General features: G+C 37.1%; 6 protein-coding genes across 11 annotated transcripts in view; 2 read left to right on the top strand and 4 right to left on the bottom strand.

The window, feature by feature from the left end:
- Positions 1-10,993, bottom strand: part of rgs7b (regulator of G protein signaling 7b) — a 105,960-nt gene extending 94,967 nt beyond the window's left edge. Inside the window, exons 1-2 of one of the 2 annotated variants that reach the window (XM_058406574.1) lie at positions 10,836-10,993; positions 9,636-9,748 (exon numbers count right to left, since the gene is read on the bottom strand). In XM_058406574.1, coding sequence (XP_058262557.1) covers positions 9,636-9,748; positions 10,836-10,911 — 189 coding nt within the window. In that variant the 5' untranslated portion in view covers positions 10,912-10,993. Of the gene's footprint in view, positions 1-9,635; positions 9,749-10,413; positions 10,781-10,835 lie in introns of those variants that run through there. The other variant, XM_058406575.1, reaches the window with a different exon arrangement.
- Positions 10,994-20,336: 9,343 nt separating this feature from the next.
- On the bottom strand, positions 20,337-32,606 carry fh (fumarate hydratase). Its single transcript, XM_058406573.1, has 10 exons — positions 32,442-32,606; positions 30,593-30,727; positions 30,327-30,437; positions 29,157-29,333; positions 28,011-28,193; positions 27,194-27,359; positions 26,690-26,893; positions 25,129-25,256; positions 23,667-23,820; positions 20,337-20,590 (listed from the first exon to the last, which is right to left on the bottom strand). Exons 1-10 carry the CDS (start codon positions 32,562-32,564, stop codon positions 20,448-20,450), a joined length of 1,524 nt encoding a protein of 507 aa, XP_058262556.1. The 5' UTR covers positions 32,565-32,606; the 3' UTR covers positions 20,337-20,447.
- A 7,339-nt stretch (positions 32,607-39,945) lies between these two features.
- hhex (hematopoietically expressed homeobox) lies at positions 39,946-45,698 on the top strand. Its single transcript, XM_058405517.1, has 4 exons — positions 39,946-40,515; positions 43,134-43,312; positions 43,620-43,670; positions 44,116-45,698. Exons 1-4 carry the CDS (start codon positions 40,116-40,118, stop codon positions 44,311-44,313), a joined length of 828 nt encoding a protein of 275 aa, XP_058261500.1. The 5' UTR covers positions 39,946-40,115; the 3' UTR covers positions 44,314-45,698.
- Positions 45,699-69,265: 23,567 nt separating this feature from the next.
- Positions 69,266-84,018, bottom strand: LOC131363258 (ras-related protein Rab-37). Its single transcript, XM_058405603.1, has 9 exons — positions 83,839-84,018; positions 77,669-77,779; positions 76,779-76,820; positions 75,607-75,673; positions 74,834-74,886; positions 74,650-74,715; positions 74,491-74,547; positions 74,155-74,231; positions 69,266-73,217 (listed from the first exon to the last, which is right to left on the bottom strand). The coding sequence occupies exons 1-9, from the start codon at positions 83,944-83,946 to the stop codon at positions 73,112-73,114; spliced, it is 687 nt and encodes a 228-aa protein (XP_058261586.1). The 5' UTR covers positions 83,947-84,018; the 3' UTR covers positions 69,266-73,111.
- A 13,175-nt stretch (positions 84,019-97,193) lies between these two features.
- On the top strand, positions 97,194-126,021 carry lzts2b (leucine zipper, putative tumor suppressor 2b). 4 transcript variants are annotated; one of them, XM_058406365.1, is made up of 5 exons: positions 97,194-97,347; positions 119,486-119,947; positions 120,330-120,872; positions 121,204-121,473; positions 123,308-126,021. In XM_058406365.1, exons 2-5 carry the CDS (start codon positions 119,513-119,515, stop codon positions 124,022-124,024), a joined length of 1,965 nt encoding a protein of 654 aa, XP_058262348.1. In that variant the 5' UTR covers positions 97,194-97,347; positions 119,486-119,512; the 3' UTR covers positions 124,025-126,021. The 4 variants fall into 4 exon arrangements, with proteins under 4 accessions (XP_058262348.1, XP_058262344.1, XP_058262347.1 ...); XM_058406361.1 differs by having other exon boundaries at positions 120,330-120,887; XM_058406364.1 differs by lacking the exon at positions 97,194-97,347 and adding an exon at positions 113,198-113,363 and having other exon boundaries at positions 120,330-120,887.
- Positions 126,022-137,699: 11,678 nt separating this feature from the next.
- Positions 137,700-141,786, bottom strand: si:ch211-152f22.4 (E3 SUMO-protein ligase ZBED1). 2 transcript variants are annotated; one of them, XR_009206301.1, is made up of 5 exons: positions 141,577-141,786; positions 140,920-141,027; positions 140,575-140,664; positions 138,901-140,382; positions 137,700-138,804 (listed from the first exon to the last, which is right to left on the bottom strand). XR_009206301.1 is itself a non-coding variant. In XM_058405718.1 (4 exons), exons 1-4 carry the CDS (start codon positions 141,755-141,757, stop codon positions 138,989-138,991), a joined length of 1,773 nt encoding a protein of 590 aa, XP_058261701.1. In that variant the 5' UTR covers positions 141,758-141,786; the 3' UTR covers positions 137,700-138,988. The 2 variants fall into 2 exon arrangements, 1 of the variants encoding a protein (XP_058261701.1); XM_058405718.1 differs by having other exon boundaries at positions 137,700-140,382.
- Between the last annotated feature and the right edge of the window lie 2,393 nt (positions 141,787-144,179).

The following is a 144,179-nucleotide window of genomic DNA, read 5'->3' as shown; positions in this document are numbered from 1 at the left end:
CTATGGAACAAACTGGAGGCCACCTCCAAGGCCATGGAACAAGTGATCATCAAGTGTAGAATCACGTAGTATCAAGGGTCTCTATACTAGTTCCTTAGTTCCTCCAAAACATCAGTTGATGGAACAGACATTTAATAACATGGAGAAACCAATATACCAAGGCTTGGGATCACTGAAAATTCATAAACCTCACTGATTTTGGTACCCCACATTTTTTTCTGTCATAATTCTACTTTGTACACACTACCCTGTTTCCACAGTATCTGTAATAAAGAAAATATCAAAAGTCTTTCCATCAAAGAAGTTTTGCATCTCTCCAGTGCGATTTCTAAACAATGAGCTGCTTTGTCCACAAAGACACAGACACAAACATTTCAAAGGCGAGAGAGAATTCTTCAAATAGAGAAAACTCGTGAACATTTGCTGGTGAAAGAACAGAAATCGGTATTTGTTGGTTCGGATGTACATGGCCTTCTAATATTTCAGCAATTGCTTTTAACACAGCAATAGGTTAAGTGTTGCTCTGAAGCGAGACGGGCAAACCGGCGCTCTTTGATCTGAATGAAGGCGAGAATTCAGCTTTTGTGCTTGTAATTGCAGGGAAGTGAACTCCAACAGAGCTCCTTACAGCCACAACACACACACACATATACACACACAGCTTCTATGCAAAGCCACAGGCTGAATTTCTCAATCCAGCTGAACATTATGATGATCAACAAGATCTGTAAAGCCACACAGCAGCTACTAATGCTTTGATTTTCTCTTAAAGGAGCAGTTGGAGTAAACCCAGCAATGAGCAATGCAGCTACTTCAACTAATGAAAAATAAAAGCTTGTCGTTTCCCATCAGCATTATGTAAATATAACCCTGCTATTTGTGTATGCTACTGATTTTACATCTCATTATCCATGTTAATGTGCATTTGACAGAACCAATGCCAAGTCCTTTCAATGGCTGCTACTTGACTTGTTGACATTTTCAACCCCACTGTCTGACATACTGCCAGATATAAAAACTATATTTTATTATCCTTTAATCACTACAGCACCGGAATGGGAATTAACCTCATCAAGGGTGGGATGAAATACCTATTAGAGCATCGTAGAGACAAATGAAGTTAGCTTGACCTTCTAGCAACATGTTATTGAGGATGACTTCCTTGTGACATCATAATAAAGTTAACCAACACAGCTGTTGTGCAAGTAATAAAACACTTGGGGGGTGTTTTTCATACATATTAGTCAGCCCAACATGGAGTGGAGTTACTGTTACCACGAAAAATTTTTCTTGTGGGGTTTATTCCTCTTATACCACAGCAGTCGGTGACAATGTCTATAGCCTTTAATTGATTCAAGACTCATATGCTACATTTAATGTTAGTTAGTCCATGTTATCACTTATGCTTTAACAGTTAAACAGTCCAGTTTCACCCCTTAAAGTTACAAAAATGACGAGACTGCTTCCATAAATGTTAAATACACGTCTATTTACAGAAAACATCATCGTCTCAACAATTATACTAATAATATTAAATATTTGTTTGTTAAACAACAGCCCATTATTTAATATGTTTATTAGTAGGTTTAGATAATCTGGACCATCCACCTACAAGTCCCTGTAAATTAACTGTAGAAATTATTATTAATAATTAATTATCATTAATATATACACATGTGAGCTTAATTTGATTCAGATTTTTATTAAATCTTGAAAAATGGAGACAATATTAAAGTAATATATAACCGTGACATATTACATTTTACCTCAAAAGGCCACTGAAGAGCAAAAAGGAATCAATATTGACCAATTTACAATTTATAACCTTATGTTAGTTGCAACTAACCTGTTTTACAAAATTTAATTTTACTAGAAGGTAAGACACCTTTTTTTAAAAAGATTTTTTTTTACATCATTGGCAAATTCCTGTGGTACAATAGAAATAAAATACTTTAGGACATGCTGCTGTAGAAAATAATGACAGAAAATCAATTTCATTGATTAGTTTCCTATAACAGCATGCCCTTAACTGCTTCACTCCTTCCATCCGCATCCGGGTCTGGGTACTGATCGGGAATTCCAAACTAATCCTTGACATAAACTCTTCACTCTGTGTGAAGCTTGATTCTAGGTCATATCACACACCGCCTCTCTATCAGCATTTAGATCCCCAGAAAGGAAATTAGCCGATGAAATGAATCAATTACACCAGCATGCAATCAGTCTCCTTACTCAAGCTCAGCTTTGGTGTTAAGAGTTTGATTCATAAAAGCATTTTGCCAGTCAGTCATCGAGTCCCTAACTCACTGGAGGGTCTGGTACTGTATATGAATATGAAACACCAGAAACAATAACAACAACGCCGATGATGACGACACCTACTCCATTTCTTGTGGACGTAGAGGAAGAAACCGAGAAGCAGGACAGCTGTGGATTTCCAGTGTAGGCGCAGGCTGAGTAATGCAGGCGCTAAAATATTCAGCAGCTCCTTTAATTTTAGGCCCAAGCCCCAGATACACATAGCTCTCGTTCACATGAAGCATTCAGAACAGAATTTGGTAAAGGATTCATGAAAAAGAACTAAAACACTGTGGTATTATACGTGAGGAAGTGATATTCAATTTATTCATCCATGGAAAAGTGAAAGTAGGACACAGACGACTGGCAAAAGCAGCCACAGTGCCTAAAGTGTCAGCGCTGAGGCTTTAATCTCTGGATTACCCCATTCATTTTCTCCCAATCCTCCCTCAGGCCCTGTAACACCATCAAGGTCACAGGTCTAGCTGCTCTCTAGTCACTGTGATCTTTTATCTCATGTGTAGATACAGCCTTCTAAAAAATAAGAGCTGTATTTAAATATATACCCCATTATAGACCAATAGCTTGTGACTGAGTCCATTCAAGTGTGTTATATTAACCATTTTTACCAGTATACTGGTGTTCCATCCCAGTGGAGGAATGGAAATTGACTTATAGGACATTTTCAATCAGTATACCCAAATGAATGATTTTCTGGATGTGAGTCTGATATAAAATGAGTTAGGACTCTGCTGGCTTTCAGTGTGAGATGTGTGTTTTTCACTCTGTTGGATAACCTTACACAGAATTTTAGTGGTTGAGGATAGCGACTTCAAATTTTAGATGTGTATGAATAAGCACTTGGTCATCTCAGAGAGCAGAAATTTTTAGGAATATATTGCCCATAGTAGTCTAGGTAAAAACAGAAAAACAACAAATTTTGAAAGTGCAGAATGTCTACTTTCATAAGCTTCACATTAACCACCACTGTGAAGTGTGACATGACAAAAATATTCAGTGACTAACATGGACACCACAAAACCTTATTTCATATGATGTCACACTACATTAATGTTGGACCAAACAGTCAAAATAAAATAAATTTCATCTTCAAATTAATACCCTGAAATGCAGGCGGTGGATCTGTCATGTCATTCCAACTTATAGCTAGGTTAGCTAGCTACATTATAGAACAACTAGGATGTTTATCTCAGCGAGGCTAATATTAGCAAAGTTTAATTAGTTAGTTACTTAGTGTACAGTCGACTCGCCTTCCGTATAATGACAGACTTGGGTCTCTGAGACCCTTTAACCACTCAGACGTGAAGAACTGAGACTCTCCTCTGCTCTTAAATGCGTTGAGGATCTCTTTAGAAGAGGCCGAGAGAGGTAGTGTGTCAGAAAAACACATATTTGGGATGTTTTCTGACCGTTTAAATGGAACCATCAGAGGACAGTACATAAGGATCACAGACTGTTTTATTTGGTTTTGTCAAGGTACTGAAGTAAGGTAACAAAATTTTTGGCATTTTTTATTTCTAGTTATTTGTGTTTCTCCAGAAATCTGCTTCTAAATGTGGCGTCTGGACAGAATAATCAGGTGGCAAAAATATAAATATGAATAATACAAAAGTTATACTTTTTGGTGTTTGGTGTGGAGGGACACGAGTGGTCTGTCAGAGTCCTAACCTCAACCCAATAGACCAGGCCAGTCAAGTTCCTCCACACCAAACTCGTGCATCCATGTCTTTATGGACCTTGCTTTGTGCACTGGTGTACAGTCATGTTGGAACAGGAAGGGGTCATCCCCAAACTGTTCCCACAAAGTTAGGAGCATGAAATTATCCAAAATGTCTTGGTATGCTGTAGCATTAAGAGTTCGTTCACTGGAACTAAGGGGCCAAAAATTTGGAGGCGTGTCCCAAAACTTTTGGCAATATAGTGTATGTAGTTCCAGTAAGCAAAGAAGTCAAAGACATGTCCATTCCTGGGACTTTTTAGCTCTTTGTGAACAAAATTTTATCATATTCTCAATTACATCTACATTACAATTACATCACCAACTCACAAATTGCAACTGATCCCGGTTTGTGAATTTCACACAAAACACAACCTCCAACATCCACAGTACTTCAACACTAAGTAAACATTTTTCAGCAGCCATATTTGTTACAAGTGTCCAGCAAAATCTAAACCCTAGTTTTGCACAAGTCTTGCTGTCAACTAACAAACAGGCAAATTGCTGGGTGTTTTGTCATGCTGCTTGGTGATGGAATTTATGAATTGCATAACACCTGAACATTTCTGATTTGAAACATTTATTTTTACAGCTTGGGATACAGTTTATATTGGCTTCGTAAATCGCACAGAAAAACATTTGTCAACTGCAAGGATGTATCATTTGGGGACTGTATAAACCTATTCACATAGGATTCATTGTACTTGGGACACTAGACAGTGCAGTTATTAGTGAAATATCTGATTTTCATCTGATAATGAATCTAGTTTAGTACAAAATCATCATGTTTTTGTACTTACCATAAAAAACAATTAAATATCCAAAAGATTCCATTACACCATATGGGAAATGAGTTTTCACATGAACGCATGAACACACTAAAAAATATTTTTCATGTTATTATATTCTTTCCTGCTAGAACTAACTAAATCAAAACTAAAGCTTGCCCAAGTTTAAACTTTGAAATAATGATATTCCTGATCTGGTTGAAAAGCAGGATGCTTCAGGTGGCTATAAATTAACACGTGCAAAAATGTTAAAGACAAATAGCTTACTAAGTATAAGGAAGTGATTATACTAGAGGTCAAAGCAGTCAGTCTGCAATGAAGATATGAGTTACACCGATCAAGTATAACATTATGACCACATGCTTAATATTGTGTTGGTCCCCCTTTTGCTGTCCAAACAGCCCTGACCCATCAAGGCCTGGACTCCACTAGATCCCTGAAGGTGTGCTGTGGTACCTGGTACCAAGATGTTAGCAGCAGATCCTTTAAGTCCTGTAAGTTGCAAGGTGGGGCCATCATGGATATATACATGGGTATAAAGGATACTTACAAGACTTAAAGGACTTACAGGACTTAAAGGATACTTTTGATAGATACTGACCACTGCAGACTGGGAACACCCCACAGTTTTGGAGATGCTCTGATCCAGTGGTCTAGCCATCACAATTTGGTCCTTGTCAAACTCGCTCAAATCCTTATGCTTGCCCATTTTTCCTGCTTCAAACTCATCAACTTTGAGGACAAAATGATCACTTGCTGCCTAATATATCCCACCCACTAACAGGTGCCATGATGAGGAGGTAATCAGTGTTACTCACTTCACCTGTCACTAGTCATAATGTTATGCCTGATCAGTGTATACTGTACATATTACATGCACATGTGGTACACTGAGCAGCGCCAGGGTCCTTTGTTGGATCCTGATCTCAGGTTACTGTCTTTGAGGAGGTTCTCACTATCTGGGTTTCCTTCCAGGTTCTTTCTTTTCCACCAATTTCACAAAAATTACTGGTAAGGTAGATTGCCACCAGGTGCGAATTGGTGTGAATCCATTTCAGGATCAAAAGTTAGAGAAAACGAATGATTATTACATAAGGAACTTTTTGGTTATGCCAAACAATTGTACATTGTATAGTACAACCTTCATCCTGTAAATCCTATCACTCATAATCCCTACAGCTGCCTCCATATCCTGTCCAAATATTACTTAAGTGTTGCTGTGCTCAGTGCAGAAATGACCTCAGGACTACAGACAGTGAAAGCTGACTGACAATCGCTTGTCATTCTGGGGAATCTGAAACTGAAGAACCGAGAGATCTGGTAATAGAGGAAATCCAAATCACATTCAGTTTCCTTCAATAAATTCACAGAAATGTGACATGGCAGGTGATGTGTTCAGAAAAATGATAGGTGAAAACAAATTAATCTCTCTTTTCCTGACAGGTCTGCTCTGAGTAACAGCCATTATGTCCATATCTGCTGAAAAAATAATGCCATCTCATTGAGGGCACAAAACAGCATGTTTAATGACAAAGTCCATAATTACTGTCAGCTGTGAAAAATTGGAATAAGTGGTTAATTACAGTAATCTCCACCTAGTTCCCTTTTTATCTGGGGAGGGTAATTCCCCTAAACACACATACAGGGAGGCAAAAGTGCAAAGCAGGGGTGGCAGTTCCACTGATCTTATGCTAAAAGCTTCTCACACCCATTAGTTCCACAACAGTCAGGACATTATGTACATAACTGGCAAAATTACACAGGGTTGGATTCAGATTAGTAATCTTATACACATGCAGCTATGGAATGGTATATGGTTATTCATTTTAATCCAGGGCTAATTGAAGTGTCAAGTAAAGCCTGGACAAAAAGCATTTTCTGACACTAAATGAAAAAGAAAATGTAAGTCAGGTTGACAGTCAAATGTCTCGAACTACAACTCCCACAATCCTCAAACAAACACAAACCCAGGATTCTCAGTCAGCACATGCACTACAAGTGCCACCTGACCAATCACATGACACCAATCTCCATTCACAGTCCACCGATTTCTCTTTCACATAACAACCCTGTGAAACAACCTGGACTTTCACACACACACACATCTCACCAAACAATCTTCCTTCTGATATTAATGCTTGTTACTCATCAATCATGTTACTGTTTGAAGTCGGACCTGGTTTTGATCACAGTTTTGGATTGTCTGCTTGACTTGCCACGTGATTTTCAAAACACAGCACTTGCCAGCATCCAGCTTTCTGCTTCCTGCTTGATACAGACACACATCACAGGAATGACTGTCCAAATCCTTCAGCAATGTTTGTCCTTCTTCATTTTCCTTCCTCTTCTTGTAAATGTGTAACCCTTAAACTGGGAAGCGTGCAAAACTTGCAAACTCTTACTATCTTATTCATAATTTACACATGCACAGTGAGATGAAATATGTAGGATAATTAATACAGGAGCATTGTACATAAAGCACATCTGATATGACAAATCACACATCAGGAGCATAATCAGGATGAGCAAAGCAATATTGCAAATCACATGAAAGTGTAAACCATCATAAGCTGCATTATGTAAAAAAAATTTTCAGAAAAGTAAACACGACATCTGGAAAGACAGTCAGTGGTAAATGAGTACATTCCAAAAGATTATGAATCCAAAACAAATAATACAAACCAATGATGGAACATATGAACCTCATTAAGGTTAAATAGAATGGCTTTAACTGTATGCTTTTATTTAAGTTTCCTTTATTTCAAATAGCTAGACGTCCATCTGAGTCTCCACCAGTCCCAAATCCCAATCAAGTCTGCTCACCAAGGCACTATATCTAATTTCTATGAATCAATCCAAGCAGAAAGTTGATCAGGTGAGGCTTAAGGACCTCTCTCAAGAGCTCAACAGGGACTTTCTGGCAGATCAGAACCACTAAGCTATCACTGTGCTTGCATAAAATTACTTTGAAGCACCTAATTTAATCACTTGGGGTATGGCACAGGTTCCCAAACCTTGGTCCTGGAGTACACCATTTCCTGCTTATCTTAGTGTTTACCTGCACACAGTACACCTCATTCAGCCCTTCATGGTTAAAGTGGGTACGCCTCATTCAGCCCTTCATGGTTAAAGTGGGGGGTGTTATTGCATTAAAAACATGTAGAGATCTCCAAGACCATGGTTTCAACCTGTTGTGTATAGTTTAGCACTCAGAGAATTAACAACCTGTTAATAAACACTATTTTTACTGTCTGTATATATTACATTATTTATATTAAAGTATCTGTGTGAAATTTCACAAGTTTCCCCTCAGTGCCCACAGGTTCCATTTATGTTTTCTGGTTTTCCCACACCTCCCAAAAAAAACAGGCCAACACATCGACTGGTGACTCCAAATTACCCCTAAGTGTGAAAGAGTGTGAGAATGCGTGTGTCTGTGTGTGTGTGGATTGTGCCCTGTGACTGATTGGTATCCCACCCAGGGTGCTTTCCAGTGTTCTTGAAACTTGCTCTGGATTCACTGTGACCCTGACCAGTATACAGCACTTACTTAAAATAAAATGCTGAAAAATGATTGAGTAATTAGTTTATCATTTTATTCTGTAACTATTATGAATTATTCAATAACCACAGTGGGACTAATGGGAAAGGTTATTAGACAGTAGTTATGAGAGTGAGGAATGTACCTGGGTAGAAATAATTTTACATTTTTTACTAGCAATATTTACACCCTAAAGGATTACCATTGTAGTTCAAAAAGAATAAATAAATGTATAAATGATGCTATAAATCTGTCTGTAATGACACGAAATAAAAATACCGAAATCATCCACACTTTGGCAGAATCCATATATTACTCATTTATTGGCTACATAAACCACACATGCTAGGCCACACTACATTAAAGTTAATATATATTCTCACATAACTTTTGCAATTAGCACAAACTCAATGAGTTGACACTCTCCAGAAACATGATGACCCCCCCCCCCCCAGCACACACGCTTTTTATCTCACACTGACCAGCCAGTCAGGGGAATATACATTACTTTACTTTACTTTACTTCAGTGCACAATATGCCTTCAAGCAGCATCTAATTTGGTAGTTACAGCACGCACACATATCAATTTGCTAGCGTACACACAATCAAAACACATCTTAAATCATAATAGGCAACCTTCCATACATTGCACTGCTGTGGCATCTCGCTGTGCAGGAAATTATACCCACAGTTAGCACTAGCCAGCTGGTTTTGTAAGCTTATTTTGAGGGAAACACACTAAATAAGTAACAGAAATGAAGCTAATTAATGTAAGTCAATCTAAATAAAACAGCTATGAAGAAGCGCACATTTTTCAAGTGTACATTTTTGTTCTGTATAATCACCAAATAAGATGAGGTTTAGTCAACTAAAAGGCGCATTGGTCTTCTATGGATTGATGGCTACTCTTGGCCCTGGCATTTAGTTATTACTGGCAAATTATAGTGCACTTGGAAAGGGATGAAACAAGTGTGTGAGCCAGGTTTTGGCTCAGACTGCCAGGCACATCAGTCCTAATCGATCCAGTAATGTGCATCCTCCTTTCCTCTCACTGTACAGGCATGTTTACACTACACTACACTAGCTGAAGTGAGCCTTGCATGTTATGTATAACCTATATTAACTAAATGGAGATGACTACAAAAGTCAAACAGATTAAAGGAAAAGGTCAGAATCAACCTTTAGAAAAAGTAGCCTGCTCCTTACCAGGATAACACATGTTTGCAGTTAATAGAGCAATGTAGAAAGACAAAGACCTGAGGGACCTACTTTTCTGTAGACGAGCATGTTGGGAGACTCATCAGCTACTCCATTGCTGCTCTGTCCATAGCTGTTAGTCTGTGCCATGCCTCCCAGGAATGAACAGCCAGCCTTGGGTACTCCTGGATTAGCAGAAGAAAGGCGTGCACACACACACACACACACACACACACCACTGTTTAACATTATGCATATAGAAGTCCACTGGCGTGTGCATATATATTGAAGAATGCGACTATATAATAATCTAGCGTTATGATTTGTCTTGTCATGCAACATAGCATCCATTCACCCTTCGGTATTTCACGCTAAATAAACTCCTCCACAGCAGTGTTTAGTGACTGGGAGCTGCAAACAAACCTCCTCCATCTGTCCACACATTCAGTCAGACGTGTGCACAACCTAATTACACACAAGGCGAATTCATAATCACATTTACGCTAATGCAAACTGCAGAGAACATTCATGCATGCAAACACTTTCTGCAAAAGAAAAAAAAACATTCCGTATCCTATCCTACAGCCACGATAGGAATGCAATTGCGATAAGGTGCAACCTGCAACGTGTTCAACGGCCCGGGATGCGTTTGAATGCATGCAGGAAGAATAAAAGCTTGTTTTGTGCACGATCTACTGGATGCATCACTGCAGCGTATGTTTTTAAAAATGCTCGTGTTCGCTAAAGCACGCGATTTCAGCACCATAGACAGCTCCGCAGAATTGAGTAGGCTCGCGACGACGTGTTGTTTAAAATAAATAAAACAAATAAAATAAAACCTTGTTATTACCTTCTACAATCGCGCACGTCGTGCGATCCCTCCCTCCCCTTTCGTTTTGTATCTCGCGGTGTTCGGTTTTGTCAGGCGCCGAAAGGATCTTGCATTGGAAAGAGCGGATTTTTTCCTTGCCGCTCGTGCGAAACAACCAACTATTACTGCTTCCTCTGAGCTGAAGCGGCGGCGCGCGCGGAATCTCGCGGCTCCGTAACGTGAGCGCGCTCCGGTCGTTTCGCCTGAGCTCGGCGTCACGGCGCAAGAATAACGAGCTTCACCACTGCAAAAACCAGGACTGTAAAAAAGCGGTAGTACTAGAGCGCCTGTGATGATAATGATAATGATGATGATGATGATGGTGGTGGTGGCGGTGGTGACGGTGGTGATGATGATCAAATACAGAGTCGCGTGAATTATGTGCACCGGTGTCAACTCACGTTGCAAATGCACGCGCTTGAAGCTTGGTGAGAGATAGTCACCATCCAAGGTGTCATCAAGGGACAGGCTCCTCATCAGGGCTGTAAATTAAGACAGAAGTGTCGCTAGCTCTGTGATAGAGAAGTCCTCGAGCTGTCTCCTCTAATTGCGTTTCGCATGTCCCGAAGGAAGAAATGACGCCTCGGTGAGAATTTAGTGTTCCTGAGCGTTTCCTGTTCTGACCTGTAAATTTAAATTAAAAACTGGGGTACATTTCAGTCTCTTTATTGTGGCTCTGTTCCAGAAAACTATGTGCCCAACATGGCATCAATTTTTGCCTCTTTACAAATAAATATACAAAAACAGCTCAACTTCCAACAAGTTAAGTTATGTGCTAATAAACAAGTTGGTAGGAATGGAAAAGGACAACATAAGATACCATGATAGGGATATGCTCAAATACTCCAAATCCAAGCATCTTTCCAGATTATGTGAGTGTTTCTGAGACGTTATGTCTTTATGTTTATTGGTCTATAAATTAATTCTCCTGTAGCTGACATAGACAATCATTTTCCCAAGCTTCAGCTTAGATAAGCTGAACGTTTATTACTTGTCTTGACCAAATCGAGGTTTACTTGACATGACATGACACTTTACAGCTGCCATTAAAAGTACTACACCTCTACCACTCCAGTCATGCAAGAAGTCCCTCAAGGTTCACTTCTCGGGAAGTTCTTCTTCCTATACATTTCCCCTTTGGTCACATTTTTTCAGCGACACAAAATCAACTGCCACATATATGACAGATATGGTTTAAATCAGTGCTAGACCCAGTACAGTGCAACATCCAAGAAACTTCATTCATTCATTCATTCATTGTAAATGCTATATTCTGGTTAAAGGGAATTTGCCATAGCCAATAATCCTATTGGCATATTACTGGGCAGAGTTAGGAAAATGGTTAAACCTGTTAGTAACACAGAATGCAAAACTCAAATTTATTTCTGTAATTATGCATGCTCCAACAACACTATATTGCCAAATGTATGTGGACACCTGGCCATAACACTCAAATACACTTTCTAAATATCCCATTCCAGACTTAGCACCCATTTACTCTTATTATAAACTCCACTCATCTGGAGCTTTCCACTTGATTTCAAGTGTGGCTGTGGGGATTTGCTCATTCAGCCATAAGAGCATTAGTGAGGTCAGACACTGATATGGAATGAGGAGACATGGGACAAAGTCTGTACTCCAGTTCATCCCAAATGTGTTTAGTGGAGTTGAGATCCCGGCCTTGTGTAGGACATTATTCCACTTCTAGTTCATCCACTCCAACCTTGGCATACCATGTCTTCATGGAGCTCGCTTGTGCACAGCTACAGTGTCATGCTGGAACAGGTTTGGGCCTCTTAATTCCAGTGAAGGAAAATTGTAAAACTACAGTATACAAAGACATCCTACACAATTGTGTGCTTACAACTCTGCGGGTGTGATGGTCAGGTGTCCACAAATATTTGTCTATATAGTCTATTTTAAATGCACCAAAACTTCAAATTTGCCTTTCATGAATTTATGAGAGTTTTTTGTGTTCGTTTGTTTGTTGTTTACAGAAAATAGCAAATTAGCAAGCTGGAACTGGGTTAAAACAGTGAACTCCAGAACATGACTAGAGTTTTTATAGCTAATATCAAGAACACTGATTTAATCAAACACGTGCAGTGAGAAAAAAGTGAATAAATCAGAAAAAATGTTATACAGAAGTGATTCATCTATTGACTAGGACTGGGGTCTAGAACTATTACTGAATATATATATATATATATATATATATATATATATATATATATATATATATATATATATATATATATATATATAGAGCAGTATTGTATACAGTTAACAAAACAGTATTGTGCACGTCCACAGTGGTTGTTAAATGAGTTTTAAAGTTGTACTACATGCAATTTCCCCAAAAAAAGGGCAGTCTGTGATAACACAAAAGACTCAACTTTAAGAGTAGCACCCCACTGACAAGCTTTATACCCTGAAAGGTACAGCTTAGTACTTTTCTTTTTAAAACTAAAAAATGTTAAATTACAAATGTAAAGCAATGATTGGGTTTGGACCAGTTAGACATAGAGTACATGCACTAACAAAAAGTAAGCAGAGTAAGCATCCTCCCATTCAAAGACAAGATTCATTCATACAGATTACTGTACACAGTTAAATTGAGCCCCTAATAACTTAAGAGCAATCCTTGCATAAGTTAAACCAGCTAAATTATTTATTTACTTTAGATCTGGACTCGGAAGCTAATGTATAAGGCTGCATATACATCATTCCTGCTGTGCTAGCAGTTGGATTGCATTTACATTTATTCTCTTGGCAGTCTCTTTTATCCGAAGCAACAAATCAGGCAGTAGGAGCACTTTGGCTCCTAGACTTACTACCTCATTAGATGGGACCATAACTGTTAGACTGCTACTGTACACTGGATTTAAAGTTTGCAATTTTGTAATAGATGATCATTATGCTATTTACTGTTTTTATTGTTCACTTATCCATCTTCAGTAGCCACTTTATCCTGATTTGGGAGATTTGGAGCCTTTTTCCAGGCACAATGGAAATAAACCCTGGATGGGAGTCCATTAAATACATATTCACAGACTCATTCACATACTCATAGGGGTAATTTAGTCTAGCCAGTTAACCTACAGGCATGTTTTTGGAGGTGCGGAGAAACCAGAGAACATGAGGGAAACCTAAACAGACACCTACAATCTAACAATCAAACTGTAAGCTGTGCCACCATGCTGAAATAATTTTATGTTAAAAATAACTTGATACAGCCTCTCAGATACTGTCTTCCAATTATAAAGAAGCGTGTGAATATTTGGAGTTCACCTTCTACTTTTATTCCCTAGTATTCACTCATCGTAAGCAAGCACACAATCCTTGTTTGTTTCATGAACTGTGAATCCTAAGTAAAGGAATACTAGGTGTAAAGAGGAAATATACCTTAAATTGGATTCCAGATCATCGCTTAGTGACATTCACACATCTTGGGAAAATTCAGCATAGACAGTCCATCTACCAACAGGTAGGAGAGAACCAGAGGAGACCAACATAACCCCTGAAAAAAACATGGGGAACACTACATAGATAACAACCCAAGCTCAGGATCTAACCAAGGACCCCCAGAGCTGTGAGGCATCAATGCTAGTTCCCTTAGCCCAGACACTGACATAATTGATACTCTACAGCTAACGCTGATAATATGATACTGCTTCTACTGCCACTAATCACACAAGTTCATCAAGGTTCAGTTCGTGATCTCTTTATATATAATCCCCATTCCCATACCATGCTTAGTCTAATTACTCTGCAATATAGTCTTACATTTCAAGCACGTGACACACACACAATGATCAGTTTCAGTGTGCAGATGAAACACTGACATGATTTATGTCAGTAGCAGGTCCATCACACCTCTTCTGCCAACAACATTAACTGCAATATCAGTGATGTAAAATGTGGATGAATTCCAAATGTCACACTAAATTACACTTTTCCTTTTTTAAATGAATTCCTTTTGTGGGAAATATCTGAGTGCACATCAAATGAATGGTGCAAAATGTTAATGTTTAAAGAACCTTTTTTAAATAGGCAGTGGTGAGAATAATACTGGAGCATGTTTTGAACATTTTTAAAGTTTTACTGCATCATAAATATGCAAAAGAGATCGTTTACAAAAGGAAGAGTATGTATTGTTGGCGGTGTCAGTTTTTTTAAAATTTATTTATTTATTTTTACTAATTTGTAGAATCTTGATTTCTTACTGAACTTAAACGTGTAGATGCGCCAAATGATATTTTTTAAAACCACATTAAACCACTCTACAATAAGCCTGTTTTCAGTTATAAACAGTGCAATTTACCTGGGACTTTTTTTGTTCTTGAATAACTACCCAGATAAGCCAAGATTGCTTCCGCTATGTGTTAAATCCTGAACAGAACTACACACACTTTCGAGAGCTGAGAGAATTCAATGATTTGCACATTTCTGTATTTTCAGTTCTAACACACGTTCTCATTCAGCCACTAATTATCCAGATTTGGATGAACTGTGAACAGGGAACACTTGAAATTGATGGTACATGCACCTAACATAAAATAAACACTGTGTATTAATCTCCATTTGTGTATGGAACATGTTTTGAAATGGGTTTTATTTGAGAGGTTAATTCAATTTGAACACTAACCAATTTGTAATTAAAGAAAATGACATTAAGCATGTATGTGATGCCGGATTGTGTTCATTAGCTCACTAACTTAACCAACAGTGTTTATTGTACTCAGTATTTTTCCAATGACTGGCTAAATGCGCTCAAGCCAGTACATGTTGCCAGAACTTTACATTGGGGTTTTGTGCAAAACACTTTTATTTAGAGTGATTTTCTAATGAAACCTAATAATCTAATCCCGAGGAAGAAGTAAAGGACCTAGTAGAGGCTTTCTCCCAGTTTTGAGATTTAAACTCAACCACTTCCTATGACTAGGTTGACTAATTAAAGGAAAAACCAACATATAGTGTGCTAGAAATGGTTTGGGACAAGCTGCCAAAACAGCTTCAATACATTTTGATATTTGATTATACTACACTCTGGATCTGTACTGGAGTGATGAGTACTGTTCTTCCAAAACATGTTCCCTTTGGTGTTCTGGTGCTGGAGATGCAGAGCTATCATTTTAGAAGAAAAACTGAGGGCAAGAAGCATTTTTTTATCCCCACACTTACATTACAGCACAGTGGAATTCTTTTCTTCACATATCCTAGCAGAGGAAGTTGGGGTCAGAGCACAGGGGCAGCTATGATACTGCAGCCCTGGAGCTGTTTCATAAGGGTTAACCCACAATAGGGTTAAGGGCCTTGCTCAATAGCCAAACACTGGAGCTTTTTGGTGCTGGGACTTGAACCCCAATCCTCCAATCAACTACCCAGAGCCTTAACCACTTGGTAACTCAATCTTTTCATTAAACCTTCATGCCATCCTGGAAGAGATTACAGCCATCAGGATAGAAATCTTTCGTCACAGGATAACAGTGTTTAGTCACAAGAACTTTGTATTCACCAAGAACTTGTGGTGATGCTTCTCTCTAAATGAACCTAATCTATGTCAGCAAAAATCCATAAATGCCTGCCACAGCATTACTATCTCCACTTTCTTTAATTTGTCCCCTATCTGTACTTTCTATAAGGCCACCAAACTTTATTACCTCCTGAGCATGATGATTCAGCAATAGTACTAGCCTAACATGGCCAGTAGCCACTATACAATCAAAAGCAATGCAGGAGATCACAGTCAGTGACTTGCAGAAAGAGGTAACTGAAATATATCATTTCTAAGCAGCAAACAAATGTACCTTTTTTTAAGACTGGCCTCAGATGGGGAAATAAAGAGAGGGTTACCACTGATGGGAGGCATGGTAGTGTATTGGGTCATGTAACAGCCTTAGAATTTATGAATGTCCAATCTCGTCTGATCTCGGAAGCTAATCAGAGACAGGCCAGATTAGTTCTTGGATGGGAGTCCACCAGGGAATGCCAGGTGCTGTGGGGCAGCTATGAGGCAGTAGTGGCACAATGGTTAAGGTTCTGGGTTTCTGAATGGTCAAAAAATCAGAGGTTCAAGCTATTGGGCCCTTGAGCATGGCCCTTAATTCTCTCTGCTCCAGGAGCACCGTATAATGTTTAACCCTGTACTCCGACCCCAATTTTCTAACAAGCAGGGATGTGTGTGAAAAAGAATTTCAATATGCTATAAAGAATATGTGACAGTTAAAGACTGGATCCTGTGTTCATGTTAAGGTTTTGCTCCAAAGACCATGTTGTTTGGTGGATCCATCCATCCATCCATCCATCCATCCATCCATCCATCCATGATACAGTTAATACTTGGTTGCAGAGAACCTGGAGTCTGTCCCTGAAAACTCTAGGCACAAGTCAGGGGACACCCTAGACAGTCTACCACAGAGCACACACTCACACTCCCATTCACACACTAGGAACCATTTTGTCAATGCACGTATTTGGACTTGTGGAGGAAAACCAGAGGAGAAAGCCCTCGAGGCATGGGGAGAACATGCGAAGTCCTGTTAGGTGGATTTGTTGCTGAAAATTCCCACAAAGTGTGAACGTATGCCTGCTGTCATGGTATCCTGGCGTACTCCCACATCACACCCTGTGCTATCTATAGGCTCGGGATACTCTGCACCATGGGAGTATGTAAGTAGGTGCATGTTCATGTGTTTATAATCTTAATTATCACATTCTTGTTTTTTTTTGTTGTTGTTGACAATGATAAACCTTGAAAGCAGGAAAAATCATTTACACTGACTGATTTATTTCAGCATTTGATTCTAATAATAATAATAATTGAATACGGATCAGTTTCACTGTGGGGTTTCACGAAGCAAAACACAGACCATGCATTTACTTTTATGCATCACTCACGAGAGCAATGTTGTGATATTCCACTAAAGCTGCAGGTTGTTTGGTTTGATGTGGATTGCTGGTGAAAGTCAGTACATACAATTTTCTCCAGTGGATTGACCTCTTAAATCTATTTCAAACTGATTCTACTGTGTATTCATTTTCCATTCAAGTAAGCACGCAACCTTCATCTATCTAATTCACTAAGAGTAAGCCGTAAACTTACATTGGCGCAGTAGAGCTGAAACTCGGCACTGTTTAAAATTCGATGCCTGTTGAGCTCCCACATGTCGCACTTTTCCGTTTCCTCCCTCGTGGCCACCTGTGCCACCAGGTAACCGTAGATCCCCTTCCTGTCAGCAGCCTTTTGGGAAAGAGCAGCTCTGGCAGGACCATATGTTACTCTGGCTCCCTGGTGCCCTTCACATCCTATTTACTTCAGTAAAAATCAATACAAGGGGGCATAAAACTGAACCCTGGGGCAAACCCCACAAAGGCACAGATTATAACTGGCAAGGGCATAAAGGCCAGGGGAAAAGAAGGTGAAATACCACAGCCTCAGAAGACGGAAAGTTTTGTTTTCCTCTTAGGAGAAGCACTGCAGAGATTCATAATCTTTTTCCTTTTTACGATGTCGAGGAAAAAATATATATTTTATACCACAGCTCCTGTATTTTGATGCAGATGTCTGCAAATTGATCCAATTATTAAATAATAATAATAACATTAAATCTTATCCTTGTCCTCTTCATACTACTCCCCGAAAGCTAAAATCTAGTTTAAGCTCCTTCATTTCCTTGGGTAAGCACATTTCAAGACATTTATCTATTTACTCTAAAACTATTTAGACTCTTGGTCATTATCGTTTTTAGATATGTTTCATCTTAGATGTTCATCTGATGTCTTCAGTCAATAGAACAAAGGTTTTAAGGTTTCCAAATGCTGGTTTTCCAAACATTTCTCCTGAAAGAATTGCAATAAAAAGGTAATAAGAGAACTTTTCAGATAAAAAAAAAAAAAAAAAAACATATTGCGGACTGTGCTGCAATATTTTCTGAAGACACACAAATAACAGACAAGCCAACAACAACCTAATAAAATAAAATAAAATAAAATAAATTATTCAAAACAATAAAATTGTTAAATAAGTTATCCAGGAGGCAATTGCTTCAAGATACTTGGAATATAAAAAAATTCAGACACTTTCATTAATTCATTAATCAACAAACTCTATACCAGCTTATGATTGCCTAAAAAGATGCCAAAAAATTGGGTTACTTTTTTCTGCTATTTGTAGTTATGTTTTTTTTTTTTTTGTGTCCTTTAATTTATTATTTTTTCCATTTAATTTATAAAAACTCTTTGCCTAAGTGATTTCCAAATAATTCACCCAGTAAACCCCTTTTGTGAAAAAGAATCACAGCACAAGAGCCAGTCACATTATACTACCAAATGTAATCTTTCATGTTCAAGTACCTCAGGAGGACCAGCTCTCTATTGGAGGAAAGAAGAGGAGTACAGCTTGTGGCTATGGCGACTCACCACATTAATGTTCCTTAAATTGCTAATGTTTTTTTTTTCTGCAGAGAAAATAAAAAGCCGGAGTTAGATCTTTAAGATTTTTTTTTTTTGGCATAATTGTCACACAAAATGTTTTATCAGCAAACAAGCTAGTTTTATCTACCATTTGCTGTGATGGCTCTGACTGGGTTATGAAAAGCCAAGAACTGGCCTAATAATAAAAAAAAAAAAAAAAAAAAAAAAAAAAAAGGCAAAAGGAATTAGGTGTGTTTACAGATAAAACACTTTATAAATCAATATGAGACGGCCTAAAGCTGAACCATGGGGTACACCACAGCAGGCTAAAACTTAATCTATATAAGTTGACCGTTCATGAAAGTCAAATGATCTTCAAAAATGTAGCTGGATGAATAAACAGTGCACTGACTGAAGCAGCAGAGGCACACAGCTTAATTTAATTTACATCATAACATTGAGACAAACAGCATGGGTGATGTGTTGCTAATCATATTTAGCTCTTCCGAGCAGGTTTTACACTGTGCGAATACAGCGGTCAGACAAGATTATTTCTTTGCCATTTTTTTTACAAGATGATCCTAATAAAATCTTGGTTCAGTTCTTTGTTACAGACTGTATAAGAACGTTTACAGTTAGAAAATCTTTATTGTTTAAACTGTCATTAAGAATTAGTTTAAATAATGAAGATCGTCTAACTATAAACCAGCTATATATATATATATATATATATATATATATATATATATATATATATATATATATATTCAGGCATGAAGCAGGGTCTCAAGAAACTAGAACATTCTTCAACTTGAGCTTGAAGAAATAAGGCTATTTTTTGGTTTACATCATCAGGAAGCCATCCTCCTATTGGTGGCTTGAGGACCAACTCAGACTATTATATTTTAATTACCAAAAAAAAAAAAAAAAAAACTCGGACACTGCCAATACTTTGTCAAGTTGTCAGTCTAGTCGCAATGATACTAAACTGACCACATTATGGATTGTAAAGAATGTCAATATTAATAAAAGTGTTATAACACATAGATCAGAAAAAACTGTCCATACCAAAGAACCACAAATAAGTGCTTCACTACAAAGAGAAAATAATTTTTGGCAAATGGTCCGAGATGACATATTCCTCTAAAAAATGTGCGATTCCTGATTAAGAACATGAAACTTAGCAAAGTGTGTATGTTCAATCGTTGTGTGTTAAACCGCATTACATAAGAACATCAAATAGTTGTCCGTTCTTATACTGTAACCTATTATGTAACTATAATACAATTTATCCATTCAAATTTTTAGCTGATGTTTAGCAAATTTTACAGATTGTTCTTTGAAAGGTTTTTCACCCTGTGATTTGTCATGATGCTTTTGGAAATGATCCTCAAGCCCCTGTGTATCTGTCCATATGCTCACCGATGGGAGACTGAAAGCCTAATTAAATACTTATATATATAAAAAAAAAAATACTGGGAAACTCAAAATACATTCATGGATTTAAAGAAAAATAAAACACTTTCCAAAAAGACACATTTTATTGTACAAAGACCGGCCTCGCTGAATCATTTCCACATTTTGGGAATGGGAATAATTTACTTGGGGCCAAGCATGTCCTGGGGACGGACCCACTGTTCAAACTGCTCCTCCGTCAGATAACCCAGTTTGATGGCAACTGCTTTTAATGTTGAACCCTCTTTGTGGGCGGTTTTAGCGATGGTAGCAGCTTTGTCATAACCTGACAGAGAGAGAAAGACGGAAACAGAGCATAGGTTATTACATATTCTGGAAAGCACAACACAGCAACTTCCAAATAAAAGCTCATTACTCAATAGCTATTTCCACTTGGAAGCCAGATTATCACCAGCACCAGCATTTATGAAAGATCCTGACCTCTGCATGCTTTTAATCCAAGATGATTATCAAACATTACAAAATATCAGCTCTTGCTTTCTCGTGCGGTCTACACAGAGAACATGGTTCTACATTCAGACTTCTATACATTCCTGAGTGCAACACTTTCTACATGCTTCACTACTACATACAAACAGCACTACCCACATCGTTCCTCCCTCCTCACTCCAGTACAGATCATGTTATTTATAATTTTTATTATATCACACCATGAAAGGAAGCACTCTAAATTAGTAATGCATTCTAGCAAGTAAAAATAATTATATTCTTTAAAAAAAACACTGTATTTTTTACTACTTATTATTGTGACTATTACTTTTATTAATGATATGAAAGAAAATATTAAACTACATTTCTGCCTATTTAACACCACAAAATACTTGATATGAATAAAAAAAATTAATAAGGTACTGTAAGAGGCTATTAAATTGTGACATCATATCCTTCCCTGTGCTTTAATTACTGAACAATCTCTCTGGTGTATTCTAACTACCAGCAATTTAAATAATAATAATAATAATAATAATAATAATAATAATAATAATATTATTATTATTATTAACAACAACAATAATAATAATAATAAAAAACACCATATTCTGCTCATGTCTGTTAACACAATCCAGACTCAGGAACAAACAGGAACAAAGTCTCATGAAACTGAAATATTCTTCAGCTTGAGCTTATAAGTTATTATAAAAATATTTTTTGCATCATCAGATGCTGCCCAACAAGACGAACTCGGATTTTATGATTTTAATCAGACACTTTGTCATAAGTCATAGGTCTAGTCCCAGTGGTACTATCACAGTGTGTATTATAAGATCCAATAACAATACAGGTCCAAGAAACAATATAAAAAGGCTTTTTTTTTGTAGATTTGTGGCATATTGTCTAAGTGAGCTCACCCTTTTTTCCCCTAGTTTTTTGTTCTTGTTGACCTTATTGTCTACACTTACTCAGCCAGCATTAACAGCCCTCTAAACTAAGCCTTGTTAAAGTTTCCCACCCACGCAAGAACAAATACTCCTCATCCCATTAAAGCCTGTCCACTGTTCAATTCAGTTACTCCACCAGAAAATAATCAGGTTTGAATTTTTTCTCCAGTGGCTGGAAAAGTCATGTCCAGCAGTCTCAGATCTCTACACCAGAAGTGTCCAGTCTCATCTGCAACAATTCCCGCTGTGGTGGCAGGTTTTTAGTCCAACTAGGCACGGGATATACCGCTGAAGGCCAAGAAGAAGTGATTAAACTGGTGGAATCAGCTGTGTCTCCTGCAAAATAAAATACCTGCAGCTACGCCGGCCCTTGGCAGATAAGACTGGACACCAGTGTTCTACACCAGGCCAGTTATCCATGCCGGGTGTTTTAAAGAGTGTGTGTTAAGATTCTCAAAGGCTCTCGACAGCTGCTCGGGGACAGAACTAATGGCTGCTTGGGTGGGCCATGGCAAGAATAGGCAATGTGTCACTTCTGGATTTGCAAGTCTGATGAAGGTCCTGAGTAAGTGTGAAGGCCTGCTAGACTGAGTGAATATTAGCTGCTTCAATTTAACATACACACACCCACACCCACACACACACACACACAGTCTTAATCACTGTGGAAGTAGGAAGATATACTTATTTCTGAATGATATATTGGTTTCTGAATGTTGGTTTATTTTTTTGGGAAATTTTTTTTAATTTAATTTTTTGTAATCATTTGTTTATAGAAGTCAGTGTGGCGAGTTGCACACAAAATTGCAGGAGGGTGTAACTTCTTTTTTCCCTTATGACTGCATATTTTACCAAAACAAATCGGAAATGTGTTAAATTCCTTTTCTAGGCTTTCTGGTAATTATCTATATAATAGGTCAGGGGCCAATTTCAACAGAACTGCCTCTTAGACTATCGATATGTTTTTGTGAAACTGGAAGTGAATCTTTAAATCTGATTTTCTCTCTTTTCACATTTGGGAGGTTTTAAAATGCTAGACCTTTTACTTGTGAGGAGGATGTGTGCACAAGAGAAGTATATTTCAGTTCAGAACAGAATGTCTGTAGTTTTATTTATATAGTAGAACATGTCAATATTTCACCTTGTAAGCATGGTGAGCCTTTTCCCACACATTTCTGACTGATCTACTGCTTTTATATTGAAAGCATTTCGTCAATCCCAATGGGCCTTGGGCTCTTCTGAATAGTGGGAAATAAACACTAGGTGTGATTGACACTTGTGATATCATTAGGCAGATTCAGGACAGGAGGTGTGGATGCAGTGATGGGTTGTGTCACAAACCTCCCCCTCAGTTCAGTAATAGGCTCTTCCGGTCTTTTATACACACTTGTGTTGGTTAGGTGTGGGAAGCCCTCATATTAAAGTGAGAGTTGTTTTTCTTTGTGTCAGCAAATTGTGGCAAATGCTTCAGCTATGAGATGAGGAGTTCTGTCGGCATATCACACGTAAAAGATGCAGGTTAATAACCTAGAATGCTGACTGTGACATGGGGCTCTTGACCTCACTAAAGCTCTTGGGGCTGAATGAACACAAATTCTGCTACTGTTAGGCCCTTAAACACTCTCTGCTCTAGGGATGCTATATCATAGCTGCCCCTGGCCACTGACCCTAAGCTCTAAAGCTTGGATATGCGAAGAAAAAGTATTCCACTGTGCTGTAATGTATGTGTGGCAACTATAAAGGCTTCTTCTGCTATCATGTGGCTCTTAATTTTAGGCTTTGTTTTTGTTTTGTTTCCATTACCTGAAACTAACTTAGGCTCTAAGATGAGCAGCGACACACACAACAATAAATGTATAAAACTATATAGAAGAGTAAGGAAGCACTAACAAGAGAAGCTCGACATTGTTAACACTTGTGAAGGAGCGCCCTCTGGTGGTGGAGTGATGAGACTGTACTTGCCTATGTGAGGGTTGAGAGCCGTTACGAGCATCAGAGACTCGTTCATCAGTTTGTTGATTCGATCCGTGTTGGCCTGAATTCCAACCACACAGTTTTGTGTGAAGGAAACTGAGGCATCACCTAACAACCGGGCGGAGTTCAGCACATTCTTAATCTGTACAGAGAGACAGAGACGTACGTAAATGGTGATAAAGTTAAAATCCTAGACATGGTCGGTCTAAAAGTGTGTTTGTGTGTGGATTCGTCAGGTAGGAACCACAGCCTCAGAAAAACAGAGAAAAGGCACAATTGTATTTATATTGTGTTTTAGGTACGTAGCTATCAATTGGTTTGGTTTTCAAAATACAGTTTCAAATTTTTCAACATTATAAAAGGAGAACAAAAGCCCAGCACAGTCATTTAAAAGCAGCAGTAGAATATACATTATATCAAGGATTCTTGTGTGGTTAGAAAAGATGTATTCAATGTATATAAAGCTATCAACTCCTGAAATATAGGCTTCGATTCATTTGTTCAAGAAATAGCCACTAGAGTATAAATGAGGCACAAGTTTAAAAATAAATAAAACAAACAAACAAACTCATGACAAATCAGAATCCTGTGAGCTATTGTCCCCCAACATGTGTAATGTACTGTCATTAAGGTGAGGAAAAAAAAAAACTTTAAGGACATAATAAAATTGGAATAAAATACATAACGACAGAGATACCTACTGAAATCTAGTAATGTGAAATAGCTCTGATAACACATTGTCTTTTTTTTTAAAGGATGTTTTGTTGCTCTGCTCTGAAGTCAGACAGCAGGCGATCAAGGTTAGCGGACACAAAAAAGTATAAACAAGAAAACAATATAAAAATAAAAATATACAATATACAATATAAAAACTTTTTGTTGATCTTAAAGCTGCAGATATCTTTTCTGACTGACACTTAAATCATTCAATTCAAGAAACTGAATTTATCTGCGATTCCTGATACGAGCATCTGAACCGAAAGCCTGGAGTATTTGTTCCTTCCACCCTTATATGGCGATTATTTTGTATGTTAATGGTACCTTAGGTACTTTAGAAAGCAAAACTATTGGCAGGCTGAATAAATTAGATACCACAGCCACATGAACTGCAATTTTTCCTCTTTAGGTGTCTCATTCAACGGTACTCAAGTTGTTCTGAGTAACGTTTGCATGGTCTAAATGAAAAGAATTATTCAGAATCAGAGAAATATCTTTAGATAGATTCACATGGTTTTGCTGACTGGATTTTGCCCAATATTCGTTTCCATATATGGAAAAAATGTAAAAGCTTTCTCACCGCTTGTTGATTAATTAACAGAATGATCAAATGTTGTGGATATTCACTGCAGTTCTACATTGTTTATAGAAGTAACAGCAACGTGATAAAGCTAGTGAGCACTGCTGAATAATAAAAAAGCTGCACGGGTTTGTGGAGGCGGACGATACTAACGATCATCGGCTTGAACACGTTGAGCTCGAAGTGTCCGTTGCTGCCTCCGACTGTGACGGCCACGTGGTTCCCCATCACCTGAGCAGCTACCATGGTCATGGCCTCACACTGTGTGGGATTCACTTTACCTGTTTCAGAGACACACACAAACACATTAACAGCTGTTTTATCACCTAGAACATCTGCAGTTTTCAATTCATCCATCCACTGTACGATCTCTCACTATGGTGGTCTAAGCAAGCCGATATTACATAAATAATTCATACGCTAAATCAATGAATATTATTTTAATCCATTTTAAACAAAGATGTATTATTTCTTCAGTGTTTGAACCCACACTGTGTAGGATTACTTTTGTACAAAAGACAAAATTAGTTTACAGATACACTTTATGCCCTGAGATACTGCGAGTTACCATGACAACCATGTCATAGTAATTCACAGTCAGGGTCTTGAACTGGTTAAAATTTTCAATGCATATTCCATATGTCAGCTCAGATATGCAATAGCAAATGTAATTATTTCATGGCATGAACCAAGACTTCAGCAGGAAACATATGATTTGTGATTTGATTCCATCAGAAATGTACTATATATATATATATATATATATATATATATCTATATATATATATATATATATATATATATATATATATATATATATATATATATGTATAGAGAGAGAGAGAGAGAGAGAGAGAGAGAGAGAGAGAGAGAGAGAGATTATGAACTATAAAAATGTCAGAGTCTCATTTCTCATTTTCATGTGCTACTGAATGCTGTAAAGCGAATGAGGATCTTCGTGAGGCTCTTGCTCAGTCACTGCCCTTTACAGTGCTGCATTCTGTAGAGGTCAGAGGTCACAGAGAGTCTAAAAGGAGACTTGAAACTTTAGAACGGTTCCAAATTTGCAGAAGAAGAAGAGCGCAAACGACTGTACTGCACACGCTCAAAACAGGCCGGCTCACTCAGCAATACAAATGAATACTAAAAATGCTGATACCCTAATAGGAAAGCAAAAATACAAAGTAAAAACAAGTTTAAAAAACTAAATATCGATTTTAAAGATTTTTGCAGATGTTATATACTTCCTTAAAATATAAAAGTATATTTAAATAAAAAATGTTACTTAAAAATATTGTAAAATGAAAATAAAACAAAAAATAAAAATAAAAACAATTAAACGTACTAAAAAACTAAATAGCCTATAAATATTTCTTTTTTTAGTGATAAAATAAAGTGATGCTTTAGTAATAAAATAAAACTAACATATGGGATTGAAAATGTGAAACTGCAAAAATAACTATTGGGATTTTTATTAAAGCACATGAAGTTGTAATAATGTTTTATTCTTCTTATGAATAAAACATTGTTATTATTAAATATTCTTATTATTCTTAAAAATCTTTGAAAAAAGTATTTGAAAATATAAAAATATCTATGAAGGACATCCAAGATACAGAACACATAAAAAAAGCCGGGGGTAAGTAAGACTAATATCCAATCCCACTGCTTCCAGAGTCTTGTGATGTGATTGGTTGATGGGCTCGTCACTTACCAGGCATGATGCTGGAGCCGGGCTCGTTCTCTGGCAGGATGAGTTCTCCGAGGCCTGAGCGAGGGCCTGAGCCCAGGAAGCGGATGTCGTTGGCGATCTTCATCATGCTGACGGCCACCGTGTTCAAAGCTCCACTCAGCTCCACCAGGGCATCGTGGGCTGCCAGAGCCTCGAACTTATTTGGTGCAGTGACAAATGGTAGACCTGCAAATAATCACAATAACATGAGGTTTCTAAAGCATTTCATAAAGGACATACACACACTTTTAAGATAAAATGTCAGTTTATTTTTAGAAATATCATCATCATATGTTACCACAATATCCTTTTCAACTGACTGCATGCAAATTATCCAACAGTGTAAGAGGTGTGAAGCTATAAAAGTGAAAGTTCAGCATCAGAAACTATTCATTTTGTGCAAGATGCACATGGGATAAGGTTTACGAGATCTGAGGTAGTGTGTTAATCAAAATGTGTGTGTGTGTGTGTGTGTGTGTGTGTAACCTGTGAGTGCTGAGACTCGGTCAGCCACTTTCTCGGCAAACCCGATGCGAGTGTTTAGTCCTGTGCCCACTGCGGTGCCGCCTGCAGCCAGCTCATATACTCGGGGCATCGCCGCCTTCACACGTTCAATACTGTATTTTACCTGCTGCACGTAGCCTCCAAACTCCTACACACACACACACACACACACACACACACACACATAATGTTACCATTAATACTTCTCTTGTTATTTAAACATGTCTACAGTCACTACTCCTAATCTTGGTCGTCATAATCTTGGGTAAAGGCTTACTTATGCTTCGTTTACACATACAGCGAAAAAGCAACCTGAGGCAATTCATGCAACATGAGCTACAGTGACCGTGGTTGACTGTATGTGGGCGGGTCTAGCAACTCAACAAAGCTGAGAAAAGTTTAACGTTATGTAAATATTGAGCGAATCGGTGATGTGACTGCCAATGTTAGTGAAGACAGTCGAGTGTTTCTGATCCGTGGCAAAGACCACTCACTGCTTCTCCTTCATCTCATATGATAGGATGCAGATATACACTGCTGAATTGTACAAAAACACCAAATCCAACTCCAGAAAACTGATTTGTTGTCAAGCGGCCTGTTGAGAATATGTTTCTGACAGACACTACGAAGTATTTCTATAGGACCCCTCTACCCCACTCCTTTGCAACCTATCTACACATCAAATTCCTATATTCATGAGCTTTCAAATAATTTTCCATACAGTGTAACAGATCAGAATCTATTACTATAAAATGGGTGAATTTGAAAACAAAAATTCACATAGATTTTTTTTGTTCACCTGTCCGAGTGACAGAGGCACAGCATCCTGTGTGTGAGTGCGACCGATTTTGATGATGTCCTTAAACTCCTCAGCCTTGGCGGCGAGAGCATCGTGGAGCGCCTGCATGCCGGGCAGCAGCACCTCGTGCACTTCCTTAGCTGCAGCAATGTGCATGGCTGTGGGGAACGTGTCATTGGAGCTCTGAAACATGTACACACACACACACACACACACAAACATAAGTGAATGAAATAATGATTGTTAAAAGCCAGAGAAAATCAGCATCAAGAGATAGTTTAGAAAGTGCATTATACAATATTCAATCAACATAAACATGTTACATTTAAACCGTTTATTGGCAAATAAACTGTGTTCCAATTAAACAAATTCTAGTGAGTCACTCTAGAATTTCCATTTTATAATAATTATAATAATAATATTATTATTATTATTATTTTATAAGCATAAAATGCAGCTCAGAATGCTTCACAATAGAAAAAAGATAATATCCTGATAACAGCTAAACAATAGTAATACAACCAAAGATAAAAAATAAAATAAAATATGAAAAACAAAATATAAACAAATTTGTACAATCAAACAGATGTCAAATATCATTAAGAGATACAGAGGTTAAGGTTAGCTTTAAGCATAAAATTATTAAATGAAATGGACTGATGAATAAATGTGTTAAGCTGCTGTTTTAATATGTTTCTATATTTAGTCAAGGGTTAGGTGTATTTAAATAAAAACGCTGCTTAAAATAATTGTAACATAAAATAAAAACTTTTCAAAGTAAATACAAGCCTAGAAATATTAGTCTCTTTTTTTAAGTGTTGCTTTGATTAAAAAAAAAATTCTGAACAGATGGAATTAAAAATGTTAAAACTTATACTATGAAAAATTAACATGTAGATTTTTTAAAGCACTTAAAACTGAAAACACCACACTTATCAGATATTTATTTGTAAAACAATCTTAAAACCATTAATCGTTTTCCTTCCACTACACAATAATGTGCCACTTTGTGTTGGTCTATCACATAACCCCCCCCCCAAAAAAAATACATTTACGTTTGTGGTTGTAACGTGACAAAGGGGGTATGAATGCTTTTGCAAGGGACTGTATATTAGGATATAAGGATATTTGAGGATATTCACCCACCTGACTCTTGTTGACGTGGTCATTTGGATGCACGGGGTCTTTGCTGCCCAGTTTGCCCCCGAGGATCTCGATGGCCCGGTTGCTGATCACCTCGTTGACGTTCATGTTGGTCTGCGTTCCTGAGCCCGTCTGCCACACCACCAAGGGGAAGTGCTCATCCAGTTTCCCAGCAGACACCTGGGCATGAAGGCACAGTTTGAGTTGGAGATACCTCAACATCAAGGTTGGAGATACCTCAACATCAAGGTTGGAGATACCTCAACATCAAGGTTGGAGATACCTCAACATCAAGGTTGGAGATACCTCAACATCAAGGTTGGAGATACCTCAACATCAAGGTTGTCTGCTTCCACAGACTGAGAAAGTGCAGCAAAGAGTGAGCAAGTGATTTTCTAGGCTGAAAAAAAGTGATATTGTAAACCGGAAAAGTGATCTTGTTGATGGGGAAAAAAGTGATCTTGTAGACTGAAAAAAAAAAGTGATCTTGTAGACTGAACAAAGTGATCTTGTAGATGGAGAAAAGTGATCTTGTAGATTGAAAGAAATTCTTGTAGACCAAAAAAAAGTGATCTTGTAGACTGGAAAAAAAAAAGATCCTGTAGAAGGTAAAGAAAAAAAATTCTTGTAGACCAAAAAAAAATGTGATCTTGTAGACTGGTAAAAAAAAGTGATCTTCCAGACTGAAAAAAGTGATATTGTAGACTGAACAAAGTGATCTTGTAGATGGGGAAAAGTGATCTTGTAGATTGAAAAAAATTCTTGTAGACCAAAAAAAAGTGATCTTGTAGACCGGGAAAAAAGTAATCTTGCAGACCAAAGGGAAAAAAAGTGATCTTGTAGACCGAACACAGAACATCATAGCAAGAGAAACAGCATTTGGCGTGGCTTTGTGAGGAATAACTCACTTGAAGATGTACTGTTACAAAACAAAAACAAAAATAAAAAAATAAACCCACAATTGGGTGGTTTGATGCAGCTTAATGTTTTGTTCTCTGTGATGGGAAAACAGTAGTACAAGTATTTCACAACATGTCCTACTGTGTATGGTTATGCATCTGACAAATACAATTTGAGCTTGAATAGCAGTGAAATTTACCCAAAGAAACCCTACAATAATAAACTGATGTCACTTAACAGTTTTCTGTTAAGAGCTGTGAGATTTTCCAGTACCTCATCTGCAGCCTGCACAATAGCGTCAGCGATCTTTGTGTCCAAGCCGTAGTCCTTATTCACCTCAGCTGCTGCTCTCTTCAGAATGCCAAATGCTTTAATCACCTGGATCTGAAACACACACACACACACACACACAGGTGTTTACTTCAGTTGTTGTATTGATACACAGAAAAGAAAAATGTGCTGGAGTCTAAAACAACACACTATTGTTTAACTACAACACAAAATCTTTGCATGTTTTTCCCTCTCGCTTCAGGACTTACCGGCATCCTCTCGGTCACGCCACCGATTTTGAAGTTCATGGTGGATCTCACAGTTTGAGCTCCGTAGTATTTATCACTCGGGACTTTCAGCTCCCCAAAAGTGTCCTTTTCAATTCTGTAAGACTCCGAACTCGCCTAAGAAATAAAGTTAGAAAGATGATGAGCTTGCTGTGCAGATAATTAGATATATACAATATACTGACAAACATTTTGGGACACCCCTCCAAATCACTGTATTCAGGTGTTGTTTTTCAGGGGTTGGGCTCGGCCCCTTAGTTCCAGTGAAAGGAACTCTTAATGCTTCAGCTTCATACCAAGACATTTAGGACAATTTCATGGTCCCGACTTTATGGGAAAGGTTTGGGGATGACCCCTTCCTGTTCCAACATGACTGCACACCAGTGCACAAAGCAAGGTCCATAAAGACATGGATGAAAGAGTTGGTGTGGAGGAACTTGACCGGCCTGCACAGAGTCCTGACCTCAACCTGATAGAACACCTTTGGGATAAATTAGAGTGGAGACTACGAGCCAGGCCTTCTCGTCCAACATCAGTGTCTGACCTGACAAATGTGCTTTTAGTGGAATGGTCAAAAATTCCCATAAACACACTCCTAAACCTTGTGGAAAGCTGTTATAGCTGCAAACTGTGGGACAACTCCATATTAAATTCATGTGCATTTAAAGGCAGACATCCCAGGACTTTTGGCAATATAGTGTATATTTAAAAAATGCTCACTGCTCTGATGTCTGTGGATCATGATGTAATAAAAAATATAAATATATCTTAGACATCAAGTGCACTTACTGTCCTACTGAGGAACCCGTATTTTTTATTGTCTTAACTTCAGACTCTCTTGTGATTATAAATATCTCATTTGTGAGAGAATCCTGGCCAAAAATGGCTAAAATAATGGCTAAATATACACTAAGTTACACACTTTAGTAAAACAATTATGAATTAGAATTAAATCATAATGAGTAACAACGCACGCACGCAAGCACGGGCGCGCGCACGCAGACAGGCAGGCAGGCACGCGCGCACGCGCACACAGTATTTACAACTCCTAAAATTTGGATTAAATTCATTATATTCAGAAAAACTGAACATGAAGACTAGCTATAATACAATATCAGTTTTATGATATATTACGTCGTAAATATACTTTGAGATATCGCCAGAACTGTGATATATTATAAAAAGCATTTAGAAGTTCGATACGATGTAAAAACTTTTTTTAATGAGTCTTGAACACTACGATGCATTACTTTTTTTTGATTAAATGTAGGTGTTTTTTTTAAATGGCTAAAATAGCAAATGTTCAAAATATCCGATTTTAAGGAAAGATAAAATAACTGTTTTCGCATTTGCTTAATGAAGTTACAAAATCAGCTGCAATCAGACTTTGACCTTGTAACCAACTTTTAACATTTCTATCAAGCATGTCACATACCAACTTGTGCACTCACTCATATCTGACTCAATTAAATAATAAATAAAATTATCTCCAAAATATAAACTAAAATCAAACACACAACCAGGCTAATACGATTAATTCACTCTATGCTAGTTTGCTAAACAGATATTCTACCCGTTTTCGACAAATCCCACCCTCTTAACCAATGATTGGCTAAACCACTTTTCTACCTGCAAGACGATTGGTTGACATCGCCAACTCATTGCCAGTTTGGTGATGAATACCCAATCAAAACAAAGAAGGTGGGACTTGTAGGAAAACGGGTATGGTTTTTAAATATCATCTATGCTAGTCCAGCCAATGGAAAAAGGTCATCTGCAGCTATACAGGAACCTTGACGCTGTATTTAAACACGATAAAATATGCGCTTACCATCCTGAAGCAGCTGTATGATAATCCTGGTGCCCGGCTGTTGATTTTAGTGGCAGCACAACGCGGAAGAGCCGAGGCGCAGCTGTTAAATCGCTGCAGGTTTCTGAGCGCGGTGCGGTACATGGTGGTGGTTAGCTCAAGTTCAGACACAGGGGCGGAACCATCGTGAGCCAACCAGCATGGATATAACTGGGGCGGACACATATAATGGAGGCACCGGGTGCGTCCCAAACCGACTCACTTGTTTGTATTTGTAGTGCGCGCTGTTGTGGTCAGAAGTGCACGAGTAAATAAACTTGTTTAATTTGAGTCTAGTTATGTTTTAAATCACAAACTCAGTACTTCTCACATAAAATGACGCCTGTATGTTTGCTTTTTATCAAGTGCAAGTTCACCTATATTCATGTTATTAATCTCTGAAACCACAAGTAGTCGTATTCCAGGTCAAACACGAGTCAAAAAGCAGTGTAAACACCAGGAAGAATCAATTTCTGAAAAATCAGTACATTAATGAAGCATTACACTATGTAACACGATTTTTGTTCCTGGGTAGTGAATGACATTTTCCAATTAATAGCCATTAAGCCCCTTGAAGTTTGGCTTTGGGCTTTTAAGAGGACGGAAAACTTAGAATTAGCCCAGTTACAGAAATGAATAGAAAATTCTGGAATATTCTATCCAGAACATTCCAAAATAATCTAGAAAGTTCATGAAAAATCTAAACTGCTCTAAAAACATGGCACAAACTTCTAGAATATTCCAGAAAAAGAGACCTTGATTTTCTCCAAATTTCTTGTTTGTCTTTTTTTTCCCCCAAGAACTTCCTCAATTTTATGGATGATTCTAGAAAAATGGGTGGCTATCAGAAACATTCCAGAGAGTTCTACCTCATTTTTAAAGGGAGTTACATTTTCGAAGTTTCATTGCAATTCAAGAGGTTTTTTTGGAAAGTATAATTTAGCTCTTTTTCACATGTTTAGAGAAATATGAGAATTTGAGAATTCCATTGCCCCGAACCCAAACCTTCATGGCTAAGATGGTTTTTTTCTCTTTATTTGGGTTAAAAAGAATGGGGAAATAACACTTATTTTCCAGGAAAAGTAAAAATTTGTTACATAGTGTTATCTCAGTGTGTATATCATTTAGCATGGCCAAAAGTATGTGAAAACTGTCACGCTTATACAATTTTTTTTCCCTAAACCGTTGCTACCAAGATTTAAGCAATTGTATAGAATTTTTTACATTTCTGGCATTGGGCACACTTTTGTTATATTTTTATACAACTGAGCAATCAAGGGTTAAGGGCCTTGCTCAAGGGCCCAGCAAAAGCAGCTTGGTGGAACTGGAATTTAAACTCACAACTTTCTAATCAGTAAGTCAACGCCTTAACCACGTAGCTACTACATCCCCACAGTTTGAGCTTGCTAGTATTTATCACTCAGGACTTTCAGCTCTGTAAATGTGTCCTTTTCAATTCTGTAAGAGTCCAAACTTGCCTAAGAGACAACATTACTCAATTTTTGTGGCTCAAGTGGTTAAGACTCTGGGTCATTGACCGGAAGATCGGGGGTTCAAGCCCCAGCACCGCCAAGTTGCCACTGTTGGGCCCTTGAGCAAGGCCTTTAGCCCTCTCTGCTCCAGGGGCGCTGTATCATGGCTGACCCTGTGCTCTGACCCCCACCTCCAAGGATGGGATATTTGAAAAAAGAATTTCACTGTGCTGTAATGTATATGTGACAAATAAAGGCTATTTTGTTTGCTGTAGCATTACAATTTCCCTTTACTGGAACTAAGAAGCACAAATCAGTTCCAGCATGACAATACTCTCATGCACAATACAAGGAGTAAAAGAATTCATGTTCTGCACAGAGCCCTGACCTCAATCCCACTGAACTCTTTTGGGATAAATTGGAACACTGCCTGCACCCCAGACCTCCTCCTCTGACAACAGTACCAACCTCTTGCAGTTAAATGAACACAAATCACCACAACCACGGAAATCCGTCAAAAAAAAAAAGGATCTTATTACAGCAGAAAAGAGAAACAACATCTGGAATGGAATGTTTAATAAGCACATATGGGTGTTATGGTTAAATTTTTGACCAGGCAGATGCTGAAACAGAGAGATTTAATATCATCACAAGTGCATGAATGTGCTTATAGAAAACAAACAAGTGTGTACAGTAGTGCTGGTTCTCTTCTACACAAGTGAACATGAATTATGACACAATTTATGCTTATAGTCTGTGAATTATTTTGAGGATTGGTTTTTATAAGTCTAGAAAATTATGCCGAACAAAACTGGTAGTTAAACTTTCCTTACTCTTTAGTCACTTTATGTGGGAGGGGGAGAGCTGGTGTAATGAGCTTCAGGTGTGGGTAACTAGTCAAACGAATAGTGAGGTATAAGTAGTGGTTGCGGCGATGAGTGGGGAGTTTAGTTTGTTACTGAAGGTATGTTTAATGTGCAGTCTTTTCTCTGTCTTACACCTTTCATCCAGGTATGTTAATTTAAATGTCTTATCTTGTTTGTGTTGAATGTGTGTGATAAATTGGCACAATGTCCTGCTTATGTGATAGCTTTTCAGCCAGGGTGATTAACTGACAGTGTTTCCACACACTGGGGGAAAGAGGGGCAGAAAGTATTTACTATTGCAGTACCTCCTAGGGGCTGACTGCTATGTATGAGTGTTGAATAACTGGTAAATTATAAATGTTTTTTTATTAAAGTTGATTTATGAGAACACTTTGTTGCTGTGGGTAATACTTGTGGCTTTTGTTTTTAGTATTTTCAATGTATTCTGAGTTTGGACATGAGAATGAGCACCTAGATTTGGTAACTGTGGTTTACTGCAGTGGACTTTCAATAAAGTATGTTGTCTTGTTGCCCATTTGTATAATTACGTGACTGGTAAATAATGAGTGGTTTATTTTTCTTAAAGGAGGCAGACCAACCACTGTATCTATTTAGTCATGTCCTGTGTTTTATCTTTTATTGAATTGTATTAAATATTGTTTGTATTTTGATCATGTGATTTCTCTCCTCAAATTAGTGTTTTGTACAGGGCTGGGCCTGCAGTGATGCTTGGCCTCCTCTGCTGTAGGTGATCCCTGTGGGGTGGCACAAGCTGAGTGTTGTGTATCAGACCGTTGGCACTGTAGTGGTGAATATAAGATTGGTTTGGTTGCAGTGCATGCAGGGTTCTTTCTTTCCTCTCTTACAGGTGGTACATGCAAGCAGGTCCAACCCTTCTTGGAGTCTTGAGGAGGCTGCTTATTCTTATGGCTTTTTTTACTATTGATGCTGTTTTTAATTGGTGTTTTTTAATTCTGAGGGTCCATGCTAGGACAAAGTTGGGATATTTTGCTACATATTGAGTTTGAGCTCTTTGTACCAGAGTACTGTGACTTTGGGGAGGTTCCTCCTGCCTTTGTTAGAAGGTGGCATAGTCAACTTGTATCTCCGATACTACATTTATATACCTCATAGCTTTTTACTTCTTTGAATTACTGCTTTTGACATTAAAAATTTGGAAATATTTCTGAAAAATTAAATTGAGAAGTGCTGCTAGTCTGTTCTAACACAGTAACTCTCTGCTACTAGACAGTGTTACCAGACTGGACTGAAGATTTCCAGCTTAACTACAGCTTAAACCCTGCCCATTTTTAAAAAAAAAAAATTGCCAGCCCACATGCATACTGTGATAACTAATACAATAACAAACAGAAAACCCCAAACAAGTTGGTTAGTGCAAAGGGCACCATTTAGACACTATTAAAAAGGTAAGTGTGATTATATTCTGCTATAAAATTCTTATACACCTCGTGTGGGTGGGTGGGACTTAATGCAGAGAATCTTCACAGAACTGATGAACGTCTCTTGAAATATCATAGAACGGGTCGCTCTCCCATTCTTTTCAGTAGGACTTTCTATATTTACGTCACTTTGATGGACTTTGACGCATGATGACACCAAAAGCTTTGTTAACTGTGATATTGGCTTAACGAGTACAACAATTACAACAACCTGCCAATCAGGATCGATTTTTTTTTCCCAGGTTAGACGTGACCAAAAGGAGCCCAATCGGGCGGGAACTCGTCCAATCTGGCAACACTGACACTAGATAGTGTAAAGTCCGGAAGTTGTAGTTGATTTTAAGACACATAAACGATTGTTCTGGGGGGGAAACAATTAGAAGTAACACAAAAGCGACACGTCAAAGTTAAAGACTTGACGTTCACATGACATCAAAAAAAAGTGTTCATTAATGAAATGTCACGTGATTCGTATTACAGCATTTTATTAACGGAGCAAAACAAAAATTAAGAACACAAAACACCAAAACTTTCCCCACACCGGGGAAATTAACATTACAGCAACTCGATTATTTATTTATTACATGCACCTACAATAAATTCATGTTTGGTGAAAGGAATATTCCATGTGATATTTGCTTTGGTTCTACTGTTTCAGTTCAATTAAAATGTATTTCTACAGCACTTAACACTGATGATCAAATAGCAGCGTAAGAGATTTATATAAATTAGACACGAGATTATAATATATAAATTTATCCATAATGAAGAAGCCAGAGGTGATGGTGGGAGAAACTTTGAAATTTTCTTTATAAATCATTTCTCCTCTTATCTTATAGTCACGAAGTGCAGTTGTGTAAACAGGAACTTGTGAGCTTCTGAGCAAATTACAGTATGGAAATGAGCATTGAAAGAGTCGTTTCTGAATTTGTTGAAGTTATCCGATGTTCAATGAGTGAGACTTGAGAGTAAAACTGTTAATAGTCAAAACGATTGTTTGGTGATTTCACGGTGTTGTGACCGGATACACAAGGTTTTATGAGTACATGCAGTCATGTGAAGGCCATTTTTAATGAAACTGGACAAATTAATTGGGATAAAAACTAAGAATATTTGAAAAATGAACAAGAAGGAAAAGAAGTTATGTAAAATATTCTCCTCGATTTTTACTTTTAATTTTTTTTTTTACATATTAAAAACAAATAAACAAATGCTTTACTGCTTTATTATAATTTTTATTTTCAATTTATTTTATTTGAATGAATAAATTTGTGCTTGTTTATTTGTTTAACTGAAATTCAAAGCCACAGTATTATCACAATTTGAGGTAAAGAAGTCTTCATGGATTGTGTGATCTTCAGTGTTCACTGATTGCACAATAAAACCGCTGGGTGGCGAAACGCGTGCTGCGTGTGCGCGCGCGCGTGTGTTTGTCTGGTCGCTGCTCTCTCTTCACTCTCCGCCAATGCGGATGGAGCTAGTTTACTTTGTTTCCTAAATTACATCTTAACTCAGTGTATGATGTGATAACAGCCCGTTTCTCCAGCCTTTTCCGCATTTCAAAGCAGTCCTAGTTCTGTTCATTGTAATGCATCCGTTTCTGAAAGAGTTGAGGGAAGCTTTAATGTTCACTGAAAGCACATTAATCATGATTTGATAAGCCTGGACTTTCTGTCACACTGTTAGAGATTGTCAAACACGTGACTTATTCCTTTCTTACATGTTAAAGCGAATTGATTGAGTGACAGAACCTTGCCATGATTTAAAATAGTGGAGTGATAATCCAGGCTATGAATATTATGAGAAAGGAAAAAAAGCAATTTTTCTTAAATGAAAGAAGGAAGGAAAGAATAAAGCCCCGTTCATTCAGAATAACTCAGTTTGAATCTCTCTCTGTGTGTGTGTGTGTGTGTGTGTGTGTGTGTGTGTGTGTGCGCGTACTGTGTGATATGAACGGTAAAAATGAAGGAACGAATAAATAAATGGTCCAGTTCTTATAACTCGATTTGAATCTCTCTCTGTGTGTGTGTGTGTGTGTGTGTACACTGTGATGTTAACGGCCGTTAGCACAGTGTGATCGCTTTTTTGTAACACACTGTCCTCCAGGTTTCTCTTGACCTCATCAGACCTGCACTCTGTTTACACTCCTCTTTGTCAGGCCACGAGTGGATGATGGCAACTATTGTTACTGTCCTTTAATCTTAATGTAGTCAATTTAACCAATGGATAACGCTCTGTATCGGGATTAGGACACGCAGCTTTGACGATCGTGAGGAAATCCATTAAAGTCATGTGCGCCATTAAAGTCATCTTGTTTATCTGCCAACTTAACGTTATCCCAATGCATTGACCCCAGGCCTGCTATTACTACTATTACTGTAGTAGTGATAATGAGAATAATTTATTATTATTATTATTATTATTATTATTATTATTATTTCAGTATTTTTTCCAAAACATTTTTAAGCTACGTTTCAGTGATAAGGTTGACATATTAGTGATATTTTTTCTAATAATCTTAATAAGCGGAGAATTTTCGTTCATAGTAGGTTCGTAGCCGATCTTTAGTCGATAGATATCTTTTAGCATGACTCTCGGTACCTTTTTATTCAGTCAGCTGGAAGCTTTTGCCCTAAATTGCCCTTGGGATTTGGCCTAGGGATAAAATAGTTACTTAACTTTAAACTTTATAATTTTTTTTTCTTTGTCTCCAAGCAGCTTTACAGAAGTATATAAACAATGTCCATTGTTAAAAGCGGACTGTAAAAATTGTCTGCTAAAAATATAAAAACAAACACCCAACTGATATTAAGGTGTGATAAAAATGAATGTCACTACTAACTGCCCCTTCTAAAATTATAAAGAGTCGGGGGTTTATCGAATATTATACGCGCTCTCCGTCCACTTTATTAACGTCATGAAGATACAGGCCAAGCGCTTCAGCTAATGCATAGAACAACCAACAAAGTCTGCTCTGTCACATGGGTGCTGGTACCAAATATTGAGTATTTCCGAAACTGGTGATCACCTGAGATTTTCACAGCACTCTAGAATTTACAAAGAATTGTGTGGAACCACATGAACGACAGCAACAACAAGAAACATCCCGTGAGCTGAGCAAATTAGAAACTGCGTGAGTGTACAGGTGTTCCTAATAAAGTGAACGGTTCGTATATATATATCGGAGTATACAGAAAACCATACTAGAACCTTTTAAGAGCGCCATGAACCTTTAACTCTATACAAATAACCACATGAAAAACCATCACTTTTTCTCAGTTTGGAATAAACGTGATGATACTATTACTATAACTATTACTATTACAACAACAAAAACATAATCTTGTTTGTCATTGTAACTTTAATGCTGTTCTTAATAGTAAATAATAAGAATAAGAAAAATAGGTTACAACTATTATTGTTGTTGTTGTTGTTGTTGTTGTTGTTGTTGTTGTTGTTATTGTTCTTGGTCTTGTTGTTACAGGAACACCCAGTGAAGGAATATATTTGTAAGATTAAATTAAGACATGAATTTGTGCTCATTTCTTCTCTACAGTATTATCTTATCAAAATGCAGGTGTCCTGCGCCCTGCCTGCCCATTTCTGGACCAATCAGAGGATGAGAATGTACCTGCCGGAAGTCGATCCTAGAGCTCTTATCTCCTCCCTCAGACTGCTTCAGATCACTGACCCGCTGTAGACTGAACGGGAGTGCCTCAGTGGGCGGAGTGACGCGTTTCACCTACAGGACATATAAAGAAAAGACAGCAATCATAACAGTTACTAACTTTCTGCTCAGCGGATACACACAGAGAGAGATATACACAAACATACACACACACACACACACACCGAGTCATGCAGTACCAGCCCGCGGCCAGGCCCGTGCCCCTGTACGCGCCGACCCCGGTTCAGCCCGCGCACCCTACTCCGTTTTACATAGACGATATTCTGGGCAGAAGTGATGGCACCCCTAGCGCGTGCTCCCCGCTTGCCCCAGCGACAGCACCCGTCGCCACACCGGCTTTACCCTCACCGAACTCATCATTCAGCAGCTGGGTGCCGCCTTACCGGAGCACTGTGTACGAACCGACTCCAATCCACCCGCAGCAGAGCCCGCACCCGCACCCGCATCACCATCACCACCACGCCGCGCTCGCCGCAGCCGCCGCAGCCGCATATGGAAACCCGCTGTACCCGTTACATCGCGCCTTGCTCGGAGATTACACACACGCGCTCATCAGACACGACCCGCTCGGTAAGTAAACAATAACACACTTATTTTGATATTTATTTTATGATGGGGATTATGTTGTGCTACAACTTTTGCCGAATTAGCAGATTTACACGATCTCATTTTAAAGGCACAGATGTTAATTTCTCATAAGGACCATATGACTGGTGATTTTTTTTAAAATTATCTTTAGGGCTCACAAAACAAAACTGTGGCAAATAAATATCTATATTGTGTTGAATGTATTTTGGAGTCAGGGAAATAAATATTAATTTATCGTGACAGTGTGAAAAATAGATAAAGAAAGAAAGAAAAAGTTACTTATAGAAAGTTCACTGTTTCGATCAATCTCTCGAATATGTTTTTACGCATGTTTATTTTAATACTATATTGTTACTGTTATGCTTTTCATTAAATTCAACTCTATCAAAGTACAATTCATTCCTAAAATGTCCAGACTTTGGAAATCAGTATTGTTTCGTGTCCCCAGCTACTCTCAAGCATGGGTGTTTAAGGAGACGATGATAGTCGAGTCGTGATAACTGTGATACCTTTTGTTAAAGTCTATAGGCTAGATATTCTATTTAGGTAAACAAATATAACAATAATTCTAATAACTTCCTGCTCATTGTGCTTATGTTTACCAATAGCTCGTGTGGTTAATACACCTCGACCAAACTGACCAAAGAGGAAGCTATTGTCTCTTATTTCGAAATTTCAGGAAATGCATTACATTGACATAGTCTACTGCTCTGTAACAGCTGAAAGTCGTTTTATTGGTTTTAATTAAGAAATAATAATAATAATAATAATAATAATAATAATAATAATAATAATAATAAACAGAACCAATATTTTTGGAAAGAAATTTGCAGAAAAATCAAGACAGTAAATGGGATGTCATTTTCTTTTTCTTTTTTTAAAGATATTGTGCAAACCTTCGTGTCAGATTGAATGATACTTTGCTACATAGGCTAAGTAAGAGCAGCATGCTATTGCAATAAACAGCATACCCTGATGCACTACTTAGTGCTCTATAACCTGAGCCTAAAGTATATGCGGTTTGGGACGCAGCCTGGGGTGAAGCTATTGTGATTCGGTCTGAGGTTTTAAGTGCCTTTTCCGGTGTAGGGCGGAAGTCTTGAACTTCTTGATAGGAGCCAATGTGCTTTCAGGAGCTGTGCAGGGTTTTCCGGAGCGGAGTCGTGCGCACTGCTGATTGTTTTTATCGACATCCTCAATACAGACACATTCAGGAAACACTCGGCCTCTGATAGCCGGGATCCGTTTTTTTCTGATTATTGTTCATTTCCTTCTGTGGCCGTGACTTCATAGCAACTAAAATAACCAAAACAGCTGGAGTTTAACACTGTGAACCAAATAAAGCCATTATAATTTTATATCTTAATGCGCAGCATACTTTGTCATTTCTTCTAATTCTAGTATAGTGTACTTTTAGGATATTACTCTAAAGGTGAAAGTTAATCTCACTGTTAACAGAAAAATCTACGATTAAATATATTGTAACGTGATGATGACATTTAGCACGTTTTATATATTTACGCATTTATTGATTTTGCTATTATTCCTCATTTACTCTTATTTATACAACACAAATCGTATTGGCGTCAGTTTATTCATCTTCCAAAATTCATCAAACTAACCTTTTGATATTTACCCCACGTTTCTCTGTTATTAAAGCGATTTAAATGAGTTATTCGTGGAACATAAATCAGTTTCCGATATGCATATTTGGGTGACTGGATGAAGGACGGATGTTAAAGCCATTCAGCCGATAAACCAACAGGAAACACATTGGCGGAAATTTTGCCATAAGTCCTTCTGGCCTTCTCACAGCTAAGGTTTCAGCGGATGTCAACACTGTCAACGAGTCTGTAACAGAATTCTCCTGCTGCCTTCAACCGAAAAAAAAGAAAAACCTTTTTCCTCCTTTCAGTAACTTTCAGTATATTTCTTCATTAAGTAAAAATAAAAGAAATGTTTTAAAATGAAAGTAACAAAAGGGAGTCGTTATAATCTAATTATATATATATATATATATATATATATATATATAAATATATATATATATATATATATATATATATATATATATATATATATATATATATATTATATATATATATTAGTATACAAATATAAATAATTATCCTCAAGCTTTTCTTATGAAACGCTGGACGTTTTTCTTTTCTTTTTTTTGAGTGAAAAAAAATCTTAAAATTGCACTTGTATCCAGAAACATTAAATTATCAGACGAGTATTTGTGTGGCATTTTACTTTTTCGTAGCTCAAATAAAAATTAAGCACAAATATTTTTATTTATTACTCCCTGGCTTCTGCATCACTAGGCCTATACGTCACATTGGAATGTGCTTGATATATGTTTTGATAAATTTATTTTTATTTTCTCATTTAATTCCTTCTTCTTCTTATAGTGTACAATCAAATGTAGCTGAGATATAAAAGCCGTTCAGTGGATACACTAATAGTTTATTTTTACACTAAGATTTCCTTGATGATTATTATTATTTATTATTATTATTATTGCGTTTATTTTTATTTGTGTAATCATTTATGTGTTTGTTTATTTTTTAACTCTTGTTTGTGCTTTGTGTGTTCAGGTAAGCCCTTACTGTGGACTCCGTTCATTCAGCGTCCTCTGCACAAGCGGAAAGGAGGACAGGTGCGCTTCTCCAATGATCAGACTGTAGAGCTGGAGAAAAAGTTCGAGACACAGAAATATCTCTCACCACCGGAAAGAAAACGACTGGCCAAGATGCTCCAGCTGAGCGAGAGACAGGTAAAAAAAAAAAGAGAAATGAATCGAAAAATGCTTAATATGTTATTTAGCTCTTAAGGCGTTACTTCCACATTAAATATAGTACCGTGTGAAAATTTCACACTGACATTCAGGACGCTAAATAAATAACACATTTTACACATGCACTATTCTACAATGAAGAAATACAATATTATTAATCAAAACGCACGAGCACACATTTTATAAAAATGTCATGTTTTAATTATTTTTGGACTAAAATTCCCATACGAACACGAACATATTCTTGATTCTCAAATAATTTTTATTTGTTTTTTTTTCCCCGCAGGTAAAAACGTGGTTTCAAAACCGCAGAGCTAAATGGAGGCGACTGAAACAGGTGAGAGAAATGAACGAAACTTTTAAAAACAGTTAAAACTGTCCATAACTAGTTTTAAACTACTACTACATATTAAGATAGTAATAGCTAATTATAATAATAGCTTATAGTCTAGCACTTATCACGTTCAAATTCGCACGTTAATAGACAGAACAATAAAAATTTTGACACGAAAGTAAAGAGTAACAATGAGCACAACTGAGTGACGCATTATTATTATTATTATTATTATTATTGCTGTTGATGATGATGATGATGATAATAATAATAATAATTTATTATTATTATTGTAATAATAATAACTTTATTTTCTATAACAATATAACTGACTCAATTTCAAATAATATGAAAATGCAAATCGATCAGCAAATAATAAAACAAATAATAAAACATCGTACATTAATTTGATATTTAATTTTTTTTTTTAAATCATTGTTCTCTGCAGGAGAACCCTCAGGGCTCTAAGCGCGAGCTGGATAGCGAGCACGCGGACAGAAGTTGCGCTCTCGCGGAACCCCGCTCCTCCTCTTCCTGCTCATCACCGTCCTCACGTGCGTTGCTTGAGTCGGATGTTTCGGACGATTCAGACGGTGAGCTGGACATTGAGGAAGACGCGGACATTTCACTGAGTCCTCCACTATGAGGACGACAGTGTAAACACGAGACAAGCGGACATTTATTTATCGGATTCGGCAGCGTGTGGACTTCTACACTGTAAATAGTAAAAATGAAACTTTTTCGGGTCATAACATTTGTCGGATTAGACTCTCCAGTGTTGCTCACAACACACACACACACAGTATTTTAAGCATTATACTATTACCTACTTTATCATGTTTTCATTTCTACGTTAAAACCACGAGAGCAGCTTGTTGTTGAAGCCCCTGACAAAGTGGGTTAAAACAACAAATGGACAGTTTAATTCTGATAACTGATGTGTACTGAGTGTTCAGCATTACGTCCTAAGAGACGGACTGTAAATAGTTTATGTATAAAATGCTTAATAAATGGAATGTTATTACACATTGTATAGATTGTTCAAAATTCAAGTAATAAATATCTTTCCTTCCTTCCTTCCCATAATTCTGTTAATGATTTTTATTTATGTCAATTATTTTAATTAAAAAAATTATCATCTTAATTATATAAAGATATATATATATAAATGCACTGATCAGGCATAACATTATGAGCACTGCCAGGTGAAGTGAATAACACTGATGATCTCCTCATCATGGCACCTGTTAGTGGGTGGGATATATTAGGCAGCAAGTCAGCATTTTCTCCTCAAAGTTGATGTGTTAGAAGCAGGAAAAATGGACAAGTGTAAGGATTTGAGCGAGTTTGACAAGGGGAAAATGGTGATGGCTAGACCACTGGATCAGAGCATCTCCAAAACTGCAGCTCTTGTGGGGTGTTCCCGGTCTGCAGTGGTCAGTATCTATCAAAAGTGGTCCAAGGAAGGAACAGTGGTGAACCGGCGGCAGCGTCATGGGTGGCCAAGGCTCATTGATGCATGTGGGGAGTGAAGGCTGGACTGTGTGATCCGATCCAACAGATGAGCTACTGTTTATCGGATTGCTGAAGAAGTTAATGCTGGTTCTGATAGAAAAGTGTCAGAATACATGAAGGGTCAGGGCTGTTTTGGCAGCAAAACAACACAATATTAGGCAGGTGGTCATAATGTTATGCCTGATCAGTGAATATATACAGTTTCATTTTGCTATAAAGTGTTAATTTCCCCTGTGTATAGAGACTTTTGGACACTCTGTATCTAACTTTGTACAGGCTGTGTTCAGCTCTGCACTCTTAAGAGGTTTGTCCATTTGGAAAGCACTTAAAAATACTAGAAGGCATCTTTATATAATGACTTAAAGACTTAAAGGGTGGAATAGTTTTTAGAAGATTTGTTGTTTCTTATATTTGTGATATGTTTAGAATCTGATCTGTCAATAACACACATCAATCAATAACTGGGAATATGACTGTATAGTTATATACATATACAATAACCATAGGAAATCTGGAAAAGTTATCATTAAAGACATTCCAGTATGTATGACTGCTATTAAATTATTTTCAGTGGTCTGCTAAATGACTTTAATTCAGGGTTCCCTAATATTTAAAGAAGAATGTGCCAGATAAAAATCAGAAAAAGTGAATTTTGATAGTAGTTCAATAAACTAATAATTTATATTAGTTACTGTTATTAGGTATAACAGTATTGTATTATATAAATCAGAGTATAGGATATAGTATTACAGTTCATCCTAAAGTGGGGTTGAGTCAGAGTCAGGACTCTGTGCAGGACAGCCAAGTTCTTCCACTCCAAACTTGGCAAACCATAACTTCCTGGAGCTGGCTTTGTGCACAGTTGCATTGTCATGCTGGAACAGGTTTGACCCTCTTAGTTCCAGTGAATGGAAACTGTAGTGCTACAGAATATAAAGACATTGTGTGCTTCCAACTTTGTGGCAGCTTTGGGGAAGAAAAACATATGGGTGCAATAGACAGTTGTCCACAAATGTTTGATCATAGAGTGTATTTGAAAATGTGAAGTTGAAAGCTAATACTATGATGCAGGTCTAAAAGAAACACCACATTTCATTTAATATTTTGAGAGATGCGTTTAACTGAAGCACCTGTTGAGAAGTGGATGGTTAAAGTGGTTAGGTGTCTTGCTGAACGACTGCACAGTGGCTTCTTTGGCTGTCCTCGGATATTAATACACACCCTTGCGGTCACTAAGGTGGAAGGCCACATCAGATGGACTAACAAAAGTGAACACTATACACTTCTGGAAAGTTCCAAAGTTCAATCAGCATGTGGAAGTCAGATCCATTATGCTGGGCTGGGAAGCCTGCTATTTAACTAAGTGGACTTCAGGAAATGTTTCTATTTATGTTACTACAGCAGGAATCATCTTTCATTTTCAGTGTGGTGCAAAACTCCTATCTGATCTTTTAAGAAGTTTTAAGGTTTGTCCCATTTGTAACAACAGCCCTAAACTGTTATAATATAATTTTATACAACTATTGTGCAAGTTAATATGTGTGTAAGGCCATGTTGGAGAACCTTGTGGTTTCTTAAAATGTGTGTATGTTAATGTGTGGGTGCATATTGGCTATTATGACTCAGCAACATGACAAGGTTATGCCAAGATGGTCAGAGAAGAAATGATAATATGTAGTGGCAGGCCGTCATTTTCATGAATTTTAGGAATTAAGAAATTTAGGACTGAAAAATTTAATAACCGAATAATTGATACACTTTTCTACTGGAATAATTTTGGAATTTTGGAATTGGAAATATGATTTTTTTTTTCAATCAATTTTTGGTTTTAGACACACACAAATGTTACAGTTTTGATTAATTTAGCACACTTAAACAATTTAGGATTGAAATATTGCACACCTTCTTGCAATATAAATGCTATTTAATTTAGAAACATTAAAAACATTTCATTTTGAAACAACAATTGTTTAAAAATAAATAAATATTTATAAATGAAATGTTTTTAATGTTTCTAAATTAAATAGCATTTATATTGCAAGAAGTTGTGCAATATTTCAATCCTAAATTGTTTGTGTGCTAAATATATATATATATATATATATATATATATATATATATATATATATATTAATCATTTTTTATTAAAATTTTGACTACAAGGTTTCACCCTAGATGAGCTTAAGCTTGTGAATTTGTAAGAGTTTGCACAACTCCATTTTCATTATCCTAGAATCTGTAGGTAATCCTGTAAAGAATGAAATATTCTGTTTTGTAGCTGTGAATATGCTCAGGTAACATGATGATGTGGAAATAAAAATGCACATTTTCATAAATTATAATAGATAATTTGCATAGAAGAATGTTTCAAGTACAAATTATAATGCACAAACAATATAATATCTAATAAATAAGATTATTACTTACAGTGGGGTCCAAAAGACCACAGTGAAAATTTTTATTTTTTATTTATTTAAACAAATAAACTGATGGTTTTACAATTTTGAAATATTTAAACAAATAATGTAAATATTCAATATATTAATTGTTTAATACTCAACATGCTGCATTTTTTCTAGGTCCCAGTTTAAATGTTAGTGATATTGACAATGTATAAATGTTGAGATTTTCCTTTCCTTCTATTAAAAGTCATGGAGTCTTGTGGACAAACAAATTACTAATAAACCCTGAAATTTATATAAGTATTTAAACGATTCTACTTTTCACTCAGTTGTATATTTCAAGGTATAGTGTAGTCATGGATGGGAAAAATACTTTTCAGGTGCTCTAGATTCTTTTATTAATTATTGAAATTATTTATCTGGAACACACACAGGACACATTACACTGTGAAAGACACTTTATCTGGGTTTAAAATATGATTTAGCTTTACTTTAGATAGTTTGTAAATCTCAGTGGGGCAAAAATGACACCCCAGTTGTTCAACCAACCAAATACTATTCATTAATAAATGCTTATAAGCCATATGAAAATGACTATACAGTATGATAGAATTCCATTATAACACTATTCCATGCTCATCTCGCTGGATCAACCCCACCATTTAACAAGACTAAATTCAAGTCTCGCTCTGAGCTCTTTCCTGTCTCAACAGCTCATCGATGAGCTGGTCCAGCACAGACTCCCTCTTGTCTTTGACTGCCTTATTGGCAGATTCAACTTCAAATGGGTTATCATTTAGCGGAAAGTAAACAGATGTTAATGATTGCAGGAGCCTAGAGGGTACTATGTGATAAACGGTTGTGCACCGTGATCCCTAGATGCTCAACCTCCCGGTTCAACAGCCCCAGAACACTGTCAGAGCGTGGCCAAAAAAAACAGACGATGCATCGATTTCACTTGCGAATTGAGTAATGCTTCACAAATCCTATAACTGAAAAGCCAACACAGAAAACAAGGCAGTGAAAATGGTCAATGGAGTAAAAAAAAAAAAAAATAGAAAGACATTCTTTGACGAGATCTGGGTTCCAAAGGTCTGACAAGCTAATAGGATGTTTGTGTGTGTGTGTGTGTGTGTACATCTTTTATCTAATATCCTCTGCACACTGTGTGCAAAGTGCCTTATCCTATCCTTGTATGGCTCAGCAGGCAGATCAAGCCATTTGGGTGAAAGCTATTTATGATGCCCATGCTGTTTTTACTTCCATTGCCCCCTGTTTGGACAAGTAATCATTTTATAGCTCGGAGTGCATTGGAGATTCAAGCAGAAAACGCTGAGCTCATTTAGAGTAGCGGGTGAACGCTTTAAAAAAAGCTCTATCTCCACGTGAATGAGGCCTAATTGAAAAGCAAATAGCACAGTCGACTGGGCAATCGCTCGCTGAGTGATATTTTCCTAGGCTGCCTGAGGAATCCAGGCTCGAGGAGCCTTTTGCGCCGTTCAACATGTCACCGGACGGGGATGAATTGATGCTTTAGATATTAAATCCCCAAAAGGCCTGCCGGTAAAACGAAGGGGATAAGTGGTCTCTCAGACGACAACTGGCCAAATATTGACCCGATCATCAGCGAACAGCAAGTTCTAAATGCCTGCCAACTTGAGACGAGGCTGGTCTAATTGTTTAATTGACAGAAAGTTTGTTCTCCATCAGATCAATTAACAGTGTTTTTTCCTCCACTCCTGTGTTAGTCATCCTTTCTATCATGTATGTATGAGTGTGTGCTTGATTGCATGTCCCTTCCTCTCCTGCCTTTCTCTCTCCCTCTAAAACTCCAATCACTCTTTCCTCATGATGGCTGAGAGCAGCTTTGTCGCTCTAATGGATTGTTTGTTCCTTTTCTGCAGGCAGTGATTAAAGCTGGGGAATAAAGCTGCTCAATAGTTTAACATGCTCATGTGAATGGGCTGTGATAGCAAGCCAACTGATTGTATCTGGTGCTCGAGGCCAGCAGATAGGCCATGATTGTTCTATCTCTTAACCAGAGGATGTTAGTGATACACACAAACAATGCTTCCATTAAAGATTATGAAAGAGTGATTGAGTCTCTTTTTAAATCCATTAGGCATATAGCTCGGACTAAAGGCACAACAGTTAAGGCTAACTGGGTGCAAACTATGCACTGTTTTGTTAAGCGGATGTGTTCAGATATTACATGAACGAATCAGCTAATGAAAAAAAATGGCTTGAAGGGAGCCTGGCACCTAAACTTTGGATGCTGAATATTTAAATATACAGTACATTTTCTCATGGACAAAGTCTCATGGACAAAACGTTTGCTTACATAAAATGTTCAAAGTAAATTTTGCATTCATGCATAAATTTATTTCTGAATGTTTATGAATAAGTTGTTGAATACTCTGTTGGTATTTTGATGATGGTGATGGACATCACATCGCTCCAAAATCAGCCATAGATGCTCAGTTCAGTGTGCATCTCGTGAGCGTGAAGGCCGTATTATATATTTTTCATCATTTTTATCCTCAACAAACCATTCAGTGAATGCATGTGCCCTGTAGATGGGGCGGAGCTATTCTAAAATAGACCACACCTCTCAAAATAGAAATGGAATTGTAATGCTGGTTGTTTGACAACCCTTTGAAATATCCCTTTGAGATATACCCTTTGAACCATGAACTTTTTAAAATATTGTTATTAACGTGTATATAGACTGCTTTCTCTTTATGTGGAAAACAATATATATCAGAATTAATCTTAAAATGAACAATCTGTAGAGCTATAATTAATCAAATGTTTGACTTTATCAAAAAATACATATAGAATGTAGATATAATATAATTTATAACAGTACACAATATATATTTTTATATAGTTTAAATAGTATAGTATTATACTATATATATAGTATAATATATGATTTATGACCTCCACAGTTTGAAGGAGCATTTCCTGTTGCCATGCCAGTAACTGACAGCATAGTTCCAATTTCAATGCAACAAAGAATTGCAAGAATTTCAGTTTCATGCAGCAAACAAAAAAGACAAATGGCATGATACAAACAGCAAACTCAGCTGACTTGTATAGCCGCTTATGCAATAAAATTAATACACCAGAACTAACTGTTGTATGAACAGTTATAAAAAAAATAGCTACACAGTATTTAATATATGGTTCATAAGAATAATAAACTGAAAATCCTGAGCTGAGTTTATTAACCCCTGGCCACCAGTCTGATAATCAGCTGTTTAATGTTTCTTCAAATACGCTTTTCTAAATGGCTAATTTAGCAGCATGTGCTGGTGGTAACTGGTCAGGGACACAAGGACAGCTAAGTGCTGTAGATTTATAGCTAATGGGGCCAGTCCATGACAGTATCTATCAGTATACTGCAAACGTTCTTTAGGCCATTATTTGTGTTAATTTAACTTCTTTCTTTGTGTATTTTGCACAAAGAAAGGAATCATATTACAAAAGGAATCATATTAATGAGTTTAATCATCATAGCTGGCCTGTCTATTAAGCAATCTTCATTGCTTTCACACTATATTGCTTAAATATGAGGTCATATGAGGGCACTATTGAATGTGGACTGTCTAAGTTAGCTAATATTAATGACTTTACTTATTTTTAACAGTAGTTGTTGTTAGCCTTATAATATGTAGGGAGATGGATAAACTAATATATTTTATAGTTTATAAGCTGTACTCACAACTTGCTGAAAAATTTAATGCTGGGTATGATAAAAAGGTGTCAGAACAGACAGTGAATCACAGTTTGCTGTGTATGGGGCATCATAGCTGTAGATTGGTCAAAGTGCCCATGCTGACTCCTGTCCATCTCCAAAGGCACTTACAATGGGCACCTGAGCACCAGAACTGGACCATGGAGCAATGGAAGAAGGTGACCTAAATTACACATTAAGTGGACACCCTTGTGTTTGAGTGTGTTACTTACCTGAGGAAGAGATGGTACCAGGATGCACTATAGGATCAAGACAAGCTGGCAGAATGATGACAGTATGATGCTCTGGGCTGTGTGATGTTCTGCTAGGAAACCGGGTCATAGCATTCATGAGGATGTTACTTTGACATGTACCAACTTCCTAAACATTGTTGCAGACCATGTACACACCACTTCATGGCAACTGTATTCTCTAATGGCAGTGGTCTCTTTCATCAGGATAATGATCCCTGCCACAATGCAAGCATTATTCAGGATTTAAGGTTTGAGGAACATGACAAGAGTTCAGGGAGTTAACTTGGTCTCCAAATCCCTCAAATCTCAGTCTGATCAAAAATCTGTGCTGGACAAACAAGTCTGATCCATAGAGTTCCCACCTTGCATCTTAAAGGATTTGCTGTCAGATACCACAGCACACCTTTACAGGTCTTGTGGAGTCCATGCCTCTGTGGGTCAGGGCTGTTTTGGCAGCACAAGGTTAATAGGATGTCTGATATGTGTAAGCTTTAATAGTCTTGCTATGGCCTTTGGATTATTACGAGTGATCATTTACTGGCTTATGTGGCTCACATTTTCCTCCTCTGTAAATCACTGATAAGTTCACAAACTTCTTCAGCCCAAATTGTCTGCTGTATTGTCCCTAGTTTCAATGAGTCTCCATAGACTCTAGAAAACCACATCAATTAAATAAATTATTGAAAATACAGTTCCAAACAACACAATTATTATAATACAAGCGTTTATTTTCCCTAAACAGCTTTGCCATTTTCCAATAAACATATGCAGTCTATCGAAACCTTGTAAAAGTTTTTAGCCATTTCATTCATGCCAGTGCAGTTTGTCACAGTGGCGTCACTGAACACTGCTCAGAGCAACAGTATCAATGCAAACAGCATGAACTCATCAATTTCCCAAACTGAGATAATGATGTTCGTTTATCCAAGGTCAACAGTACCTGCAAACACACATACACACACACACAGTGCCGTGTCCGCATTCCTTAGTCACTCGATAACCACCATCTCCCCTGCCTTGCCTCCCGTGGCAAGCATTTTTCAATCCATATCACTAAGATTGTACCTTGATAGTGACTTGTAGGTGTATTCCCACCTCACGCCCAGTGCTCCTGCGATTGGCATTGCATTTCCAGAATATTCAGATATTAATGAGTTGTATTCTTTTTGCATAGCAGATGATCTGTGTAGTTGCACTGTATATTGGTGTATATGATATCTAAAATAAATACCATAAAAACACCAGCATCCCTCTACTAGTTAAGATGAGCTCATCACTATGAAGCTCTGCTCTGAGGTGCTGAAGACAGAAATGAGATTAGTCAAGTGATACTATATATTTACACCTTTAGGAAGGATGTGAGTAGACCAGTAAAGAGTAGCAGGAAGCAGAACAGGTTATGACACATCTATTTGTCCATACAAAGAGATATGCAAGAGTTTTAATTCTCGATTAGAGTGAGAAGGTGACAGAAAACGAGAAATCGAGAGTAAGAGAGCGAGACAGAAGTAGAACAAAGGCTACAAAGAGATGATCAGAGATGTAGAAATAGAGAGAAGGGAAAAAACATCAGTCTGATCTAAAAAAAGGAAGCTAGTCAGACAAATCTGTCATTAGTGGCCTTGTATAGACCATAAATGATTCCTTTAATACCTTATTCATTTATCGATCTCCTTACACAATGAACATATTGTAAGGTGGCACGGGATGGGCCGACGCAAACAGCGATGGAATTTAACTAGCGGGATCAAAGCGGTCATTAGCACGCCTTATCTTCACCACCCAGTGTGTATACAGTAGTCTAACATTAGCCATAAATCCTGATGCTTATTGCTGCAGTAATAGACTACACACAGCAAGCTTATCGGCTGGCATGAACAGCAGGTCTAGGACAGTGATCGGGAGCGTTATTGATTGGCAGTAGTTTTATGAGAGGTCTCGTGATTGTTGTGACTCACTCAGTAAACAGCGGAGCTCATAAAATTGACCATACAGTGAACAGAGATTTAGCTTGGTCACTGAAGCACACGGATTGTTTGCTTTTTTTCCTCTGTTTGTGTGTGTAAGACGGAAAGTTTGAGGAATCAATAACAGAATGTTATCGCTTGATTATGGTGAACTGACTGTTATTACTTGATAATGGTAGACAGGTGAAAACCTGGACTTCTAATTAATTAAGGCAGCTCTCTCTCTCGCTCTCTCTCTCTCTCTCTCTCATACTTTCCTTTTTACAAATACTTATTTGATCCCTCAAATGTTCTAAATTTGGTCCTTCTTTTCTGGTGTTTTAGTCGATGTGATTTAGTACTCTACTTACTAGCATTAAACTGGCTAACTTATTTCTTCTTAGCTACCTAGCTAACATTTCCTGAAACCCCAAAAAAGTGTTCTCGCTGTAGCGACCTTTAACTGTACATGGAAGTGGATAACATACTTCTGTGATGATTCAATTTACAACAAAAATTTCATTAATTAATTTATTACAGATTGTAAAGCTTTTATCAACACTGATTTTCTTCAAATATGTCTATAAAATACCAAGTAAGTTGATTTAGAGTTAGTGATGCCCACAAAACTCCATAAAAGGCCATAAAAATGGTTAAATGCTGAAACAGTGACTCAAACACAGCTCATATGAGCATTATTATTATTATTATTATTATTATTATTATTATGAGTGGTCCATGACTTATATTTGGATTTTTCTAAGGGCATAGTTTTGCCCTCCTATTGCCCGCAATGAGGATTCTTTTCAGTAAATGCTGTCATTTTTTGTTAAGGTCACTCTGCCAATGCAGGCTCATATCCTGTTTTTCGACATTGTACACCATCAACTCCAGGGTCTCTCTCTCTCTCTCTCCCTTGCTGTCTTTCTGTAAAGCAGTTTCCTTGCCTTCTTGAGCTAAGACAGGATGTGGCAGAGCAGAAGTGATGAAAGGATGAGAGAGAGAGAGAGAGAGAGAGAGAAAGGGAGAGTTTGGACTTCAAGGCCCTCAGTAGGCTGCTAGCGAACGGCCGATTTCCTCTCAACACAGACAATCCACATGACTCAGGAAGTTATTCTTGCATGTATGTTTCCACAAATAATGTTATTGGGAGAGCTCGGGGCTCTGAACAATGGCGGATAATTTGTTTGGTTTCCCCTTTGGCCTATGGCAGGCTGTGAAAACAAAGATGAAAATGCTAGGAAACTCCCTTAAATTAGTGCTGAGAAATGCTTGGCTGGGGATTTTGACTCGGTGGAGCCATAGAAGCGTAGGGTGGATGGTTTAAATGCTTCCCATCGCTTTCCGATACTTGTTTGATTCCAGTGGGTGTTTCTGTGAGAGGCATTATAAGAAGCACATGTAGGATCCTGCTATAAGGATAATCTACTTTTTTCTTTTTTATGTAGACCCAAATGGTGACCTGTTGTAGAAGACCTTTATGATGAATTGAACAAATAATGCAGGGTTTGCCTCCAATAAAAGGCTGAAAAAAAACCCCAAAAAAACCCTGCTTTATTGCAGCAGGGTTTGCTGCAATAAAAGATAAAAATAGATGCCAGAACTGTCAGTGTGAGAGATGGACTCGCAAATCTAATTAAAAAAAAATACATTTTGAAATAACTTGCTCAGTGTTGGTCACTTTCTTGTGGGCAAATATTTGAAAGTAAATTAAGTTGAGAACATTGATGATTAAAGAGGAATGGTCATGTTTGAATGACTACTGTATAGTGCTGAACGAAAGTGATGCACCATGCTAGAGCTTGGAAAAAAAACATCATGATGCTTAACATCCAAGCCAAAACTAGGTGACCACTCATGTTGGCTATTTGTAGAGTCTCTCCAAACCGAAGTGGTGAAAGGCTTTTACTTCAAAGGCCCTTTTAAAATGGCAGTTATCTTGCTGAACAGCCAATGGCCACTTTCATCCCACACTGTTTTTATACTGAAGGGAAAATGCTTCAATGCAACAACAAGTGTGTTTGAATGTTGCATTAAGTAATGTTAAATTTGATAAAGCAGCTTAAAATGTTATTGCAGAAAAGAACTGTTATCAAAGACACTTAAAAAATACACCTTGGTTTCACCAAACACCAGCTGACCAAACTCAGGCCAAGCTGGTCAAACTGATAAACCATCTTTCCAAGCTGATAAGTGCTGGTAGGTGAAAAATAATGATTTCAGAATAATGCAGAAAAGTTGGTTTTAGCACAACAATAACATACTTAAAAAATATTGATAGAATTATTGACTAATTTAGTGCAAAAATAAAGAACGCGAACATTACCAATGTGCATAGATGGTCTACCAGTTTGAGTCGATTAGCCTGTGATTTGGCAGGTGGTTGCTGGTGAGATAACCTGATTAGGGGCTATTTCCAGGAATCAATGGGCAGCATGACCTCATGGCTTACTACAGGCCTATGCCAAATTCTTTCTGCCATTTTGAACTATACTATAGTAGCATACTATACTATACTATACTATACTATACTATACTATACTATACTATACTATAAACAAACTGAACTATAAACAAGAGAAAGGTATGCCATTCATTAAATAATAAAATTATTTTGATAAATTTCAGTTGTTTAAAATGGGTTACACACTACACGACATGCTGCTATTGGAAGGCATTAAACTTCAGGGTGTTAACAGTTAAGACAGGATGCATTAAACAACATCATCACTGATTATTTTTCTCTAACAGCACTAATATGTTTTTAGTAACAAAAAGAAATCAGTACCTTTAAAACTACTCTAAAATGTCATATGTTTAATGGATATTTATTTGCTTCCTTCTCGCCTTTAAGAACCCTTTTCAGAAAACCTCTTCTTTACTAATCTAGGAATGTTATACTATTAAATTGTTGTTGATGCTGCTTTATGAAAACTGTGGATGTGGCCATGTTTATACAATGTGCAGTATATTTTCTTTGGAATAGCAGAGCAAGCATGAGTCAAAACCGGGAAGTACAACCAGACATAAGACAAGGAACTGGGGAGGCAAAGGCTCAACGAGACATTGCAACGAGACACAGGATGGTATAAATAGACTAATCAAGAGCTTTACCACAGAACACCTGGACACAGTTGGGAATATACCAGTGAAAGGACAGGAGCAGGGACAAGAAAAGAATAAAAACAAAAAGAAATGCACATGGACAGATTGCAAATGAAAAAACAAAAACAAACAAAAGATAAGAATTATGCTCACAGTGCTCTGAAAGGGACATCACTTCCATACATTTATTCTTAGTGCTGAAATAACCAAACACTTGAGCATTCATTACACTAAGCATTTTATGTTATAAGAAAGTTATTGAAACAAGAAGAAGGAAGAGATACCACAAATCAATACAAAGTTCTTCTGGCTGATCAACTTTAACCTACAGTGAATCATGTATATACTGATTACTGTGTTATCTTCCAGGATGGCTCCGTCTTCATCCACATGGAACAAGGACTTACTGAATGGTTTGAAGAGGGTGAAAATTATATTATAATACATATGCTGTGGCCATTGTATTCACCACATCTTAATCTAGTTGAACAATGAGGGGAGATTTTGGAGCAATGTGCTCCTCACCACCATCATCAAAACACTAAGTGATGGAATACAGCTCCAGTAGAGTCCCAGAGACATGTAGAATATGTCACTACACACTGAAGCTGTTCTGGCAGTTCATGGTGGCACAAAACCTTACTAAGGCACTTTGTGTAGGCTTTTCCTTTAATTTGTCACTTTTTCTTGCTCATTGTCTTCAATATGACCCTTGTACAGATAATACAACATCAGGAACTATGACAGTTATCAGAAATAAACTTATATTGTTATTAGAACTTACCATTGATCTAGTGATGAATCAGAGTCAGCTTGGTTGCCAATTATATGATGTATGAGGCAACTCGGACCTCATTTACCAAAAGGCTTCAGATATTTCTAATACATAATCTTCAAAAGTCTCACATACACAGTGAAATGGGAATTCATCAAATCAAGTATAAAGTTCACACAGGGTTTTTTTTAAATAAAGCTTATTTAAGATTTCGTAGTCTCTGATGACATGCACACCGTTGCTCATTTAAATATAGACATACCTACAATTAACCCTATATGGTATAAGTGCATTGCTTCAAAGACAGGGATTAATTTGAAACTATAATCTAACAACATTAAAAGGATGTAAAAGGATAAAAAGCGTAGATGTTCTTTGTTTAATAATTAATTAATTTAATCAATAGCAAATTGCTGTGGTATTAAATGAAAAAAAAAAAAAAAAACCCACTAAGGGACATGCTGTTTTTGGAAAATAATCAACTTCATGGTGGTAAAGTCCACCATGAAGTGAGGTCATGTCACTGATTATATAATAGCATGTCCAAATTTATATTTATTTTTAATTCACTTTGCTGCATCTAAATAATAATAATAATAATAATAATAATAATAATAATAATAATAATAATAATAATAATAATAATAATAATAATAGTAATAATAATAATAATAATAGCAATAATCATAATAATAATAACAATAATAAAAACAGTACCTTTAAAAAGCACTTCAAAATGTTGTATTCTTTATGATTATTATTATTTTAATTTTTTTTGTTTTTTGGACAAGACTTTTAATCACTTATACAATTTTTATTTAAAAGAAGCTTAAAGTTATTTTAAAAGAAGCTTTAAATCCTTTTAACATGAAGCTGATGTGAATGGCCCTTGCATGTCCTGTAAAAACATTTTTCTTTCATGCCTTCACACTACATTTTTAGAAAAGAGATATGAGGAGATGAACTTTATTCTGAGAGCACAGAGAGAGGAACAGCTCTTTAGTGTGAAAAAAAACCCCAGATTCTAATCTCATGACATGAGAACAAGTGTGATTGAGAGATACTGAGAGAATCGATATGCGTTTTTGTTCCTTCGTATGCTCATACACTGTATATATGTCTAAATAAGTCTCCTTATGTGTGTATGTGTTAGATTAAAGTGCTGTTTTGAGTACGGGGAACTGTTAGGATTGTCATGTCATGTGACAGTGACTGTTATTTCGCTCAGTGAGAATGATCATTATCATTACAGAGATCTAGATTGCACTCCATCTTTGGATGTTGCACAAGACTGTCTGTTTCAGCTTCCCCTCTATACACACCCTAAGACAGGGTAAAATCACATGCAAGAAGACATACATGGGTCCACACACACACACCCACACAGACACACACACCCACACACACACACACAGACACACACACACACACATACATTCAGAGAAGGCAATGAGAATAATATGGGTTATTGGGTAATTTCCCATTATTTTAACCATTATTATGCTGTGTATTATCAAATAAATAAGTAACAAAAACGACGATGGACGATGATTAATGATCGTTAGAATGATTACTGCACTACACCAAGGCATGGGAGTCTTGAATCAGCACAGCATTATATTAATAATGATTATAATAATTTGTGTTACAGCGCTGTTCACTTCTTGAACCCGATCAGCTTGTGTTGATTCATTTTCTGCGACAGCAGTGTTTATTTAACATTTATGGAAGGAGTCTCCAGTGTCAGCCCTTTGTACCAGTCAGACTTAAAGCTTTATCTTTATCTTGAAGTTTTCATTCTGCAATTTCTCAGTAACATGATGAGCTCAATTTTTATTTCCCATTAACATGAAGAGAGAGAGAGAAAGAAAAAAACAGAAGTTGATAAGGGAATGACTGTTTTTAGCTGTAAGCCATTACAGGGTCTAACATGTTTCATGCACAACATTATGGTAACTCTAAACAGATAAAAGTGATGCGTCATTCTTTTATGAATACAAAAAAAAATGTCAAAATGGTGTGCATTAAGAGGAATGAACTGTTTTATCTTGCTGTTACTGGAAAATGAGCAACTTTGCAGTGGTAACAGTAATTAGGCTTGATATCTAGCTGACCAACACACACAGTGTCATTGATGATTTTCCTATTTAAGCATGCCTTGTTGTGTTTTATAATACATCATATGGTTTATATGCACTCATTTTGTTAATTTAAAGGCTTTACTGTATGGATTGCTACTACTATTACTTCTACTACTGCTACCACTACTATTTCTACTACTATTACTACTACTATTATTGCTACTACTACTATTACTATTACTACTAATATTACTGCTACTGCAGCTTCTACTATTTCTACTACCACTATTTCTACTACTACTACTACTGCTGCTGTTGCTGCTACTATTATTACTACTACTGCTACCTCTACTATTATAAATTTTACTACTACTACTACTACTACTATTATTACTTCTACTACTACTGCTACTTTTACTACTAGTACTACTACTGCTACTGCTACTACAGTTATTACTTCTACTACCATTACTTCTACTGCTAATACTATTACTATGCTACTATATTAGGAATGAGTTGTGTTGGTTTGGGTGTTTTGGTTTCTTGTTTCTATTGCGGGTTTTGTTGATTGGGGCGTGACTTGAGCACACCTGATGCTCATCATAGCACTTATTTAACCATGGTGTGAAAGGTCGTCGAGGCCGCTGCTCCACTGTTGCTTGGGCAGTTTGCCAGTTCTCCAATCTTATGTTTTGTTCCACATCCATTCCCTTGCATTTGGATTTAATTTACTGATGTCCTGATTATGTTTTGGTCAATTTTTGTTATAATAAATATTATGTTTAAAGTTATTCTTTGAGCCAGGTGTAACATACTACTACTACTACTACTACTACTACTACTAATAATAATAATCTATTTTGAACATTTTGGTGACAATACTGACAAACACATTACCAACCACCAACTGAAATTAATTTCATTATGCCATAAGACAGAAAATGCTCCATAGATATCAGTGTTGACTGATTTTACCATTTGACCTGACAGACCTGGGAACCTTAAATCAACCAGCTACCATCACTAATCACCTCTATCAAAGCAGATTGCAGCAGTACCTACAACAACCATAAATTAGATGCATGGACAGAAATATCAACAAACCCAATATCTCACAAACAAAAACATCCCTGACATTTTCTAATTGGCTAACAACAGTTTTATTTTGTGATTACTTTGTGAAATGAAACCAAGCCTGATGGAAGATAAATATGAATGTAATGCTACACTAGTTTGTTAGCTAGCATTAACCAGCTCCTGATCATTTAATGTTATTAAGCTAGCTGTGTTTAAGTTGTTTTGTTTTGGTGCTTTTTGTGATTGCTGATGTTATTAGTTATTAACATCATTACACTTGCTACAGAGCTGCTATGTGGCTAGTTCAGATTTCTCTTTTATAAGCTTACACTTGGCCAACCTTCTAGACAGAAATAGACTGTGTTGTCATTATGGTCTGTTGAGCTATTGAGAATTAACTACAGCTAATACTTTATTTATAAGCTCTGCGTGAAGGAAATGACAAACAGCAATATATTAAACCGTATTGCAAAGTGAACTTTTCTCTCTCTCTCTCTCTCTCTCTCTCTCTCTCTCTCTCTCTTTCAAGCTGTCTCTGTCTCCTTCCGTCTCTTTCACCCAACTTTCCTTTTTCCTCTTTGTCTCTTTCTCTCCAGTCTGCCAACACAAACAGAAGACACTGAAAGGGACTTGCATGAAAGCGTCCGTCTGTCTTCATCTGTCTGCTGCTATTTCTGTTCTACCTCTTTCACAATATATATACGAGAAGTACGTTCACACATTCGCTGACACACTCACACGGGCTTACGGCTGGCGACAGTGTAACCCTGCTAGGTCGAGGGTCAAATGTGGGGGAAGTGTGTGCGTGTGGACACAATAGGAGATGACAGAACAACAGCACTCAAGACATTATCTAAGAAGTTACTAACTAGTGAGGGAATGTTGGACTGACCCGTAGGGGCTATCATGTATGCACACACACACACACACACAGAAAAAAAAAAGAAACTTTAATTACAGGAACGAATGGACAGAGGGATGGCACAAATAGAAAAACACATGGAAACAATGACAGTCTCTCTCTCTCTCTCTCTCTCTCTTTCTCACACTCACACACACACACACACACACACGATTATACAAATAAATGGCCAGAGAGATGGCAAATGTAGAAGTACAAATGAAACTACTGACAGCTTCTCTCTCTCTCTCTCTCTCTCTCTCTCTCTCACACACACACACACACACACACACACAAACAGATTTTCTCAAAATGTCTTGGATTTTCTTACGCTGATCGATTGAGATTCTGCTAAAAGTCACCTCCTGTTTCCTTAAGATGAAGATAATCTTCCTGAACACTGGCACCATCAGCACTGATGAGCTCTGTTTCACTTTTGCTTATGACTCTGAAATGATTTTCTTGTAACAGCTTTATTTTTCTCAGGGTCACAGTGTAAGTTAAATATTTAAATATGTAAGCGATTTTTTCCTGGAACGCATAAAACAATAATTAAATTGAAATGAAATACGGACTGACAGGAAAAATACAATAGGATGGACAGTGATAATAGAAAACATTGAACTGAAATCGAATTATTTTAAATTTATTTTGAAATTTTTATTTAAACATTATTGGCACCTTGATTGAAATGGTTAAGAATAATTGATATGTATATTCAAACTTAAAAGAACTTTAAGAAGCATGCTTTTATTTTCTACAAAACACTCTTAGCAAAAGTATTGGCACCTCAATTATGCACATTTCAAGTTCTAATCGAAATATAACCATGATAAACAGAACACACTTGACAACCACTATTATATCATAATTACTTTTTTTTTTTTTTACATAATTTTTTTATAAGCCCTGACTTTCGAAGTTGGGAGAGGGGTCAATAACAAAAAAAAAAAGGAAGGCACCCAAAATGAACCCAAAATAAAAGCGACATTCTTTATTTTCTTTTAGAAAGTCAGTATAAATTCTGACTTTTAGTAAGTCAGAATAAATACATATTTAAAAATATGTATTAATTTGCTCATTCCATCCATTTTCCCCTCATACTGTCCGAACAACATCTTAATTACTACCTACAAGTAGAGCATCATTTACAAAACAAAACATCTTCATTTGCACTAAGAACCACACAGACTGTATACTGGTCAGTTATATTTTATGTACCTGTCTTGTAGTGCACTGCATTGTCTGTTTGCACTGTCTCTTGTTTGCACAAGGTTGCACATATGCACTTGTGGTTAATTTTATTTTATTTCAGCCCTTATCTCTGGTCTTTATGTAACAGCAGGGTGCTAGAGGAAGGTTGTTTTATTTTACTCTGTTTTGGATCAGCTATATGTAGCTGAAATGAAAATAAAAGCTTTTTCACTTGACTTGATTTCAGCATCGTGGCTACATACAGAACTTTTCACTATCCTTTATATTATTATTTCAACAGATTCATCCAGAGATCGAGTCGGTCATCGATCACAAAAAAAAAAGCTCTGATTTTATGTCCTTGTATCTATTTCTATGTTAATAATTTGGATGAACACTCGGCATCATTACTTTACAGAAAGACCCACTAATGGCTTCTTATCTGATATTTAAGCAATAAAATATCAAATTATGAGCAAGCTTCACCAGAGCCCTTGACCAACAGATAAAAAAAACCCTTATAACGAAACCATAAACATAATTTACAGTTGGCTTATGGTTTTTTTCCTTGTGAGCAGTTCCTGTTTTTTTCTCAACCCATGTCAAAAAATAATTTCGTTTTGGTCTCAGCTGAATACAAAACACGATTTCTATTATAGTTCCAATGACATTGCAGTTTGAAAGTTGCACTCAGGAAGCGCTTCATTTGTGCAACCCTTCCAAATAGCTTGAGTGGATTTTGAAAGTTTGAAACCACAAGAACCAACTGAACTGTGCAATCCTGAAACTGTAATTGTTGTGTTCCTCTCTTCTAGTTTTTTTGAAGTATATTCATTATTATCAACTGTTTTGGCCAGTTAGTCCACTTATATTAAGGTTTACGAAATATCTACTAAATATCTATCATCTACTCTAGGAATTAGGACTGAATTCTGAATGGCATACTTTTGGAGGACGGTCAAGACATTATTTCATGATCTAGTGCACTAAAGAATAAAGAAGTATTTTGTGATTTAAGCAGAATTTTGTCTTGAATGGGTTGCAATCAGTTCATTTCTAGAATTAAATCATGCTGAAGAAACAATTTTCTGTCATGTTATTTTACAAAATTTCATTTTTAAATACACTTATTTAGCAAGTACGAAGCCCCAGACTCTGAATATGGTTGACTCTAATGTAGAAGCCACTGATATGAATGTACAAATCAATAACTAAACACATCTTTTTTTCTTTTTTCTTTTTTAACCAGACTGAACTGTAGAGTGTTTCCTCTCTGTGAGTATCGAGTGATATTGCTTGAGCCAAACGATATGAAAAATTAGCTCCCTGAGGGATGAACAACTTTTCACGATTGCCTACAAATGGGAACTGAAACTTCATTTCTGTTTTTCCCACAACATGACACTAAACTGTGTTCAAGCTAAAATATTATTTAAAATATCTGACGTTCATGGTCCATGACGTCTTAGAGACCTTTGGTGTTTTGGTGACCTGCTCATGAATGTAATAAGTAATTTCTGTAAAAGATTATTTACGTGGCTTCATTTTAGCATGAAACCCATGTGCTTATGAATCCTGGGTGCTGATGTCTCTCAGCAACAAGCCACACGCTATTGGTGACATCATCTCTGGCAGCTGATGGGTCAGATCTTTTTAGCAGTATGTGTTTGCCTGATCTGAGATCCAGCTGTTTGTGGTAGTTCCTTAACGATATGTTTTGAGCTAATAAACTGGATCATAACATAGAACTAGAAAGGGTTAACAGTCGAGCGAAACCGGTATTTGTTACTGTACTTTCTTACAGCACTAGCACACACACACACACACACACACACCTTACAATCGGCTTCAGATGAGGCCAGGATGAACCACTGCGACATCTGTGGCTTAAACTGCATCAGCAATGTGGAGAAATGCTGGAAAAGCCTATAGAGATAAAAAATATTCATAATCTTATGCAATGTTAGCTTTCCTAAATTAACACACAATGAAATTCTAATAATTATATCATCAGCACCATTTGAATTCTTGAACCTGATTGATCAGAATTAATGTACGTATTAATATATTAGTAATGCTTGCTGTTTGTCAAATCACAGGTTTAAATTAATCTTTATTAGTAACCCCTAAAAAATAAACAGAATTATAATAAGAAAAAATGTATAAAACAAAGAACATTATAATTGTTGACATGGTGAAGTTTTCTGCGAGGAGACAGTCATTTAAAATTTATGGAAGGAGTCTCCAATACCAGTGACAGGACATCAAGATGGAAGAACATTTGAGTTTCAAGACAAGTTGCACTTTTCATCTTAGTGAGATTAACAAAAACAGAGTCAGGTGAGGGAATGACTCCGTATAACTGTTGTAATGTAATAGATAGTCGCACATATTCAACATGAGGTGTATTGATACCATGTTTAAGTTTGACATGTTTGTTCATAAATTAGAAATGTAAATGGTTGGCTATTTGTAGGATGAGAGCAGCAAAACACTTTAGGACATGTTGTTATAGAAAAGAATCAGCTTCATGGTGGATATAGTAGAATATATCGTATGTAGTAGAATATATCCTTATAATCCTTATATTATTAAGAGCAGCAGGAGCCTTTGTGTTTTATTCCCTAATAAAATGAAAGTCAAATTTATTTAGACGTTGACAAAGTTCAGATAAAAGATTGATTTTATGTAAAGTCTCAACTTATTATTCAGTTATTCAGCTTGAAGCAGATTATTTACTAACGGCAGTGCAACTAATTAGAAAGATATATATTGAGAAATATAAATACAATATCAAAGATATTCAGTGCGAAATATAACACCTTTGAACACATCTGTCGTAACGCTATATCTAACATGGTGCTAATGGAAACCGTATTTATCATTTCCTGTCAGTGTTTTTAAACCTTCGTTCTGTGATCAGGTTGCATTACAGTGGCAGAGAGAGAAACAGACATTAACACAGACCCAGAGGAATTGCTATCACACGTTGCATATGTTCTGCGGTGTGACAACAGTACACTATCAGGGCCAGACAGATTTGCGTGTTGGTCTCATTGAGAGCAGAGGTTTCTGCAAAGCGAGAAGGATTCAGAGAGAGACAAGCGTTTCACTTCTGCTTTCCAAATGAGCACAGAGCCTTCGGCCATGGCCAACGCATTCTCGTTTCACAAGAGTGAAGGCCTTACATTGAGCGGTGAGCTCACGCCCCAGCTTAGAGAGAAAGCGGGGAAAAACAGAGCCAGAGAAGTAGCAGCAAGTCTCTGTGTTTGTTTCAGTCAAAATGCTGACATTATGTTAATGCTAGCCACAGATTAATTAAGCAATATTCTTAAATAGCATCCACCCATCCACTAAAAAACAACGACACTTTCGAATTGGCTATTTTGGGTTGCTGCTTCTGCCATCAGACAAGACAGTGTAGGTGGGAAAGAGAACAGTGAGCAAAGATAACATATTCAAGACCTAGATCGGTGATAATGTCGCGGATCACTTCACAAAATTTTCAAGTCAATTCAGATTAATTTGGATAGCACTTTTACCAATAGACATTGTCCGGTCTTTACAGACGTTGGATTAGAAAACAAATGAGCAAGCTAAAAGCAATAGCAGCAAGGGAAAATTACCTGAGATGACATGAAGAAGAAACATTTAGAGGAACCAGACTTGAACGGGAATTGCTCAGCCAGAAAGCTGACACAGGATAGTGGAATTATAAATAATTACTTCATTTTATGTTATGTCAAGTTATGTCAATAGTGCTGTATAAGACAATTAATATATGAATATAAGTATTAAGGGTTTGCATCACTGCTTTAAAGGTTAGCCACTATATTTCCTCTGTGAGAATTTCCTAGCTATCTTCAGCTTAGCTTACTATATTTAGCTGTTTAAGAGACCGACCGTTGAGTAAAGCAAGACACATGGTTCAATGGTATCACAGCTAGACTGAATTAACAGAAGGGTAAGTAAAAAGTTTATTTACAAGTTTATTAAGATATTAGGAAAATATATGAAAATATCAGGTGATATTTATTTTAGAAGACAAATAACATACATTCTAATTGTTAAAGATCCTAAATAGAAAGATCTGTTGGTTAAGATCTTGCACTACTTATCAGAAGAACATGAGTCCAAATCCCAGCACATCCACTGCTGAGTCCTTTAGAAAGACCCTTAACCTTAAATGCTGTAAATGTAAATCAACAAAAGTCAGCTCAAGCCTACAGGGCCAGTTACTTTCTCTGAGCAGACAAATAGCCCCAGAATGCTTAAGTGTTCTTAACTTTATGTCCTAAGAGTGTATTTCTCATTATACATGCAATGACATATGTATAGAATGCACAAGCCATTGTTTCATGTCTAATGCAATCACTTTATTAAGTGACTATAGAGTTGTACAGTCATGGATAACAGGAATTCCTTTAAAAGTAGTTTTTAAAAATCATCTATGTCTAATAGAGGATCTCATTGTCTATCTTTTTTTCTCTTTGTTTAAGTACTCCTTCATCATCGCTCTATGCTCTGTGCTCTCGAGGACTCTTGGCTGTTCATGGGTGCATTCGAGAGACGAGTGGGGTTTTACCGCACTTGACTTGTCTCTCTCTGTCTCTCTGTCCATCAGCCGAGTCCACTTTTCTGATATGCATACAGAACTCTCAAAACCCCAAGACTCAAGAGAGTTAAGCTCAGCACTCCAGCTCCACTATGGCCCACAGACCACACAGATGCATGTCAAGAGAGCCCTATCTAAACAAATTAGGGGTTTTGACATGAGATTTTGGTCAACATACAAAGTTTCAAAGGTAGACTGGTATTGATCCTAGAGAGTAAACTTACCAGACATTCAAACAGGTGATCCAAAGAGTAATCTAATCTAGGCTTCGACAAAGAACACAATTAACTCAAAAATAAACGCTGCGCAAACATGAATGGAGCCCTCGCTAAACCTCTGATAGGAGTGGGGCCTAGAAGGCGGCAGGCTGGCAGCCTGAGGGCTACGTTGGCCTAGAAATCTACTGCTAATGGATACAGCAGGTCTATGCTGGAAAAGGAAGTCGACAGTATTTGCTTGTCAACAGGCGACCAAGCCAGGCCTTGAGACTCATTAGTCAAGCGTTGGTTGTTTGTTGGCCTTTGAAGCTGACACGCGTCCTTGAAGAGAAAGCACATCCAGCAATCAGGCTGCACATGCACGAGAGAATGACGGGAAATAGAGGATGTCGCTCTACAATAGGGATGAAAATTTACGTGACACAATAAGCGTATTGACCAGAGGCGAGGGAGATCCCAAATCCCTAATGACTCCCTATTGTTTACCCTATTGTCCAGTATATAGTGTACTACCTAGGGAGTACATAGAGTGTAGTGTGAGTCACGAGCAAGCCTGAATCTTAAATACCTGCAGACTGTACAGTGTAGAGCACAATATATAGGGCCTGTAGTGTACTTATTCTACTGACATCCTATGCAATACATAAAAAGTAGAAACAACCATGACTAGGACTTGTCTAAATCCCAAATTCCTCCTATTTGTGCAATATATATATATTGTGATATATAATATATACACTTTCTAGGATCTATATAACATTATTCTGTCTGCTATTTTCATGTCAATTCTACAACACACCAAAAATGTCCCTGAACAAGAAATAAAATGCCACACCCCTAAACATGTGACACAGACACAGCTTCAAATTTCGAAGTAATTATTCCATGTCCCATGGAGTGCACTTATAATTTCTCACAGTAGGGGATCTGTTGCCATTATTGCATATCCTAAGAAGTGCATTCGCATAGGAAGTAACAGCTTCCTTTGTGTATATATAGTGCACTACCTAGGTTATAGAAACCACTGTTCATAGTGTACTTACATCATCTCCGTTTGCTTTCTGTTCAAAATATGTTGCAAGACCTAGGATCTCCAAAGCAATAACTTCTGTTCTATGTAATGCACTTCCACAGGAAGTAAAATCTGAATTCTTAAATATTTTGCGATTATACAGTACTGTGCAAACATCTGGCATGGCCGTCTGGCACATGCAAAGAAGTTCTGTAAAGTAGAGACGACTTCAGGAATAATAAAATGGTATTGTTCTATTTTTAAAAGGAAAGTACTGCAATGTGCAGTAAACAGAAATAAACAAATCAAACTCAATAATTGGTCTGATGACCCTTTGCTTTTATTTTGGAATTCGCAATTTGTGCAATTTTATTACTAGGAAATTAGCTGGTAGGTTTTACTGAGCAACTTGGAGACTTTGCCACAGTTCGTCTGGAGACTTTGACTATCTTACTTGCCTTTTTTAAACATGCAAGGCCCAGGAAACTTCATTAATTTTTTTTGTCTGAATAGTGGTCTTTCTTTACTGATATACAAACATTTTACTTTAACCTTATTTTTTTTTTATTAATGTTTGGAAATCTAAAATGTACTGACTGAATCATGCAGAATTCCTAAAATAAATACCTATAAGAAAGTTTGTATTCACAAAAGATGGTGTCTAAGACTTTTCCAGAGTACTGTACATATAGTGCACAAGCTAAGGTGTAGAAGTCATTAAACTTTGTGTAGTGCACTTGCAAAGGAAGTAAGGAACTATTTGGAATGCAGCCAGAGTTTTAAGGTGGCCGGATTGCTGAGGCACAGGAAACAGTTGAGCGTGATCAGGAAGCTCACTCCGAGGAGATAATGGCGCACTATGACCGAGTTCAAGTACCCCGATGGGCCTCATCACGATTCCAGCAACGCTTCATTATCTGGCCAGTCTTTTTTTTCGTCCACTGCAACAGTGTTAGGACAACACTGCTTCCGGCAGATAAATTAGCTCAGAGAGGAAAGTCAGCAGAAAGACCCGCGTGCACAATGGCGTCCCGGCGGCCGCTGTTCCCGCGCTTCAGACACACATATCCGCTACAGATGGGAGCAATCATTAGTCGCTTCTTGTTTTTCACCTCAGCAATGAGGAAACCCTATTGTTTAGACTCACGGCCAGTGAGACCAATGAAGATTTGCTGGCACTTTGCATTGACAACATCAAATAAGTCTAAGGCCCAGGGGGAGGAGGGATCACACCTGGAATAGAAGAGTGTTTTCCAAGATAAATCTCAAGAACACTGTGTCGTATACGGCTAAATCACCTCCCTTAGGGATTAATCACTGCCGATTTTGGTTTCAGTGAATCATGAAATCATCATTAAACAAATATCCGGTGAATTTTCCATATAAAATTCATGTGAGGTTATTCAGCACATATTACAGTCTTCCATTTTCCTTCACATCCTGTTTGTAGTCACTTTACTGGAAGACTCTATCATCATGACCCCTTTCACACTCGATCAGAGTCAGCTTGTCTGATTAGAATCACTACACATGCCAGCGCCACACAGTGGTGATGACTTTTATTGTATCAAACCTTACATGATGTGTTCAGGATATTCTGCTCAATCCAAACATGGACAAATAGACAAAATATGTTTGGTAGTTAACCTTTGACTACATTTGGGCCAAATATTTCCAGGAATATACAGTATTTGATTGATATGTGTGAGAATCGGTTTCATTTGGCTCTGTTCTGTTAGCCATATGCATGGGCTGAGCATGTGAATAAAGTGATAATGACTAATGGATGAGTACTGCTGGTAGACAAAAGCGTTCGCTTGAGGTGTTAAGTCAAATGTTCGTGGGATTTTTCCCAATACACCCACCTGATTCAGCTAAATTTGCTAATTATTAAGCTGTGTGGGTTTAGAGTCTGAATATACTCTAAAAACACTGTAATTGAATGTCACTAGTCAGTAGTTTGGGTTTACAGGAAGTAAAACAAAAAATCAAGCAAGAATAAAAGGATAATACATGAATAAAGGCAAGTAAACAATTAAAGATTCTCCAAACCATATTTTAAAGTCTGACATAAAACATGTACTTACAGCTTTTTATCAAATCTCAATGTCACAGTTTTAAAACGAAGCTTTTAAGTAAAACACTTAAAAAAAAACTGCCTTTGTGCACTTTTGCTTCATGCAGATCAAATAAGCATTTAAGCAAAAAAAAAAAAAAATAATTACCTTAAAAGACCCTGAGACACAAATTCATTCACTTCAGAAACATACTCACAACATCTTACTGTAACCTGTTCTGCAGCATACAACGAGAAATAGTGCAGTCTGAGTTCGGATTAAGGAAAAAATTATAATGAAACAAAACTGGCACACTGTGACTGGGTATCCTTCTGCCCCCATAAATTTCTCCCTGAATAAATTAAAAAAATCGCATATACAATTTAGGGTTTCAAACATGACATTAGACAGACATTATAGTCATGTTATAATGCTTCAGTAATAATACTTGAAGTAATGAAGACAGAGATACACTCCACGTATTAGTATTCTCTTAAGAAGAAGAAGAAAAAACAACTACCTAGCCCATACAGTAAAGATCAAGAGTTTGAGTTCACTACCAACTTGCATGAATAAAATGCATAAAAACAATTAAACAGCTTTTAAATGAAATATAAAATCATTTCAGGTGAATATCGAGAAACTATTTCTTTCATGAGTGATCAAAAATCACTATACCTGATCTGATTATATGAAATATACAATTAAAGCAGCTGACATTTCAGTGTAATGACTTAAAGTCACTTTGCTGTGATCATGCAATATAATGACTTTTTCTATTTTCATTTGAGAGGCAAAGAGGCCACGCCTTCCACACTGAGACTGACAGGCAAATAGGCTACGCCCCTTCAATTGACCGACAAGCACTGTGACCACGCCCTTTCATTAACACTAAAGGGCAACGTAACCACGGCCCCTTCATTGACACTGAAGGGCAACGTGACCACGCTTCTTCATTAATATCAATAAAGAGGCCACGCCTACTTCAATAATACTGAAAGACCACTGGGGTGGTTTCAAATTCCATATAAATTATTACCCCAGATCTGACCTTTTTATGTAACTAAACGTGTACAGATTTTCTAACACATGTTTGGCAACTTTGGGGACCTTCAAATACAAAATAATTGATTATTCATATGAATTATATTGAGAATAAATTGTATGTGCTATACATCACTGGCCTTAATGAATTCAGTCAGTGAGAACATTATTTTTAAAATGATATTTATCAAACACAAATAATTTACTGTAACCCCTGATTTTAGTTTCTGCTTCATGGTGAAAAAAACAGCTGTTGGTAGTGGACTCCAAACAATGAATTTCTCAAACCTCTTGTACTGTTGCTCCCTCTGGTGGTTTAAAACAAGATGTGCAGAGGCACAGTGAACTGGGCTTGCATACACAAGGAGGGTGTCCTCATAACAAGAACTAAAACTCCATTTAGACTATGGATATAATATGAAGGATAATTATGGATATAAAATATGGGCCATAAAATTAAGCCTAGCTTCCCAAAAACTTTGTAGCATCAAAGTCAGTTGAAAAAAAAAAATATCAGTGTTAGAATTTAAGGTTCATGTCTATTTAGAGTTTTCAGTATTATACCCTAAATATAACACATTGCCTTAACAGAGGCACCTTAATAGAGGCACTAAATGTACCAGGAACATTTCCCTTCACTACATCATGAGCCAATATTTTTTGGATTTATGTTTATGGAATATTCTGATTTAAAGTTTATGTCTAAGGTCTAGGTTTTGTGGAATACATTTCCTGTTTAAGATTCCTGAATGTTGTAAGTCTGAAATATCTGCAGTAAAGTTTCTGGAGTTTGAAAGTCTGGAGTCTGAAGGTCTTGTAATACATTTTATAGACAAAAATTGATGGCTTAAAGTTTCTCCATCCATCCACATGTCTTATGTAGTGCTTATTCATCCTATACATTTCATAGGATTATGTTCCTGGTATGAACTTTCTGTTTTAAATCTCCTTGCTTTAAGGTCTTTTTTAAATACATACTTCTACACAATATATTTCCTGAAAAAAAAAAAATCATGGGCCAAATTTCCTGAGCTGTACTTTCTGGGCTAAAGTCCCTCAATATAGCACTACCATGTTATTATTATTATGTGGTTTAGGAAACTGCTAGAAGAGTTTTTATTGGGGTGAAATAAACCTGGGGATAATATTTTCTACCTTTCCTTCATCTATACCTCTGTAACACAGTTTTAAATGAAGACCTATTTCAGCTCACCTCATACTAGTGTATCATCACCTCCACTGAATTAAACTATGAACCTTGTGCTACAATGTTTTGGGGAGGCTCTGCACAGCAAAGTACTGCATAGTATTGTTCCAGAGAGGCAGAAATGACCAAACTGTTCTCGCTCTCTCAGACTGGAGTGTTTAGATCAATTTCCTTCGAAGTATGATTTACGTCATGGGCTTCACTTAAGGTTTAAGGACTGCATTTGGCCTGAAATATTCTCTTCATTCTTTCTCATTTGCACCTTGTTCCTTCTCTCATCTGTTGCTGTGTCTCGTAAGGTCCTATGTAAAGCCACAGCAGCCTGATTTCTGTGGTTTCTGCTCCATGATATCATTGATTTGGAACTTCGGCTCTTTGGGCAGCTCGAGACATCGGCCAATCAGCTCCCTGTAAGACACAGAGGCAAATATTAAAAACAAATGCAAGAGGATTCATATCAGTAATACATACATGCTTTAATTCTTTTTCCCAGAAGCCAAAAATGGAATTTGTGCCTGTTTTGTGCTGCCCAGGGTCAGCATTGAATGTCATGTCACACTTCACAATGGTGTTTAATGGCTCGTATGAAAGTAGTTTCAAATTCAGGGTCTGAAGCCAACTTGGGGCAAAATGTTTAGAGAAAAGTCCTAAAAAAACCAAAAGTGGTTAGTTTTATTTCACACAAATGTTTCTATCTTGAAAATAAATCAAACCCATTTCTGCTCTCTAAGATGTTCGTTCATAAGCATCTTATATTTGAAGGCATTATCTTGAACCACTAAAATGTAAGGTTATCCAACCTCAGGAAAAACACACGTCTCACACTGAATCCTGGCTCATTTTATATCAGACTCACAGCCAAAAAAAGAATTCTTTTGTTCATACTGATCGACTGATATGACTGATAAGTCTAGAGTGCCAGGGTACTAGGGAAAAAAAGGATAAAGTAATTGGCTTAACCTTTTTTAGGGGGACATTTGGGACAGGTTTAGAGGTATACCCTCTAAGGTATATCTACTCTTTCTACTACATTAGTGAGAACGTTTGAGAACATCTTAAAACACGGATGGATTTGTGTGTAAACTGTGCCATAGAAAAGACCAGAATAATAGCAGATTTGGACACCGTTGTAGTGTTGAACACACACTTGTCCGTGTATGAAAGCAAAGGAAGCCCAACTGACCCTCACTCATCACAGTTCATTTTCCAGCTGCCTGGATAAACTAAATTTTATCAGGGATACAATTTGCCAAAATCTCCAAATTTCACCAGAATATTACTTCTTGCTTCTGGTTGATTTGCAGACCATTTCATGCAGAAGCTAATACAAAAATGATGCACTTACTTTGCTGCAGTCATGAAAGCCAAATCTACATTGACACCAGTTTTAGCGCTCGTCTCCATGAATATGACACCATACTCCTGTGAAGCAAAGCAAGGAGTCAAGGCAGACATCCAATTATCTATTCAGTAATGTAAACTGGTTGCAAAAACAAACCTGCAGCATCACTCAGAAATACTAGATATTTAGTTGGATTTGTTTGAAATGTTAGAAATGTAAGAGTAATAAAAAAAATCATTTTTGAGCTCATGCTTCATTTAAAGATTTTCAGTGAAATTCTTCATGCTATTTCTCTCTGACTGTTGAATACATGAATACAAATATTGTAGTATGACGCACCCTGGCCAGTCTCTCTCCATCCTCTCGTTTGATGACTCTCCCACTGCTCATATCAGCCTAAGAAAAAGCAAACAAAACAAAAGGAAGTGTGTATTTGTGTATATGTGTGTGTGTGTGTGAAATGTTTTGTGTGTTTGTGCCAGCTGAATTTTGTCGTACCTTGTTGCCTAGCAGCATAATGACTGCATCACTCTGTGCATACTCATGGATCTCTGTAAGCCACGCCTATAAAGGGAAATTCAGCCAACCAGCTCAAAGGGTTTCCTTGATCTTGGTTTGATTTTCAGCATTATGTCTTGAGAGATAATGTAAATGTTAATTATAAGAAAAACATTTAGCTTACCCTGATGTTGTCAAATGATGACTTGTTGGTGATATCATACAGCAGGAGGAGAGCTGGGTAAGGAAAAAGAAAAGAAAAGAAAAACAACACTGTATATTAAGTAGAAGGAGAAGAGATGGCAAAAAGAAATGTTTTTAATCTGATCTACAGTATGGTCAATATTTGTTTTTTTTTATTATATTTATTATTATTGCTATTTATATGATCATCTAGCTTTTGTTAGCTTTTTATATGTATTTGTCTTATCTACATTTGTGTACATATACAGCTACAAAAAGTAAAAAATGAAATTCCTGTTCTTAAGATTTACACCCAGAGAACTGTCTCAAGCTGAACTGAATAGAAATTGACTGTCGAGTTTCACTGATCTGCACCAGATCTGAAATAAAGCAACTGAACCGATTTCAGCTAAATTAAATCACACTGAAGCTGAACTGATTGGAATTGCACTGATATGAATGAAACTGAATTAAAGCGGGCTGGTGTTGAATTAAACGGTGTTAAATATTGTCTGAATGATATGAATTGAATTTACATGAAATGAAATTGAATACAACTGAATTGAATCAACCATTATGAAATATTTAGGGTGTATTCCAGGCTCGAGCCTTGCGTTCCCAGAATGGGATCTGGATCCAGTTACTGAAGATGAATGAACTAATACATGAATTAATTCAGTAAACCTGAGACTGTGTGTGTGTGTGTGTGTGTGTGTGTGTGAGTGAGAGAGAGAGAGAGAGAGAGATGCGGTGTATGAAGGCAGATTCTCTCACCGTGGGCATCTCTGTAGTAAGCATGAGTGACGCTGCGAAATCTCTCCTGTCCCGCTGTGTCCCAAATCTGCACCGGAAAAAAAGAGAAAAGGCTACAGCACATCTCGTCTATACATCCACGTACATCTCTATCCTTCTAAAAATACTCTTCACTCCCACATGTAGACTGAAACAGTTACATACCACTGGCTTACAAAATGGCAATTACAAAAACAAACAAACAAATAAATAATTAAATAAAAAGACATTTCACAGTAAGTGACACTGCATGTGTTAACAGTAATGATTAAATAATTTAAATAACTCTCATTCATGTAGGAAACACATAAATACTTTTTGCTTCAGAAGAAATTATTTATGGAATCAGTCGACTTGTAGATATTTATGTAGGAGGGTTTTTTTTGTGGTTGCCAGATTGCATATAATGTTGCTTGTACTGTAATCCATTATGTTTATAGCAGCTCTTTTCTATATGGTTATAATTGAATATATGATCAGAACATCAGATAATGAAAATCATTTCCTCATGCTAAGATTCTTGTGAAAATAATCTATATTGCATACATATGCAGTAGGGGGGTTGGACATATGTATGGGGTTGGACAATCCTGAAACTGCTGAAATACAAATACATCTTAAAATGTTATCCTTAGGAACAGTTCACGTAAGAAGAAACTGTTTAAATTAAATAGAATTGTGTAAATAAATAAACCTAATATTATATCAAAGAACAAATGAATATAGTATTGCATAAATGGAAACGGAAATTAGATAGTTTGTTAGTTTATTCCACTGTCGCCTTTCACAGAACACAAGAAATATAGTACAAAAAGTTCAAGATTAATATTAGACCTATACTTAAATTTCTTTCTATTTATCCCTAAAGAGCAAGACTGAGGGGACTGTGGCAAGGAAAAACTCCCTTAGATGGTAAGAGGAAGAAACCTTGAGAGGAACCAGACACAAAAGGGAACCTCATCCTCATTTGCGTGACACTGTAGAGTGTGAATCATTATAAACACTGAAGAGTGTGATTATGAATAATGTCCTTTCTGCAGTCATATACAGTCAGTAGGAATTGAGTAACCAGGAACTCCTGAGCAACTCATAAATTAGCTCAACATCTGAGTTCATTATAGATTCAACACCAGTTCCTCCATGCCTTCACTTACCTGTAATTTAACTTTCACCTCTCCAACGGTGACAACTTTATTCTGATGAAGGGAAGAGAAAGTGTAAGGCAGTATAACAAACAGCTTCATTTCACATGGATAGGAATGGTTTATATTGCATGCTATGATGTGGCATGACACTGGCTATCTAAGTGCTTTCATTGCAGTTGTGGCTTTCACATGAGCTCTGATTAAATGGGCTTTCATAAGAATTAAGGGATAAACCTTCTGTGAAGCTCCGTGAATATTCACTTCTTATTTCTTCACTCGTCAAATATGACTCAGGGCTCGACCTCTGACTCAGAGAGTGTGACAGGTCAGTGCACAGTATGAATAGAGTGCGTGTTTATGCGCTCATGGAAAACTAAACAATTAATTTATATAGCAAAAATTTAACAAAAATTGTTTTAGAATATTATACAAATGACAACAAGTAATAGAACTACTACTAATACTACTACTCCTGCTAAGAAGAAAAATATACACAAATAGAAATCAAGAAGAAAAAAAAATAAAGATGCTTAAAACAAAAAATAAAATAAAATAAAATAAAATAAAATAAAATAAAATAAAATAAAATAAAATAAAATAAAATAAAATAAAATAAAATAAAATAAAATAAAAAATCTCCACAAAGTCAAAGACAATCTTTCTTGGATTTTTTTTCCGGAATAGCCATGATTGAAACTGTGTGTTTGTGTGTGTGTGTGTGTGTGTGTGTGTGTTTCTGTGTGGCTGAGTGAAAGAGAGAGAGAGAGAGAGAGAGAGAGAGAGAAAGAGAGAGAGAGAAATAAACAGAGAAAAAGAAAGAAATAAAGAGAGAGAGAGAGAGAGAAAGAAAGAGAGAGAGAGAGAGAGAGAGAGAGAATTAGTGTAATTGTGTGAGTCACCGTAAAGCCAATGCCCACGGTGGCAGAGAAAGACCCTGGGATGAACTTTCCCTGATCAAACTGCACCAGCAGGGATGTTTTCCCCACCCCACTGTCTCCCACCAGGATCGTCTGCAGAGGAAATGTGGAAAAAGAAATACAGACAGAGAGAAGAAGAAAGATTGGAGTTAGAAACAGAAGCAGAAAATGTTAGAGAGGTGCCATAAAATTGACAAATTGGTGTGGATATTGTGTACTGGTTCAAAAGATGGACAAGAACAATGAAGGCAAAAAAGATGGATGGAGAATAGAATGGGATGTTAGGACAATATAAATCTATACGTTAAAATGAAGTTAAAAGGCTACTGAACAGTAAATCAAGAGCTGCATCCCAAATGATGTATTACGCACTTACACTATGCACTCTAGCTTCTAGTGTATGAATTTTAGCAGGGTTGTATCGTCACAAATGGCAACTAATGGTTTTTAATGAACCGGAAATGGCAAATGATGTTAACCGCACATAAAGGAAAATAAATCACACAACGTAATTGAAAAGACTTTTCCACGGGAGTGTCGTCGGCCATCTTGAAAATTCTGTCTCATCCAGCAGCAGTGCCTGGTAGCCCCGCCCCTCTTCCACTAACTAAGAAAAGCTGTGAGTGTTGAGTTCAGGAAGTGACCAATTTATTCTTGCATTTGAATAAGTACATGATTTAGGAAGCAGAAATGTTTCTGACCTGATGACGCAGCTTATTACAGCGCCAAACTTTCCAGCAGTTTCAAGAGATGGCGATTTAGACATGTCACATGATCATGGGTTATGTTTACCACATGCACAAAGATCACAGTGAAAGCATGACTTCGAACATTACCAGGTCAAATGATGATTTTTTACTGACACTCTTCTGGATAATTGAAAACCATCATAGAGTCAAAGTAAAGCAGTGAACACAAAAGCAGTAGAAATACACAGGCTCTTGCGAGAGCAATAATTTAAAAAAAAAGAGAGAGAAATGGCACAATTCGATTCAGAGAGGCTTTTAATAAAGAAAAAAAAAAGACTCCAACTTGGCAATATGCTCCTAAAGCTGGCAGAACTGGGACACAAAAATGTTTTCTTTACAGATGCCTGGTGTAAACTCCAGTTTAGGCCTCTGCTGACTTCTTCTCCATTATAGGGCCAACAGATTACTACAGCTGTATCAGCCGAGATGCTTCTTTTCATATCTGGTAAAACTTTTCCTTAATAAATGGTAAATTCTTCACTCTTATTGATGCTCCAATATCTGTGACCAGAAGTACAAGATAAAGCCTAACTGGCCTTATTCTCAGGGGAGAATCATTGTCGTCTCTTAGCTCATGTATAAATGTATAAGAGAGCATTTAGTGTTCTACTCTGATGTGTCCAGCTGCTCTGTGATGTAGCATGAGTTTCAGATGATGGCTTCATTGATTATCTCCAGGCTCCTGGATTTGACAGCTCAGGATTGATCCTGAGCTTAGGTTGCTACCTCATTTCATATGTTCTCTACGTGTTCATATGTTCTCTACATCTTCCCTCCTCCCAGACACATGCAGGTAAGCAGTAGGTATGCTAGGTGTTAATAAACAAATGGTGCTCTTTGATGGACTGGCATCCCATATTGGGTGAATTCTTGCACCCAGTGTTCCCAGGAATAGGCTCAGGATCCACAATGACCCTGATGAAATAAAAGAAGTTACTGAAGATGAATGAATGGTTTTATTCATGAATAAATGAATGAATGAATGATTGCTTTATGTGTTTATGAGGAAGCATGTCCTCCCTTGTTGACAGGAAAGGAAATTAATTAGCGGGTAATAGATAACCCAGCCCAAATTTTAAAAACGCAAGGACACAATAAGTGCTTAAGTTCTGTGCATGTAACAAACATGTGTTGGTTTCCGTCATCCTCCAGCATCCTCCAACATGTCCCTATCTATGGCATTTTCTCTGAGCCGAGTCAACAGCGCAAACTTGAAGACTAAGTAAAAAACACCAGGTGGCACCACAAACATGACGCAAGCGTAAAACAAGTCAGCGAACACTTCTGTTTGCACCGAGCCGCCGAACTAACTGCATGGAGGAAACCCCGCTGAGCAGAGAGTGGAACTCTCCATGACAAACTGTGAAGAGGCAGAAATGCCACTGAAACAGCTTCTCTCCCTGTAAAAAAACAAAATGTTTGTATGGGGAAAAAGTGTTTTTTGTGTCTAAATGGTTATTCATTGAGTTATCAGAGCAGTGTGACTCTTCTTCTGTTCTCTCTAGGTAAATAAATAATTAAGAAATTATTACAAATTATAAATTTTTTAAAACGGAATTATTCTCCAGGAGCCAAATTAGGGGAGTCTAAATATTCAAGGCTGGTTCTTCTTACTAGAGATGGACTTCACTCATTGATTATTGGTGAATGGATGGATGGACTGACTAGAGGATGAATGGATAGATATGAGTAAGATTTAATCTGATAACTAAATGATGTCTGGATGGATGGCTTGTTGGATAAGTGAATTCAAATAATCTAAAGAATTGGTGGTGGATGAATGGATGGTTCTTGCAGGTAACTCAATTCATTTTTATTTGTATAGCATTTTTAACAAGACATTGTCACAAAGCAGCTTTGAATTCAGATCTCTAATTAACATGCCAGGGATGAATAAAAGTGAATACAGGCTGGGACTGCAACTGACAAGAACTGAAGATCTGATCTCAAATCCAACACACACTTTGCATTTTATATTAATATTTAGACTCAGTCATAAAGTCAGAAATGATGCAAAAACATTTCTACATGCATTTCCATAATACTAAGCCCAAAATGCTGGCGAGCGTCATCATTTTCCTTGGGATTAAAATATTAATTAGGTGTTCATGCTGAAATTCAGCAGTCAGCCACTGTGACGGTTTTATAAAACCCCAGTTGGAAATCACTGAAGCTTCCAGGCTGCAACAGCAAGGATTTAAAATTAGAACAAGGTTTGCACTGAAATGTACCAAAAAAAATGTAGATATTTATGCTCATAGATAATAATCTCAGTGCTAGTTTTGACTATTTCTGCTCATGCCTTTAAGGCATCTGAATGAATCAACACCCCCAAATCATTCTGACCTTCACACTGTTTTCTTTCACAGTCAGGAATCTTTTTATAATTCATCCTCAAGGCCTTGAAGTTCACACTCCTCCACTCGCATTAATGTTCACACATGCTCAACCTGACAGTGCCACGTCATGCAGCACCATGCCGGAGACCGAAGATGCGGTTGCCGTGACAACAGCAAGTCTCAGGCGAGCACGATCCTCCTCTCCCCCTTCTCCCCATGACAGGAAGTAATTAGGCGGAATCAGCACAGATGCTCTGAAATTTGTCAGTGTACAGCAAGTGTATTATATGAGCTTTATTCTGGAACTGTATCAACTGTTTGCTCGGCTGTCAGAAAACGCTGGAGAAATCGTGATAGATTTGACAAAACAATTTTCTCTGGGAATAGCAAAAAGCCAACTTCATGTTCTTTCCAAAAAAAAAAAAAAAAAAGAAACTGAAATATACTAATCTAAAATGTAAAAAAAAAATAGTTGAATGAATGAATCCTGTTTTCATCTGACATTTATCATCTTTTCCCATCTATAGAAGGATGGATGAAATAATGCACTAAAAGATAAGATCTTTTCAGTTCAAAGATGGATAAATGAAAAAATGGGTGTATGGACAGATAGATACCATTTACAAACAGAATTATACCACAGATCTATGTTTGGACATATGGATAGATAGACATGAACTTAGACTTATGGATAGATCAATAAATGGATATTATTTGTTTTAACAGTTGTATGATGTGTGGCTAGATAATGGTTAAATGGATTGTGAATATGGTTTATTTTAAGAAGTAAGAGATGGATTGGTGGAAAGTTGGATGGATGAAGAATTATATAATGGCTAGATTGTTGAAATGACAGATGAAAGATGGATAGATAGATGTATGGGTGGGTAAAAGATTGAGTGAATAGATGAGTGATGGCTGGGTAATTTGGATAATACAGCATGCTTGAATAGATGGGTGAATATCTAGAATTGTAGAATATCTAGAACCTTAAAGGACTATTAATGGATTAGTGCATAAATAGTGAGATAGGTTTTGTTTAAAGAATTACATGATAGATGAATCATGAAGGATGTATGAATGGGGGACTGGATGAGTGGATGAATAAATTGATGGATGTATGGATGTATGGATGAATGGATGGATGACCTTTGGAAGAATTATGCAGCGTGATGGTTGGACAAAAGTTTGGATGGAGGAGTATATTGTTTTGTGAATGTGTGAGTAGATGGATGGATGATGGACAATCAGATATGTAAGGAAGAGGAATATGTAAAGATAGGTGAATGTAAAGATAGACAAATGGACAGATGGATGGATGGATAGAAAGACAGAAGAAAGGAAGGAAGGAAGGAAGGAAGGAAGGAAGGAAGGAAGGAAGGAAGGATGCATGGATGGATTTCTTTGGATGGATGGTGGATGGGTGGGTGGGTGGATGGATGGGTGGATGGATGGAGTTGTTATTAAATGAGTAGAAGGATGATGGATGGATAGGATGAATGAATAGGTGGAATTTGTTCATGAATTATTCAGTATGATGTTTGGATGGAGAGTTCAGTATGAATTTGTGAGTGAGTGAGTGGACTGATTGATCTGACATGATGTCACTTTGAATGCACTCTAGACTAGATAGTCAGTGATGTAACACTGTGCAGTCCACTGGGCTTTCTGACCTCTCCACCCCTTCTATCCTCCTCAAAGTGACTCTGATACTCCAGTGCTCGAACCCGAATGTGACCATATCTCTCTTCAGCCTCCAGCTCACCACATACAGCAAACTTTAAACCTTCATTCAGACCAAACGACACATCACAGTGTTACAAACCGCAGACGTATCCTATACCATGTTCTGTCTGTGAACTGACACCAAGCAATGCAAATTTAATGATTTCATCCATATAAAATCTGCCTCAAGTGAATCGTTTTACACCCAGACTGTATAACTGAGATAATACAGAGGACATCATGTACACTAGATGAAATGTGAATCATTTTATTTATAGATGGAAAGGTAACTCTATATTGAGCATGCCTGAGGGTAAATTCTCAGAGTGATTTTAGCGCAACACAATACTCTGACTGTTCCTTCTAAATTGGCTATTAAAATAAACCAAACTAATGCATTCATGCATGATTGATTTTAATGAATTAAGCAGAGACTGAACACAGAAGCAGTGCATGTCTGTGGGCTCTGGTGCATCGCACGTTAGGACAAATTTAAGTTCTACTTTGTCTTTCACTGGTTTCTAATCTAAATATATTTCCATGCTCCAGCACATCCTTATGAATGGAAGTTACATGTGTTAGAGCAAAACACCAAACCACTGAACTGCATCTTTGCTTGTTGCTGATCTTGTATACTTATCTTTTGTTCCCTTAATATGTAACACTCACCTGGAACCATGGATATAGTTAAACTTTAAAGATGATTTAAAGCAGGAAAATGGAGTAGCAGTTTTTAGAAGTACACTACACACACCTTTCTAAATTAAGGATGCAAAAGGTGAATGTAAAGGGGCGACTTATGACAATGGACAGATACACTGTTGTGCCATTTTTTCCTGAGAATGTACAGTGTGGTGAGACTTAAGCCAAGGGTTAAGGAAAATGCCCTAATACTTAATCACTGAGTGTGTAACACACCCTATAGCCTATAAGGGAGACACACACTGAGCTGCAGTATCTAGAAATGTTTCTTTGCTTACAATAGAAAGAAATATGTGAGGACAGAATTAGATATCAAGAAAATATATAGGCTTATGTGAAGGCTGTATTAACATTCAGTGATTTTGGATGTGAAGATATTTGTGTACTTTTTTGTTCCCTTTTTGCTCAATTGTTTGATGACAATATGGATGAAAGCAGTTTCAAAAAAGAAAACAGGTTTATAAAGCCTACTTTGACGTCCCTTTGTGCCTTTGGTAAAAGAAACTTAATTACACAGGAGAATAATTAAGAACATAATTGCCTCATGCTCTCTAGCTTGGGGAACATACTGTACCCGTGCTGAACCGTGTGCCGAACCGTGTAAGCAGAAACCTTTGATTATCTGATGATTACTTACCTTGTGCGTTAAATCCTGGTCGTAGAAGCCATACACGGTGCAGCCTTGCTCATCTCCAGCCTCCGGTTCGTCTCGCGCCTCCGGCTCTTCTCTTGTCTCCGGTTCCATCGCGGTCTGATCTGTGGGATGCTCACAGCGCGAGAGCCGGAGAGGCGCGGTCCAGCGCGCGCTCCTTCCCAGCGTGCGCACGTCACCACTTTCGCAGCAATCCCCACTGTGGGGCCGTGACGTAAAGCTTCAACGTCATCACATTTTCACGTTAACCGCCCCCACCCCCCTCCAATGAATCAAAACATGATCAAACAAATTGATTGATGCAGGTATCAGATGTTTGTTTTATATTTTAAGAATAAATACACACCTCGCTTCTGATATGTTTAATAATTCAATAATCGGTTCCTCTGGGATTTTGCAGAGTTCTGCTGCAGATCTTTTCGACACTTATTCGACGTTTTGTGCTTTTTTGCGAAACTGCAAGCGCACTATTATCCTTTTAAGCGATTTCCAGTTAAACATACATGTATTTACTTTCTATGATACCTCTACTCATGTACGCGAATCGCAGAGACCTTAGGCTGATTTCGCGTTGTGATGACGTCACACGACGCATTTCAGAACAAATATGCGGGAAATTGCAAAATAAAAAGCAGGCTTCCAGGAATATCACTTTTTTTTCGCTCATTTGTGGGAAAATCGCAAAACCTTGGAGGGACTATTTAACCCGAAATACATCGAGTGGCCACTAGATGGCGACAAGAACATTTCATAAATTTATTCAATTCTGTTTAACCCACAGAGACGATTCATGTTTAATTACAACATTTCCCTTATTACAAATCATTTTTTACTTTTTTTTATATCTCAAAGTTAGTTAAAACTCTTATTTAACTTTATTTAACTATTATTCAGCTCCAGTTAACTATTTCAAAAATAAACAAACCTTTCCTATCTTACAGAAAAGTCACATGTATTTCAAGCGTGTATAATCACGTGATTCCTATGTCAAATTTCCACACGTGATTCTTAGACACTTCACATATTAGGTTTCAGACATCATCCTTTGACAGCGTTCACATAATATCACGTGTTTACTAACATTGCACCTTCACATGATCACATATTACATAATTTCATAATAATAATAATAATAATAATAATAATAATAATAATAAACAATTGCATGTGTAATGTACATGTATGACTTTTCCATGGCAATTCAATAACAAAAGATATTTTATATTATGAATTTGCATACAGATGTTTGATAGGCTCTTAGATTTTATGATGCAATAACATATCACATCACTAAGTCTCATTCTCGTCAGGGTTGTGGCAGATATGGAGCTAATCGCTGCTCGCAGTCTTGGTCTATTCATGACATTTGAATTAAGTGAAAATAGTGTGCCAGTGGAAATATATGTCGTATCTTTTTTTAGGTAATTTTTTCCAAATTTGACATGTGTAACCGGTGTTGTCTGAGTTGCATCTTTTTTCCTTTTCTCTGACGGTTACCAGAATAACCATGCGGACATCATCTGACTCTTCCTTTATTTTCTGATAACACAGAAATAATTCAGATTAAGTGTATCTGCCCTTTTTTGTTCCTCTCCCATGCAGAGACAGTGCAGAAAGGGCCAGAGCAGAGGAGCAAAGGAGACATTGAAGCAATGAAATTAATTTAACATTTTTAACAAACAGCATACCTGATAACACAGAAATAATTCAGATTAAGTGTATCCGCCCTTTCTGTTCCTGTAAAATGAATGCAAAGTGCAATGCAATTAACATGTGCTTCAAGTTCACGGAGGACAGAAGTGAACAAACTTGATAAAAATACAAAAATCAAATATTCATGAAAAATAATGTCACATAGGTTTAAGATGACAGAATTAAATACAAAAGTAATTTAAAAAGGAAAAAGATGCAACTGGATTGATCAGAGCTCATTAGAAACCCACCTCTCCCATGCAGAGACAGTGCAGAAAGGGAAGAGGAGGAGCAAAGACAGGAAATTAAAACCAACATTACAATCAGAAATTTAAAGGGAAAGGTACACACAGGCATATCAGGTACACATTTGAACATTTTTTTGTGTAATTCTACATAAATGTAATATATGTAATTTCCATACCTGTTACACATGCCTCTGCATCACCTCAGCAGCTTATGTAATGCTCACACTCAGGAATGTGGACTCAAGTAGAGAGTTAAATCAGTTAAAAAAGTTAGAGAGTTAAAAAAAGCAAATTCACAAAATACACAAAATGCATCTATAAAAGACTAAAGAAAAAAGGCTACCAGGAAACCACACTCTTTTCACTATATACTGCATAGTTGTAGATGTTTTTCTGCTTTATGTTGTCGCTGTATGGGGGGCACACATAATACACACTGGACACAGCAGCTTGTTTGGAATAGAAGGTAGGGGCTAGGATACTATTTCAATCAGACAGTAAGACTTTCCGAAAAGCAAGCTGAAAGTCAAGGAAATTAGGAACAGGTGCATGTGGAACGTGGAAAGCCAGGAGGGTCAATGTGGGCTGTAACCACAGATTCAGCTATAAATGATGTTAATTCAATGAACTGTAGTGTCTTAAATTGAAGAAATAATTATGTAAACATCTTGATTTTGATTTATTAAGTTAATTAAACAGAATATTTGCAAATAATCACAAGTAACAAGAATGCAAAATTCTCACTGATATACAATGCCTCCATGCAGCTGTGTTTTTACCGACCACCAAAATCTGTTGCCTTTTTCTTTCTGAAAAACAGATGAAATAAAGTAATGATTAATTTTGTAATGCTTCATGAGTCCATATGATTGTTATTTTTTTGTCCTTTTCTCTCTGTTGCAGTGAGCGAGGGTTTATAGCGCTAGAGATGACGTTCTCATCCCATCTGGTGTGACTGGAAGTGCCACCTGACCAGATCCTCCATCACTCCGTGTTGATGTAGTAGCTTTACTGTAAATATTTTTTTTAACTTTCTTTCTTACTATGCTGTGGTTAAGAATAACATGGTGTATTCTGTATTTGACAAATTATGTTGAAATGTCCAGTAAAGGACATGTAATGATTAGTGGGTTAATTACCAGCTTTTCACTTATCTTGGGGCTAAGGAGGTAGGATAGAAAATGACTTGATAGGTGTTCTGTTTCTTAGGCTGTAGATTAGTTAGTGGCCCAAAAAATTGTAAATTGTTATTTTAAAACTTTCATTTTCTTGTTCTTAACGTTATCATCTACCATGAGCAGTTAAATCTCGAAGTGATGATATGACTATATCAAGAAAACTACACAGCAAGAGGCGGTGTTCATCCTGATGGCTTAAAAAAGTGAGTCTTTAAGGTTTGTTAGACAAGTACGGGTTTTTGGTTTCCAAAAAAACAAAACAAAACAAGGTTCTACATAAAACCCTTCCTCACAAAGCACTGTAAGAAAGCAATATTGCACAGTTCCCCAAAAAGAATACTTAAGGGGTTTTTTCTACATTTTTTGTGGTTGGGAATGAGACAAAATAATCCACATAAAAAACTTTACTTTACTTTCTACTTCTACTGTACTTTTTACCCTCAGACATGTAATAGGAACTCATTTGGGAACATCATTTCCTTGTCAGTTTTCTCCAGCCTAGATCACACATTTCTCTCATTTTCAAATGTACATGATTGCACAGATTGCATTAAATAGCATGTCTAACCGTTACACAGATTCTGCTGTGTCAGTATCAGCAGCTGTACTCTGTTTACAGCAGCATGCGGTTTGGGATACAGCCTTAATCTTTCTGTAAAGCTGCTTTGTGACAATGTTTACTGTTAGAGGAATTTTACGGAATTTTAAGAACAAGAATTTAGCACTGAATAATTAATAAGATATAGATATTTTTTAGTGTCTTCAGTTTTTATGAGTCTTTAAATTGTTTGAATGAGCTTTAATTAAGGAACAAGTATGAGGAAACGAGTGCTAAAGTGTTCACTGATAATAATAATTCACTGTTAATAATGCTTAGTTAGCACAAAACACATTGCTGAAAATGAACACGTAATAAGTAATACATGATTTCACATCAGTTCACACTGATCCACTGCCCAGCTAGTTAACCTTGCTATCTTATTATTAGCATGGGCTAGCTATTAGCTAGATACTGTATGTTACTGTTACCTCAGGTCTAGTCCTTGATTTGAAAGGTTAGAAAAAGTAATCTTGCTTAATTGTTCCAACTCCAGGACCTTCTATAATTTTTAATAGCTAATGCTAGCTAGATGGATTATCTGTTTAAACTAGCAAGGAGCTAGCAAAGCAAACGGCTCTTGTTGAGTCTCCTGTACACATTTACACTAAGTTAAATCCTGGCTTGCTGATATTGCTGATGTATTATCAAAAGTTAGGAAATTGAATTCATGCAAGACTAAAAAAAAAAATGAAGGAAAAAATTAGCTTTTGGTGCCTTGTCCTGCAATAAAGTTGAAGGCACAAATCCTTAGAAAAAAATAGACATTTATATGGTTAGTAATTGATCTTCCAGTACTGGAAATATTTCCCAGTATACCCCTCACTCTGCTGTATCATACTGTAATTTCTTTTTAACAGCACAGTTGCTGCCTGACCAGTTTAATGTTCTCCCACTTCTCAAATCTATCACACCAGATCTGAGTCATCACCATCAAGCATGACAAAGACCAATAAAATTACTCCTTTTACTGCTCTACACCCTGGTGAAATGCATAGCATAGCTTTACGTTACATTTTTATCCCTTTAAAGCTCATTAGCATAACAGATGATAGTGTTGAGTACTGTAAAGCGCATGCTCTGCTGCCGTTGACTCATGCACTCATCCACTCAGTCTGACATTACTCTCATACTTTCCTGGCTCATTTGCCGTGGAGAAATCTGGAGGTAATTTGGAGCCTCAGAATTCATTGCAATCAGACAAAGAGACTCTACCGAGGCCCGGGTCTTTCAGATTAAATAAATAGAGCATAAAGAACAAAGCCAAGTGACAAAGATGGATAGGTGTTTTGGCAGAAAGTTGGAAACTAGTATGATCATTTCTTAAGATTGCAATGGCATTCCATAAGGTTTTTTTTTTTTTTTTTTTTAAAAATCACTTGCTGAGTTGATTCTTGCAGATTTTGTGCACTCTGCTGAGGGAAGAACCTGAATAACCAGTGAGCTCTCAAGGCAAATTCAGAATAAACTTCCTCTTGAGCCTCCAAACCACATTGTTGATGTTTTTCGGGAAAACCTTCACAGAGCTCCATTGTCTTCGTGTTTTGAAGTTTGTGTTGCTTTTCTCTGACCACAGACATTCACATTCATTTTTATTTTTTATTTTTTGCCAGGGAATCCACACAAAAAGAAACACATGCTGCATAAATACAAATAATAAAGGTGAGGATGAACCCAGCACTGGTGAGGTGAATATCACACTGTCCACTGCATTGGATTAGAGCCTAATGTATCCAGATTTATATTGCCGACAACAGACTAATCAGGGATGGGAAATTAGGCTGACAGCAAATGAAAGTATTGAAAATATTTTAAAATCTCACCAAAATCATAGAGGAAGTAGCAAAGCAATGCAACAGATGCAAGTGAAAACCATGTTATATTTTATGTCATGGTAATGGTATTATGTGAATTGTGTGATGTCATGTTTTCATGTGAAATGGAACTTTTATTACTCACGCCATACGGCCAGAAGTGGTGTAGGTGTAGATGTGGGTTATTTAACAAAATTATGACTGCTTTCACCACAACATTTTTGCAACAAGGAGCAAACATACTGTTTAATACTGTTGGAATCATGCTCTCAGTGCAGCTTTAGGAGCAAAACACACTGAGATACCAGAGTAGTCGCATATGTTACAGTCTTCATTTGTAGCTTGGAAGGTAACTTGTGAAAAGCTTGCATTTATTTTGTATAATTGTATACACACAGCTTTAACATTGACTTATATATAATAACAGAGCTTTTCCCTCTAGCCAGAAAAAGATCCCATATATATCTAGCTATATATGGGTTCTTCTTGCTAGAGGGACAAGCGCTGTTATTTAAGATGTTTGCTTTACTTTTTAAGACACATCTAATCAAGGCTAGTTTAGACATAAACTTTTTAAAGAGTTCTTTATCAAGACCATGAGTCTGTAGATTATATTTGGCTCCAAAGACATAAGCTAATGAGCTACATATAATGAACTTGTGGTGGATTGTCTTTAGAGCATTTTGACACTGGGTTAAGTTTACCAGCGGCATCTGGTATCTTATACCTAAACTGAGTATACAGTATGATACTGTGTATGTGAATTTTTCAGGATATACACTAACACTAATCACTTTCCTTAACTTACGAGAACTTTCTTTCGAATACAACTATGGAAACCATAAAAAAGTGGGCTTCTGTTAATGTGTTGCTAAAGGAGAACGTAGTGTGCTCTGGACCTTGGCCAGATGGTGTCCTTTTTCATATTCAAATTTCAGGTTCATGCCGTACCAGTTTAGGTGTTTTTTTGTTTAACTTGCACTGATGCATATAAATGTAATGTCACATGTTCTGACCTCTTTTTCTTCACTGTACATTTACATTTACATATATGGTGACACTTTGGGCCAAAGTGACTAGAGAGAATTGAGACAGGATACATCTGAGCAGAGTAAAGAGTTTAGGGTCTCAGTGCTGGAATTTAAACTCACAGCTTTCCAATCTGTAGCACAAAGCCTTAAACACTGAGAAACATGACGGGATATGTTTCATATCTCACATAGTCTCTGTATATGGAATTTGTTCTATAAAATTAAACCAACTCCAAAGTTAAATAATGCATGAGATCATTTAAGACATACAGTACTGTATAAAAGTCTTATGTAAAGAAATATGATCAAGCAAATGTGTGTTGCTACAAAAAATTACTTTCGGGAGCAGTGAACAGCACTAAACTAAGTGAAGTCAACATTTGGCATGAACAGCTCTTGCCTTAAAGAAAGCATCGATAGTCTCAGGTACACTTTTATAATAAAATCGGCTGGAAAGTTTTTCTAAACATCTTGGAGAGCCTGCTACAGTTCTCTACTGTAACTCTACTGTTAAAGGCACTTTCATTAAGACTTAATGATAGCCTTTATGCATTTTTTGTCTGAAAAGTATGTAACTTTCATTACTCACATACAAACATTTTCTTTCTGTAATATTTTCCTCTGTAATAGTTTTGGTTGGAAAATTTATGTTCATCATCTGTGACTGTATTTGTGTCAATGATCCTCAGGCCTAGTTTCAGAAACCCTATACTGTCTATGTAAAAAAAAAAGAGACTGCAAGTCTTTTTACAGGCAAAGACTTTTAGTGAAAGAAAGAAACAGCCACTGCACCTCTAAAAAGCCTATTTATAGACACAAGGCAGGATCTGATAACAGACAGAAGAGTGTGACTGAGTGTTGGCTGGATGCTTAGTGACTGCAGGAATCCTGAAATGCAGAACAGCAAGACGAGAAGCAAAATGACTGAACTAGACACAGAACAGACGGGAAAACTTTAAACAGACCTTCCAACATAATCAATTATACATATCTTTAATATCTGTCCTATTTCAGTCCATTCTGTCTATTATAAATGCAGAACATCACTCCTGTACTTCTATTATTATACTGTGTGATGGCGTCACTTCAGCCACTGCAGGGAAAAATGAACTGAATGAAAGGATTGTGAAAATGAACACAATGGACAACAGTACTAAGACACCCACGTCCCAGCATTCCTCCCTCTGTCTCTCTGTGGGCCTCCTGTTTACTAATCCACACAACAAAATGCAGACAGGGGCCGTAAGATCACATTAGCCTTAAAATAGCTGAAAATAGAGCTGTAAGAATAGAAATTTATACAGTATTTCATTATGTAATATCACAGCACCTACCTTCCAGTTTCCTGGAAATGCCACGTAACACTGCAGATGAAGTCCTAGGTTTTTGGAAAGTGTGAAAAACAGTTGATTAAATTACAAAGAAATGCAGGCTATACTGATTTAGACTTGAAGTAACTGAAATAAAGCAGACTGCTTTACAAATCTTGTAGAATATTTAGAATGGACAGCAGCTAGAAAAAATGATGCCGTGTGTGTTTTTTATAATATAGAAAAAAGGTTTGCAAAATTTCCTCCTTAAAAAGGATATCAATGTCATGATAATGTGGTTTAGGGTTCACTTCGCTTAGGTAAAACACTGAATTCACGAATAAACATGATATAAATATCTAGCAGCTTCACCATCTGTCTGAATAGATACTAGGACAAACAGAATCACTTTTTCATAGCAAAATCAATTTGGCTATTTGTTCTTCTCTTAAATTCCAGTTGTCATGACAAGTTTCGAATATAGAACTTTTCTAAAATGAAAATACTTGTGAGTCTAAATAAAGATTATCTTCAAGCTGAGTTGACTCACATTTTTAAAGCAGGAGATAAAATTTCATTTTCAAGTTTAACTATCTTGAAATGTCTTACAGTTAAGATTTTGGGGAATTGTAGAGCAAAGCTGCACAGAATTATAATATGGTTTTGAAGACTGTTGCAAAACCTCAGGGTATGGGGCAAAAATGCTCAGTAAACATCTCCTTACAGAAAGACACATCATATCAATATTAACATAAACAACGAATTAATACATTTCCAATAGCAGCATATCCTGAAGTGTGTGATTTATCGTGTGCCAACACTAAAATGATTTTATTTATTAAAGGACAAAAATTCATACTTTTTATCTATTTATAGTTACAGTTAATAATAACTGAGGGCATGAAGCCTTTATTATTGCCACACATACATTACAGCACAGTGGTGTAGGGTTACATCAAAACAAACAATAACAGCTATTAACAATCACTTCCTCTGGTCTCTCTCTCTCTCTCTCTCTCTCTCTCAAAGTTAATAGAACAAAAATGCAGACGGTCATGTTATCACAAAGTCCTCCACCCTGAAGACCCAGAACCTCCCATGTCAGGAAGTTACAGCTTTACATGTGACTGTTGCAAAACACTGACACTGGAGACTCCTTTCTAGATATATTACATACACAGCAAATCTACTATATACTGGATAAAAATATACTGTTTATAAACCTGCATTAATACAAACCTGTGATTTGCCTTGCAGCTAAACCAAGTGTCAGAGCTATTGCTTCAGGCTAATCAGAATTTAGACGTTAACCATGCACTATATACACTACATACACTATATACACTACCGCTCAAAGGTTTGGGATCACTCAAAATTATATTGTTTTCCAAGGAAACACACACAAAATTAGTCTGAATAGAAAATATAGTAAAATAATAGGACATGCCGACATGTCAGAGTTAGAAATAATGATTTTGATGGAAATGATGAATGTTTTCTGCAAACTTTGTTCTTATCTTATTCAAGATAATCTGATGAGATTTCACCCCATGCTTGCTGGAGCATCTCCCTCCGTAGATGAAATCAAGCTGAAATATTCAAGTGATCCCAAGCTTTTGAGCGGTAGTGTGTTATTAAGTCTGTTACTAAAAGTGTAAAACAACAACAAAAAAAATGTAATTGAATTAAATTGAATATATGTATACTATATAGAATATATAATGTTATATTGTAATATTTTATACTCATATATAAACAGCATGACAATCAGTTTGACCCAGTTGAACTAAAGCTCAATTTCTCCTCTCTATATCTGATTTGCTGCCATATTGCCTTCTCCCTTGGGAATATAAAAAACTCAATGTACTTTATGAGTTTCCAGATTTAACTGCAGCCTTACATAGGTCTTGGGAACACAATCCCACACTGTTGTGAATGATGAAACACAACTTTTTTTTATGTGCCTCTGAGACGGTCACCCTGGCCTACTTTTTTCCTCTGAGTGCTGAACCAAAAACCACAGGCACCTAAGAGCCAGGGCATGATAATCCTCCAGGTATGACGGGCATCTCTGTGTCAACTCATCAAGTTTACTATATGATCCTGTAAGACCAGTTGGGTGAAAGCTTGAAACGTAGCCGTCAAGTCCATTGCATACGCGATAAAAAACACATTCCTGAAGTGTTGCAGGAAGTAGATGGTAATCCGTCGCTTAAAACGAGGGTAAAAAGTTCACCCACATTCGATTTGGCCATTTGAATATAATTCTTTCATTCTTGAAATAGCTTTCTCTTTAATCTGTGACGTTCATACAGGTTGTTCCCATGCATGTAGTGTTACTCATTCTTACTCACGATCGACGCCAACAACAACATCTGTACTCATGGACCCATTGTTGTTTCTCCACTGTCATGGCCTTTCTTCCTTATTTATTGTGATTAGTTACTATTATTGTCATTATACTTTTTTATCCCTTTATTTGTCAGCTAATCTACTGAGACTGGTCAGTTTTTTCCCAGTTAACAGTTCATCCTAAAATAATTTAACAGCACTTTCCTCTCATGTAGCAAATCATCCACACAGTTTGGTGTGTGACATTGAGGCACGCAAATGTTTTTGGGTTTTATAAATGAACTAGACTCATTTCCTGAGACAGCAAATCACACTGGACATGTTCCAAGTTTCATATATGACTGACTCTCTTACCCTCAGAGCACTAAGAGCTTACCACTATGACACTGTTGGGAAACTGGCTCCTGACCTGTTCACCTGTGATTCAGACTATTTATTTTATCTCGAGAAAATGGTCATGGGGTGGTGAACTGTTTAAACCAAAGGCAAAACCTCATTTCACAGAAGAGAAAGGGCTAAATGTAGCATCTTATTCACCTAGACCTTTCCAAACTCCCTCGCGATGAGCCGTGTTAGGAAATTGGAACAAGGCCAGTGATTCACTTTTCATCATATTTCATCATTAATGTTAAAGTAACACACACAAACTACTGGTAAAATGTACAGGGTCAAATTTCAACTATACAATTTCAACCATTTCAACTATAATGATTTTTCTAGGTGGTATAACCAGATACTGGCAACTATATTATTATCATTCATTGCATTGTAATTATGTTGTAACATTAAAGCAAAGAGCTCATTTAAAATAATAATATTAAATAAACGTGCCATGAGTCGCACTTTCTGTTACTTCCCAAGAACTGGCTTATCTCTGCAAAGGCATCATTCATATTTTACAACTTCTCTGAGCTATATTTGGCAGTCATGTTGGCAAAGGCTCCCTTGTTCCACTGTGTATGTGTTCAGTAAGGGGGAGAAAAAGAAACACTGGAATTTAAGACGTGTGCGAATCAACTCCCTTGAAGACCATTAAGGCAGGGTGGTTATCAATTGTTAAGGACACTGAGATGTTTGTCTAATTTTGAGTCTATTTTATGAAGCAGAGGTGTGTTTGTTGTGTTTGGATTACATAATAAATAAATAAATAAATAAATAAATAAATAAATAAATAAATAAATAAATAAATAAATAAATAAAAGTAAATAAATAAATAAAAGTAAATAAATATAAATAAATAAATAAATAAATAAATAAATAAAATAAGGGAAAATAAAAATTTCAAAGTATGCAAAAATGTTATTCTAATACTGAGATTAATAATGCATTATATAATAAAAATAGATTTTAAAACCCACTTAAATTTCAAAATAATAAAACAGTAAAAAATAAGAAACAAATAAAATTTAATACAATTATTAATGATTAAAATATTATTTATTTATTTATTTACTCACGTAAATATGTATAGATATATACAATGTTTATTACTATTATTATTATTATTATTATTATTATTATTAGTAGTAGTAGTAGTAGTAAGTTATAAATGTATAGTTTTATATATTCATTATTATTTTTTAGATATTTTTTTATATTAGACATTCGAAGCTTACTTGATTCTTGATCATTTGTGGTTTCTTTGTTATTATTATTATTATTATTATTAGTAGTAGTAGTAGTAGTAGTAGTAGTAGTAGTAGTAAGTTATAAATGTATAGTTTTATATATTCATTATTATTTTTTAGATATTTTTTTATATTAGACATTTGAAGCTTACTTGATTCTTGATCATTTGTGGTTTCTCTGTTATTATTATTTGTTTACTTGTTATCGAGATGTTTGTGGCCCTGCATAATCCCCTGTCTGTACAGTGAAACTCCCGCACTGTGTCGCTGTTCTCAGATCAGTTCTGCGGTATCGTTTGTGGTTTAGTGAAAAGCCACACCTGGTCCGGGAGCAGTCAGAAACACAGTGGGGATGGAGGGGAAAGGTCATGTGAGCATGGCGTTAATAAGGAGTACAAGCCCCGCCTATTATATGGGTTGCCAGATTGATGTTAAGCACTTGCGCTGTATTACAATCGCCTTATTGTTGACAGTTCACGTGCGTGGTTAAGGTAGTCTGCGTTTAAGTTAATTATTCTGAGGAATGCAGGAATGTAAGGAATGTAAAGAATTTTAGTTTATAATCCACTGTAAAGATGCTTAAGAAAAAGGATACCTAGATATATCTTGACGAGTCTCTTAAAGGAATAATTTGTCACATTCACACGGTTACCTCCTTACCCTTCAATGAAACCAATCTTCTTTTACTTCTTTACTTTTTCACTGTGCTTATCAGCTTATGGGAAATCTGTCTCAAAATAATGATTAAAGTCTATATTTGCAAATCAAGCCCAAAATTATTAGCTTCTGTAATTTCCCTCTGGACAGAGACCACTGGATGAGAGAGAGGATACCTCACTGATGGCTTAGGAAGTACTGGGAATTTCACAGGAGCACCTGGAATCTATGACCAGGGATGGGGAAGTCTAGTGTGACCTTCTCAGCCTGTTGCCATTCTGACACCCACCAGGAAAAGCAAGTAAAAAATGCTAAAAATGAGAAAAACAGGTTGTTGTAGAGTGTGCTAAATATAAATATATGTAGAAAAAACATAGCACAGTATATCACAGTGTTATATCACTATATCACAGTATGCTGAATGTATTTTATTTACTCTTTCAGAGTAGCCTCTATCCTGGTCAGGGTTTTCTGTGGATCGTGACCCTGGAACACTGTACAGGAAGGAATTCAGTCTCAGAAATAATATATATAATAATTATATGGAGGAAAGCCACAGACATAAGGGGAGAAAACAGACAGGAACGCAAACTGAGAATCAAACCTGAAACCTTAGAGCTGTAAGGCCTATTTGCTTTCCCTTATTTTATTTATTATTTTATTGACTTAAATTTTATGCATAGTTCATATATGTGGAATTTTAGTGACATATAGAAGGAATTCTACTGCATGTACACATTGGGACAATTCTGTTTGGTTTGCAGTGAAGTGGACAGCAGAAAGGTTGTATCCAGACGTCCAATCTGGCAACCCAAACAGGAGGCAGCTTTCCTCGTTCGTACTGTAAACTTCCCTCCGTCAAATGACACCGAGCCTCTGAGCTCAGAGCAGATCAGAGCCGAACCCGTGTGCGGATCTCTGCAGGATTCCAGTAGATCTAGGCGATTCTTCAGGAGTGAAGTCGGGGAAGTTTCCGGATGCTGATGGTGAGTTCTTTGGGATTAGTTAAGCTTTTGTTTGACTACACAGCGCATAATGCGGGTCGGATTAGACATACATATAGATATGAGACTCATAATAAACTAACACGGGCAACAATTTGTTATTCAAATCGCTGAATAGTCGTTGAATGTTATTCAAATCGGTGTCTAATTTATTTATGGAGATCTTCCCAAGCTTTGTTATGAAGATGTTGATGTTGTTAGGAGTTTTTGGGAAAGTGTGCCAGTCATAATGCTGCTGTGATATCTTTATGTACTTTGTCACAGATTAAAACAAGGTCATAAACTAATCAAGCTCTCTAATGCATTAAAATAATGCACCTACATTTTCATACACACACTTCTTTGGCTTTTTATCTTCAGTGCTTAGTGTTTATTATGTTTCACATGAAGCCATATATGACTTGTAGGGTATGTCACAAATATTCAACCCAAATCACTGGCCTTGGATTTTTCTCTTAATATCCTGGACCCTATTATCATTGTCATGTGAGAGTATTGTGTTGGTGAATTAGAGCAGTAAGATGAAACGGGGGAGTAAGCTTGAGGAATCTGGCCCTGTGTGTGTGTGTGTGTGTGTGTGCAGTGTGTGTTTGGCCTCAAACATCCACAAACTGACTGATTATTCCTGATAGTCAGCAGTCAGGGAAAACAAACACACCTGCAACTGCCCTGGTGCCTTAAAGGCCCCTGAACAAAAGATTCCCTTTTGTAACACGTCGAAATTTATTTGTATCAACAGAATATTTCTTTTATCAACATCACCAGATCACGACATCCCACGTTATTTCCGGGAGCTAATGAAGGGACTACAGACTATTACTGATTTGGCATGTTTTTAACTTTTAATGCTGATTTGTAAACATACGCTGATGACGCTTGCACAAACTCTTTGGATCCTTGCCTTTTCATACTTATTACAAAGTCATTAATGTGTTTGATCACTTTCTAACTTCCCTCTATTGTGAAAATATACAAACCGAAGCCTGTGGTTAGAGATGGAAGCTATTTTTAACGCTTCAGGTTGTGACTACTAAATAAAGTAAAATGCTTTTAGAAAAAGTTTTTTATTTTTAGAAAAAAGAATTACGCACCTCTAGGATAGAGTTTGGAAACTTGGGTTTTAAAAAAATCATTTCTAAAGATTAAACATGTCACAAATGATCATGTGAAACATTTTTGACACTATTATAACCACAATTGTGGTAGCACTTGAATGTAGCATGAAATTCCCAGTATACCCAAACATCTGCCAGTTCATAGTATATTATTTAAGATGTATGTTATATAGGATGATAAGTGTATAATATATTTGTGTGTATTCACTGAGCTGCCATTTCCCAAGGTATACCAGTCTTTGTAACAAATGAACTGGCAACCCTGTGCATCAGTGCACCAGTGTTTACAGTGGAATCACCTGCGGAATCTGGAAAGTTGACATTGTAGGCAGCAGTCGTAAAGTTTCAGGGGTGATAAAACCATAATGCTGTTTAGCCTAAGCTAACAAATATGGTATTTTAGCACTGTTAAGCTCTATCATAAACTTTACTTTATGTGTTATAAGGACGTATCATAATGCAATAATTCACATTTTTTAATCAAAATTAGTGCCTGACGATCTTTATTTTACTTTATAATATTACAATTGTACATCATTAGAGCGATAACTGTACTTACAGTGTGTTTTGAAACTTTTGTGAAGCTCTAATACAGACACCAGACTCTGAGTGCAACTCTTGCACATATTTGGAGAGTCTGGAAAGGTAATAAATTTAAAGGCAGTCATTTACCAGGCCTGTTTCAAAAATATGGAAAATCAGCAGATTTTTTGGAAAAGTTCTGCATGTTCTTACAGTTGTTTCTCTAATACTGAAAATCTGTAGTATTTCTTACATTTATTCCCATGTCATGATGTTGTTAATGGCCTGAATGAACTGGAAGGGAAACTGAACATATAAAGTCTACAAAAGGGAGAAAAATCTGGAACAAGGAAATGGCAAAAATATCTCAGTAGTCCAGTACAAAGTTTGATTGAGAGTGACCAAGATAACTTACTTACAACATACATGAAATCTAAAGCTGGGGTTCCACTGTATAGAGACAAAAGCTCAAGATCTGAGCTAATCATGCTTTCATTCACAACCTGAACATCACATCACAAAGCTCTACACACTGAGGGATACCTCACTACACAGCTGTACACTATACACTACCTCACTATACAGCTGTACACTATACACTACCTCACTACACAGCTGTACACTATACACTACCTCACTACACAGCTGTACACTGTACACTATAGTGTATAGTGTACAGCTGTACACTATACACTACCTCACTATACAGCTGTACACTATACACTACCTCACTACACAGCTGTACACTATACACTACCTCACTATACAGCTGTACACTATACACTACCTCACTATACAGCTGTACACTATACACTACCTCACTATACAGCTGTACACTATACACTACCTCACTATACAGCTGTACACTATACACTACCTCACTATACAGCTGTACACTATACACTACCTCACTATACAGCTGTACACTATACACTACCTCACTACACAGCTGTACACTATACACTACCTCACTATACAGCTGTACACTATACACTACCTCACTATACAGCTGTACACTATACACTACCTCACTATACAGCTGTACACTATACACTACCTCACTATACAGCTGTACACTATACACTACCTCACTAAACAGCTGTACACTATACAATACCTCACTATACAGCTGTACACTATACACTACCTCACTATACAGCTGTACACTATACAATACCTCACTATACAGCTATACACTATACACTACCTCACTACACAGCTGTACACACTATACCTTACCTCACTGCACAGCTGTACACACTACACAATACCTCGCTACACAGCTGTACACACTATACAATACCTCACTACACAGCTGTACACACTATACAATACCTCACTACACAGCTGTACACACTATACCTTACCTCACTGCACAGCTGTACACACTACACAATACCTCGCTACACAGCTGTACACACTATACAATACCTCACTACACAGCTGTACACACTATACAATACCTCACTACACAGCTGTACACACTATACCTTACCTCACTGCACAGCTGTACACACTATACAATACCTCACTACACAGCTGTATACACTATACCTCACTACACCGTTGTATACACTATACAATACCTCACTACACAGCTGTACACACTATACAATACCTCGCTACACAGCTGTACACACTATACAATACCTCGCTACACAGCTGTACACGCTATACAATACCTCGCTACACAGCTGTACACACTATACAATACCTCACTACACAGCTGTACACACTATACCTTACCTCACTGCACAGCTGTACACACTATACCTCACTACACAGCTGTATACACTATACCTCACTACACCGTTGTATACACTATACAATACCTCACTACACAGCTGTATACACTATACCTCACTACACTGTTGTATACACTATACAATACCTCACTACACAGCTGTACACACTATACAATACCTGGCTACACAGCTGTACACACTATACAATACCTCACTATACAGCTGTACACACTATACCTTACCTCACTGCACAGCTGTACACACTATACAATACCTCACTACACAACTGTATACACTATACCTCACTACACCGTTGTATACACTATACAATACCTCACTACACAGCTGTACACACTATACAATACCTCGCTACACAGCTGTACACACTATACAATACCTCACTATACAGCTGTACACACTATACCTTACCTCACTGCACAGCTGTACACACTATACAATACCTCACTACACAGCTGTATACACTATACCTCACTACACAGCTGTACACACTATACAATACCTCACTACACCGTTGTATACACTATACAATACCTCACTACACAGCTGTATACACTATACCTCACTACACTGTTGTATACACTATACAATACCTCACTACACAGCTGTACACACTATACAATACCTGGCTACACAGCTGTACACACTATACAATACCTCACTATACAGCTGTACACACTATACCTTACCTCACTGCACAGCTGTACACACTATACAATACCTCACTACACAGCTGTATACACTATACCTCACTACACCGTTGTATACACTATACAATACCTCACTACACAGCTGTACACACTATACAATACCTCGCTACACAGCTGTACACACTATACAATACCTCGCTACACAGCTGTACACACTATACAATACCTCACTACACAGCTTTACACACTATACAATACCTCGCTACACAGCTGTACACACTATACAATACCTCACTATACAGCTGTACACACTATACCTTACCTCACTGCACAGCTGTACACACTATACAATACCTCACTACACAGCTGTATACACTATACCTCACTACACCATTGTATACACTATACAATACCTCACTGCACAGCTGTACACACTATACCTTACTACACAGCTGTACACACTATACAATGCCTCACAATACTATCAGCACATGTTGATTGTAGCACTGCCCCAAACATTTGTGAGCAGTGTGTGTGTGTGCGCGCACAAATGCAAGACTCAATTCTCTAAAATCCCACTGGGTTTGGCTTTAGAGGAATAAGGCCATAGATCTCTATCTCTCTTACACGCACGCACACACACACACACACACACACACACACACACACACACACACACAGACAGTCCGATGACACACTCTTAGTGGTCTCTCTGTTCCATTCCTTGTTTGCTGTATTCATTGTGTTGCTCATCTTTCACATTGACACATCTGTGTTGCGTGGTGAAACTGATTTACACACACACACACACACACACACACACATGCACGCACACCACCCTCTGGCTAAGGAGTGGATCAGTTATTAACGTATGACCTAGGGATCAGCAGGTACACCGTTTCACATATTTAACATTATGTAGCACTGAAGAAATTTCCTCTATTTTTAGCATGTGTTAAAGTAACAGAAAATAATACAACCGAAATAAATTGAACCTGTTCCCTCTTATACTCTGAATTTAATTCAGTCATTCAAGAGAAGTTTAATGTCTGTCATATGCTTCTTTGCTTTTGCACTTAGGCTAAGGAAATCTTATAGTTTTGCCCAACTGCATGTCTAAAACACATAGTAGAAAAGAAAGAAATGAGTGGGTATATATTGTTAAAAAGCTCATCGTATAATAAAAGCACAGGGTAAAACCTGACAATGACTGAATATATGGGTGGATGTAGCTAAATTTTCTCTGAGTGTCTGGCCAAAGTGTAATTTTTAACCCTGCCTATTCCAGTGTTAGTGAATGGGAAAGGATCCAAAAATACACTTTAATTACATCTCCACATCTCCATATTTAAGGATAAAGTTCCCACCCAAAGGGTGGGGTTGATAAGGTGACGGTTTTGGCCATGCCAGTCAATCCTCATAAATGTTCACACACTTTCCAACACATACCTGAGATGCGTGATATTTTTGAACCAAACCTATATCTTGTTCTACAGTAAACTGTTCTAACAGACCCTCAGCTATGTGCTCTTATCAGTTCTTCACGATTTTTCGAATGATTGGTATGATGCTCATTTTGATGTCTAATCTAGCTTGTTAGACTGCTATTATAACTAGCAAAATAATGGGAGTGAACAAAGTGTTCTCTAAACCAAGGCAAGGCTAAATTTTCCTAGCAGAATTTCATAGTGTTTTATTGTTATTGTATGTACTTAGCAAATGCTTGAAGTAGCTTGGTGAGTTTATCCAGGCTCTCCTTTTCTTTTTAAACCACTAGAGCGAGCAAAGAAAAATTAAAACACTTCTCCATTCAGAAGGAAGAGAGCTGCAGATGAAAGAGAGCTAGCTGGAAGTTATGAAGAGAAGCGATTTTCTCCTGAAGAAATAGTTTGCATTGACTGGAAATGTTGACAGCTGTTTATGTTTTCAGTCTGTACCGTACATTACTAATTTATGCTTATATTACGTTAATTAAAAAGATGATAGCTAGCAAGTAGAAGACTCTAAAACATGTTCCTGATGATGTTAAAATGATACAACTACAACTCCCGACTTTGAGTTGAACTTCAGGTCATGTCTCACAGCGTGCAAGCTTTTGACTGTCCAACCAGCCAAATCTATTGTGCATCCTCTGGCTCCAAGGTCTCTACTGTACACCGTTTTATGACTGGTTCCAATTTAAACAAGACAGACTTCCAAAACGCTTCTAAACCACACAATGGGATAAAATGGTGCCATATTGTCCACTCATATATACAGTTATTGGCTGAATGAAATGTGCTGTCTGTTGCTATGTTCTTTCAGTATTTAAAATATGTTTTTAGCTGTTTGCCCAAGTTTCCAGTTTGTTAGAAAGTTTCAATTTGTCTCAGTAATATAAGCATAAAGAACTTTGAGGTTTACATTACATACTCCACATATCAATACATTCATACAACAGATACAGACTTGTGTCAATTTTGTATAAAATTGACTGCTGGTTGCTTAAAATTTCAAATATTCATGTAAATTCAAGTCAAATATCTGTTCAGCCAGTATATCTCTTATCACTCATGTCGTTAGCATGGAGCTGTCTTGTCCACTGATATGTGCTAGGGGTTTTAGATTGTTGTTTTTATGGGTTTTTTTTCTCCTTGGTCTGCTAGGAATTTTTTGTTAGAAATGTTGGTCTCTCTGCCAAACTATGTGTTGAGAAAGAAAGCATATCTGTCATTAAGATGGTGCTATTTTTTCTGCAAAGTCATTCTGGACTTTTTATAGATTTCAGTTGTGAGAAACAACATAAGCTCCATAAGCAAGCCTATATATATATATATACATATATATATATATATATATATATATATATATATATATATATACATATATATATATATTTTTTTTGTTTTTGGTATACTGTATTTAGCACACTAAAGTTGATGTGTAGGTAAATCTGGGTGGTAGATATATGGGCACAGTCCAGCCATAATTGAGAATCCACTAATTAGCCCACATAAACTGCTGTAATCTGTGGTTAAATGTTGCGTCAGGTTTTGAGTAAGTGGGTTTTTCCCTGGAAAGGGTGTGTTTTGTGTTAAATAGCAGTCCTGTTGTGGGGAAGCTGTTTTCATCGCCATTCTTTCACGCTCCCTTGACCTGTGTTTGTGCTGGAGTCAGACAGACCAAATTCACACAAGAGCCTGTCGGCGTTATTCAACACGTTAATCAAACCCATTAGCCTGTTATTACTCTGCAGCAATGGGAGATTAAATTACTCATATTTGCTGCTTACTAAGGACTTGAACAAGTCTGGGTTGGAACTAAAGTTTTAAATCATTAGGATCATCATATGTTGCTTTTATTTTTTTATATGTTATTATGTCATATACACTGTATCGGCCAAAAGTTAATAATCTCCAGTCTTCTGGGAAGGTTTTCCACTAGATGTTGGATTGAGGCTGTGGGGATTTTGTGTTCATTCAGCTACAAGAGCATGTGTGAGGTCAGGCAGTGATGTCAGGTCAGGAAGTCTGAGGTGCAGTCGGTGTTCCAATTCATCCCAAAGGTGTTCAGCGTTGTTGAGGTCAGGGTCAGTGTGCGAGTCACTTCCACTCCACGAGTCACTTCCACTCCAAACTTTTAAATCCATGTTTTCATGGAGCTGGCTTTGTGCACATTGTCATGCTGGAACAGATTTGAGCCTTTAGGTTCCAGTGAAGGGAAATTGGAAAAACATCCCAGACAATTCAGCGATGGTCAGGTGTCCACATACTTTTGGCCATATACACTTATTTATTCATAATGTATTCTTCCATTTCATATTTATTTGTCTAGAAGAATACATGTGTGTTCATGATTTTAAGGTTGATTGCTATTTCTTCTCTAAAGTAGAACTTGCCAACTATGACCCTATATAAGGATGGTTGGATAGTAAGGGTGGGTGATAAATAAGTTATTAAAATAGATGGATGGATGGATGGATGGATGGATGGATGGATAGATAGATAGATAGATAGATAGATAGATAGATAGATAGATAGATAGATAGATAGAATTGTTATGTTATAGCCGCATAACAAAAAATTAACAGCAAATATTACAGAGTACTGATAATAAATAAAAGAAGAACAGAGGCAATAAAAACGGTGTGCAAAAATGAGTGATTAATATATACAAAATATGTATGCCATAAACAACAATATAAAATAAATAAATAAATAAATAAATAAATAAATAGAAAATGAACAATAAAAGAAAATATAATTCAACTGCTGTTCAGTCTGCCTACTGCTACTTTCAGTAGCGGTGGAGTGTGTTAAAAGTACTGCTTTCAGAAAAGTATATTTATAGCAGATGATCACATTGTCCAGCCTTAAAATATAGGTAGTGCCTTTAAAGGACTGAAATAAAGTCATTTATGCTGATTGCGTGTAACTGCCATTTAACTCCCACATCGTCTCCTACTTCAGTGTTTTCCATAAACAAATTCAGCCTTTTACTCACTGACTTGTGACCATTACTCACTGTGTGTGTGTGTGTTTACCTTCATGCACCAACTAAAATACCCAGTGTTTCATTGGCTAATTTCCTGTGCCCCGCCTTGTTGTTGACATTCATGCTGAAGATCCCAGGGGTGTGTTTCAGCTTCAAGGTTTCCCACTGTAGACTGTGTGTCTATGTGTCCATGTGTCCGTGTGTGTATATGTGTGTGTGTGTGTGTGTGTGTGTATGTTGGGACTGTCTGCCAAACAGGACACAGGGGCGTAAATGACCATACAAGATACAGTAGATTGCTATAGAACAGTCTGTTGTGAGAGTACAAACAAGGACAGAACTGGTCTGAATCAGTGGTGTGTCTGCTATAATGAGTGGATCCTGTTAGACCCCTAATGTCTAAATTACTGTAGACCCAAACACTCTGATTATATCATATTATTAAAAGTGCTGTGCAAATAAAAGTGAATTGAATTAGACAAAAAAAAGTTTCAGTATGAAGAGGTACAGCACAATGAATATTGAATTCTCTTATATTCCTACTGTAACTCCGAGACATTTGCCGTGGCAAATACTTTCAGGCACCATGGAAAACATGCCGAATGGAGACGTGGATGGAGGTTTTAGCCCTGTCTGGTTTTGTAACCGTATGCAAAATAAGCTGCAGTAAAGTAAAAATGGTTTTAAAGTCTTGGTCCAAGACTTGGCCTACAGTTTTCTTATGCTCAGTAGAAGCTCAGCTGAAGTTATGTATTTAGGTCAGTCTACATTTAGAGCAGCATTTTCTACAAGTATTAGTAAAAGAAAATGATATTCTATTTTTAAAAAAAACCTGCTTACCTTGATCAGATAAAGTGCAAGTCATGCTAATGTGACATTTGGGGCCTGTGTCCAACAGTCTAGAGTTAATCACTGACCAAATATTCAGATAATCAAAGATTTTTACAGGCTGAATGTTTCACAGAAATGCTGCTGTGAATTTCAAAGGAGCTGGTGTTCTTAGCAATGGGTATAACAAAGTAATTAGGATTTTCAAGCCTGTATGATGTACAGAAAATTTTAGGAAAGTTGCCTCTTTTTGTTTGAAATTATTTAATCTCTAGAATGTAACGCACCCATACAGTCATACACTATTGGTAATTCAAACTGTGAACTTTGAATATCTTAGCTAAGAAAATGTTAGCCAAAGCTAAAGAAGGTGGACTGAAAAATTGACAGTACAGCTCCAGAAGCATCACATGGACTTTCTTAAAGAAGGTAATGTAATTGTTTCTATTACAGTTGTGCAATATGTTAATAAACTCTTAGCTGATTATTCATGCATTCGTCATTCTTCGGGAAGGTCATCATGGTGTAATACTAGGTGTGAGGCAGGAACACACCCTGGATGGGGCAAATTTAACAAATTAGCATAGCAAATCCATGTACCATCATGGTTTAAGGAGGTGGGAGTAAACTGGAGGAAACCAGAGGAAACTCAGCAACAACATCACTTCTTTGTTGTTGAAAATTCTGAGGTACTCTCTGAAAAACATTTTGAAAATATCAAGTCATATCAAGAAACGAATCGTTCATCCCGGCTTTAAGTTCAGCCCCCTTCCCCCCTGTAGCTGATCAACCAAAATATGTTTGCTTCTTCAGTTTAGCACTGTAGCTTTCACTCTACACTGTGTGTTAATTATTTTTCATATAAACCGTACATCATGAATGAGTGGATTCAACATTGTACGCTTGGTGTGTATGATCTGATTAGCTTTGTGTGAATGGCACTGCTGTATGTTTAAAGAGAGGTGATTAAGGGGAAAATCGCTAGCTGTGTATCCTCCACATTACTGCGATTAATCTCGTAACACACATTGAAAGCCAGCGTTTATTCTATGAGCTGCTGAGAAACCACTTTTCAGTACAAAATTACTATTAGCACAATGTGGAGCTAGTTAATACGTAGTGAACCTCGTGTAGAAATGGTATTGTTCTGCTTTGCAGATCACTGAAATGACAGTGAAATCATTTTAGATCATCTCACATTTTATAGCCGGATATCATAATAACACTGCAAATACATAACAATGTCGTAAATCTCCATATGTACCGTATGTTACATGTAATGTGAACCGAAATGTACTGTATGTGCATGTGAGGAGCAGCATTTAATGTTGAGGGTACCATAGCAACAACAAATTTGTAAATCCCACCAGATTAGAATAGAGTAGAAATTAATGAATGCGACTATTCTCAATAGTGATTTTGTCAGAAAATGTATTCTGAATGAATAGACAGTAAGAAGAAGAGTTCCAATTATTCTGCTTTGAAATATTAGCTGGATGCCCTTTACAACACACACACACACTCAGAAAGTTATTAATCTTCTGCAAAGAAGATCTAGCTATGTTTGAAATTTAACTCTACTCCATAAATTCTATCAGTAATCACACAAACTTCCGGAGTTGTCGAGGTTGGGAATGCCGTGCAGGATGATACAGTGCAGGAAGAGAAGAGAGGTGTTCATCTTCATGGAGCCGCTGAACATACTGTTCAGGATCCATACATATCTGAGGAAAAAAACATCAACCTCTGGTCAAACGTTTCCAAAAAAAAAAACTTTCTGGTAAAATCATATATATGTGCTAGATATCTAGACATTTTTATTGATTGATTGTTGCAGGTGAGGAGTTGGGAAAATAAATGAATCCGAAGGTTTACATTGATTAATCTTTTAATTATTAGATAATTTGACGTATTATCCACCTTGGATAAAACAGTCACTTGGATTGATCCTTTCATTCCAGTTGAAAGAGAGAAATAAATAAAGAAAGAAAGAAAGAAAGAAAGAAAGAAAGAAAGAAAGAAAGAAAAGATTAGTTTTGGTTTTATTTAACACATTCCTCTTGTATTTTTGCTCTTTCTGATAAATTATGGAGTATAACTGAACAGTTCTTGGTAGTGGATACAGCCTTTTGCTCTCTGCAAAAGTACAGGAACAAAAAGTACAGTTCATCTATCATTCCTGTGGAATCTAGTTTCACAAGGCTTGATTTGGAAATAAACACTTCACATGATCCCCTCGTCCCCAGCACTGGCCTGGAACTGGATGTTCAGCCGTGTATCTGCAGCAGGGGGTCATGCTGCTCTCCCATTTTCCCACCAGGCAGACAGTCACATGTAAAAACCAGTATCAGAAGGATTGAAGACCTTTGGGCCTCTAGTGTGGGTCAGTGCTCCCTCTGCTCTCCTCTTTGAGTCTCCCACACTATAAATAAGCTCCACTCTCTATGCATGGCTTGGATATTTTACGCAGTCATAGGATATATTTGTTAGGTTTACATGTTTGAATGTGGTTCTCAGACACATTTTATAATAAACCAGACAGTGATAATGAGATTTATGTGAATTTGAGATATTTGATAGGAAAATGCGCTAGGTCTTGGGGTCAGGTTGCAGTGTCTGCTGGACGTCCATAGATGGCAGCATTCTGCTGTGCCCTTAAAAAATTGATGTTCAGATGGTCTAATGAACTGAAGCGATAGCTGGCTAGTAAGCCATTTCTCTTCCTATTTAAACATCTGAATGTTTTAATACAACTGGAATGGACAGAATGAAACTTCTGATGTCTATCTATCTATCTATCTATCTATCTATCTATCTATCTATCTATCTATCTATCTATCTATCTATCTATCTATCCATCTATCTTGATGGACAGTCGGTCATGAGATGCTTCCCCACAGAAGTGCATGTATTAGTGGATACAATTTACCAGAATTAGCTATGATTTTTAATGATTTTTTTGGAGTTTTATGGTTGCTTAGTGTGGGGATGTGGTAGCTTAGTGGTTAAGGTGCTGGACTACAGATTGGAAGGTTATGCGCTTGAATCCCAGGTCCACCAAGCTGCTACTGCTAGGCTCTTAAATTGTACATCACTCTGGATTAGGGTGTCTTCCAAATATGTATGTGTAAAAACCCATGCTACAATGACAACGCATTTTTTTTGCCCACTCAGCTATTGCAGTCAGACCAAATGTGAGTAAAAATCCAGTTCACTGATGGTCAAAGGATGCACAGCAGGCAGGATATAAATGATTGCCCTCATGCCTTTTATGTAAAAACCACCAAGACTGAATGTATGTGTTTACTAGAAAACATACAGTGCTATGAAAGAGTGATCTTGACCCTGCAGTCAACTGATAAATGATGCCAACAGAGAAAACCATTATCTGTAGGGTCACGCTGTTTACACAACAAATGGAAATTACATCATCGCTGAACCTCTTTGTTTGGGAAGTGCCTATTGTGTGTGGCCTCGCTGTCTGAGGCTTTGTCATAGTCATGCTCGGACCTGGTTTTAATAATAGCCCACGGTATCATGGGAAAACATCTTCCCTTCCCTGTCTCTGCTGTTCTGGGTTTTTCTGGGCTGTTCCAAAGAGTTCGACTCTTTAGCCCCGTTTCGCCTGCGGGACCAAATTAACACTGGCTAGAGTGACCCATTTACAGCAGGACCTGAAAGGAACCTGTGGAACATCGCTGTAGACCTACTTACTCTACCCTACTTACCCCAGCATGCACACACACACGTACACACACATTCTTATACTGACCCGCATGCACATATCCCATAATACACACATATCCAGTATATAGGCAGGTATGAATGATGGTGTTTAGGGTGGACAGTGTTTCATTCTCTCATAATTTGTTTATAAAAAGCAGTGTCCTTGACTCATTTAAGTTGCTGAAACTTCAGTAGCCTTTGTAAGATCACATTGTAATTTTGTTGACTGAGAAGATGCCATTAGTTATAACTGTGCAAAAATATGCATGTTGTATATTTGTTTAAATATAATGCTTATTGTATAACAGTGGTGTGATGCACATCAATGCTACATTATAGTATGCTTCTTGTTCTGAATCAATTCAATTCAATTTTATTTGTATAGCGCTTTTAACAGTGGACATTGTCTCAAAGGAGCTTTACAGAATTATAAGAAATATAGTACAACAAGTTCAAAATTAATATGAGACTTATATTTAAATTTCTTTGTATTTACCCCTAATGAGCAAGCCTGAGGTGACTGTGGCAAGAAAAAACTCCCTTAGATGGTAAGAAGAAGAAACCTTGAGAGGAACCAGACTCAAAAGGAATCCTCATCCTCATTTGGGTGATACTGGAGAGTGTGAATTACCACAAACATCAGAGAGAGAGTGATTATGAATAATGTCCTTTCTAAAGTCATATACAGTCATTTGGAGTCGTGTAACCAGGAGCTCCTGAGCAACTCATAAATTAGCTCAACATCTACATTCATTATAGATTCAAAACCAACTCCTCCAGGCCAAGGACTTCAAATGATTAATGATGGAGATACAGCATATGTAGAATGCTATTTTGTGTATTGATTAGGAGGTTGTTATCCTCAAGGTCCTCATGGGGTTGGTATCTTCTATTCAAATGTCTGAAATCTTCATGAATCCCATTAATTGTACAAAAGAATGTTTTTTATTAATTAGTATGCACTGATGATGGACATTCTTTGTAGACTCAGGAACTTAGAGGAATTGTGAAACACTGAGAAAACAAAAAAAGTCCAATTCAATACACAGTAACTCTTATGCTTATACATGTCATGACCTCACGTTTATAACACAGAATGAGAAAAAAGCTCATATAATGAGCTCAAATAATATTTTTCTTGTGATACTATAGGACAAAACATCACCGTCACAATCGCTGACTTTTCTCAAGGGTGCAAACGAAGTTCAGCATAAAATATTTCAGATATTCATTTATTTTATTTCCTTTAGTCTGCACTTAACTAACTAATAATCCAGCTGGATCTTATTTTGTTTATTTAGCAGTTTTTACCCCATCAATTTGGTTTCTGGGTAACTAAAAACATTTGTAAATCATTACAGTATGATGAGATAATGTTATCGATCCGGATATAGAATATATCTGGTAATATCAGTTGCATATTTTAAATGAACAATATAATATTTGCCTTTATGTTACATAGTTTAGCACAAAATACATTAAGCTATCATTTCAGCCAGCCATAGTGTAATATAAATAATAATCGTATGACATCACTACAGTAGTTTACTTGATGCTATCAGCTAGACTACAGTTTAATGTTAGCAACCTTGCAAGCAAACCTAGCTCCTAGCATCATATAAATTAGATAGGTTACGACATGTTAGCTAGCTTACTGCTAATTTTTATTATGTATGTCTTGGTATGTTATACAATTTTGGTACAAATGACATAAACTATGGATTTGCTAATGAACACAGCTGCAGTTTGGATTTCTGCATTATAATACTTAGACCAATGTTAGCAAGCTTTATCATAACCTGGTTCTTGGCTTTAATTACAGCTTGGAAAAATAGTTCACATCATCATCATCATCATCATCATCGAATTTGTAATTACCATTAGAGAACTTGAAATTACTAAAAGTTTCTGACTGAATACATGCCGTCACCACCAACAGAAAAAAAACAAGCAGGGATTTTAGAGATAAAGTATTTAATATCTCAATATTTCACAAAAAAAAGAAACTTTGCATAGACTGCATAATAAATAGCAAAGCTTGTTACTGTTTAACACGTGTTTGTTTCTCAACCCGAAGTCTGAATAAAATTCTCAGACGTCTAGCTGTCATCTTGGATTATTTTGTAATTCCAACAGAATGTCAACACGCAACAATTGCACAATATAACAGTTTAACCCACCTTAGCTATGATGCTAGTGAGTCTACTGAACTTAACTTCAGACAGCTACTGCTGCAGAGGTGGAATTAGAGTTAGATAAACTGATGAGAAAAATAAATAAAAAGAAATATAAATGTTATACGATCAGGTTTGTGATTCTTTGAGCAACTTAAGCTCTGCCTCCCTGAAGTTTGTGACTCGACACAATGAACATTGTCTATAAACTGTTTAAGTCAAAGGCTTCAAACGGTGTGTGTGTGTGTGTTTACATGAATCAGTATGACGTTCCTGTCATGCCCAGGATACTAAAACAGATTGCATTGAGAATAATGAGGTGGTTACATGGGAGAGGAGTGTGTCTGTGAATAAAGGTGCACGACACATTCCAGACCTGTGTGTCATTTCCTTGTTGTGGTCAGTTTCGACTCAGCACGGTTCATATTTCACACACACAGACACACACACGGCTGCTCAAATCTCAGAAACATCTGTCTGCTTAAGAGAGACTGGAAAACCTGTACTGAAGAAACAGAGTGAAAAGTAAAGAAAAAAATAAAGACTGAGAAATAGTGGGGGGGGGGGGGGGGAAGGATGAGGCCTCCATTCACAGCTGGGCTGCGCTATATAGAACACGTGCGGCGGAGAAATAGCATTTCCTGAGGGAGGAGAGAGGATGGAGAGAGCGGTGAGAGAGAAAGAGAGCAACGAGAAGGAGGAAGGGAGAGACGAAAGTGTGTGAAGCTGGCCCAGGCACTCAGAGATGTAAGTGTGTTCTGTGTGGCGGATTAGAAGAAGGAGCTAAAGAGACTTTTTTTTTACCTTCAGTTAGCAACGGAAGCAGCTATGCAGGACTCAACCTGGGGTATGTCACATTAGGAACTCTAGTTTTGTGTGTGTGTGTGTGTGTGTGTGTGTTTAATAGCTGTATATGTGCTTTGGTATGGAATTTAGACTCACCTGAACTCTATAGCTTGTTAACAACATGAATAAAGTGGCATAGAAATAAAAACATCTGCTATTTTCCTATATTACACAGTCATGTGTATCAGTCAATGAATTTTACGTGTAAATACAGTTTCTGTCAGAATTATTTTAAACTGCTTTCATTTAAGTTAGATTGTGCTGACTATGTGTGACAAAAACGGTGTGATGAGGCAGCATATAGAGGTTTTATATAAAGACACATATTTTTTTTTTATCCTCACTTTAAACTTCCAGGAGTCCAGACTTCTCTCACTGTCATACTTTCCTGTCCTATTAGTTTCAGTAGAGTTTCTGTAATTCATTTATTCAGTTACTGAAAAGTATGCTTGAAGGTGAATAACTGAATGTTTAGGAATGTTTAGCATTATAAATATGATAACTGCAACAACTAGCATAGCTTATTTTCTTTTTTGTGTATCAAGTACTACTCTATCATAGACTATCAAGAATGGAAGAGCTAGTAAATGTATTGCTCAGTCTAAGTTTTATTTCTATTCATAAATCTGACCCATGACAAATACAAGCTAGTTTGCTAACAGTTCATTAATCAGCTAGCTATGCTAGCATTATCTGCAGTAAAATACAGTAGCAGTGAGTGAAATCTGTAGAAAAAAATCAGTAGCTGAACATTTCCCAGACTTTGTTGAATAGACATCTGAAGTGTATCAAAGGTTCAGACTCAGAGGACTGCATTTCTTCAATGTGGCTTTTTGTTTTAGCATAATCAGGGCAGTGTGTGTGTGTGTGTGTGTGTGTGTGTGTGTGTGTGTTTCTCAGAAGGACATGGAGCACTTCACAATTTGCATATTCATGCATATTCATAGATGCATTTCCTTATAAGGGTATAAAAGACATTTCTAGTTTCTTGAACATTAAATCCAAATTCTCATCCAAAAGATTAGGTTCTTGATTGTGCTTGGTCAGAAAATGTTGATGGAAAAAAATATATATATTATGTATTATTATATATATGTACTTCGAAGGAAAGAAAAAACCCAGACTGGTTATAGTCATTATTATGTATGTGATAACAGGAACTTATTTTGCTGAGTAACTGGAGAATTGTTATCGCTGAAAAACCACCCTGGTATAAAAGGAATAAAACATTTCAGGACATGTTGTTTGTGGAATATAATCTAACTCTGCTTTGCATCTGGTTGCATCACACAATCCCAATATTTGATTAGTTAAGCAGTATCAAATAAGTAAGAGTACAGTTATATTGAAAATCAGCAAGATTCGGCTGTAGGCATGAGCCTCACACGTGAATGAGCGCTGCAGGTAATCCCAGCTGTATTAAAATTCAGTCTAACGGCTCCATTTCAGGTGTGAGGTTGCTTTTATAGTTTTATAAACAAGAAATATATAGAGTAAATGACACTACTAACTCAATATGGCTAAAAGTTTAATAATTTTACTCCGCAAGTAGAATTAGTTCCTGAAGATGTCACGCTCTTTTTACAGCACGATGTCTGCCTAACTAGCTCACATTGATTTGTTAAAGGTGCTTGTGGGAAGAAATTGCCATTCCGTCCTGCTTTTTATCTTTATCTGACAAGATATCATATTTGAAACAGTGAAATGTTCAGTGTGGTTATAGGAAATATGAGTACTTTTGAGACGCTGCTTGTCCAATCAGATTGTTTATTATTTATTTATTTTTATTTTATGTGTATAGAGCTTTTAACAATGGCCATTGTCTAAAAGCAGCTTTACAGAACAAAAGAAATATAGAACAGTAAGTTCAAGATTAATCGACCAAAACTAACTGTTTTGGTATGTATCATTTCTGATAACCACATACTGAGAGTTCATTTAATTCAATATAGTTCATACTTTTATTATTCAGAATAGATTAGTTAATAGGTTAATGGCATCTTTTAGAGATATGAAACATGCAGATAGACAGAAAAGGAAACTGGTCCCTCATGCACTTTAGGAAACTTTGGTCAAACTTTCCTTGACTGAGTACGAGTATGCTAGGTGGGTACATTTGTGTATGTGTTTTTTTATATGTGAAACAGTGCCCTCTTTCACTGGCCCTTTTAACTGTACTTGCGTTTAAGCATGAGTGGGTGTGAATGGGTGTACAAACTTATATTTATATCTAGCAGTAGCACTGTGTGTGTACTGTAATACTTCATAAAGGCAGATTTAGTGTTAGATCTGTGTGTCTCAGTGCGTCACTGTGAGCTGTTTGGCCTTCCTACACCATCCTGTTTACACTGAGCGTTCCTGCCAGTTCAGTCACAGCACCTACTCGGTGTGTGTATGTGTTTGTGAGCAGCTAGTCTCAGAAACTCAATGCACTTGTATTTTCCGTCTCATTTTCATGCACATAGAGTTACATTGTTGATCTGAGCATCAAAGCAAGGGCTGCACAATAAATCTGAAATTTTATTTTTGACAATTATATCTAATTGAAACAGGTGAGCTTAGCTAATTCCAGCTAATAAATGCGGGTATATTAAATATTAATAAAAAAGTATATTAAATCCAGAGCTCCTCACTTGTATGTTTTAACTGGCTACTTGGTCACAAACTGTGATGTGGGCATTGTAGGAATGTAATTATTTATTTATTTAAAATCAAATATAATGAACCTGAAGTAATATACACTCAGAATGATTTCAATTGATTTATGGTGAAAAAATGCAATATTTTTTACTTTGTTTCTATATTGCCTAAGAATCATGAATTTAATATTAAACAATATAAACCAGTCATTAATCTTTTTTTTAGGTTTCTTGGGGAGTTATAGTTCTAATTTAGCATATAAATGTATTATTATTTCTAATTAAAAGTTTTATTCAATGTAAAAATGTGACTCACTCAATAATCAGATTTCTTTTTGTAGAATTTAGTTTAATTAGCATTTTAGTTTAACTTTATGTCAAGTCAAGCAGATTGTATAAAATTACATGTTTGTCTGGTAATGATATGCATTTTTGGTTTTTAACATAATTTACTTCAGGTTTTAATTTTATCCATAGACAGACTCAAGCATTTCTTCTGTTTCCTCTCTTAAATGGTCTAAATTTGCTGACTAACCTGTTCACTGGATTAAAATCCAGGCGTGTGTTTGGATTTTTTTGACCTAATGGCTTTAATCTGATTAAACATATTGCAGTATTGTAGAATACGTGACCAACTGAATAATGCATGTAAGCAAGAGTGATGGAGTAATGAAACTGCAGGTCATTGTTGTTCCTGTGAGGTGGTGTATTGTTCTAAACGCTAGTCCAGTTTTGCAGGACAAGCCGACTAAAAACGTAATGAAGACAGATTTCTGAATGTAGAATCGACTCATCAGTAACAGGGAAGCATTCTATTTAGCTAATTGATAAAACAAGGTAAGCCATTTCTCTTGTAATAATTTGTTTGTAATAAATCCTGTGTCAGAAACAGCTAAGAACTGTGCCTAAATCATGAACATGGCAGTTGTAGACTACTGATGCCATTTGGCAGTTAGTAGATGAACACAGTGACCCACCTTTACAGATGGCAAGAGAGGAAAAACATTCGCTACATGACATGTCTGCACATTCTTACTGCTGTGGGAGAGACAGTACTTGTGTCTGATGAACTTTCCCAGGAACACAGTCACCAACACCCACCATCTCCGTCTGTGCTGTTGACCCCTCCTGTGTGCTTGTTTGCTTTGATTGACAGCAAGAGACATAATCAAAAGAAAACTTCAGCCAAGTATGGTAATTTGGCTAATAATGGATGAAAGATAGCATGAGTAGACATATGCTGTGTAGCAATCAAGCTAACTAGCTTCGAGTTCCATTCATTGGTAGCTTGCAAGATAACACTGTGGCTGCTTTACAAAATGACAAAGGGCTTATTTAGCATCTGCTAGGGCAGCTCATTTAGAAATACTACACCTGGAGATCCATTTCATATGTCTGTTAAATTAATTTTACTGTTAAAATAATGATTCCAATGCAAAAATCCAGATTGTAAAATTTATATTTAAAGTATTTAACTACTTCCAGGGTAAACCATATGAGATTATTGTGTATTTCATAATCCTCTGGTTTCAAGGGTCCTTAAAAGTGGACAGTTGGCTACTTAGCTGTTTATCAGACATCTGTTTGGTGTTGCATCATTAATTCAAGACAGGAGAGCTAATGAAGTATTTAGCACTGATTTTATATGTGGCATTTGCATCTGCAGCCAGTTGCCACAGACTCTCAACATAGGGGGCTGTTAATCTTCTAAAGCTTACTGTGAACACTGTAGCATAAACATGAACTGTGAGAACTCAAGCAAATACCTCATATCTCAGAGGCTTCATCTTGCACCAGGACAGAAATCTGAAACTTTCTACAACTCTGTCTGGGGAGTATTTCAGGGCTATACATTTCCATCCAAATCATCTGAGCATGCATCTTTCTTAACGAAATAACGACTAAAAAAGCCTGACACAAGCAGAAACTGAATATGGCTGCATTACAGGTTTGATGCAGAAATACATGTCTAACTACAGGGTATGTCAAAACTAATTTCATGGTTCAAATACTACTCAACTTTTTAGAATATTTAGATGTTTTATGTAAATGTAATCTGTATTAGTTCAGCCCTGGAAGATACACTGGATCTGAAGATTACAATATATACAGTATTATATTTATCCCAAACTGCACTTTACATTTGTGCAAGATCTGATCATAGGTTAGTATTTACAACCTGAGCAGACTGACGTGTATGTATAGACATGAGACATTCCTGTTTATTAAGCCATTTCAGCATATTCTCTTCACAATGATGTCCTGCCCTGGTAATTAGGGCAAACAGCTTTAATTAGCTCCAGCACTCATAGATTTAAAATGCCTAAGCAAATTAAACCTGTATTAATATATACAATCCCACATGATTAACCCTCCCTGGGCTGAGCAAAAATGAAGGGTCAGTAATGTGGCCTCATAATTAGTCTTCACAAAAGCTCAAGTTAATTTTGTACTGAGGTGGGAGATGGACAGTACTGAGTAAACTCCTACTCGGTGTGTGTTAGTGGACCAACTCAGAAGCATTGAGCCTTAATGCTTCTGTTTACATTTTGAAGTGAATTCTAAATCACGTTCTGCCAAATATAATGCTGCATATCAGCTTGAAATACTTTTAGAAGTATCTTGGATCTTGTCTCTCAAGGTTTTATGCAAAACCCAAAATAGTGTTGGATCTTGTACAATGGATCTGCAATTCTATGGGTAATGTTGTCAACATCTACAAAACCTGCTGTTGCATATGCTTTACTTTTTTAAAATAGTTCTAGAGACTATTTTAGTTTCTATAGAAACTTCTCTGGCTTACCCGTGACATCTGATTTTTTTTTAAAATTAAATTCTCCCACTTGTATGTAAAGTGATGTGAAAGATCCACATTAGCTTCTATTAGCAGGTATACTTGCTTCATGCAGTCCTGATATAGGTGAACTTTGACCTGTGCTAGGTTGTTTAAAAAATGGGTTGCTTAGTATTAAATAATAGCAACACCCTCATTTTACCCCCACAGTCTTCTTACTGTTGCTTGGCACACATTTGAAAAAAACAAAAAACATAGCTGTCTCATCCACTGACAGTCCCTGTGGGTTTGTGTTAAAATTCTGTTTTTCCTGTTCTGCTAGCTAGGATTTTCTTTTTATGAATATTGCCACATTTTAAGTAGTGCAAAATAGAATCAGGTGCTGAATGAGAATTTTTTTTGTAATGGAAACCATCTGTTGTAGGGTACTACACAGAACATTTAAGATGGTAGATTGAGGCATTTTAATGTTAAGATTACGGCTTTATTTATGTTAAAAAAAAAAAAAACTTTGACCATTACATGTAGTTAACAAGCAGAGGTTACTAAATGAACTGACCAAATACTTCTCTCTATTTGCTTGTACATAGATTGTGTGGGTGCAGTAAGCCACAGGCATGGCATTGGTCCAGTCCCTTCCAGTGACTACTGACCACCAACCTTCAGGTCTAGAGAGCCGTAGACAACGTTCCTCTCCTGTTTCACCACCATCTCTAGGGGGCATGGGCTCTGTAAGCAGTATGATCCCCAGCCACACCGCATACCACGGCCGGAACAACCTAGAGGTCACGGCTCAGCTCCGCCGTGGTACGCCGGGCTCAGGGCGACTCCTCTCTGATTCCTCTCATGAAGGAATTTTTGCAAGTCAAACACCATCCAGTAAGAGGAAGGCCATAGCAGCTCGAGGGAAAGGAATTGGCGGGCGATCATATTCACATGAAGATCTGATCACTGATTGGAATGACAACTGGTTGGATTCAGGTCATAGTGGAGGGGAGATGGGTGTGGATGGGCCTCCTAAACTGGTGCCTGTTTCTGGGCAGTTAGAGAGGGTAAGTGCTGAAAACAAAAGTATATATACACTGAAAATTAGGGGCAAGTAAATGCAAAGAAATTCTTAAGCCTATGTAGGTAGTAGTGGGAAATAATGCAATCTTTTCTGAGGAACATAGTTAGACAGCATATGAACAATAAAATTAAGTGGACTCTTGATTATGAAACACACACAGGGAGTAGGTACCTGTTGTATAAGATATATATATATATATGTGTATATATCTATATCTATATATATATATCTATATATATATAAATATATATATATGTGTGTGTGTGTGTGTGTGTGTGTGTATATATATATATATATATATATATAGCAAAATTATTTACAAATTTAAAAATGCAAGAATAATTGTAACCATTTGTACTTTGCAGAATGTACAGCAGGCAATCATCCGACCAACAGCTTTCAAGCCTGTCGTGCCAAAGAGCCGAAATGCTATGCAGTATCTCTCACCACGCCGAGGTGGAGGCTTATCGGGAAGCCAGGGAAACCTCAGTGTACTCTCTCCAGAACAAGATGCTGTCAGCTCAGTAACCACAGAAAGACGCAGCTCTTACAGTGGAGCTCGAAATGGCTTGTTCAGTCAGTCCTTCACTATGACGGACTCGGGGAGGAACTCTTTAACCAACTTGAATGCATACAGTGGCCCTGTTTATAGTTTAAACCAAACAGAAACAAGCAAGCCTGTGCTTAGCCATGGACACTCCAATTCAGACAGTGGGCGGTCATCTTCTAGCAAAAGCACAGGGTCTCTTGGAAGTCGCAGTCAACCGGGTATATCAGACATGGGATCAGGCGGACCTTCTCCTCCACCGATTGAGGCTTATGAGGCCATTGTGAGAGACTTGGAGGAAAAATTGAGAGAGAGAGAGCTGGAGCTACGGCACCTGAGAGAAAACCTGGATGAGAATGAGGTGGCTATCTGTCAGGTTAGTAAATAGTGTTTCCATCACTTCCAAAAACAAATTGGACTAAACTGGACCATTGCATTGGTAACTGAAAGGCTTTTGAAGCCTTTCAGCTTAAAATGTCTGATTGGAATACTAGATTAGTGATGGAAAACAAAGAGAGCAGAGCAATAACAGAACAATAAGAAGCACATATAACTTAAACTCAAAAATATTCTGTAAATATAACTGTAAGAAAGTCATTATGTAGCCATAAGAAAGAGAAGTCATTTTGTAAGATATATCAAATAACCGTAACCACTCACTGTAAAAAATGCAATTTTTTTCCTGTTGCCAGGTGTATGAAGAGAAGCAGAAACGCAGTGAGCTAGAGATGGAAGAATTGCGACAGAGCTGTGCCACTAAAATGCAGAAGGCATCACAGAAGGCCCAGCGGGCCCAGCAGCTCCTTCAGTTCCAGATATTTCAGCTTCAGCAGGAGAAAAAGAAACTACAAGATGACTTTGCACAAATCCTGCAGCAACGTGAGCGACTTGAGGAACGCTGTGCCTCCTTCGAAAGGGAACATACACAACTGGGACCAAGACTGGAGGAGACCAAATGGGAGGTGAGATGAGTGAGAAATTAATTCAGGCCAGGAGAATGCAAATGTACCTTTTGACTTTTGAAGGCCAATGATAAACAAGTATGATATACTGAGATAACAAAACACAAGTAAAACAAGCTACAGACATTGAACCAGTCCATGGCTAGGGTATTGTCATGGAGAGATGAAACTCAGGGTAATGTCTGTCATCTGACTCCCCAGGAGAGGGAATGAGGATTTGATTGAAGGAAATAGAGCATAATGCAAGGATAATTTGTCTGAGATTATGAAAGGGCTGACCAACATAGCAACAGGAAATGGAGCTAGAGACCAGAGAAAGACTAAGAGAGTAGAAGGGTAGCAATATGATTTGGACTAACACCAAAGCCAGATGAAGAAGAACTGAGAAAACATAGCCAGTGAGAGTGTTGAATCGCCATCACTTTGGATAAGTTGCGTTTTGAATGGAAATGAGACTGGACCACAACTAGAGACCAGGTCCACAGGGTCAGGCAGGAACAGAACACTGGGAACTGGACCTGAGGTCACAGCAGGACTTTCAGCACTGCTAGAGAGAGAAAATGGATCTAAAGTCTATTCCAGATCTTTATCGAGCTTCACTGAGAGCCAAGGCCATCAAAACTGGGACAGCAGAACAGCAGGGAGGTGAGGCAGGGGCATCAAAGCCAGTGATCATGGACATACTGTGACTATGAGCAGTCTTGAATGTTTGGATTGAGAAAAGTTGTGAGTAAAGGGTTCTTTGGGTGACTGATGGCTCCTAGTTTCTGAAAGGCTTCTACTCTGAACTTTTAGTGAAAGGGATACTCTCTGTTTAAGGCTTTAAATAGTTTCAGGTGCGAGATTGTGTAGGTATGGGTCAAGCAAGAGGACTGAGGCCAATGACATGATAGAGGCTGTAGTGAATCAAGCAGTTTGACCAGGGCCTGGTGTGGTGGCCTCAGGAAAGAATGGTATTTATGACATAACATATATCATGTAGTAGTGAAACAGGCCAAGACTTCTGTATGTATCTTGGAGAGGCAGACTTAGAAACAGTCACTGGTGAATGACCAAGAGATGATTACCTCTGAGGGCTTGCGTCTGAAATCCAGGAAATCAGGGGGCCCAAGGATATACTCGTAAATGGCAGACAAAAAATGTAAGGTTGCTATTTTTGAATGTTGATTACTGTTGCTAAAGCCCATGGGTGTGCCATTTAGTGTAGATTTTCCACTACTGACTATAATATTCCCTCTTATTGAAAAGCAATGTTGTTGCAAGCTAATTTAAAAATGTTGTATACGTTACTCTACAAACATGTACATTAGGTACTTCAAAGCCTTAAAGGGGTTTTTTTGAAAGAAGGATACAAAAAGTACCCTCCAGGTACAAGGTGCAACTAACCCTGTTGCATTTTTAGCTCTCCCCTGTCTATTCAGGCCCCTTGAATCACTCTGTTATACTACTCCTGACTATATTTAAGTTCCATCTATGACTGGTTAAATGTTTAGGATAAATACTATCCCTTATCACTTAGTATGGATAAACGTTGAGGATAAGTAGTAACTTTACTTTAAACTTTATATTTTTATTCTTTTTTTCTATTGTTCTGTAAAGCTGCTTTGAGACAATGTGCATTGTTAAAAGTTCTATAAAAATAAACTGAATTTAATTGAATTGATGTCAAACTAGCAAACTTCCACCCCCATCACACCCAACAATAACCAAATTTGTTTAAAAAATATCTAAACATACTGCATTATAGATACCTTTACCCTCTTAGTTAGATTTTCTGTTGATTATATTAATCAATGGCATAGCTATATATTCACTATTCCCTACTCATCCCCAGGTGTGTCAGAAGACAGGTGAGATCTCTTTGCTAAAACAGCAGCTGAAGGACTTGCAGGCAGACTTGTCTCAGCGAGTGGGAGAGGTGGTGACACTACGAGGGCAGATGCGGGAGGTGCGGGCTGAGCTTCAGAATAGCCAGAGCCAACTGCAGGAGGCACACACGCAAACACGCACTCGAGCCCTCGAGCTGGAGGTGTGTGAGAACGAGCTGCAACGGCGCAAGAGCGAGAACGAGCTGCTGCGAGAAAAAATGAGACGTCTGGAGGAGGAGTCGATGCGGCTCCGGCAGGCTTTGAACGAATATGCTGAGGCTTCACCTCTCATGCAGGAATCAGGCTACAGAGGAGGAGCAGGTGGTGGTGCAAGTATTGAGGAACAAAGGCTGGCAAGTGAGGGTGAAGAGGTCAAAGGTCAACGTGAAAGTTCCAGGCAGCAGGTGGAGAGGCTGAAAGGTGAGCTGGCTCGCCAGAGGCAGCTGGTCGAGGATCAGGCGGCGGCCTTTGAGAATGAGCGCCACTGCTGGGAAGAAGAGAAGGACAAAGTGATTCGTTATCAAAAGCAGCTGCAGCAGAACTATGTTCAGATGTACCGGCGCAACCGTGAGCTCGAGGCAGCCCTGCGCGAGCTCAGCCTTGAGTTGGAGAAACGGGAGCAAGACGATGAGAGCAGCGGCAATGAGGTCACCTTTGACGATGTTGCTGCAACTGAGATATAACATTGTACAGGCCAAATTCAACTCGCTTATTCACAGTTGCATACTGTATTTAATCAATGCCCGGTTGACTCAAGTCATCACTTTTAAATTCATAGCAATATCCAAACACAAATATATGGGTTTCACTTGGATTCACTTGCACTAAAACATGAAGCAGCCATCTATCAATAAACTCAAAAGTTGACAGAAGATCAACAATAGTTATTTTTTTCTAACTAGTATTCTGACAAATCCCACATTCTGCACCAGATGTGGCTAGTAGTCCTTGTGTACTAGGAGTTCACTGACTAGACAGTTGAAATGCCAGATTACGGAAGGTGCAGATATGATGCAGAAAAGGGATTTCTCAGAATATTGGTAAGGAACATGTAATGCTTCTTCTTTTGAATTCTTTTGCTTTCATTTCTATAGTGAAATAATCAACCTCCAGACTGTCCAGTTAGTGAAACCTGGTTAGTTCAGTTAGTTAAACCTGGTCAGTGGAGCCAGAACCAATCCCAGTAACACTGGGCAGGACACATACATCCTGGATGTGACTCCAGTTCATCACGACACCATGCACAAACACATTTGACAAATTCCTCTATAAGGTCACCTTTTGCCTATTCTAAATTATTAGCAATACAAGTAATGTTTAAAGGCACAGGAGGCAAAGCCCCTACTTTCTGATCCATCTGAATTAAAATGGCAGTGACTAAAAGAATCTTTTGGGTTACATGTCCAAACATTTTAACCCTTTTAATTCAACATAACCTCCTGTCAGAGTGACGTAAGAATCATCTCTGTAATCTAATTACAAATATTATTTTGTATCATTTTAATGTCATATTAATTAGAATAGTAATAGGTTATTTTGACCCAAACGAAACAAAGATTTAAAAAAACAACCTGTCTTTCTTACATTATCATATTGAACATAATTTCACATATACAGGACCCTGAAGTGGTTATTAAATGTTTGTATTTTATTATATTTAGGTCATGAATATGTCACATTTAATGTGACTGTATAATGTAGGCTAAGTCAACTCAACTGTCTTGAGTTGCTCTCTGTACAGTACATCACACAAAGTGTATAGTTAAAGTTTATGTGTCTCATGAGACTAGTTGTACTTGCCTCTGTTTGTTGCGTATAATGCAATCATGCTCATATACAGTTTGTAAGCTGTAGAACTAAAAGTTATGCCGATTAAATATCTAATTATGGAATGGTGTCTCAGGAGACATCACTTCAGCAATGTACACCTGCTTTGCCTGACATTTGAATGTTTGATAATTAATTCAAGAGTCACTCAAGTGCACTTTGTGTGTGAAGCGGTTGTGTGGTTTGAGTGTTTATCCCACCTCATCATACATTAGCTGTGAAAATTTACACCTCATGTTGAAGTTGCAAAAAGCAGATAAAAAAACTCAAAAATAAAACATAACTCAATGTTCCCATACCAAAAGACATTTACTTAGACGTGCTTGTGTACACACATTCATATAAGTTAGGATTGAGGATTCTTTGATTCCTAAATGGGTTCAACTGGCTCTGCTCTGGAAATACTTTGTATTTCCTCAGAGGGGCAAGCTGAAAAGCTATTTAAAAGGGGTGGACAAATCAGTAACCTGGGTGCCTGAGACAAATAGATTACGTGTATTGGATTTTAATAATTTAGTCGTAGTGGACAAGTTGGTGTAACAGCTAAAAAAGAAAACAGCTTACTACCGAATTTTGACAGACCAAATGTTGAGCTGAAATCTACATCTTATATATGAAACACTGACCAATGACTTGTTGTAGAGACCAGGAACCTGATGTGATCAAATACTATACTTAAGTCACTCAATATATTTATTAAGACTGGTAAGCACATTAGAGATTTTGCTTACCGTTTGGGCTGGCTAAGGATTTTATGATTTGTCCACTCCTGTTTTAGGATTCCCTATAGAACCTTTATCTTTCTACGAGTATAGTAAAGCAACAACAACAACAACAACAAAATTGTATAGTAGGATCCAAAAGTCTCAGTCCACAACCAGAAATGACCTTTGTTGACCCTGAGCAGTGAACTTTATTTCTTCAATTAGGACTTGACTCAAATGTTACTGGATCAGTAGTCCTGATCACAAGGTTTTTCATTTCAGGTCATGAAAATTGAGGAATCTGTTAGAAAATATTGAAGCTACTGAGTTGAATTCTTTGTATTATTATTATTATTATTATTATTATTATTATTATTATTATTATTATTATTATTATTATTATTATTATTATTATTATTATTATTATTATTATTATTATTATTATTCAGTAGACCATTATACCACACACATATATGGTAAAAAAATATTTTAATAATTTGAACTAACAGTTGCACTTACTTTTATGACATGAAATGAAAAACTACACAATAGCTTTTCTGTCTGGAAGCCAAATGGTACTGTCTGTATGAAATATGCTCCTGGCTCAGGAGTGGCATGAGTAAAAGGCTAAACTTGTTCATGTTTCTTGAAAGTAATTGATTGAAATGGTTTCATTAAAGAACACAACTCACTAAACTATATTATTAAAACTGAATTACTAGTGGATGTTATCTGTTAAGAGATACACACAATTAACAGAATATATATCTGTATACTTACAGAATATACTTAAATTAGATTAGGTGGTGACAAACAAAAAACAAAACAAAACGAAAAAGCAAACGAGAGTTTAGTTTTTGGGGAAAACCCTTCACATATACTATATACAGTAGTTCTGAAAGCTACTGACTTTCCAGAACTATGTTTCTCTTTTGTGTATCTCAGATTACAGGGAGAAAAATGCATTCAAAAGTTAAAGATCTTGACCCAAACCTGTTTTTTCAGCATTTTTCTGCTACTTCCAATGATTTTCTTCCAAGCCACCACAAGAAACATTAAGGATTTGGTAACAATGAAGGAAGACAAAACCTTTACTTTATAAACATTATTATGAATGTTGGGCTATACCTGTTTAGTAATGGTAATTTATGTAAACATATTTTGATAATCAATGGAATTGACATAATGAATTAAAATAAATATGTATTAGTACTTGTGCTTATGTACTAATGCGGGCATTTATTATTTGTTAAGTTCATTGTGTAACTAATGCCATAAATAATGTTAGCTATATATGGAAACTAAAATGTTATTATTATTATTATTATTATTATTATTATTATTATTATTATTATTAAAAAGGCTTTGCCAGTGGACTTAGACTTTTGAACTCTCTTGTACATGTAATATTTGACACCTAAATATAATGAAATGTTTAAAGAGAAGTTAAATGTGTATTTTATCACAAATTCCCCCAAAGAGGCCATTTTATATACTGTGAAGCATGTTCTGCCAAAACTTTGCATATTTCCAAAATTTCCTTGCCATGGGAAAATCTTTTCACCACCATAAATATCTCCTAAGATATAATAAGATATAAAAAGAAAAAAACAAGCCTTCTAAACTCGATACTTGTAACATACCTGTATATAGACACAATTTAGATATCTGGTAATATATTGTTGTATAATATAGAGTAGTCACTGTGAGTAGACCAAAGCATTGTCACGTACTTGACGTGGTTATTTTGGCGTTAATGTGGTGAAAGTGTCACAGAGTGTGAGTGCTATATATATATATATATATATATATATATATATATATATATATATATATATACATATATATATATACATAATAATTTTTTTAACTATTACAGTATTTGTATGAAGCCATGATATTGTATTTTTTTCATGCTGTATATTTCTGACTGTTTTTAATAAAACAATAAAATAAAATATCTGGCAAATAAATGTTGTGTTCTGGAGTCAGTTTACTATTTTCTTTACTTTTAATGTAACAAGTTTTAAACAAAATCAAAATCATGATTATTTAAATATCATTCAGCCATTCATTACTGTGGCACTGTGATTACTGGCACAGATATCTTGTTGTTGTGTGTAAATATGAGTGCTTTGAGTAAAAGAGCACCACTGCATTTTGTACCAAAGGATCATTTCTGTATTAATCCTAATATATACACACTTGCGTCATGTACTTCATTCCTGTATCTGCATGCTGAGGCTCGTTCCAGGGCCAGGTCCAATCTAAATTCGCACCACTCAACAAAGCCAGCATAAACAAAAGCTTCTCTCCTGTTTTCCTTTTTCTCCTTTTCAGCTATTATACCACGTTGTTAGCCCTTGCTGTATTTATTCAGCAGCTTACATAACTACAATTGTGTTGAATCGTGGGAATTTTATGTGTTGAAATAACAGCATATTATATTACACATTATGGACAAAAATAAGGGTGAAATATAAATAACTTTCTGTACAGCTCTTACTTTAAGAAACAACTGCCAGCATATGTGTGTTAAATTACCATACCACCATCTCTTAGAGTAAGAGGTAGGTATACATCTAGACTCTTCTCTGTTCTGGCACCGAGGTGGTGGAATGAACATCCCCTAGATGTCCGAACAGCTAAGTCACTGACCACCTTCTAACGACGGATGAAGACGTGCCTCTTCCTGAAGCACTTAAACTAGCTCTTATTTTCCCTGTTTGTTTTATGTATTGTTGTAGGTTGTGTAAAAAAAAGTTTCTCCCAACACAGTTTTTAGGCTGATGGTATCCTAAATCTGTGACCTATTGAACCAGTGTTGATGTATTCATTGATAGAGACTTCAAAGCACTTTTGTACGTCATTCTGGATGAGGGCGTCTATATCAGAAATGTAAATGTAAATGACTTCAGCAGTGTTTTCTCTACAGAGTTTATAAAGACATGTACATTAATAAACCTTACTCATGGGAGACCTTATTCGCTGTTGTTCATAGCTTGTTACAGCTCTTTAATTTGAGCTAATTATACCCAGGATGCTTTTTGCTAGCATCCTTCCAGGAAATAATTATTTCTTTATTAGAGGAACAGCATGCAATGATTATTTTTTATTTAAATAGTATTAAATGTTTTTGAATACTGTGTAATATATAGCATAAAACATGAAATCTTTACATTTAAAGGCGCTCTGAGACAGTCTACATGCAACTATACTCATATGTAGGCCTACGTGATCTTACAAAATCACATACCTGGAGATGTCACTTTACTATATAACGGTCACTTTAATGGGAACACTTGCATGTCTGCTCATTTATGTGACTGTCTAATAGGCCAATCATGTGGCAGAGGTACAACATCTGCACACCAAGCCAACCTAGTAGCTTATATTGTACCACCACTGGATGCAAGCATAAGTCATGGGAGATATGCTGGAATAAACGAATACACATAAAGTAGTAAAATAAATAAAAGGCATGCATTTGCATATGGATGCAGTATGTGCATGTTCCTCACATTTCTCTTTTTACCTGTTTTCTTTAAATATCTGCTATTGTTCTTCTTTATGTCGTTTTCAGAGGCCAAGCAGATCACATGAGCAGTTTTGTACATATAAGAAACTGATGTAGAGACACAACAACTCTCTATACACTTGAAATGCATCTGAAATACATACTTGCAATAATACACTTGAAAGGTTAATTGTTTTGATCAGTGCAGTAGGGGGTTATTTATAAATATAGATGTAAAAGTGAAAGACATGAGAGACACAGGTAAACTGTCCTTCATACAACCCATGTTCATGTTTCAGTTAAAAAAACCCCTACAAAATCTAGAGAACTGGTCTTTTGTCTGTCCCAACTCATTACAGCTATACATTTTACCATGCATAAATATATAAATCTATATAACATTTCTAACATTAGTTCCCCAACATTCACACTCCTCTGTTACCTAATCTAACATAATGGAGTCAAATGCAAGTGCAGAAATCTACCTGACTAGAGAAGCTGAGCAAACAAAGAACTGTCCCAACATAAATCAAGAAGAAACGCAAATCAGGCGAGAATGATCATAAGTGTATGTGACAAGGTCATGTGATGTGTTGTAGTCTGTGAGGGCCCAAGGGAGTCGAAGCCCAAGGTTGAAGTGATGCCTGAACATCTGTCCAAAAAATGCTGCATCATTTCATTTTTCTAAAGATTAAATGCGTTCCTTATTTTCCAATTATACTGGAAAAGAAAAATTAAGAAAACTATTTACAAAATCATTACAAGAATTCTAAGTAATTCTAAGTAAATGAAATCAGGACATCCTTATGTAATGCATGGTTTAACACATTTTGAAATTTAACACTAAACCTAACACCAGTCTGTCAGTGTGAGGAAATGAGATTGTCAGGTTGGTATTTGTGCTTATGTCTCCATCATGTGGAGGTTCCTTACAATCACTACAGATACAAGCATTAGTGATTCACATTCCTTAACACATACACGCGCACACACACACACACACACACAATGACTTTAAAAAAAGCCTTGATCCACTTCCACAATTTTTATTTATTTAGTTGGAAAAATAAAAGATACAACAGTAGAAGTGTTAAATATTGAATCATTTATATAACTATAGTGCCACTCAATTTCTTTTCATAGACAAAAAAACTCCTACTGAAGTTACAGAATAGAATAAATATAAAGAAAGAACCCAAATTAATATTGATAAATTTAAACGCATCCAGAAACATAAAAAATAAAATTTGTAAACTAAAATTCCTTCAGTGTTAAAATGAATAAAAATTAAATAGCTTATTTCTGCATTGTATATAACAGCTTTGGTCTTTAGTTCTTTTTGCAAAAAAGGAAATGTGTACAATTCTTCAATCTATTTTCAATTCAATTCAATTTATTTTTTGTATAGTGCTTTTAACAAAGAGCATTGTCTCAAAGCAGCTTTACATGAGAAACACATAAGAAAACAACAAACATATAAACAGACAAACAGTCCTAGATGTTCTTTTATTAACAATTAATTTTTATTAAAATTTTTTCTTCTTTTTCTTCTTTTTTCTTTTCTGCATTTTTCTTCAATTTGACACCCGCTTGTATATATACTATAGCATTGCTGAAGGATACCAAAGGATAGTTAATGTAATGGTTAATATGAAGGTCACATGATTTTTATGCAAAGAAAAATAGTGTCTAGTAGTACTAAAATCCTAGTTAAAAAGTATTAATTTATATGTTTTCTAAACAGATTTAATTTTTTCAACCAGGACACAGACTTGATTCCAACTACAGTTCAGAACTTATTGACTGAATTACTGAACAATTTATTTTATTCAAATGAAATAGTGATAGTGAAATTACATGCATAATCTTTATGGTGAGCCCAGAAAGTCAACTTAAGCAGCTGCATAACCAATCACTGAATATGCACAAATATGACTAATGCAGCCTCTGACTCACAAACAGCCATATACATGATTATATGGCTGGTCTTTAATAATGACTTTCTAGGAAAACTGAGACATTAACATTTTGACTAATATTCCACTATACCAAATATTATTCATTAAGTTGTAATAAAATATCTTTTGATGCATTTGTAGATGTCTGTGTGTTAATACGTGGCTTTCGAAGTTCACTGGAAATTGCAATTTCTGTCCAAAACAATTGTGGCAAGCAGACAAATCCAAATAGTTCTAACAGATGCAGAAAGATAGAAAAAATCAGTATGGTAATCAGTCACAGGCTGGGGAGTCAACAAACAGAATTTCAGACACAAAACCAAAAAAAGAAAAGAGAAAAAAAGTAAACTAAGGATTGGTAATGAGAGCACACATGATAACTGAGCAAGTACTAGACACATGAGGGTTTAAATACACACATAAATCAGAATGTGAACTGAGAACAGTTAAGACTAATCAGGACACATTAAGTTACAACCAGTGACAATACAAGGGTGGAGACCCCAGTCAAGTGAGCTTGCACTGTTGACCTCTGCAATAAACTGCTCTTGGGTGATGGGAAGCTGGGTGGCGACAGGAAGCAGGGTGTTGGCGACAGTGGGAAGCAGAGCGACCACCTCGGCAGGAAGCAGAGCGTCGACCTGGGTGGGAAGTAGAGTGTCGGCCTTGGTTGGAAGCAGTGTGGGGGCCTTGGCGGGAAGCAGAGCATCGGCGGGAAGCAGGACTTTGGCAAGATGCAACTTGTTGGCCGAAGTGCAGAGTAGTGCTTGGGAGGCTTCTATTTTGGCCTAGGTGGGAATCAGAGCATCGGACTTGGCAGGAAGCAGGGCACCAGCTTTGGCAGAATGCAACTCTTCGGCCAAGATGGGCAGTAATGATTGGGAGGCTGCCCCTTCGGCCTCGGTGGGAAGCAGAGCGTCGAACTTGATGAAAAGCAAGGCGTCGGTTTTGGGGGAATGTAACTTGTTGGCCAAGGTGAGGAGTAGTGCTTGGGAGGCTGCTTCTCCGGCCTTGCTGGGTAGCAGAGCTTGGAAGGCTAGTGCTGTCAGCCTCTGGAGGGAAAACAAAAACACACACACAATGTAACCATATGAACAAATGAAAACTCGGGACAGTACAACACATGAAACACATATAATTCTAACAAAAAAATGCAGGAATTTCCCATATATCCTATATCTATTCAGAAGAATGTATACATGTACACTATATTGCCAAAAGTTTTGGGACACCCCTCCAAATAATTTAATTCAGGTGTTGTTTTTCATGGGTTGGGCTTGGCCTCCTCATCCTAGTGGAAGGAACTCTTAGTGTTTCACCATATAAGACATTTTGGACAATTTCATGCTCCCAACTTTGTGGGAACAGTTTTCCTCCTGTTACATGACTGTGCACCAATACACAATGCCAGGTTCATAAATACATGGATGAGCAGGTTCGGTGTGGAGGAACTTGACTTGCCTGCACAGTCAAGCTGACCTCAACTCAATAGAACACATTTGGGATGAATTAGAGCAGAGACTGCAAAGCTAACATAGCTGCAAAGGGTCGGCCAACTCCATATTAAAATCATGTGCATGTAAAGGCAGACATCCCAGTTTTGGCCTAGCTTGGAGTCTCCACTCTAATTCATCCCAAAAGTATTCTATTGGGTTGAGATCGGGACTCACTCATTAATCTTTATGGACCTTGTTTTGTGCACTGGTGCGCAGTCATGTTGAAACAGGAAGGGGACATCCCCAAACTGTTCCCACAAAGTTGGGAGCATTAAATTGTCCAAAATGTCTTGGTATGCTGAAGCATTAAAAGTTCCTTTCACTGGAACTAAAAGGCCAAACCCAATCCCTGAAAAAAACTGAATTCAATGATTTGGAGGGGTGTCCCAAAACTTTTGGCAATATAGGTATAAACTTTAAAATGAATAAACTTTTAAATAGTGGAGTTTGCTCTAAGGATACATTTATCTATTAAATTCACTGTAAGGATTTCTTGTTTGTGAGCTTTAATCCCTAGAGGTGAAGCCACAGTGTCCCTCATAGGCCTGGGGGACAGCCTCCAATACCCAGCACAAGGTGTTGCTTGAAGAATGAATTGCTTTTGTTGCGGCTGCCACAGCAGACGAAAAGGGAGAGGACGTACACTATGAACTTGAGTGATGGGTCGAAGTGTTGAGAACCCGAACTGGGCACAGCAGGTGCAGACTCTCCTGCTCTGCCGACTTGGGGGCAGAAGGCAAAAGGCCTGCAGAAAGGCAGGATTTAGGGTTAGGGCTATGACTCTAGCACTGTACAGGACAGTAAACTAGATCCTCATGATGCCCATTACACCAGAGGCAAAAGTTCAACATAGTCTCCACAACCTCGGCTGGGAGACAGGAGTCTAGGAGCTGGTCCTCCTCAGGGGCCAGACCAAGAGGTTCTAAATCTTGAGGCTGGGGTGGAGAATCGCCCACTGCACCTGAGAGAGGACAGTCCTCCTGATGGGAATCTCCCAAGGAGCACCGTTCAGAAGGGGAATTAGGTCCATGAGCCAGACTCAGGTGGGCCAATGAGGAGCTGCCAGTAATAGCCGGACATGGTTGCAGTGTACACTAGCTAGGACCCAGAGATATTGGGGAAAGCATAGATGGAGCCTCAGCTATATTTGCACCATGACATTCAGCCCCAGAGGGGCTGGTGAAAAGAGAAAGTCACAGAGGATAGTGGGATAACTCCTGAGAGACAAACAAAGCTACTTCTGCATGGCCAAAAATTGCCATTAGTATTCCACAACTCGCAGTTGGAGATGCCATTCCCCGCAGCCTCAGCCCCTGTTACAGCAAAAACCCTGCTTACTGATCAAGCACCCTGGAGTGTAAATTGCTCTCAGTGACAGAAATCTGGTCTCTGCCTAGGGCAAAATCTGGTGCACCTACCTTTACAGAGGACATGAACACAGACTGTCCTAATGATTTATGTAGGGGACTACCAAAGGTAGCCCCTGAGTTTCAGGAGGAAGTATATAATCACTAAAAACACAGCCCCTCTCTTCAGGCAATTTGTGTGCCATGAATGCCATGGGCTGACTAGGACCGCTTCCTAACCTGAGGCATCTGTTGGAAGATGGGGTCTGTCCACATAAGAAGAGTACGAGGCTTGTGACACGTAACCCTTGTGAGCTTGAGAAGGGTGTCTGTGGGGTGAAAAACCCCTGCTCCTGAGCCAGAGTTGAAATGGTCCCAATGGAATAGCTTTAGACGGTACCTATGACAGAGAAGATGGAATCCACCCAAGTGGAAGACAGATGTGCCCGCATCATGGCTGAATCCCAAACTATCCCCAAGAAGATGGTTCTCTAAGAAGGAGAAAACACACACTTCCGAGGGTTGAGCTGAGGCCTAGGGACCTCATGTGGGCAAGGACGGCATCTGAATTGCCGTTTGCCATGTCCTCGACATTCGCTCTACGGCCCCTATCTCAGATGCGAGAGAAGTTCCTTCTGGAGGAATAAGGTTTGGTTTGTGCCAACAACAGTGGGCAGCACACCCTGAAAGAAAGAGGATGGGAAGCAAACTGGATTCTGTAACCTTTTCCCATAGTATCCAGAACCCACTGCGACACACTCAGCAGAAATTTCCATGCTGCCAGGTTGTCTGAGAGAGGTGTTAGCCTCTCGCAGTTCTCACCATGCCTAGTGCCCTGAAACAGCAAGCTGGCAGGGGTTAACCCAGGAGGTGGCAACACATAAGGAGCAGGAGCATGAGTAGTCATGGCTGAACCCAGAAGCATCGGAGGTGGTGGGGTAGGCAGCAGTGGAGATGGCCCTAAAGGGGCATCCCTGGAAACCCTAGCTCTCGGGCATTAGGATTCTTTTCTGCCCCTTAGTGCTGGACGGCCACCATCTTTCTTTTCCTGCCTCAGCAGGCCAGGCTGGGGCCGGTGGCAACTGGTTGATAGCCCCTCACTGCAGCAAGGCAAGAACATGGCCTTAGACATTGGGGCATCTAAAAGAAAGGTTTTGTCCCTTTTTTTATCTCTGTCAGATTGGCTCTCTGCAGCAACCTAGAGACCATCAGGAGAGATAAGGAAAGCGCAATTGTCAACCTGCAAAACCATAAAAAAATTCCTTTTTTAAAAGTTGTCTTGCTGTTGCATCTCCAGGGACTTTTTGTTTGCACCAAAGCAGGTTAAAACTGTTTATGTATGCTTCCTAACTGGACAGATTGATATCTCTGAAGTTGAACTGAATAGCTGTTATACTGTGATGATTTAGTATTCCCTTATTTTTGAGCAGTGTAGTTAAAATTATTAAGGAATAATTAGATTAGGGAAACAGACGGATATCTTTCAGCTTTTTGCTGATAACAGATTTTCACCTTGTAAAATCTTTGATCTAACGTTGTTAACAAAAAAATATAAATTAAAAAAAAATTCAAAATAACAATAAAAAATGTATTTTGCTGCAATAAAAACTAAAACAAAGAAACGATGTATCAATATGTATATCTATATATATATATCTATATATATATATATCTATATATATATATATATATCTATATATATATATATATATATATATATATATATATATATATATATATATATATATATATATATACAGCTCTGGAAAAAAATAAGAGACCACTGCAAAATAAGATAAAATAAAATATATATGTTTTTTCTTACAGGTGCATGTATTGGTGAGATGAACTGTTTTGTTTAATTTTTTGTGAACTGCTGACAATATTTCTCCTTAATTTAAAATATAACTATTGTTATTATATTTAAAGTGTATATTTAAAGGAAATGACGACACATCAAAATAACCCAAGACCATGCAGTATTTGCAGAGCTTTAATAACTCAAATAAAATAAACTGCAAATAATTTGTAAACAAATTGTGTTAATGCTTTGGCTAAATGACATTAAGAAATCAGTATTTGGTGGAATCCACCAGGTTTTCACATTGCTGTTGGGTAACTTTATACCAATCTTTTTGCAAAAAAGCAAACAGCTCAGCTTTGATTGATGGTTTGTGACCATCCATCTTCCTCTTTATGACATTCCAGAGGTTTTCAATAGGGTTCAAATCTGGAGATTTGATCTGGAGATTGGGCAGTGGTCTAATTTTTTTCAGAGCTGTGTATATATATATTTATTCTTTTACATAGAATCTATTATATAGTGTTTAAATCCTTGGACCACAATTTTTTTCAAAAAGAAAATAATGGATACAACAAAACCAGAATTACCTTTCTTCTTCCCCATGTTCCACAAGTTGAATAAAAAAACTGTTATTGTTTTCGTTATTAACAGGCTTTGTAGTTTCTACCCTGAAGAAGAGCAATGTCTATATTAGTATGCTCATTGTCTTTAGAGCAACACAATTAAAAATTACATCATATAATAAATCAAAAATACAAAAAATTTTTGGTAGACTTACTGGTTACTCCTCCGATAGAAGTGTGGCTTAGAGAGAGTAATTGTGGAGCTTTATGTGGTTTCTTTTTTTGCCAAAATAGAAGTTTGTCAGACTAACAAATCTTCTCATTTGACTTGTATTTACCTGAAGGAGCAGTGACTCATCATGCCTCCTCACATGACATTTAAAGCAATAGCATATAGTTTTGCAGTTGTGTAATATTATCACTTTTAAAATATATTCCCAAATGATGAGCCACACTATTCAATAAAAACAATGACAATAGTTTTATATTCATATTTAACCATAGTTATCAGGCAAAGCATTTGTGTGATTGGCAGACTTTTTCTACTGCTGCTGTTTTGGAACAATAGCTAATATTTAAACTCATCATTAAACTTCCGACCCTAATTTCCACATGCAAAACCCTACCCAGTGGTATGCAAAAGCACAGTTGTGGTTGTTTAATTAAATCCTTATTTTCAAGTTGCAGCACCATGTTTCACTTTCTGTAGGTTTTACAGAAAAATCTATCATACAAAAACCAGATGACTTTTCATTGCTGTAACATCTGCACCACACAGGGCTCGAACCCAGATCTCCATAGTAACTGCGTGCACATGCACGCCATGGAAAGTCAGACTCATGGGCAGGATTAAACGAAGCACTGCTTTATTCACGGGGGTAAGACAAGACTAAACAAAATGTAAAACAAAACTAAACATAAACAAAACATGAGCGGTCAGTCATATGGACCAGCAACACTAGACACGTGGAAACATGGACGAAACAAACAACAAACAACGACTGGTAAAGACAGGCTCACAAGAGTTCATATATATATATATATATATATATATATATATATATATATATATATATATATATATATATATATATATATATATATATATATATATATATATATATATATATATGTATATGGCAAAACATCATGGTAAATGGGAAACAGGTGACAAGGCGGGAAGGTAGAACAATTGGGAGGGGCATGGCACAAAGTACATGCGGAAAACAAACGATAAAGCGGGCTCTGCCGATTCACCTGCCAGCACCCCCTCCAGTGGTGTGGCAGGGAACTGTCCCAGTGTTTCTTGACAATTGTTAAGTTGCCTAGCAGAGAAAATGTTAAATATTAAAGATATTCATTATCACCATTGTTTGTAAGAGAATTAGAGACCATATTTAAAGCGTAATTATGTAATTTCATTCATTTCTGTGATTTTTTTAAACCCCTATATGTTGTGGGTCAATTTGACCCACTGAAGACCCCCAATGGAAACAAAAGATGGGGGCAACCAAAGAGTTAAATTATGAGAGTATGATTATATACAGTGCATGGTCAAAAGTATGTATTTCTTTGTATGCTGCAGCATTACAATTTCTCTTCACTGGAACTAAGAGGCTCAAATATGTTCCAACTTGGCAGTGCTACTGTGTGAACTCTGACTACACCCCAGGACTCCTCAATAAAAGTCTTTCCACTAGATGGAAGAAGTGGAGGAAATATAAAAAGAGTAACGCTTATAAAAAAAAGAATGGAGCTTATGAAACTTGAATGGGATGTTCAAGAAGCACACCTGGATGTGATGGTTAGCCATATTTAATTTGTGTCACATGACATATTTGCTTCATATAGTTACATTAATATCACTCTACACAGTGTTTTCAGGTTTCTTTTACATACATAAAATAAAAATAGGTAAGAATTAGAAAAAAGCAGAAATTGAATAAAGACTGAATTTACTGAAAGATTGAATTTACCTCTAAATATTTATATTAAGACATTGACATGGTCTCACAGCTTGAGTTACTGTCAGTCCAGAGTTTCACATGTTCTCTCTGTGTTCATGCAGGATTTCTCTGGGTTCACCGGTTTCCTCTGACAAAAACATGTTGGTAGGTGGTTTGGTGACTCAGTGTCCTCACACAGAGAATGTTCTGTTGTCATCAGAGCCTAATGACTTCAGGTTTTAATTATCTTCCCAGATGTTAAAATGGTCATGATGCTCCTGCATGGTCACGTCATTAACACTCTACAGACATTAATAATAAGGCATTTAGCAAACAGAACTCCATGAGTGAAGAGATGACAATGTCGCTCATGTTTAATTGCTGTGAATGACTTTTACCTCAAGAGATAAGAGAATTCAGGAAGTTGAGGAAAGTGTATAGTGCTCCGAAATTATAGTAGAACTGGTTTTCCCACACCTCCACAAGTCATATCTTTTTGTAATTACCATTCAGAAACAGCATCATGTTGATATCTTCCAGCTCTAAGCATTTCCTTCTGTTGAAAAGGGTCTGTGATTTTTCCTCATGCATCATCCGCTCTATTGGAATAGCAGTGGAGATCACACTGAGGTATTTGTGTGCAAACGTGGACAAGTCCTTAGACTTGTTTGTAGCTTCCCAGTACTGAAGTGGACTCTGACTTGCTGAGACATCACCTTCTGTAGCATACTGCAGGAATAAATCTTCATAATCCATCTTGCAGGAAATGTTTCGCTGGTAATTGTTACTTGTCCCAACATTTGCCTGTTTGCACAATTCTTCTTTGAACTTAGTTTTGACTTTTTCCAACCCATTAGTCTTGAGTGCACTGCTTTTGAATCTTGGGTCCATTGCTGTGCTAACAATGAACCAGATATTTTGGTTGATGTTTCCAAAGTGGTGATTACATCTCTCACTGAGCCTCAAGGCTACCTTGTTCTCTTGTTGTATTAACCTTTGTAGGCTCAACTGAAGCTTGTCAAGCAGAGGTATGATGTTTGAGACTGGAATGTATCCTCGTGTCCCAATCCTCTCAGTGTCGTCTTTAACAACCGTGAGCGCCTTCATTATATTTTCCAGCAAGTTCCTTTCATTTTCATTGAGCCAAAGATTTTCTGCACGTTTGTAACTGGAGACTTGGGAAAATCTCGGCCATTGCTTGCAGATGTTTTCCACCATTTTTAGGGTTGAAAGCCAGTCAACACAAGAAGACTGGGTCAAATGGGATCTCCATGATGCTTCATTTTCCTGGTGGAAAAACTGAACAATATGGCGGCATCTCTTCAGCAGATATTTCCAATCAAAAGTTTCTACAACTTCTAGGATGACTTTGTTAAGAGTATGACTGAAGCAAGGTATATATGTCCAGTTTGGATTTTGACGAACCTTTTTCATTCCATCAACATTGATGACCACCACCTGAATTTTCTCTGTCATCTCCCATTCTGTTGTAATTCTCCAAAGCTGACGATGAACATTTTCTGGCGTGTGTTCGCCGAGAAGCTGAGCCGTAGCCAGTGTGTAGGATTTCAGTTCCCACTTTTTATCAATAAAGTGACATCTTACTGTCAGATAGGACTCTTCTTTGCTTGAGATCCACAGTTCAGCAGAGAGCACTGGGTCTTTGGCATTTTTTACTGCATCCTTCACTTTCCTCTTTGTGTAAACATACATAATCTCCAGTTCTTTTCTTATTGCAGAGGTACTTAGTGCAACATCAACACTGGGATTTAAGGCATTCATGAAATGGCGGAATCCGTATTCTTCAACAAGTCTTGGTGTCTGCAGATTTGTAACAATCATCTCTAGAAGGTGTTTCTTCAAATCAGAATTTTCTTCTTCTAAAAAAATAATAATAATAATAATAAAAAAAAAAAACAGAAAACAAAAATGCTCTTTATATGTGGTTAAATCAATTGCAGTCAAATCAGCTTCATGTGTCTCTTAAAACATGCACATAAAAATTTTAATATTATATTTTAGTATATTTTATTTATATTTAGTATAAATGCAGAATATCTTTTAGCACTCACCTAAGCGCATATGTGGTTGTTTAATATCTGGTCGTACTTCATGTTTATTTCTCTTCCAGCCATGATCACGTAATTGTCTACCTCCACCTTCTGTTCAAAATAATTTCCCCATAATAATACTTTTGGTGAAAGTTATATTGTAACTGATATTTCTGTATATTGAGTAAAAAAATGTAATACATATTTACATTCTTGTCACACATATTACTTATAAGTACATACACAAATGTGTCTGTGTTAGTAAATGTTAAGCATAATGTTTATCAATGTTTCAACTGCCAATTAAAGCATTTCTTTAAAAAAATATCCAGTATGGTCCCTGTTATGCGTGAGGCAATGTTTTACCTGCTTTCGTGAAGGTGTGGCCTTTGTACACACGTTTAAAGGGCAGCTTTTTGTTCATATACGGATGATTTCTCCTCTCTGCTTGGAAAGGGCGTGTCCCTGTTGGTGCTGGTAAATAAACAATATAATAGTAGTATAATAGTAGGATTACTTTTACCTTTCTGCAATTTATTATGACATGGAAATAGTGTTCTCTCACTGAATTACTTTGTAGTATTTGTAGAAGGAAATTAGGTTATTCGAGTCTTCAAGAAGTATGAAGACATATCTGAGATGGCCCTGATTTGAATTTGAATAGCATGTTTATTTTACAATATAAAGCATAGACACTTTAAGTATGTTACTGTCTCTTCATATATTTTTAAAAGGTTATAACAACTATAGTAAATTATAATATACCATAGAACCTCTTTTTGCGTCGGACAGAGTATAATTTTTTGCATAATTTCTATTTAACTACATCTGTTTGTGCAGTGTTCCAGTGCTTTTCAACAAATTTATGTTATATTTTTAGGGAGTGAATTTGATCCTGATAGTAATTTGTCAAATGAAATTTAGCAAATTAACTTGATCACATAATGCATTTTGGATATGAACTTGACTTTATGTCACTTGTTTAAAATATTAAAAAGAAAAACAGAAATCCTACAAACTTACCGACAGGAATTCTCCACATATTCATGTTCCACAAACTGTTTTGGGTTTTTGTGTTATGTCCAAGCTTTGCTGTCTCTACTCCGGAACAACGTCTGTGTGAGTTAATGCTGATGTCTGTTGTCAGTACAGAAATGTTTGATGTTACAGTTTCACTTTTATTTTTGCAGAAACGAACAACCATCCAACTGGGCGTATACGTTCTTGCCTTCCTGATCCCTTCTCAAATTAGCATGTAGTATTTTTAAAGTTTATATTAATAGCTTCAACCACATATAGCTGATGCAGTACATAGTGAAATGAAACAACATTTCTCCAGGACCCTGGTGCTACATAAACAACATACAACATATAATTACAAACAGAAACAACACTGAGCTAGGACAGAAGTTTGTCCTAGCTACGTGAAGTGCAACTCATGTACATGAAGACAAGACAGGAAGTATAAAAAAACAACACAAGACAGAACACATAGTGCCAAAGTCTAACGTGCAATGAAACAAAACGAAATGAACTGTATAAACCAGGTATCTGATAACATATATGAATGTAACATATATATATTTATATATATAGTGGCATGACAATGTGGATTGTGCATGATTTTTTTTTTCACTTGCTTCCTTATTGGTCCAAATTGCTAAAGATTATTTTAATGAGTGTTTTGTTGTCTCTACCCAGGAATAATGTCTGTGTGAGTTTCGGTGACAAGATTAAAATGATCTCTGTTGTCAGTACAGAAGTGTTTCATGTTGCAGTTTCACTTTTGTTTTTGTAGAAATGAACAACCTCCATTTCAAGTGTTGCTATATTTGTATATTTTATACATACATACATATATATATATATATATATATATATATATATACACTATATTGCCAAAAGTATTCGCTCACCTGCCTTGACTCGCATATGAACTTAAGTGACATCCCATTCCTAATCCATAGGGTTCAATATGACGTCGGTCCACCCTTTGCAGCTATAACAGCTTCAACTCTTCTGGGAAGGCTGTCCACAAGGTTTAGGAGTGTGTTTATGGGACTTTTTGATCATTCTTCCAGAAGCGCATTTGTGAGGTCAGGCACTAATGTTGGACGAGAAGGTCTGGCTCTCAGTCTCCGCTGTAATTCATCCCAAAGGTGTTCTATTGGGTTGAGGTCAGGACTCTGTGCAGGCCAGTCAAGTTCATCCACACCAGACTCTGTCATCCATGTCTTTATGGACCTTGCTTTGTGCACTGGAGCACAGTCATGTTGGAAGAGGAAGGGGCCAGCTCCAAACTGTTCCCACAAAGTTGGGAGCATGGAATTGTCCAAAATGTCTTGGTATGCTGAAGCATTCAGAGTTCCTTTCACTGGAACTAAGGGGCCAAGCCCAGCTCCTGAAAAACAACCCCACACCATAATCCCCCCTCCACCAAACTTTACACTTGGCACAATGCAGTCAGACAAGTACCATTCTCCTGGCAACCGCCAAACCCAGACTCGTCCATCAGATTGCCAGATGGAGAAGCGTGATTTGTCACTCCAGAGAACGCGTCTCCACTGCTTTAGAGTCCAGTGGCGGCGTGCTTTACACCACTGCATCCGATGCTTTGCATTGCACTTGGTGATGTATGGCTTGGATGCAGCTGCTCGGCCATGGAAACCCATTCCATGAAGCTCTCTGCGCACTGTTCTTGAGCTAATCTGAAGGCCACATGAAGTTTGGAGGCCTGTAGCGATTGACTCTGCAGAAAGTTGGCGACCTCTTCGCACTATGCGCCTCAGCATCCGCTGACCCCGCTCCGACAGTTTATGTGGCCTACCACTTCGTGGCTGAGTTGCTGTCGTTCCCAAACACTTCCACGTTCTTATAATACAGCTGACAGTTGACTGTGGAATATTTAGGAGCGAGGAAATTTCACGACTGGATTTGTTGCACAGGTGGCATCCTATCACAGTTCCACGCTGGAATTCACTGAGCTCCTGAGAGCGACCCATTCTTTCACAAATGTTTGTAAAAACAGTCTGCATGCCTAGGTGCTTGATCTTATACACCTGTGGCCATGGAAGTGATTGGAACACCTGATTCTGATTATTTGGATGGGTGAGCGAATACTTTTGGCAATATAGTGTATATATATACATACAGTGATGGAAAAAATTATTTGATCCCCTGCTGATTTTTTTTGTACGTTTGCCCACTGGTAGGTGTATTTGAACAGTGAGAGGCAGAATAACAACAAAAAAATCCAGAAAAATGCATTTCAGAAAAGTTCTACATTGATTTGCATTTTAATGAGTGAAATAAGTATTTGATCCCCTATCAATCAGAAAGATTTCTGGCTCCCAGGCATCTTTTATACAGGTAACGAGCTGAGATTACAGTAGGAGCACTCTCGGGGAGTGCTCTTAATCTCAGCTTGTTACCTGTATGAAAGACACCTGTCCACAGAAGGAAGGAATCAATCAGATTCCAAACTCTCCATCATGGCCAAGACCAAAGAGCTGTCCATGGATGTCAGGGACAAGATTGTAAACCTACACAAGGCTGGAATGAGCTACAAGACCATCGCCAAGCAGCTTGGTGAGAAGGTGACAACAGTTAGTGCGATTTTTCCCAAA

Source organism: Hemibagrus wyckioides, linkage group LG13 (assembly GCF_019097595.1).
Source record: "Hemibagrus wyckioides isolate EC202008001 linkage group LG13, SWU_Hwy_1.0, whole genome shotgun sequence".
Taxonomy (NCBI): domain Eukaryota; kingdom Metazoa; phylum Chordata; class Actinopteri; order Siluriformes; family Bagridae; genus Hemibagrus; species Hemibagrus wyckioides.
This window is presented reverse-complemented; position numbering and strand designations above follow the sequence as displayed.

What these genes read in the sequence shown, in the direction of transcription:
- LOC131363258 (XM_058405603.1), bottom strand. Translation starts at nt 83,946, where the DNA reads ATGGAACCGGAGACAAGAGAAGAGCCGGAGGCGCGAGACGAACCGGAG. An exon ending in ACCAGGATTTAACGCACAAG is followed by an intron (nt 77,780 to 83,838) that starts GTAAGTAATCAT and finishes TTTCCTCTGCAG; the next exon opens with ACGATCCTGGTGGGAGACAG. An exon ending in TTACTACAGAGATGCCCACG is followed by an intron (nt 74,887 to 75,606) that starts GTGAGAGAATCT and finishes TTCCTTACCCAG; the next exon opens with CTCTCCTCCTGCTGTATGAT.
- fh (XM_058406573.1), bottom strand. Translation starts at nt 32,564, where the DNA reads ATGTACCGCACCGCGCTCAGAAACCTGCAGCGATTTAACAGCTGCGCC. An exon ending in ACCACGTCAACAAGAGTCAG is followed by an intron (nt 28,194 to 29,156) that starts GTGGGTGAATAT and finishes TACATGTTTCAG; the next exon opens with AGCTCCAATGACACGTTCCC. An exon ending in ACGTGTTCAAGCCGATGATC is followed by an intron (nt 23,821 to 25,128) that starts GTTAGTATCGTC and finishes CTCTCTGTACAG; the next exon opens with ATTAAGAATGTGCTGAACTC.
- si:ch211-152f22.4 (XM_058405718.1), bottom strand. Translation starts at nt 141,757, where the DNA reads ATGGTTGTTCGTTTCTGCAAAAATAAAAGTGAAACTGTAACATCAAAC. An exon ending in TATGTGGAGAATTCCTGTCG is followed by an intron (nt 141,028 to 141,576) that starts GTAAGTTTGTAG and finishes TTTATTTACCAG; the next exon opens with CACCAACAGGGACACGCCCT. An exon ending in ACAACCACATATGCGCTTAG is followed by an intron (nt 140,383 to 140,574) that starts GTGAGTGCTAAA and finishes TTATTTTTTTAG; the next exon opens with AAGAAGAAAATTCTGATTTG.
- lzts2b (XM_058406361.1), top strand. Translation starts at nt 119,513, where the DNA reads ATGGCATTGGTCCAGTCCCTTCCAGTGACTACTGACCACCAACCTTCA. An exon ending in ATGAGGTGGCTATCTGTCAG is followed by an intron (nt 120,888 to 121,203) that starts GTTAGTAAATAG and finishes TCCTGTTGCCAG; the next exon opens with GTGTATGAAGAGAAGCAGAA. An exon ending in TGGAGGAGACCAAATGGGAG is followed by an intron (nt 121,474 to 123,307) that starts GTGAGATGAGTG and finishes ACTCATCCCCAG; the next exon opens with GTGTGTCAGAAGACAGGTGA.
- hhex (XM_058405517.1), top strand. Translation starts at nt 40,116, where the DNA reads ATGCAGTACCAGCCCGCGGCCAGGCCCGTGCCCCTGTACGCGCCGACC. An exon ending in TCCAGCTGAGCGAGAGACAG is followed by an intron (nt 43,313 to 43,619) that starts GTAAAAAAAAAA and finishes TTTTCCCCGCAG; the next exon opens with GTAAAAACGTGGTTTCAAAA. An exon ending in AATGGAGGCGACTGAAACAG is followed by an intron (nt 43,671 to 44,115) that starts GTGAGAGAAATG and finishes TGTTCTCTGCAG; the next exon opens with GAGAACCCTCAGGGCTCTAA.